Here is a 144179-nt window from a genome sequence, read left to right as displayed (position 1 = left end):
TTTGTATCTCTCTGTGGGAGAGGTGACACCTGATATCTCCAGTTATAATCTGCTTTATGAGGCCCTGGGATTCACCTGTAGGTTTGAGTAGCACTTGTGGCTTCCTGTGTCTGAAGCCCTGATGCTCCAGCACGAAGTGGACATCCTCAAAATGTTTGAATTAAAATGAATTGGATTGGGGCACCTGGGTGGCTAAGTTGGTTGGATGTCCCACTCTTGGTTTTGGTTCAGGTAATGATCTCGCAGTTCATGGGTTTGAGCCCCGTGTCGGGCTTTGTGCTGATGGTGCAGAGCCTGCCTGGGATTCTCTCTCCCTCCCTCTCTCTGCCCCTTCCCTGCTCTCTCGCTCTCTCTCTCTCTTTCTCAAAATAAATAAATAAACTTTTAAAAAATTTAAAATGAATTGAACTGATAAATTCTTTAGACTGAGTAGAAGTTGCAGTGGGGGTGGGGAGGATGGGACTCCCCAGGTTTATTTACAAATATCCATTCTGATACAAGCATTGTTTTCTATGTATTATACTTTCTCACCTTTCAGTATTAACTATTTAATGTCCTCACACACCATGATGACACAGAATAATACACCACCTTTGATTCAGAATAAAATCAGTTACAATCTATCAGCTTCTGTTAGGTTAAAAAATTCTACTTTAACTCTTCATGATTGCTTCTATTGGACCCTTGTCTCATTTCACACATTGTTTGACCTTCTGTGAATAACGCAGGATGGACTAACGTGGGAGTGTTTGTGACTTGCTCCTGATTTCTAGTTTTCCTTCAGCCTTTAAAACTCCCAGATGCCCAGCAAGTTCACACTGCTTCTAGTCTCTCAACTGTAGGTCTCCTTTCTATCCAACCTCCTCAACCTCAAAGCCCAGGTAGGAGATGAAATTTAAGGTGACAGATTGACACAAAAATCTTAACTATTATTTTTATCCATCGTCCTTACCAGATAACACTTGTTTTTAATGGTAGCAATCGATGTCTTATCCCAAAGGAGTGAAGATTGAAATTCACTGGTCCGATGGTAGGACAGAATGATGAGTAGGAAAGTTTTTGGATCACATTTTTCTATGCTTCCAATGTAATGTGGATGCCTTATGACATGCTGTGTTTGAACTTTCCACATAATCTCTTATTTTCAAAAGACAGTAGTCAACCCTCTGGGAAGCTACATACAAGCTTTGGTTTACTCCATGTGAATATTTCAACAATCTAAAAGGATGTGTGAAGGACAAAACCTCAGCGGTATTTGGTACATGTGGTAAGGTGGGCCAGTCGTGATGCCATAACCTGACACTGCATGGAATTTCATGCCACCTGCAATTTTCTAAACTAACTTAACAGTAAAGCTGAAATCCATTTGAAATTGTTAGAGAAAACCTACATAAAGCTTCTGCAAGGAATAAAATACAATCCGTAACCAATGTGTCTTTTAAATGTCTATTATTACGTCATGAAAGCGTATTCTTACGTTAACAACAACAAAGTCTACTACAAAGAATACTATGATGAGAATCAAGAAACCCAGAGCCTTTGTTTTTACTTCTGCCACTCACTAACTTTGCAACTCTGGACAAATCATTTATTCTCCACCTACAAAATTGGGATTGTGGGGGCACCTGGCTAGCTCAGTTGGTAAAGCATGGGTCTCTTGATCTCAGGGGTTGTGAACTCGAGCCCTAAACTGGGTGTAGAGCTTACTTAAAAATAAAATCTTAAAAAAAAAAAAAAAAGAAACTGGGATTGTAATAAATATTTCTCCCTCCTGAGGATAATAGGAAGATAAATGTCTGCAACAGTGACTTGAGTTGCAACATAAATCCGAGGCGTTATTATTTTTAGTACAGAAAGCCTAGAAATAAATGCCATATTGTCCTAACATTTTTGTTGTTTTAATTGGTCCAAATTATATGTTTTCTTGTGGGATTTTTATTTGGCTCTTTGTGCAAGAGATAGACAAAAAAGAACAAAGTCATGGGAAAACAGAGAAATAAGGAGAGGAAACAAATAAGACAACTTTGATTAACATATTATGCTAAAATTACTGTGAGAAATGACAGGCGATTCTAAATTAGATAGCTACAACACAAGAGATCCCCTTCCTGAGCTATTTCAAACCAAAGCTCTGTGCGAGAAAACGAAGCCAAACAAAGAACATATGTCACTGTAAAAGCGAAGTAACCGAAAGCTCAAATAGCTAAATGGTCTCCATGATTAGAAGTAAAGAAAGGCACATTAGCTACGAAGTGGATCCCATAAGTATACAAATCTCTCTAAGGGTCGGGATGTTCTCTCTGGGTTCTCTTTCAGAGTAAAAGGCTGAGCATCAGGAGTTTCTACTAGATGAAAATCTGAACTCTTCCAGGGCCTAGGCCTGCAGACATTCAGCCAGGGGCTAGCCACTGGACTTCAACAGCTTCATCTTCTGTCACCCAGCAGAACAGCCTCCAAAAGCAAATGACATCAGTCTCAAGATGTACATCTAGTGGGTGGAAATGCATGTAGCACACTTGAGGGTCATGACCAGCAGCTATTGTTCATTTTCATATAAAAACATAAAAAGATTCGGGACACCTGGGTGACTCAGTCAGTTGAGCATCTGAGTCTTGATTTTGGCTCAGGTCACGATCTCAGTTTGTGTGTTTGAGCCCCACATCAGCTTCGACGCTGGCACTGTGGAAACTGCTAGGGTTACTCTCTCTCCCACTCACTCTCTCTCTCTCTCTCTCTGCAAAGATGCAGTACTCTTGGTCTGAAAAAGGTAAATGTTAAAGATACAAAAGTTAATGAATTGTATGGATAAAACAATGACTCTGTCCTTAACTTGCCGGGATAAGTGCCTCTCCTGAAACTTGAGTGAGGTGCACTTGGGACAAGCAAAGGGAAGTTCTACTGTGAAGCATGGAAGGTATCATACTGCTTATCACAGAAGTAGTATAATTTCTGATTACTTGTCTAAATCATCAGTTCCCTGAAGGCTGGATTTAATCACTGTTCTGTCCCTAGCCATTTAGCACAGTGCCAGCCACTTGGAAGGTGCTTAACGAATCTTAGTTCTCTTATATGGCCCTTCCTGGGTCCACTTCTCTCTTAGAGGGTCTGTGGTAATGGTGACCCAGATGCAAAGATTTCTTCTAGGATGGGAAGATTGTGCAATTACTTCATGTTCCTAGAGTAGTCGAAGAAGAGGAGGGGACCAAATAAGCAGCACATACTTCAGTTACTCCTGCTTCATTCGTTTTCTGTTTCCATAGCAACAACACTTCACCTCTCATCCCTTTTGATACAGAAACACTGGTAAATAGCAGTCCAGAGAGGATGAAACATGCAATTTTGAGTGGGCACTTCAGACATTACTTTCTTAATTTCTCCTTTTTTAATGTTTATTTATTTTTGAGAGACAGAGAGAGACAGAGCACAGCAGGGGAAGGGCAGAGAGAGAGGGAGACACAGAATCCGAAGCAGGATCCAGGTTCTGAGCTGTCAGCACAGAGCCTGAGGTGGGGCTCGAACTCACGAACCACGATGTCATGACCTGAGCCGAAGTTGGAGGTTCAACCGACTGAGCCACCTAGGTGCCTCTATTCTCTTAATTTCTGAAGACAATCAAAGTTGGTCTTTAACTTGTGTTTATTTCATTAACAGTGCTACACTACTTTTTAAAAAATGTTTATTTATTTGTTTTGAGAGAGAGAGAGAGCATGCACGAGTACATGTGCATGAGCAGGGGTGGGACAGAGAGAGAGGGAGAGAGAATCCCACGCAGGCTCTGTGCTGTCAGCGCAGAGCCCAGTGCAGGGCTCAAACCCATGAACCTTCAGATCATGACTTGAGTGGAAACCAAGAATAGGACTCTTAACCGACTGAGCCACCCAGGCACCTCGCAATGCTACACTACTCTTACCCAAAATAATTACCTCAAATAATTTTCATAGTAGAGATATCATTCGTAATTCCAAAAAGGGCACAACTTAAACAATTTGGGGGAAATCTCAGTCAATTAAAAAACATATAAAACAAATGGATATCTGTATAGCTCAAAATAGCTCAAATATCTATTATGTATGTATATTTATATATATGTATATACACATTTATATATATATACACACACACACATATACATACACACACAATTTATAATTTGCTGTGTGATTACAGGCGCCTGGGTGGCTCAGTCGGTTGAGTGTCTGACTTCTGCTCAGGTCATGATCTCACAGCTCCTGAGTTTGAACCCCACGTAGGGCTCTGTGCTGACAGCTCAGAGCCTGGAGGCTGCTTCTGATTCTGTGTCTCCCTCTCCTTTTACCCTTCCCCCAATCATACTCTCTCTCTCTCTCTCTCTCTCTCTCAAAAATAAACATAAAAAAAAAGAAAAATATAATCTACATTGTGATCACAATGCCATGGACAGATAAAACCAACTTGTAGTAGAAGAAATGGTTAAAAGATGCTAAGCCAGTAGTTCTCAAAAAGGGGTCTCTGGGCCAGCAGCAATCATAGACTCCACCCTGGACCTACTGATTCATAAACTTTGGGGCTGGGACCCAACAGTCTGTGCTTTAACAAGCACTCGAATTATCAAATCAACAAGTCATACACTTTAAGCATGCACAATGTTATACATCAATTATACCTCAATTAAAACAAAACAAAAAAACAAGCCCAAGTGATTCTGATGTACACCACAGTTTAGGAACAACTGCCCTGATCTATACATATTACTATCCTTATTTCACCAATGAGGGAACATTAGCTCATACATAACCCAGCTAATGGAGTCAGGGACAAGAGCCAGAACTTGTGATTCTGAATCCTGTGTGCAGCATTGGAAGAAAAGAATCAACTGAAGAACCAGAAAATTTCTGATTCCTAGGATGGATGCTTTTTTTAACTGAGGTAGGAAAAAGTTAGTTAAAACTTCTTGGGCTTCAGGGACTCCATTCTGTGATACAGGATGGTAATATCACACTAACCTCAAAGAGGTTTTGGTGAGAAAAACAAATCAGATAATGTATGTAACCATGATTTTAGGCCATAAAGAGTCATAACATTTTGGTCATCATTATTTCTACAGCTTTTTGATCTTATGAGAAAACATATTCTCTGTCACTGTTCCACATTTCTAGCCACAGGATATACATGAACTTTTAAACACAGTCTACTTCTAATTTTGGTTTTTGCTATAATAAGTTTTTCCTCCCAGCTGCAAAATTACATGAGCTACAACTCTACTCAAAACAAAATTACTATGACCCATATTTTTGTATAAAGAGAAGAGAAGAGTATCTATGTGATACTTTTCTAGAAAGGAATCAAGTGGCTTCAATTTTATAAAAAAAAATTCTCAAAGATTAGATTGGTGTATATTTAATGCTTTTTAGTTCACAGAAGTTGCTTTCACAGCAAATTACCATTCTACATTGATTTTATACAACTGGCATTTTTATGGTATCATTTTTGCAAGCTAAGTGGCCTTTATATAACAATCTCATAAACTATGTGTTCACTTTTTAAAAGTAACTTTAACTTTGTTATAAGGTATTATACTATTATGAGTAACTGGGAAATTAGAAAAATACATCTTAACATTTTTTAAAATCTGTTTTCCTTCCAATCAGCAATATCTGCATTTTGGGTTTTATCTTTCCAGAATTTTTTATATACACACAACACATGCATACCTATTTTAACAAAATAGGAGCATCTGATTTGAACATTTATCAGTGTGTTGTAAAAATATTTCCAGGTAATCATCTCTGCTTTATCAGTTCAAATGACTCCATTGTATTCCATTGGATGAATGGATTCGATGAATGGATTCCTTAACCAACCACTTATTAGTGGACATTTGGATTTTTCTGGTTATTTCACTTTTATCACTGTTATCAAGGTTCAATGAACACTGCATCCTGATTTAATTATTATCTAGGAATACATTCTTAGAAGCAGAGTTCCTGGATCAAAGAGAAGAACATTTTTAAGGCTTTTGATTTATATCCCAAATGGTCCTTACAGAAAGATTGTACTTTACCCTCACCAGTAGTATATGTTTTCCAACATTCTTCTTTTGGGAAAAAAATCTTTTCTAATTTAATATGCCAAAATAATGTCAAAATATGTCAAAAATAACATTTCATTATTTTAATTTGCATGTATTAGATTATCAATAAGTTATTTTTTCATATGAGTAACAGACACTGTCAGGCCCTCCCATATCCTTCTGTATCCACCTCTATAGCTTCTGGTTGCTTACTCCAATGCTGAGGGTGTTTCTTTGGTTGTCTAGAGTGGGAAGCTGTGCAAGGCATGTGGGAAGCACTAGAGAATTAATACCTTCAAAAGCAGCCTCAACCAAGTGGAGAGATAAATACCCAAATTGCACCCCTTAAGTGGGATAAGTCTAGGGAATGTTTCACACTCTCTCCCAGAGTAGGGAGGGAGACACTGGGCTGAGCCCCAGTTGCCCAGGGGAAATGGTTCATGACTCACTCTTTGCTGGTTTCTTTGCCTTTGTGGTGTCACTTCTCCACTTCCTAATTAGTGATCATCTCCCAAATAAACTACTTGAACTTGAATCTTTACCTCAGAGTCTTCTTTTGGGCTAGAGAGCCCAAACCAAAACAATCAGAACTTCCCCCCACCTTCTTTAGCTAATTACCTTATTGTTCATGTATTTTTCCCATTTTGATATAGGAGGTAGAATTACCTATTTTAAAATATTAAGAAGAAAGACATATTTATGAAAGGCAACCTTGATAGAACACAAATCAGGAGATTAGTAAATAATTATGGTTACCACCAAATTGGTTTTTTTTTAATTTTTTAATGTATATTTATTTTTGAGAGACAGAGAGAGCACAAACCAGGGAGGGGCAGAGAGAGAGGGAGACACAGACTCTGAAGCAGACTCCGAGCTCTGAGCTGTTAACACAGGGCCCGACGTGGGGCTCCAACTCATGAATCGGGAGATCATGACCTGAGCTGAAGTTGGACGCTCACCTGACTGAGCTACCCAGGTGCCCCCAAATTGTTCTAATAAACAAGTTGAGATTTAAAATATTACAAATTATTATTAATAATAGCTACTATATTAAAAGTTAATTACCTCTTCTTTATTTCAAGTGTGCTATATTGAGCTAAGATTTTCTTAGAAGTATAAATTAATTTAAATGTAGGAAAAGGGGAAAAGCTAGCAAAGTAAGGTGAAGAGAATAGGTTAGCCAAAGTGTACTGTGTTAATTGAGTGCCACCGGAAAACCTACATTCAGCAATGTAAATATGCTTAAAATAGATTGCCATCATTTTTAAGGGAGTGATTAAGTCTCCGTGAGAAGTTTGTTGAGAAGGTTTAGAATGGAGAGACATTTTGTGTCAAAAGACATTTTCTAGTATCTAAAATCAATATGTTCTTAATTAAAATACCAATCTCCCAAAATGGCTCTGAAACAGTAAACAATGTTAAACTAAACTGGCTCAGGGCCCAGAAAGTCAGCCAGACCAGGACTGATACAACTAGGCAAACAAAACTGAACAAAACAAAAAACTTTCAAAAGCAGAACCAACCATTTGTAATTTGGGGAAAGGGACAGGGGAGGGCATGCACAAAACAAAAGAAAATTGTCAGTTTGCATCTTGCTCTGGGCCAGGAACCAGACACAATCACTCCAGCAAAATCTGTTTGGAGGCCCTTCTTCCAGCTGCACAATTTTAGCTAAGCCTTTGCAAAGGTAAAACAAGGACAATTAGTCAACCTAACTCGCCTTGTGTGGACAAGGGAAGTTTTTAAGGAGAACACATGGAATACAGATCCACAAGGGTCACACTTAAAAGCTTCCTAAGGATTACGACTGCCCTGAACTTTCATGCTACCTCTAGAGGAGTCAAATGAAAAAAGAAAAAAAAAGTGTGACTCAGTCATTTTAATGTATTTTGTCAGGACAGTTTTTGGGTTTTTTTCAAACTTACAAGATACCTTAAGGCTGTATGTCTACAAACACTCCGAAGAAATTTTAAAACTTCTGTCCAGGGGCACCTGGGTGGCTCAGTCAGTTGAGCGTCTGACTCTTGATCTTGATGCAGATCATGATCTGTTCGTGGGATCAGCCCACGTTGAGATTCTTGCACTCCCTCTCTCTGCCCCTCCCCCGCTCACACTCTCTGTCTCTCTCTCAAAAATAAAATAATAATAAAAGTAAAAAAGAAGAAATTTTGTCCAGATTAAAGTCGGTGCAAATGATGGCTGGTGGCTCTCAAATTTGGATGTTTGAATGATACTAAAAGATAAATGCTCAATAGTCTGTCAGCTCTGTGCTGGTCAGACTCAAAGAGTTCACAGTATAATTGGTAAGGGGAGATTCCCCTGAATATTTCTGTTTCAAACTAAATATTTATTTTTAATTTTTTTAACGTTTATTTATTTTTGAGAAGACAGAGACAGAGCATGAGCGGGGGAGGAGAGAGAAAGAGGGAGACACAGAATCTGGAACAGGCTCCAGGCTCTGAGCTGTCAGCACAGAGCCCGACGCAGGACTCGAACTCACAGACCGCAAGATCATGACCTGAGCCAAAGTCGGCCGCCTAACTGACTGAGCCACCCAGGTGCCCCTCAAACTAAATATTTATTTACTTAAACACGTTTATTAGGTGCTCATCTTAACATTATCGCTAAATAAAGACAACTTATTAAATTGCCAAAAGACTGAATTCTCTAAGACAGTCAGCAGCCATTAACTAAATAAGCAAGAAAAGAGGTAGCCTTGGACAAACTCCATTAAAGCAATACACCACTTTATATTAGTTGGAATAGACTTGGTTTTCTGTGACAACAAACTACCCCAGATCTCAGTGGATTAACCCAAACAGGGTTATTTCTTGCTCATACTACTAGGTCCATGTGAATCAGGAGAAACTCTTAACACACAGTCACTAAAGGACTCGGGCAGATTGTTTCCACTGGCTTATAGTTGTGCCTTTTGGAACACAAAGCCCAAAAGAGGTGGTGGGAGGAAAGGGAGGGACTAGAGAATCCCACGTTTATCACTTTTGCTCGTATTTCATCAGTCAGAACGAATGCCATAGCTCCTCCTAGCAGAAGGCGTTGAGAAGTTCTGTGTCAGCTGTGTCTGGAAGGGGAAGAGAACTGGGGATTAGAGTAATTTCCACCACAAACTCAGTGACCTGGAACTTTGGATGAATTCCTAATGCAATGTAAGGACAGAAACAAACATTGAGAGGTAAAGCTGAGGACATATAACAAAAGGCTGAGTCATGGCTTAGAGGAGATTTGGAGAGCTGTAAGCAAAGAGACTAAGCATCAAAATCCTGAGAAGGTCTTCAAATGACAAAGGCCAACCTGTCATAAAGCTTTTTTCGATTGACTTTATTTTCACACAAAGTAACATTTTTCTCAGGGCATCTTAATATGTCACTTGATAGCTGACATTACTCCATCTGTATTCTCAAAGTACGTCTTTGCACCATGGGGGACAGATATATCTGAGGGGCGTCACAAAAATACAGATTCCTAGGAAGCACCCAAAATCTAATGGATTAAAGGCTCTGCAGATTTTAGGTTCAGGCATCTGCTTTTAAACAAGTATCTCCTGGGTAATTCTAACACATTCTAAACTTTGAGAATCTGTTTTAGACTTCTGCCAAGATCCAGAGCAGGCCTGAGATCTGGGTTGGGTCTGGGCTCTGGGAAAATGCCTCTACTTACTCTACTCACCAGGTAGAGTCTGCTCTAGTACCAGAGGCATTAGGTAAGGTCAATGTTGTTCATGTAGGCTAAATGGGGAATTCTCTTGGTGAGGAAAATTTGAAAGTATAGAAACCAGGTTGATTTTGAGATTATGCTGAACTTGGTTTGGGAAAGACTGGTTGAACACAAAGTAGCTTCAAGGATAACAGAATTTATGGGAATGCAAGCCGGTGCAGCCACCCTGGAAAACAGTATGGAGGTTTCTCAAAAAACTAAAAATAGAACTACTCTACGACCCAGAAATTGCACTACTAGGCATTTATCCAAGGGATACAGGTGTGCTGTTTCGAAGGGACACATGCACCCCCATGTTTATAGCAGCACTATCAACAATAGCCAAAGTATGGAAAGAGCCCAATGTCCATCGATGGATGAATGGACAAAGAAGATGTGGTGTATATATATATATATATATATATATATATATACATACAATGAAGTATTACTCGGCAATCAAAAAGAATGAAATCTTGCCATTTGCAACTATGTGGATGGAACTTGTGCTAAGTGAAATTAGTCAGAGAAAGACAAAAATTATATGCCTTCACTCATATAAGGACTTTAAGAGACAAAACAAATGAACATAAGGGAAGGGAAACAAAAATAATATAAAAACAGGGAGGGGGACAAAACAGAAGAGATTCATAAATATGGAGAACAAACTGGGGGTTACTGGAGGGGTTGTTGGAGGGGGAATGGGCTAAATGGGTAAGGGGCAGTAAGGAATCTACTCCTGAAATCATTGTTGTACTATATGCTAACTAATTTGGATGTAAATGTAAAAAAAGAAAACAGAAAATTAAAAAAAAAAGATAACAGAATTTGTAGGTAGGATTGCCAGTGAAGTGGCAATCATGGTGATGGAGAAGAGGCCAGAGTTTCTGCTGAGGTTTTGGAAATGGTCAGGTGGAGGAGATGAGGGCCTTGGGATTTTCTAGGCACCTGTAGCAAGTGCTGTTCCTTAAATAGACTGTGCTGGGCAGGGAGGGGACAGACAGCTCGTGAATCCTGTGCCTTCCTTGCTGAGATTTGGGGGAGGGGTACAAAATGCCATCATGGTTATTAGAAACTGTGAGGTAACAGAAAAAATATACATTGATCTCTGCCTCCAGCTTTTGGCACAGAGTTCCTAAATCCCTTGAAACTTCCTGCGTGACAGCAGTGTCTTTTGTTCTAATGAGGTGATTCTTGGTAGGCTCCTGGATGGAGCCAATTGGTCACCAGAAAGACAAAATCGTGATTAGAAGGCTTAGAATTTTCAGCTCCACTCCCCACCCTCTTCTCTGAGAGGGGAGAGGGGCTGAAAATGGAGTTAATGAGCTACCATGCCTACATGATGAAGCCTCCATAAAAATTCTAAAACGTGTGTGTTTGGGAGAGCTTCCCGGTTGGTGAAAATGTGGATGTGCTGGGAGAGTGGCATACCCAACGAGGGCATGCAAACGCTGCACCCCTTCCCACATACCTTGCCCTTAAACCATCTCTTCCATCTGGATATCCATCTGTGTCCTTTATCACATCCTTTTATAGTAAGCTGGTGCACAGTAAGTAAGCTGTTTTCATGGGTTTTGTGAGCTGCTGTAGCATATGAATCGAATCTGAGGAGGGGGTCGTGAGAACTTCCTATCTATAGCCAATTGGTCAGAAACACAGGTGACAGCTTGGAATTGCAACGGGCATCTGAAGAGGGGGACAGTCTACCGGGACTGAGCCCTTCACCCGTGGGATCTGGTGCTATCTCCAGACAGACAGACGGTGTCATAATTGAGTTAAAGTGGAGGACGTCCAGTGCTGCTGCAGAATTGCTTGGTGTGGGGAAACACCTACACGTATGTTGCCAGAAATGTTGTGAGTGTGGTAGTAGCACGAGGGTGAAGGACAAGCACAGGATGTGACAACTGGGGTTTTTTCCCAACACAGAAACATTTTTTCTTTAAGTTTATTTACTTATTTTTTAGAGAAAGTGAGAGAGAGAGAGAGAGAGAGAGAGAGAGAGCATGCAAGTGGGGGAGGGGCAGAGAGAGAAGGAGACACAGAATCAGAAGCAGGCTCCAGGCTCTGAGCTGTCAGCACAGAGCCCGACACGGGGCTCAAACTCACGAACCCTGAGATCATGACCTAAGACGAAGTTGGACACTTAACCAACTGAGCCATCCAGGTGGCCCAACACAAAAACTTTTTTAAAATAAAGAGAAAAAACACACACCAGGTAATTGTAAAATAGAGCTATTTACACTTAACAGGAAGGAGTTGTGAAACGCAAATGAGATACCGGAAAGTATTAACATTTCCACAACTACGAGTAATGGTGAGTCATGGGTTAAAATTCACTGCTGTGAAATCTGAGAGGAAATTTTGATACCCATACAGAATGCAACTTGAGTCTTGGGTTGAAAAAAAAGAATGGTGATGTGTATGTATATGAGGGGGTACCTCCATAATGTAAAGCGTCTTGTCATAAAAGTTGTTTACTATCCCAACAGAAATTACTTTGCTTGAATAGAAGTATCTATTACCTGAAGAAAGGACAAGTACTCTGAAACTCTTCAAACCTGTGGTCGGGAAGTGAGCTCTCTTTGGAAGTATAACATCATGGCCTACACGATGTGGGGCCTGGGGTCAACATCAGAGGTCTGAGAGTGAAGAAGTGTAGAGCATTATTTAAGAAACAGAGACAAACAGGGTGCCTGGTGGCCCAGTCTGTTAAGTGCCTGGCTTTGGCTCAGGTCATGATCTCATGGTTTGTAAGTTCGAGCCCCACATCGGGCTGTCTGCTGTCACCACAGAGCCTGCTTCAGATCCTCTGTCTTCCTTTCTCTGCCCCTCCCCCATTCTCTCTCTCGCAAAAATAAACATTTAAAAAAGACGAGGTACTGAGCACAGTGGCTCTTGGTAAACAAAATGAAAGAATGGTATACCAAATACCTACAAACAATGTTATTTTCAAGGTAATCAATATTGGTGGCTATCAATATACACTCCCAATGCTTAACACTAAAGATTTCTCAGTGCCTTAACAACAGGAATTCCTCTCTTTCTTTCTTTCTTTCTTTCTTTCTTTCCCTTTCTTTCTTTCTTCCTTCCTTCCTCCCTCCCTTCCTTCCTTCCTCCCTCCCTCCCTTCCTTTCTTCCTTTCTTCTTTTTAAAGTTTATTATTTATTTTGAGAGAAAGAGAGAATGAGAGGGAACAGAGGAGAGGCAGAGAGAGAGAATCCCAAGCAGACTCCATGCTATCAGCACAGAGCCCAATGTGGGAATTGATCTCATGAACTGTGAGATCATGACCTGAGCCAAAATCAAGAGCGGGATGCTCAACTGACTGAGCCACCCAGGCGCCCCATTTTCCTTCCTTCCTTCCTTCCTTCCTTCCTTCCTTCCTTCCTTCCTTCCTTCTTTCCTTCCTTCCTCTTTCTGTCTGTGTGTCTGTCTTTGCTTGTTTTTATTGAGGTATAATTGACAAATAAAATTGTAAGACATTCAGAGTGTACATCGTGATGATTTGATATAGTATACATTGTGAAAGAATTCTCACTATCTAATTAAAAGATTTTTCTTTCTCACTTCCCTGCTCAATACAGAATGGGCAGCTCTCCCGTAGGGGCTATCCTCTAGACAGTGATGGAGAGATCTGGGTTACTTCTGTGTTATGACTCTGCTATCCCCTAGAACCTCCGTGGACTCTCTGTTTGATCATCACTCAGCCATCAAGTAAAGACAGAGGGCAAAGAAAGTCACTGAGGATGTTTTACAGACAAGTCTGGACATGGTGGACGTTACTTGCCTACACACCCCATCAGTCAAACCTAGTCAAATAACACCAACCTGCCTGCAGACAGGACTAGAACATACTAGACCATATGTCTTCTTGTTCATCCAGGAGGAGGAAAAGGGATCAGTGTGCAGCCAGCCAGTCTCAGCCACACAATGACAACTCAAAGTAGTCCATAATCTGCAATCCTTAACCTGCCTCTGTTTCAGTTAAAATCCTACAACTTCCTAAAGTTGTTTAAGCATGTTTTACAGTGTAGCTCCTAAAATGTAATATTAAAAGCAGCAGTAAATATTTGAATATCATTATTGAAATAGCTGATTCTCACTAAAACTTTTAGAAATGCAGAATTCTACAGTAGTGTGTAAATTTGAAAAAAAAAAGTATTCAAAGTTCAGAACGGGTAAGTTTAGCAATTTGGTCTTGGAATCTGGAGAGTTAGCTAAGCCCTCATAATATGCCTTGTGAGCTTATTTTTGGAAAGGGTATATGATAGAGAACAATGTGAAGAATGTTTGGGCTGTAAATTCCAAAACTTATTTATGAACTTCTAACACATCATTTATAACCCAAGATCCATTCTAATATGATATCTCTCTGCATGCTTACAGCAGACACAGTAGAAAATCTGTTGACTACTGACAGCTAGTTTTGAGCGTTTCTGAGGTACCCCTCCACATACATATGCACCCTCAATGCACTTTTTATTTTCGTATTGTTACTTTTCAACCCAAGATTTATTGCCTGCATTTTGTTTAAACATTAACATCTCCTGTCAATACTCTAGAGCAAGGAAGTTCGACCTGTGATTCCCCATGAATTTTTGTGAGTTGTGGAAGTTTGAAAACTTTCTGGTGTGTCCATTTGGCATTCAACTCTCTCCCTCCGTCTTTCTCTTCCCTCCTATAAAAGATATAACAGCTCTGCTATATAATTATCCTGCATGTACTTTTCTCCTTATTTAAAATTTTTTTTCCAATAGCCATGACAGCCTTTTAAGGCTTATACTAAGGAAGGCTATCTAAATATGAAACAGATGAATAAGTATATCTTGGGCAAAATAACTTACAGCTATAAGAAAGAAAATTAGAGCAGGCATATGTTTGTGGTTGAGTAAGTATGTCTGTCCAAATGTATGGGAGAGGATTAGTATGGATAAAAAACCCTGCTATACAGAAGGGTATTGTCTAGTTGTTACATAAGCAACTGAGAATTCTGGAGCGACACCCAACCTCTTTGGCTGACAAAATATCTTCGACTAGATGCCTGGAATTAGAAACAAATGATGCCAGGTGGGTAAAAGAGAAAGTTGACTCCATCTACTTTACCATGTCATTTATTTCTGGGGCAAGATAGACAAAATATATATGCATCAGCATCAAATGATCATCATGTTTCATTTGTTTGCAAAGCTGTCTGTGAATATTGGCATTGAAAACATCTCAAAATCTAAGCAAGAGCAACCCTTTATAAAAGAAATTAATGTAAACCATAGATTAAAACCAGTGTAGAAAGCATTTATTACCATATTTCAAATAAACAGTAAGGAGAACTGTGAAAAGAAAAAAAGATAAGTTACAGAGGATCCCAACCATGAGACTTAATATTAAAATGAAAAAACAGTTCTAAATAAAGAGGGAGGCGGGGACTAGCTTTACTATTTTGAGTCAATAATACTGTTACTTATAAAGCTTTGGTCAATAAAAGGCCTTTCATTATAATACATTTTTTTTTCCTCTATGAAGATTTTTTTAATTTTACATTTGTTATGCAATTTATTGTATTAATTGTTATTTAAAAACTGATTAAAATAGACTCAGTTTATGCATCATCTTTGTACAAATGGTGGAGACCTCCTTAGATGGAACCTTCTCTGCTAAGTCATAGTGCAGACCTTGATCTCCGACCACTTTTGGAGAGTAACCAAATCAAGACAGGAAAATCTAATCTTGCCAAAGACCACATAGGAAGTTCTTGGCAAAGTCAGATGAGAAAACAGAGTTCATGAACTCCAAGCATGGACATTTTTAACCACTGTCTTCATTCCTTGTTTTGGGAACCCCTTTCCAAAAAAAAGCAGAAAATTCTGGAATTTTACTTGTTGTTTTTTTTCCACGATTAATCGAATAGAGTGGTGGAAAGAGATCTGCACTGAGTCAGACACTTAGACTGTTTAAAAAACAAAACAAAACAAAAAACCTCTGCATAATGGAACATTTAAATGAATCCTTTGACCCATCAGTTTTGAGAATCTCAAACTCATAGTCTATCTTAGTTCAACGAAATCCCACTGAATTCCTTCCTCCCAAATAGTTTTGAAGCCAATCCAAGACATATCATTTTGGCCATGAACATTTCAGTATGTATCTCTAAAAGAAGTGTCTTCAAAACAAATAGCAAATATACTGTTATCATACCTAAAATATTTGATAATAATTTAATGCTGTCAGATACACAGTGTTCAAAATTCCAACTATCTCAAAATACAGTACTTTTTAACAGTTGTTTGAATCAAGATCCAAATAAAGTCCACTCATTGTGATTCACTCCATATTTCTTAGGTCTTTAAATTTTTTCTAGGCTTTCAAACTTCCGTCTTTTTTTAGATTTGTAACTTATTTATTGAAGAAAGAAACCAGTTCATTTTTCCTGTAGACAGAGATTGGATTTTGCTGACTACAACCCTGTGGTATTGTTTGATATGTTCTTCAATGTTCTGTTTTTAAATCGGTAGTTGAATCTAACAGGTTTGAAAAGATTCAGATTTGGTTAGCTTTGGTAAGGGTATTTAATAAATGGAGTACATTTCCATCAGGAGGCACTAATGTCTGCTTATCTCTTGTTTTACCATGTTAGCAGATGTTGGTTTTCAATGTGTAGGTTCATTAAGGATTGCATAGTGATGATATTATAATTCTATTCGTCCTTCACTTATTAGCCAGAATACTAAGAAAATTTCCCTCATTTACTATATAGCTCATATATATAGCTCGTACTATACAGTTCGTAAAGCAAAAGCAGTATAAATTCTTAGATCTTTTTACTGTATGTTTTCAAAATAGTGAATTGGGTTACTAGTGTCTGACCCACAATGATATCTAACTAGTTGTTATTTTTTAGTATCAGTTTGAACTCATAGGAGTTCATAGTAGGGTACAACTATAATACAACATGATTTTGTATTATAGTAAAAGTAAGTAAGTCTAAGGGCATGTGGAGGTGAGAGTATCTAACTACTTTCTTGGGTATGACAAAGGCCTCAGAGGGGAAACAGTGCTCGAGTTGAGTGCTGAAGGATGAAGGCCGATGGGCTAAGAAAATCAAGAATCTCTTGTCCTATGACTAACAGCTGAGGCCACCTCTACTAATAGTTCCAACCTTTTTATCTTGTACAACTGACAGAGTGGTGGGAAATGGATGAACTTCACTAAGTCAGGATATAAAAGGGATAAGCAGGAGGAGTCGTGTGGTAGGATGGGAACGGTAAGGATGTAGTGAGGAATTCAGTTTTTATATGTTGAGTGTGTGGTGCTTTGGGGATATCCAGGTAGAAATGTTTGGCAGACACCTGGAAATAATGGTCTAAATCTCAGGTAAACCTTGCCTGTGTGGACAGGTCACTTTAAGTTTCCCCAGCATGTAACACTAAAGTCCTACAAGTGGGGTGAGATCCTTCAAGGAGGGTAGAATAAGAGAAGGGACAGATGAATCTACTATCATATTTAAGGGATCTGCAGAGGAAGAGAAATCTATAATGGATACCAAGAAGGAGCAGAGAATTAGGAAACAGTATAAAAGCCAAAGGAGGGGAGAGTTTCAGAATACACAGAGAGGTCTAGGAAAATACCTCTACTGTAGCCACTAGTGATCTCATCAAAGGCTATTTCAGTGGGTTGCTGAGGACAGGAGCTGTATTTCAGTGGATACAAACTGAATCGGAGATGCTTAAATACGGACAGAAGCAAAATTATTTCTTTTCCAAAAGGTTTGGTAGGGTCTGGCAGCATGAAAACTCAGTATTATAGATTGTGTCCCATATGTAACATAAAATCAACCAATCAATAAATATTTGTGAGCTTATAATATGTAAGCCATCGTGCCATAGACCTTGCTATAAAAGATACAATTGTGAAGGAGAAAGTATGCAAATTTATAAATGCATGTTCAAATAGAAAGCTCTTGGGGCACCTGGGTGGCTCAGTTGGTTAAGCATCTGACTCCGGCTCAGGTCATGATCTCACGATTTGTGAGTTTGAGCCCCGCGTCGGGCTCTGCTGACAGCTCAGAGCCTGCAGCCTGTATCTCCCTCTCCCTCTGCCCCTCCACTGCTCACACTGTCTCTTTCTCAAAAATAAATAAACATCAAAAGAAAAGAAAGGTCTTCAGAAACCCTAAGAAATCAAATTAAATAGGCATTTTAAAAATATGTTGGCCTTTATTATCTCTGAAATTGTATAAAGAATGCATACACATGATTCTAAAAAAAAAAAAAAGGAAAATGTACGCTGTTAAAAATAAGTCTGATGCATAAAACAAAACCAATTCTCTGAATCCACATATTTTGATTAGGAGTATAGCATAAGATTCTTGTATTTATTCATTAAAAGGTCAGGTTCAGTTTCTCTGAATATATAAAGGATAATCACATTATCTTACCTGTCACAGGTATAATGGATGCATATAGATTCAGTACAGTGTCTGTGAAGAATTACAATAAACAAATTCCTTATTAGCAGTCCAGTAAAGTCAGCGGTGGCTACTAAAAGGCAACATTCAGTGTGGAGGCCCCCTCCTCAGCCTTTTCTTCCCTACCCACTGACTCGCAACGAAGACTTTTCATATTTAATGAGAGTACCCTCATAGTTCTGTAAGTGGTTTTTCACCGCCCTGCTTTTGATCAGCTTTCTAATCACAGCCTACTTCAGATTTAAGCGGAGAGTACAACTGACCGTGAAAGAGAACTTTGGGTCACATAAGCGCTCTCTCTCAGCAGCATCCTGAAATATGAGGAGTCTTTTCTTTTGCTGCCTGTTATGGCAGCACTTTGAAATCCAGGAACCAGGTCTCAACACAGGCAAATTTTGGGGCAACACAGAGCCCCCAAAATATAGATCAACATAAAAGGAGTCACAGTTGGATGGCACCACCTCTTTCTCTAAGAAGGAAATGATTCCATTTACCTTTAATTCTATCATCCACAGTAGGTATACAGATAAAGGTCAAGGATGACAAACAAGCAGAAAGACCTTCCATGACACTGGATATATTTGTCTTTTCCTTTCCTTCCCAAGACTCAGTCCTGGCCTTCACTTTGCAGGGCAGACGTAACGGACACTGCACCATGCTTGAGTGCGTGGCTCCCACTGAAAGGATTCTCCATGTGTTCTGCAGGTAGTTCACACCTGGAGGAAGGTTGGGGAAAACTTTCCCCTGTTCCCCATTCCCTAGAGAAGAGAGAGCTCACCAGATGATCCTGAGATTAGGCTCTACAGTTCTGCAGTCTGACCAGAGTGGGCCTTTTCGGTCAGCAGACTGGGCCCAGAATAAGCCTTTCAAGTATCTTGGTGCAATGCACTGCTGCTTCATCTGCGTCATACATAATCACCTTCTTTCCTCTAGCGCCTGAGACCAGATGGCTGAGTAAACAAATAAATTACAACCAGGTCCGTTTCAATGTTATGGCCGGGGAGTTTGAGATAATTCCTTTAATCAGCCATCCAACGAGTTGAGTCTTCTTTGTGTCCCGACCTAGACGTGGGTATCTTTCACCATGACTTTCAGAGTCCTTCGGCGATAAGAGACTTTTCAGTAACAGTGAATACAAATTCAAGTTTTATTACTGAATTTTCTGGAGAGGAGTTAGTGAAAACCTCTGGGTCCCATTTCACAGTGGAAAGAGCTGTTGGCCTTTAAGAACCATTGAAGAATTTGAGAGCAAAATACAAAATTATATCATTGTTGTAGTTTTAAAACAGAGATTTCAAAAATAAGCCAACTTGTTAGAATTCACAAGGGAACTTCAAAAGTCAAATTCCCAGCCCACAACTTTTTTTTTTTTTTCAGATACCCAGATGCTCATCTTGCTTTCACATTAAAAAAATATCAAGTACTGGGGTGCCTGGGTGGCTCAGTTGTTTAAGCGTCCGACTTTGGCTTAGGTCATGATCCCACAGTCCCTGAGGTCGAGCCCCACATCAGGCAGCACAGAGCCTGGAGCCTGCTTCAGATTCTGTGTCTCCTCTCTCTGCCCCTCCCTGTTCACACTCTGTCTCTCTCTCTCAAAAATAAAATTAAAAAGTTTTTAAAAGTCAAGTGCTTAGATACAGAACAGTTCTACTCCTATCAAAGATTCAAAGATGACATAGCCATAAAACAAACTATAATGGCTGACTTGGGATTGCTGATGAAAAATAAGCCTATGAGCCCAAATCATACTATTAGAATAAGGAAATATTGTTTTTGTATTAACAATTGATGGTCCATGAAACCCCTGTATTACTGAATTATGAGTTCTTGAGAAAGTGGCTGAGCAACAATCAGAAACCTTAGTGCAATTCACAGTGATTTATTCTAGATCAGTAGTAAACTCCAGCTCCACACTAAAATCACAGGAGTGGTCTCCCTCTCTCTCTGCCCCTCCACCACTCGCACTTTGTCTCTCTCTGTCTCTCAAAAGTGAATAAGCAATAAAAAAAATGTAAAATCATAGGAGAGGGGGCATTTCACAAATATTGACACCAAGAGCCCATCCCAGAGATTCTGATATGATTGGTCTATGGTGTCCCTAAGATCATATTTTTTCAAAACTACTCCTACCCTCCCCCATCCTTAGCCAGGTGTTTCTAATGTGCAAACAGATTAAAAACTCCTGGTCGTCTAGCTTTTTATGATGCTGAACCTTTAAAAAAATTTTTTAATGTTTACTTATTTTTGAGAGAGAGAGAGCAAGCACATGTGTGCATATGTACACGCATGCTTATGGGGCAAAGAGAGAGGGAGACAGAATCCAAAGCAGGTTCTGCACTATCAGTGCAAAGCCAAACATGGGGCTCAAACTCACAAACTGTGAGATCATGACCTGAGCCAAAGAAAGAAAGAAAGAAAATGAGCAGAGGAACTAAACAGACATTTTTCCAAATAAGACATACAAATGGCCAACAAGTACATGAAAACATGCTCAATATTACCAATCATCGGAGAAATGCAAATCAAAACCATAATGAGATATCACCTCACACATGATAGAATGGCTATCATCAAAAAAAGAAGGGATAAGTGTTGGTGAGGATGTGGAGAAAAGGGAACTTTTGTGCACTGTCGGTGGGGACATAAATTGGTGCAGCCACTGTGGGAAACAGTATGGAGATTCTTCAAAAAATTAAAAATATGCTAGTACCATATGATTTAGCAATCCCACTTCTGTATATATATTTAAAAGAAGATGAAATTGGGGCACCTGGGTGGCTCAGTCGGTTGAGTGTCTGACTTCAGCTCAGGTCGTGAGCTCACAGTTAGTGAGTTTGAGCCCTACACTGGGCTTGCTGTTGTCAGCACATAGCCCATTTGGATCCTCTGTCCCCCTCTCTGTTTGCCCCTCTCCCACTCATGATCTCTCTCTCGCTCTCTCTCCCTCCCTCTCTCTCTCTCAAAAATAAATAAGCATTAAGAAAAATAATAATAAAAAATAAAAGAAGATGAAATCACTATCTCAAAGAGATATCTGCATTCCCATGTTCATTGCAGCATAATTGACAACAGCAAGACATGAAAACAACCTAAGTATCCAGTAATGGATGAATGGAAAAAGAAAACGTGGTGTATATATACAGTAGAACATTATTCAGCCATAAAAAAGAAGGAAATCTTGCCATTAAGTATAACAGGAATGGACCTTGAGGACATTATGTAAAATGAAAGAAGTCACAGGAAGACAAATACTGTATGATGTCACTTATATGTGGAATCAAAAAACAGCAACCTCAGAAACAGTAGAATGAATGGTGGTTGCCAGGGTCTGAGGGCTTGGGAAATGGGGAGAAGTAGGTCAAAGGCTTCAGCCTTTCAGCTATAAGATGAATAATTTCCTGGCATCTCAGTACAGCGTGGTGACTGTAGTTATCAATACTGTTATGAGAGTAGAGCTTTAATATTCTCACCACGACGGCAACAACAAAACGATAATTATGTGAGGTAAAGAATGTGTTAACTCACCTCATCGTGGTACACATTTCCTAGTGTATACATGTATCAACTCATCACACGGTACGCTTTAAACTTACGTCAATTATATCTCGATAAAGTTGGAAAATGAACGAGCAATGAAGTTCTTCACATTTGTTCTTCATTAGCCCGTTCTCTACATCAGCTCTTCCTCATACATTTCAAATGGCCACATGCTATAATAGGGTACTAAATCAGATAATGTGTGTGAATCATGTAGAGCAATGCCTAGAATATAGTAGGCACTCAACAATATCATCTTAGTTGCATTACATAGTGTTGCTCAAGGAGGTGGATGGGAGATTTTTGTTTTTGGGGGGTAAGTAAATTGTGTTTCCAACCTAAATAGTCTGTACTATGCGGACCATTCTTCCATGGAGTCCAGACCTCTTCATGGCGCATAATCAGTAACACTGGGAATCAACCAGTTAGCTTATATGTGTGCTAAGTTGCAAAGGAAGAGGATAGCATCTTTATCCTCAAAAAAATCTACAACTTAGTGAAGAGGGAGAGAAAGAAGCTGAGTTCTGCCAGCCAAGGGAAGTATCTGGCTGGCCAACTCGCTGAGCTTCTGTTTGGTGTTAGTGTCCCTCATGTCATCTCCTGTATTCTCAGATGTGAGCTACAGTACCATTTGGCGAACTAGGAGAAAAAGTATCTGTGTGTTTACTTAACACATCCGTTCCATTTATATTGTATTTGGGGGGAAAGAGAATTAATTTAACCAAGAAAAGAAACATTTTGATGTCCTGACCCATCAAATAAACTGACTTTCTGCCAAATGAATGTGATCACAGGCCAAGGGTGAGCTTTCCAATCAGGAAACCAGCAAAGGACAAGATGACACCGGCTCATTTTATAGGCTTTGTGTTTGATTAATAGCACCATCGGAGATTTAAAAAGAAAAGAGATTGTACTAAAATGATGTCATCTACTTACGGAAAAACTACATTTCAACACGCCTATAGTAATACCAAGGTTACAGCTGACAGAACATATTCCAGGCTTAAGAAAGAAAATGTATCATCTTTATTCTGTAATTATGTTACTTTTGCAACCAAAGGTTGAAGCTATTCTATTTCATGTTTGTGAAATGTTTCTACAAATGGTTATAATTGCCTATAATTTCATTTGAGGCAAATAAAGCTTTCAAATAAAAAAGTGACTTTACTATATTCATTAATTTAGCAAATATTTATTGTAAGCCTATTTTGAGTTAGGCATGGTGCTATGGAAAAGAAGACAGTGTCTCCACCCTTACAGGTATTATAAATCGGGAAGGGGTTGGGGAAAAAAGGGTCAGTAAATGAGTCAAAAACCTAACAAAACCACAGAGATCATTAATGAAGTACAATGAAGAAAGTAAACATGGACTATAAAAGAAGACAGTGACTTGAAAGTCAGGGGAAGAGTTATTTTTAAAAATTTTTTTTTATTTAATGTTTATTTATTTTTGAGAGACAGAGCACGGGTGGGGGAGGGGCAGAGAGAGAGATGGAGACACAGAATCCAAAACAGGCTCCAGACTCTGAGTGGTCAGCACAGAGCCTGACATGGGGCTAGAACTCGGGAAAAGCAAGATCATGACCTAAGCCAAAGACTGATGCCCAACCAGCTGAGCCACCTAGGCTGGTGGGAGTTATTTATGCAGAAGGAACTACATGTGCAAAGGTCCTAATGCAGAAGAAAGCTCTAGTAACTGACAGAAGGGCAGATGACTAGCATGAAGAAGCAAGAGAGACTGTGGCACGTGGCTTGAGGAATTGTAGGGGAATATAATTTTTAGAGCCCTTGGGCCATGGTAAGGGGTTTGAATTTTTATCCTGATGTCACACATGAGAGGTATTTAAGCAGATGACACATTCTGATATATGTTAAGTGTGTGTGTGTATGTGTGTGTGTGTGTATTTGATTTTATCTTTCACTAAGAAAAATTCAAATTTCCCACAATAAGTGTGAACTATCAGAGAGATATCAACATCGGTATGACTCAAATGTAACTAAGATTTTCTTTGATGCTTGATTGAATCCTTAACGATTTGTGGGATTCCAGAGTGAGGCAGATGCTACATGAGGGAAGGAGAGCAGAGGTGTAGCAGGAGGCTGCCAACTGAACAATCGAGGAAAAAGGCATCTGGACATAAGACTTTTCAGGACTGGTCTGAAGTCTAGACTGAGGTGACATCCTGAAAATTTGGTCCCATATTGGAAAGCCACTCCATGGCTCTACGCCTTTTAAAGTCACTTACTCATCAGGATCTTTCAGTATTGACAGGGAAGGATGCAGAGCCATAGAGACATATCATCTCGAGATTAGAAAGAAATCTAAAGCAGTGGTTTTCAAACACAAGGTCACCCTGGGATCTTGTTAGAAAGTAGTTTGATGCAGGGGCGCCTGGGTGGCTCAGTAGGTTAAGCCTCCGACTTCGGCTCAGGTCATGATCTCTCCGTCTTTGAGTTCGAGCCCCGCCCCGCGTTGCGCTCTGTGCAGACAGCTCAGAGCCTGGAGCCCGCTTCGGAGTCTGTGTCTCCTCCTCTCTCTGCCCCTCCCATGTTCATGCTCTGTCTCTCTCTGTCTCTCAATAATAAATAAACGTTAAGAAGAAAAAAATATAAAAAAATAAAAAAATTAGAAAGTACTTTGTTGGAAGTGGGGCATGAAATTCTGCACTACAAACAAGCACCCAGGTGGACCAGTGCACTCTGAAAAGAAAAGCAGGCTATTGTGTTCAGCCTCTGATGAAACCTCCCAATTGCAGGATTATCCACAAAGGAAACATTTTGGGGGGACAGTTCTGATCATTGGAAATTCCTTATCTGAACTAAGCCAGCATCTGTCTCTCTATGATTGAAATCATTGATCCTAGATCTGTCCTTTGAGGAGACACCTTTGCAGCTTTCTTTTTTGACACAGTCAGGACTGGTTGTTGCTTAGTGAACAAGAAAAAAATAATTTAAAGTGAAGGGTCATGTTCTAAAAAAGATTCATTGAACATTTTTTTAAACTTGAAACATATGAATGTACATACATACACATTCATTCACTAAACTATGTGGATGCAAGGCTGGGAATATAAATCCTTTGAAGATCGCTATTAGCTTACGTTGTCTGTCAGCATCAACCACACCTACAATAACACATCAAGCACATGTGGAAATAGTGGTAGAAAAAAAAGAATGTGCATTGGGGGGGAGGGGAATAAAAACGTGGCTTGGACCAATATGCAATGATATGGCTCATTCCTAGCAAAGGCATTGGGTTAGATGAGGCAGAGCAAAAGCTACAGAGAGAATAAAAAGAAACCTGTGAGCAGTGCTGTGCAGTCATGTTGTGGAGATCTCTCTTCACTTACACGAAGTCTAGGTGATTTATTAACTGCATCAAGTGAAGAAAGCACTTGTGGTGTTTTCAGACTGTCTTACTCATATCCTAAGTACTAATCAAAACATAAAAGTAATTCCGGGGGCGGCTGGGTGGCTCAGCCAGTTAAGCGTCCGACTTCTGCTCAGGTCATAATCTCACAGTTGATGAGTTCAAGCCCCACGTGGGGCTCTGTGCTGACAGCTCAGAGCCTGGAGCCTGCTTCAGAGTATGTGTCTCCCTCTCTCTCTGTCCCTCCCCTGCTCGTGCTCTGTCTCTCTCTCTCTCCAAAATAAATAAACATTCGAAAAAATTAAAAACAAACAAACAACTAAATAAATAATTCCAAAGCTCCTAAAAAGCAGGCCAGTATCAAATACATGTATGTTCGTTTTCCTTTCATTTAATAAGACATTTCAAGATTTACCAATTAATGGCATGCTGACACTTCTTTGATTTCCATTTTGAGAACCGATTTCTAGCTCTGTCCAACAAATTGATTTTGACTTGTTGTATAAGTTTCATTATATTTTCTAATAAATTAATTTGTTTTGCCAATGTCTCTTTTCCTTGAATTTTTGGGTCATGTTTTCCTTCTATAATTCTTCAAAGAGGTCATCTATCTGTTAATGCTCAGTTTAAAATTTAAAGATGGAGAAGAGTCTGTATTTGTTCTTAAAATACTATGATATATTTTATTTAATAGGTAGCACCTACCCCGAAATACTCAACTTCACATTAAGAATTGAACAATGTCTTATATTTGTTTGGTACAGTGTGGTTTCACATTGATTATCTTGCTTAAGTCTCAAAGCAACTCTGGGAGGTCTTGCTCTTGAGTGGTATTGCTTCTGTTCTGAAAAAACAAAACGAAGCTCAGAGGTGGTCAGTGTCTTATAATGTATACAGGCCACCCAGTGAGTAAGTGTGTAGGGTTGGAAGGATCCTAGCCTTCTGATTCTTTGGTCCTTATTTTAAATCTTACAGGGCTCCTGGGTGGCTCAGTTGGTTAAGCATCGGACTTTGGCTCAGGTCATGGTCTCACAGTTCGTGGGTTCCAGCCCGGCATCAGGCTCTGCGCTGACAGCTCAGAGCCTGGAGCCTGCTTCGGATTCTGTGTCTCCCTCTCTCTCTGCCCCTCCCCTGCTCAGGCTCTGTCTCTCTCTCTCTCTCTCTCTCTCTCTCTCTCTGTCTGTCTCTCTCTTTCAAAAATAAATAAACATAAAAAAAAGTTTAAATCTTACAATTGTATCAACTAAGGCCAAAGAGCAATAAATGGGACTTGTGCCATTTCATTCCGTGCCTCTGTGATGCTCAAACGTATTGACAGGTTCAAATCATGTTACTATTTATCTGAGCTACTATTTATCTCATCCTCCTTCCAAAAGTGTGTTAGAGTTCCAAGATTAAAGTGAAATCAAATGATTGGGGAAGTCCTTTTTTTATTAGTTAGTTTGTTTTAGAACTTTATAATATATCTGCCAGTAGTTCTAGATAATATTCACAGCATTTTGAAACTAGAATTGAAAATCCCTATCTAATGTTGATTTAGCTGTGGGGATTGGCATCACTGAAGCATGGCATCATTACTGGTTTATGGTAATCATCTCTTTATTTTGTTATAGCAGAATATACACTAAAATTTAAAAGGCTGTTTAAAAAGTAAACTATATTACACATTTTTACCTAGGTTAGGGGATAAATACAGATAGACCACAAACAGGGAAGAAAAAAAGTATTTTCAGCAACCCTGAATCATACTCTGATTTGGATCAGTCTTTGATAATGACTTTAATGACCTTTCTTAACACTCAAGGTAGGAAATTCAAAATTCAAAGGGAAAAACGTCAGAACAATCCTCTGATTCATTCAGTGTAAATTTGGTTTAAATTTATTCTACCTGAGAGAAGTCGCATTAACATGGCCACAAGAGATGATTCTATTTCCATACTTTTTCTGTTTATGAAGAACGCTTCTCATATTTTTAGTTATAAGAAAAATACAATCTCTAAGTGTGTACGTAATGCCTGAAGAAATCATTCAAGCATCAATATCCTTTTTTGAACTCCAAATAAAGAGTAAAATATGAAAGGCCTAAGAAATTAATATTTTACCAGAAGCTTTTAGGTTTCTCTCTAAGTTACTTTACATGCTATTTTCTCTGTAAGGTGGTCACATTGGTGGGTTTTTTCCATGACTCCGATGACTTTCTTTCTGGTCAAAATGACCTTCTGGTCCTATACTCCTCCAAACAATAAACATAACATGTATGCTTCTAAATATTTTTTACAAGAATACACCCTTTATGTTTGACTAAAGATCTACATCTATCATCATTTTCATTTGGCTTCTTTGTCATACATACTCAGAACTCGACTTTCTTTTTTACTTACAATGCTACAGATTGTTTTCCAGTTTCCACCCTTACCCCTCACTACACCAGTGATTTCTATCACCTGGGTGGGGAGGGGTTGCTAGGAGTGACTTGTTTAAAAGGTTGATGTTGAAAATTATATCTATATGCATGTATTCTCAACATACACTGTTAACTGTAGGGGAACAGTAAAGTATAATAGCTAATGTGATGTGTAAACTATAATTAAATCTGCTTCACTAGGACCATAGTGGTCCTAACTAAACAGAATGTGTCCACCATGCCCATTTACAAGTCTAAATGAATGTGCAAGAAAAAAGATGATGTACATATTGGTGGCCCTTTGTTTAGGGCTCTTTGGCCAAGTGGGAAGAAGATGGACTCTCTCTAATACATGTCAGGAGCTCAGTGATGTGGTGCTATCTGCTGGCTTCCTAGGACACCTACCACACTGCTTGTGGATTCGAAAATGGAAAGGAGAGAACTTCAAAAGTGGAAATGAAGTTCTTCTACTTCATTCAGATAGAGGCGACTTAGGTTAGGGTTGTGGTGGTGACGGTGGTGATAATGGTGGTAAGGATGGAAAAGTGGGGACGAGTTTGGGATAGATTTTGGAGAATTCATGAAAGGTACTGATGAATTAGACCTAGGGGGTGAGGAAAAGGAGGAACCAAGGATATTCTTTTTTTTGTTTTTAATGTTTATTTTCGAGAGACAGAAAGAGAGAGAGAGAGCACGCATGAGTGGGGGAGGGACAGAGAAAGACAGGGGACAGAGGATCCGAAGCAGGCTCCACACTGATAGCAGAGAGCCTCATGAGGGGCTCAACCCCACAAACTGTGAGATCACGACCTGACGCTTAACTGACTGAGGGACCCAGTTGCCTCAAGAATCAAAGATATTCTTTAGGTTATCTGCCCGAGCTGCGGGGTGAGTGGTGGTAGTAACATGTATGAAGATCGAGAGGAACAGGTTTTGAGAATTAAATGGGGTGAAAAGTAAGAGTTCTGTTTTGGACATGACATAGTTTAGATACCGGTTAACCATCCAACTAGAGATGAGAGCTGGAATTTGGGTCTGGGAAGTCAGATATTTTGAGCATATAACCCTCTAGCATTGACTCCAATCCTTTGATATAAAATGTTTCCTAGGTGGTCAGTTGGTTAAGCGTCAGGCACTTGATTTTGGCTCAGGTCATTTTCTCACCGTTCATGAGATCAAGCCCCACCTCCAGTATAGCATGATGGCTCTGGCAGAGTCGAGGTATCAAGTAGGAGAGAGGAGTTTCTCACACACGAGTGCTTGAAGTATGGACACCACAGCTGAGATTTCCCATTGCTGGCTGTGCCAACATGCCTTTAAATCACACAACCACTTGAACACTTGGCTTGCAATTTTGAAGGTTAATCGGCCTTGTGTCAGAAGGTGGAGAGCACCCAGATGGACCCCTCGACCCTCTCTGATTGAGGTTCTGAGTTCTGTGTAAATATTCTTGAAGGGTTTGGATTTTCCATATTGAATCTCTCTCAGCTGTCATGGCATTTCCCTTTCTCTGGAGGAAGACAAGAAAAGATGTCAGACCTCTCGCACTGTACACATTTAATTCCTGTTTGTTCGTTTATAGTTTTTAGCAGGCTCTATGCCCACGTGGGGCCCAGACTCACAACCCCTAGATCAAGAGCCACATGCTCTTCCTACTGAGCCAGCCAGGCGCCCTATGATGCATGATCATCTAAATGACTGGAATTCACACATCAGCTAACTCCTCCTCCTCCTCCAAGATGGTCTACAATGATCTTCACCTCCTTGTATTTACATCTTTGTGTAGTCTCCTGTTACATTTAATTAGGGCTGAGCACTGCTCTGAGTTACCAATAGGCAAAGATGGGTAATTTCTAAGGCTGTGTCATGATGGCATTGCAGCTTCCACTTTGTTCTCTTGTACTGCTCACTCTGGGAGAAGCCAGTTGCCATATTCTAAGGACACTCAAGAGTGTCCTTAGTTAGCCCTGGAGAGTTCATGTGGAAAGGAACTGAGGTCTCCCCCCAACAGCCAGAACCACTTTGCCAGGCATGTGAGTGAGCCCCCTTGGAAATGAGTCCCCCAGCTTCACAAAGCTTCAGCTGACATCTGATTACAACCTCTTGAAAGACCCCAAGTCAGAACCATCTATCCAAGCTGCTCTAGAATTTCTGACCCAGGGAAACTGAAAGATAATATTTATTATTATTATTATTATTATTATTATTATTATTATTTTAAGTTTTGGGGTGACTCATTGTTTGGTAATAGATAACATCCATTTTGTCTTTAAAAAGATAGCATCGTTGTTGTTATGAACAACTGTATGAATAGAACTTTCTATTTTGTCATGTTAAAAACATGGACAATAAATTCACCCGTGAGTTTTCCGGAAGAGAAACAGTAATACAATCAACTCACAGACTTTCTTGAATTCCAAACTCCACATTAAGGAACGAATAAAGCAGAACTGTTATCACTTGTGGATACAAATTAAGCCCTATAACTGAAATTTAAATGGTGGTGTTTCAGGAACTCAGCCTACATGACAAAGCATAAAAATATTTTGGATCTTTTGTTTTTATGTCACAAACAGTTCCAAAGTTCAGAGGAAGGAACTCTGGTGTTTCCTTTATACAAAGCAAACTGAGCTGTGCTATTTGATTTATCTGAGAATGGGAAGTTATGCGATTTTGAATTCTGGGTATCAGTCAGAATTATTCACAGCAAATACCTCCTAGGATGTAACTTCTAATCAGAATTTGCCAGAAAGCACTTCTGTTTTTGTTTTTGTTTTCTGGAAACTTGTACGCCTTTAACAAAAATCTGAACTAGTAGAATTTGTTAAATTGTAAGTTCATTTTCTGTGCAAATCACCCCAAAACTTAAAACATTACACTTTCTGCTGTACTAGCCTGACCCTGCTGTTTCTAACAGGTGGAAGTCCCTTCTTACCTCCAACATAGTGTCTACATGGCTAAACACTGACAACCCTGTACCATTTTAATAGATTTCGAGTTTATTTTGCATCCATTATCTCATTTGAATCTTAAAACTACCCCATGGGTGGGCAGCTTATCCCATTTAACAGATCCCATTTAACAGATAAGAAAACTGAGGCCCCGGGAGGTTATTCACCAGCCTTATCTCCTTGAATAATTTATGAAGTTACTTTAATCTCTGAGAAATGAGTGGGTTAGACTGTTTTCCAGAAATGTCTTCCAGTTCTAAAATTCCTTTATTCCACGTGATTTGGCAAGATCAAGTCAGTGTGTGAGATACAGAAAGCACAGATGTGGAACGAGAAGATATGGATGTTTGTTCTACAATTCGCCAGCCTTCAACACTTAGAGGAATCATTGAAACTTTCTGAATCTCAGTAGCCTTGTCCATAAAAGGGAGCTAACAAGATATACCTAATAGAATTATTTTGCAGGGCAAATGAAATAAAATATGTAAATCACTTATTGGCTCTGGAAACTTGATCTAGTTACTCTCCCTATGTCCCAGGTTCCCAGGCATAAAATATGGAGAACAGGCAGGAAGCAAGTTCACTTTTGGTAAAATACAGTGGATGCTGTGATGCGCCCCCCAGTTTGCCTTCAGGACAGCAGCTGCCTGGGGTTTTTCGGCTAACAGTGCTCATCTAAGTCTCTCTAGAGAATTGCTTGCTGCCGAAGGCAGCTGCCTCATCCAAGGTCATGTCCCCTTCCCAGGAAGCAGCTCAGATCCAATGACTGTCAATTCAGGGCTATAAAGGATGCAATTTGGGGAAAATATGAAAAGGACTATCCCAACTCCAGAGCTCCTTGTGAGGTCGGCCAAGCCCCCAGTTACACGGCATCCACAGTCCAACCTCTCTCTGGGCCCAGCGCGGTTTCCTCTCACGCCCTCGCAGAGGCTGTTTCTGAGAGTACTCGCCCCCAGAAAATTCTTGCGTGTAAATTTCCATCTTAGAGTCTGTTTTCTGGGAACCCAACCATCCTGTAGTAACATGACGATAGTGAGATAGCAGATAAGAAAGTGCTTTGAAAACTGTAAATTTATCAGCCACAGTAGATACCACTTACCATAGCATAATGAGGATTATCTAGAAAATATTGATGTGTTTTTTCATCCCTCCCATAAACTGTGTTCCTCTGCAGCCCTCCTATCACTGTGGCCCCAGAGAAGAGAAAGGGCAAATGTCACCTTGCACACGAGTAGGATATGACGGAAGGGTGGTACCTTCCTGCCAAGAAGGGAAAGCTTAGGGCAAGTTTGAGTTTAGGGAGAGGAGAGGAGAGATAAAAGGAAAGATTAGGGAAAGGAAATGGAGGTATCCACAAATTATCCCTCTTAGGGTACAGTCTGTGTAGGGAGACGAGAGAAACATCCAGATAGGTTCAAGTGAGACGGAGAACCTTACGGCTACTGGCTTTCTCCTCTGGGAATAGGCAGAGGGAAGGTGCAAGAAGCAATGGCCTCTCACTGGTATGAAGAACTAGTTCCCCATGCTGTGCATGTAGCTGGTGGAAAACAGGCGACGCACGTCCTTCCGCCGCCCCAGCCAGGGAGAGGACAGGACACTGAGAATAGGGGCAGGCTGGCAGGAGCCCAGGGTTGGAAAGATGAGAAAGGGACTTTGCAGACTACCAAACACCAAGTCCTGCTGAAACCATGACAAGCTGACTTCAGGCAGAAGTCTCGATGAGATAATGCCAGTCTGGAGGATGGTTTAAAGACTGCGCAGTAGTCAGGGAGGTAGGAAAAAAAACAAAAACAAAAAAACCATCACTGCCTGTTGCATTACAGAAACAAGTGTTTTCCTTTAATAAAATAATTATTAAAAACAGGGGCACCTGGGTGGCCCAGTCAGTTAAGCGTCCCTTGATTTCAGCTCAGGTCATGATCTCATGATTGAGCCCTGCATCAGGCTCCGTGTGGAGCATGGAACCCACTTGTATTCTCCCTTTCTCTCTCTCTCTCTCTCTCTCTCTCTCTCTCTCTCTCTCTCTCTTTCTGCCCCTCTCCCCTGCTCACAAACTCTCTTTCTCTCTAAAAAGAAATAATAATGATAATCATAATAGTTATCATTGTTATTAAAAACATAGATTTATAAGTAGGAATATAGTGACATGTTTTGGTTTGTGGTCTGCTGATGTTCTATGTTTTGGAGATGTTTATTTAACATCCTATTCACTTTTTAACAGCATCAATGCTGTGGACTTTTCTATTTTCTAGTATCTAATGTATTCTTTATTTGTTGCTCTGATAGCTTTCATTTTCTGGAAACTATCAAATTTTGCCATCTGTTGTATCCCATGGAAAGTTTAGTAGAACCCACCGTGATACAGAAGTTATGACTTGTTGCCATTTGCATTGTAAGCTCCAGTTTTGTTTATGTGCAAATATGGTTTGACCTTACATTGGGCTGAAAGTTGATAGAATTTCACATAGCCTTAGTGAATACTGACTTAGACTCATTATGTACACCAGAACCTTGGTTTTTATAAGACCATGTGATTTGATTTTTACAACTAAAAAAACCATAGTTTCTTAAGTATAAATTAAGCTGGTAGTTTATGTGAATCAGATTATGTTTTGTTTAAAATTTTTTTTGAAAACTTAGATTTCAAAAATAATTCCTTATGTGCAGTTTGAATCATTTAAATATAATTGGAACATTAGTTGAGAATGTGATGCTTTGCTTTCTATGATTTATATCCTCTAATTCAAAGCCTAAGAGAATAATGTAATACGTAAAATGAAACATGGCCAACATGCAGATTTTTCTTTTCTAATTGTATTAAGTAAAATAATTTGAGTGCTTATCTAATGAACCCTAAGTGATTCTCTAATAAATCAATAGACAAGAGATGTCTTTGATTTATAAATGTGTTAATATTGGGGCTCCTGGGTGGCTCAGTCGGTTAAGCATCATACTTAGGCCAGGTCGTGATCTCACAGCTGGTGAGTTCAAGCCCTGCATCAGGCTCTGTGCTGACAGCTCAGAGCCTGGAGCCTGCTTCGGATTCTGTGTCTCCCTCTCTCTCTGCCCCTGCCCCACTCATGCTCTGTCTCTCAAAGATAAATAAACATTTAAAAAAAATCAACTTTCACTGCTATTGTTTTCAAAATTTAGTTTCGACCATTTGATTTTTTTTTTTTTTTAACGCACAACAATTTTATCAACTACCACGAAGGGTCCATATGTGATCGATAGGGAGAAAATAGTAATTTGTGATGCTAAAATGTCAATGTATTGATAATAAAAAAGTAAAAATATTATACTGGTATTTATAGAATCATAAAACAATTTCTTGCCAAACCTTTAATGTAGGGCAAATTTTGTATCTAGTTTTAGTCCATGATGTGGGAAACAGCTAATTATAACTGCCTTCAATTATCTCTCCTAATAGAACAGAAGTTAATAGCTGCATTTATGATTTTTAGATTAAGTTATCTATTAAGTTTATTATTAAGCTATTTTATTTAAGACAAAGCAGAGATATACATTGAGAAGGGGTTATGTCTAAGAGGGTTTTCTAATGTACTATATTTCTGAAATGTAACAGGTAAGGAAATAAAACAGAGACATGAAAAATTGTAGTAAAGTGCATGTTATCAAATTCAATCATTTAGGTGGTCTTGACATGTACTTTTGGTTGAATATAAACTTGAATGCAGTAATTCTTGAAGTATAATTTTTTTTAAGATTTTATTTTTTTAAAGTAATCTCCATACCCAACATGGGGTTCAAACTCACAACCCTGAGATCAAGAGTTGCATGCTATCCTGACTGAGCAAGCCAGGCACCTCTTGAAGTATAATTTTTATTTAATAAATGCACCTGAGAATTAAAAGAATGCATACATATGCACAGAAAAAATATGGCCAGAAAGTATTCCAAATGTTAATAAGAGTTTTCTCCTCTAGGCAATTGATTTTTATTTCCTTTTTGATATTTTTGTATTTTCTAATTTTTTTTATAACAAGTGTATTGATTTTTGATTCAGAAAATATACCAGTTAAGTGCTAGCAAAGAGTTTGAGAGGAATGACTGAGTCCACTGATAAAAATTATCTTTAATAAGGGGTGCCTGGGTGGCTCAGTCGGTTAAGCGGCCGACTTCAGCTCAGGTCATGATCTCAGGGTCCATGAGTTTGAGCCCCGCATCAGGCTCTGTGCTGACAGCTCAGAGCCTGGAGCCTGTTTCAGATTCTGTGTCTCCCTCTCTCTGACCCTCCCCCGTTCATGCTCTGTCTCTCTCTGTCTCAAAAATAAATAAATGTTAAAAAAATTTTTTTTTAAATAAAAAAAAAATTATCTTTAATAAGAAGAAAACAGCCCAGGGGAGACCATGGAGCCTGACATGCTATGGTATAAATCTGGAATCTTATTATAGAGTTTAAGGAGAGCTAGTCAAAGATTGGAGTCTTGCAAAGATCATTCTGGGTACAGTGTGAAGAATGGATTAGAAGGAAGCAAATGAGAAGTACAACATCCACTTAGTAGGCAGATAGAAGGATCTAAAGGAAAAAGTATAAAATCTTTTATTTGTTTATTTATTTATTTACTTACTTACTTACTTATTTTTTTAAGTTTATTTATTTTGAGAGAGACAGAGAGAAAGAGCCTGAGCCAGGGAGAGAAAGAGAATCCCAAGCAGACTCCATGCTGATAGCAAAGATCTTGACATGGGGCTTGAACTCATGAACCGTGAAATCATGACCTGAGCTGAAACCAAGAGTCAGAAGCTTAAGCAACTGAGCCACTCAGGCACCCCCCTGAAGTCTTTTTTTTTTTTTTTTTTTTTATAATGAGACACAAACCTGTGTACTTTCTCAGATCTCCTGACCGCCTCACTCCTCTCTGGGTCTGAACTTCCCCTGTGTCAAGCTGCTGCTCTACTTTTGAAATCTGATGATGTACCACAAGTTGGGCATGGGATCTGCCTTCCTGGGAGCCACCAAGTGGTCAAATGATACAACCCAGAAGAAGTTCAAAGGTGTTCAGCTTTCTGGGGGTAAACTTTCACCAATGACAAATAGAGCCAGGAGAGAGGTCAGCAGATAGCCTTCCCCTCTCTTGTAGACCAGTGCAAGAGGTGGTTTCTCCTTGTAACCCTTCCAGAGAAGTCTCACAATTCACTGAGTGATTGTTGTGTCACTGCACAACAGTAACCAGGGTGGAAACACAGTGCATCTCACAGGGTCACATCTTCCCTTGCCTCATTCCCTTTCCCCCTTACTCTTGCTGTCCTGGGCTGGAGCCTCCTAAATAGAGTGCCTCACACTCTGCTGGGCTTAGGTTGCCCTTACAAACACAGTGATGGGGGAGCGAGTGGAGCAGAGGACAAAAATACAAGAGATATTTGAAGGTAGTATAGACACCAGTTTGGTGTCTGATCTTGTATGTGGAGAGCAAGGGACAAAGTGCATTTGAGACGACTCCTAGGTTTCCAGCTTGGACAACCAAGTGGCCAGCACTGGTACAATTCCTAGCACATACTAAACCCTTAGTCAATATTTACTGGATGAATAAATGCATGAATGATGCTACCATAACTAAGGCAAAGACTACAGGAGATATGTTTATCAACGTATCGTGTGTAGAATAATCTCAAAGAGATTTTACCAAACCAAGGGAGTGTTTCCAATTCTTTCTAATGCAGATATGTAAGAAGGAGTGAGTGACCAGGACCCTGGGAGGAGGAGTGAAATGTTGATCCCAGAAGAGTGCTGACAGACTGTCCACAGTTCAAAGAGACTTTATTCTTGTTGAATCTAGCATTGAACCTAATCTGTTCCAGACAATACAGCAGAGTTAAAACTATCTCAATTGTCCACTATTCACAGAGCTGACAGGTACAAATAATATAGTGTTAACTCCTGAACCACTCATTTATAAGCTATTTTCATTTTCATGAAAACCATAGAAAAACAGAGCTAAAGAGACTTCCAGAGATTATCTGGCCCAATTCCCCTGTTTCAGGGATGATTTGGCACACAGGTTTAGAAAAAGCACTGATACTTATTTTCCTGCAGGACTAACATTCAACTACCAAATAACAATATTATGTTATAGAAAAGCTGGCCAAGAAAAGCTTAAAGAACTGAAGAGTAAGGAACACTTTTGTTCAACTGTAACAGGGGTTACCTCCTGAAGGTACAATTTCTTTTTTGTGAAGTTAGGGATATTTTGGCCTAAATGGAATTTATGGGCAAGTATAAATGCTAGAGTAGAAAATGGGTGCAAAATAAATATTGTGCTTGGTGCTAAAACTAAAATTACTAGCCTAAAAACATAATGAAAACTCCAGTGCCAGTCACAGTAAAGCAGTATCTTATACTAAATTCCTTGAGAAGTGGAAAATCAAGTAAAGTCAAACATTTAAATAGGTTCTCTTAAAAAATATTCATACATTGCTTACTATGTTCCAGGCACTGTCCTAAGAACTTTACAAATATTATTTATTTAATCATTATAATAATCTTATTGGCCCCTTTCGCAGATGAGGAAACTGAGGCACTGAAAAGGTAAGTAAGCTGCCCCAGGCCACACACCAATGTGGTGGGTTGAGGATTCAAACTCATTGCCCACCTGCTTTGCATGGGCCACGCTGTTCAGACAATGAGCATGTTGAAACACCCAGCACAGAGCACTGATTTTACTAAGAAAAGCAGGAGGAACAGAGAGGAACTGAGAAGAGAGCAGATTTGTGTCTCCCATCCCATGTTTATTTCAGTACATACACTTGCTGAGTAAAATGGTAAACTAATTACCCACACTATTTACATTGTTTTCTTTCTCCATTTCTCTCTCCCCCTCCCCCATTGAGTGAGTGTACTTTGATCCCCATATTTATATGCACCTACAATTAAACTCCGTTCTAAGAGTCAAGATCCATCTTGGAGCAGGAGCCAATCAGAAAGAAGCCCATGAGACGCGGGATGCATGGCATTCTCTTGACCTTACACTAACTGAGGGATACCTTGTTTTCCTACTGCTGTTCCAAGTGGAGACTTTATATTCATCCATTTGGCAATTATTTTCTAGGTGCCCTTTATAAGACAGGCACTGGTTTAGACTGGAGATGCTTTGTTGAACAAGATCGGCCATTCTATTTTTTGTTTTTCACGCCCAGCACAGAGCTTTAACTTATGTCCCTGAGATCAAGACTGAGCTGAGGTCAAGAGTCAGACCCTCAACTGACTGAGCCACCCAGGGACCCCTCAGAGCATACATTCTAGAGAGGAGACAAATAATAATCAAGTAACAGGTAGACATATAAGAGATTTGATAAGAAATATGAAAGGAACAGCTCTTTCTGCCCATGGGTCCTGTCCCTGCGCTTTAATAAAATCACCTTTTTTACACGAAAGAAAGAAAGAAAGAAAGAAAGAAAGATAGAAGGAAAGAAAATAAACCAGGGTGATCGATGAGAGAGTAGCTATGGCTATGTTGCATCTATATTAATGGGATGCTCAGGGGTCGGCTCTCAGGTGACACTGGCCCAGATACCTGAATGAATTAAGGGGAAGCCCTGTGAAAATCTGAGTTGAAAACAGGAACCCTGAAGTAGGAGTCTGCTTGACATTTTTTGAGGAACAGTGACAAAGCTGGAATGACTAGAGAGGAATGAACAAGGAAGAAAGTGACAGAGGATGAGGTGAGAGAATCAGACAAGAGTCAAATCCCACAGGCTGTCATTGGGAGCGTGGGTTTTATTCCAAACGTGACGGGAGGCAGAGGATTTTGAACAGGAGAGTGAGCACATCTCATTTTTATTTTAAAAGTGTTGCTGCTGTTGCTTCACAGAGAATGAAATGTAGGGTAAGGGAGAAGACGCGGGGATAACAATTAGGAAGCTATTGCAGTAGGTTTGCCAAGAAACAGTGATGCTAGTATCGGAAGTGGTAAGAAGGGGTGGGGTTTGCCATGCGGCCACATCCATATCCATAGGCATAAATTGGAGTGCCTGACGGGCATGGCTGATAGCATGTGGAGTGTGAGAGAGTGAGGAGTGTGGCGTGTGAGAGAGAAGAATCTAGGGTGACGGGAAGCGGGGGGGTGGGGGGAGCTGCATTATTATTTGGAAATATCTCAGGGAAGACGATGACAGAAAATGGTATGGGAGATATTCTGAGGTAAAATGAGATTAGGGCTGTGGACACAAGGGCCACTGTCCTCCTTTCTTGGGGGACTTTCTTGTTAACATGACAGGAGGCCCACAAAAGGGCACACTTTTCTCATCTGGTCAGAATCACAGACACCTTCTGTTATAGCCCATTCTGCTGGAAAGTCAGAGCAGTCATGGCCAGAGGAGGAAAATTCTACCTTTTTTTTTTTTTTTTTTGCAGGTGGTGGAAAAACTTAGTAGAGGAGGGATCTGTGTATATAGAATCTATGCTACTATAAACACATAGGTATGTACCTCCTAGATTTAAAATAGACACACCAGTGTATACAACATAAATATATCCATTGTGTGCGTAAAATATGTTAGCATTTACCTGGTTATAGGTACTTTACCTTGCTCAAGTCAGTACTGATCTGAGTTCCTTCATCACCGTCCCTCATCACCCAATGACGATCATTCTCAAGCCCAAAGCGTCTCCAAATCCCTTCCTTCCCTCCTGTGGGCCCTGGCATACACAGGAAGTATCACCTGGACACCTCTAGAAACTAAAGAATGTTAGTGCAGGAAGGAAAAGGAAATCCAACCCCTTTACTTTACAGTGGAGGAAACAGAAGAATTTAAGATTCAGATAAATTCCAACAGCTGCCCTGTGTTCACAACAGCCTTTACTTTTTCAGACTTTCGCCTTGTGTGCCACCTAAAATATTTCTAAACAAACAAGAAAGAAAAGTACATTAAAAAATAAATACAATAAAATATTTCTAAGTACCCACATTTTCATTTGATATGGGCACTGCCCTGATCAGATTCCTCTGGGAGAAGGAGATGTGTAGACAAGCAAAAGGCAAAGAAAGATGGTTTTTGCGCATGTTATCATCACCCTAGTGAAATCTTCTCAAAGAAGAGTGCTCTTCTCTGGGAAGTGGTTTTAATGGGGACACCCAGAAGTCAAATTCATGTTATAGAAAAGTCACATTCATGTACCATTGCCATTTCACCTAATTTCCTCTACTTAGACTGAAAGCTCTACCAGGGCAAAGATTTAGAGCCATGACTTCAGGGCTGCGGGTTCAGCAGGTATAAAGACTCATATTAAAGGGGTGAGCTCTGGAGCCTACCTTTTCCAACTGCCATTGCCCACAACTTTTATCTTAGTGATACACAGAGCCTGCTCTCACTGACCGTGATAATAACAGTACTGAATTCTTCCTGTGCATTGGGCTTTGTGCTACACGTTTGATTTGCACTATCTCACTAATCCTAATCCTTAAACCACCCCTGTGCTGTTACAGGCAGTTACATTTTATAATGGTGAGACTGAGGCACCAGGCACCAAGAGGTAGAGTACTCCGCCCCAGGTCAGACTTAAGCAGTAGAAGAGCTATTCTTTGGACACTGTACCCTGACCACTTCATGGACTATGTGTTCTTTTGATTGTTCTCAGTGAAGCCCGGCAATCCTTGGGGAGAGGTAAACAAGCTCGTCCAGTTTCAGCTGGTGACTAGGGTGGGACCAGAGCCCTTTCATGCACTTTGCCCCTAATGGGGGAGATTTGCCATAAATTGAGGGCTGTGAATAGAATTATTTATTTTATTTTGGTGGAGAATATGTGATGACTGGGGCTGTCAGATGAAGAAGAACCAACATCCTTTAGCATTTTCCTGACGGTTGTGGCTTCATTTTAGGATGTTTTTCTCCTCTGTTTTTCTAAATTGTCACAAAACATTTGCGCAATGACCTGGGGCGTTGTGACACCCTTAGATGAAAATCTAAGGACAACTTGGATGAAGGACAGTTTGCAAGCAAGAACACCGCCCGCCCTCACCTTGGTTAAATAAATCAAATGGAAACGATTTGTTCAGATCGGAGGATCTTCCAAAGTGCCCTGACTCCTTGGCAAACACTGTTGCTTAGCTGGACGGCAAAAGTCCAGCTAGAAACACAAAACGTTGGAGGGGCGCGCCGGCCTGCGCCAAGCAGCCTCCTCCAGCAAGCTAGGGTTTTCGAGAAAGTCCGGAGGGCTTGTGTGGCTCCTCCCTCTCCGGGTTAGGAACTGGGTGAAAGAGCTTTAGAGGAGCACGGCTCGCCGGCTCCCTCCGTCTGGGAGGACGCCTCGGGCGGTCCCGGGGAGGCGCATGGAGGCGGGGGCGAGTTGCGGCGCGGGAGGAAACGGCTGCGTCTCCGCGCCAAAGCGGCGGGCCCACAGGGGGGAACCCCGCCCTCGGTGCCCGCCCGACCAGCGCGCCCCTCCCCTCCCCTCCTCCCCACCACCTCCCCTTCAGTTGTAAAATCCCACGAAGTGGGGCCGACTCGGGAGCCGGGCGGGCCCTTGGCTCAACCCCAACACCCCCAGCACCCCAGACCCCCCAGCGCCGTCCTCGGCACGTCTCTAGCCTTCACCCACCATCCCAACACCCCTCCCCCTATCCCTCAGTGTGGCTCCAGCACTCCAACAGCCTCCGACCCCGGCTCCAGCATCCTCCCCACCCCCTCAAACAGCCCCAGCTACCCCTTCGGCTCAACCCGCGCGCCCCGGGGGCGGCTCCCGAGGCCGGACTCCAGCCGTTTGGCCTGCCGGGAGGAGCTGCAGCCGCGGAAGCCCCGCCCTTCGAGTTCTTGGACTCCCCCTGCCCCTTGAACATCTGGGTGCGGGGGTTAGTGTTCCAGATGTGGCTCCTGGGCGGCCAGATGTGCGCGCTCCTCCGCCCGGTGCCTGGCGGCCGGCGAGCCTGCATGGACGTGTGGGAGGGGCTGGGAGTTTTCCCTCCGAGCTGACTTAAAAGCCGGCGGAACCTCAGCCCCCTGGGCTTTCAGCCTTGGCCTCCAAGCGCTCCCCGACTCACGCCAAACGGAAAAAATGTCCAACCCATCGCCGCTGCCCAACAGCCCTCGGAACTGCTCAAACCAGCGGGGAAAATAGAGCAGCTTTACAGGATTCCCCAAAGAAAAACCCTTGTGTTTAGACCAAGCAGGCCTTGCGCTGGCCCTGGGACTCCAGGTGCGCAGCCAGCAAACAGCAGGTGTGGGAGAGAAGTTGCAATCGAGTTGCATCTGGGGCTTGCCCTAAAGCGCTCTTTGACCGGTTATGGATTTCATTTTTGAAGTTGGAGGTCGTCTTCCACCTGGTACAAGCAGTTCAGGACGGGAGGAAAGCCAAGTGAACCCTGTGACTCAAACCCCTTGGAATGTGCCTGGAATAATAATGGGAACTTGAAAGGGTTTTATGGCCGAGGTAGCTGGTGGAGACGAGGCTCCTGCTCCTGCAGTTGGCGGGCGGCCGAGGGGGGCAGTATTGCCTTTTGCAGTGCGGCTGCATCTGCTAACAGGACAAAAATAGTCAGAGCATCTGGTTTAAGTCAACCAAAAAGCACTTCTATCAGCTTAACCCACCGTCTTATGGAACCGACAGGGCAGGACAGGCCAAATGTATTCCCGGTGCTCCCAGTAATGGCTAAACGCAATCATATTTTACCACGGGTATTTCTAAGTGTCCTAATGCACAGTTGTCGTTATTTTAATGTTGCAACTTAGACTTCCTTTTCTGAGGTTGTGTGTGGGCATCTGCTCAAGTATTTACATTTGCGAGAAACGTTCTGAATATGTTGCCTTTTATTTCTCTCTCTTTCAATTTATGTTGTTGAACCACGAGGCCCTAGAATAGCAAAAAGAAAAAGTATCTGAGGCCAACATATGGGTTGTTTACACTACTAAATATATAGCCGTATTTCCCTCCCTTAACGCCCTACTCAGAATTCCAAAGGCAAGTTGGAACAAAAGGAAAATGTGTCTGAGTGTAAAGAGAGAATTTGTGCCAAGAATTACAGTCACAGGGCAAATAACCTTGTTTTCTCCTTCATCAGTGGCCGCTACCAAATCTCAATCTTGGAAGGTGGCCAACAGTCTGTCTGGTGGAGGGTGCTGCTAATTAGAGAGAGCCCATAAACCTCTCTGTCAAAGAGGGCATATGACCTTCCCTTCAAGTCTAAACAATAAAGCTGGCGAACTGCAGACTGCACTCCACACTGGCTGCCCTGAGGATTCCCTAAATAGGAACAGGATGAAGGCCAGGCTTAAGAGGTTACCATAGCTCTGCTCTCACACTTTGAGGAATTGGTCACTCCACTTCCCAGTATAACTTGTTTCAATTACCCTCTACAATCTATTTAGAGGAGAGCAGCTTGCAGAGAGAGCTCATTGTCTAATCTAAATGAGGAAGCAATTATTACTTGCCACTGTCTCATGTACTTTGAGACTGTCCGGTCAAATATCAACCACATCTCATGCAACTATGCTTTGCACTTTGGAAGATGTATCCTTTTAATGACAATTACTTCCCCTTGCTTTTCTGAAACTCCCCCTTTCCTAGTAAGGTTACAATATTAAGGGCTTTTCCCCCTCTTCATGCTTCAGTGTCTTTTCTAATTTTAGAATGTAAGTTATGGTAAGGTAAAGACCACAACCTCTCCTCTACATTGGCTAATGTTAAATATTTTAAAAACTATTTTTTGGTTTTTTGTTTGTTTTTTAGGCATCTTCTCAGACTATAGCAAAACAGAGTACCCCAAGTCTTTCCTTCTTTGTCTCATTTACCTCCCTGGGAGCCCCCTGCAAGTTTGCATTTTATACAAGATGTTGCAAACTATAAATAATACAGTACCATTTTCTTCCAACATATGGAAACTGTCCCCTGCTATATATACTCACTGTACTTGCTTTGGACTTAAAAGACTGAAAGGAGTTCATCTCCTATGTAAAGAGGCATTTGGCCTTTTTTGTATGTTTTATTGGTTAAAACCCAGTAGGGAACAATGCACAAAAATTCTTGTGAACGGAGCACATAAAAGGGTTTACAAGGTGTGGTTTGAAGAGAGGAAGCCACACAGCAAGTGCTGGTGGAGAGAGGAAGGAAGGAAAGCACTTCCCGGGAGGATACTCCTCCCGTTGAAGCTACCACCTCTCTTCAGATCTCTTCCTGTTTGTCTCCACCAATAATTAATAGTAAATTATCTGTCTTTCTTTTTTTGTCTCCATTTGCAAAGCATCCTTTCTCTCCTTACTGAAGCTACTCCTAAGAGTGAAATCTATTCTTAACATCAAATGACTCAAAAACTTCACTCCATTCAGTTTTCTAAGAAATAATCTGAAAATATTGCTTTAACACAGATACGCTAAGAATCTTCTCTAGGTGAGCTGTTAAATATTCTGTGATCGCCAAGATAACCAAGTGTAATGGAGTTAACAAGAGACTGAAGCCACAAGTGTTGTGCCTGGGTCCTAAGCTGGTCAATATTGAGTCCTGGCTTCTCTATCTACAAAACAGGGATGACACCTCTTCCCAAAACGTGAAAACAAACTGACAGGCAAATGTTAGGTTATCACAGGTGAATACGAGAGACATTATAAGCTTTACAAGGTACTGTTCTTCCTCTTCCAAACCAACCATGTGCTGCAACAATCCTTTTCTTTGTAAGATAAATAAAACCCAGGACTTGTAATTTTTACATATAACTTTATATTTCAAGGTAAATATTTTCTTTTAGAACTTAATTAAGAATACCGTGATGGTTAATTTTATGTGTCAACTAAGTAGGCCACAGTATTCAGACATTTGGTCAGTGGTTTGTCTAGATGTTACTATGAAGGTATTTTTCAGATGAGATTAATATTTAGTTTATCAGTAGACTTTGAACAAAGAATATTACACTTCATAATGCGGGTGGCCCTCATCCACTTAGTCGAAGGCCTGAAGAGGAATTTACCTACGGTAGACCTTGGGACTGGAGCTGTAACATCAACTCTTCCTTGGGTCTCCAGTAAGCCCTCTGCCCTGCAGATTTGGCACTTGACGACCTCCACACTTGCATGAGCCAACTCCTTAAAATAAGTCAGTCTCTCTTCCTTCCTCCCTCTTTTTCTCTACACATGTGTGTACGTGCACACCTGTGCGTGCACACACACACACACACACACACACACACACAATCTATTGGTTCCATTTTTCCGGAGAACTCTAATACAGATACCTAGTATTGATTCCTGCCACTACCACGATCTGTCGTAGCAGTCAAATTTAGAGTAACTAGGCCTAACATTCTGAAAGGGGAAAAAAATCTCCACCTATTATCCCATATTCTTTCTCAACACTTTGAGATAGCCTCATGACAAAACACATTATAATTCAGCCAGATAGTCTAACCTGGCTTCATCAACTCTCACTCACTTCTTCCAAATTTAGCATTAAACAATGCTTGGAGGAGAAAAACTTCTTTCCCAAGGCTGATGTGCAAGACCATCTGCCCCTGCTGAAATTCTGCCTTCGATAAAAGGTATGCCCTGAGTATTGCAGGTGAGAGATGATGATGGCTTAAACTAGGTTAGTAGGAGGGGAGGGGAGTTTAACAAATTCAGGATACGGGCACACCTCGTTTTATTGTGCTTTGCTTTACTGAACTGCATATATGTTACATTTTTTTTACAAATTAAAGGTGGTGGTAACCCTGCATTGAGCAAGTCTATTAGCACCATTTTTCCAACCTCATTTGCTCACTTTGTTGGGTTTTTGTGTCACCTTTTGGTAATTCTTGCAATATTTCAAACTCCTCCACTTTTATATTTGTTATGGAGATCTGTGATGAGTGATTAATGATTAGCATTTTAAAGCAATATTTTAAAAATAAAGTATGTACATTGTCTTTTTAGACATAATGCTATTGCACATTTAATGGACTGCAGTAAAATGTAAACCTAACTTCTATATACATAGGGAAACCAAAACATTTACTTTGCCTTGCTTTATTGTGATACATTCTTGACTGCAGTGGTATAGAAACAAACTGGCAGTTTCTCCACGAGTAAGCCTGTATATTTTGGACAGAATCAAAATACTAATGTACTGGATATGAGAGGTAAGGAAAAGAAGGGAATCAAGGATTAAAAACAAAACAAATTGGGGCACCTGGGTGGCTCAGTCGGTTAAGCATCCGACTCTTGGTTTCGGCTCAGGTCATCATCTCAGGATTCCTGAGTTTGAGCCCCACATTGGGCTCTGTGCTGACAGCACGGAGCCTGCTTAGGATCCTCCCTCTCCCTCTCTCTGCCTCTTCCCCACTAGGTGCACTTTCTCCCTCCCTCTCTCACACACAAAATAAATAAATAAATAATAAAATTTCATTTTAAAGCATTATCTTATAAAAAGCAAAACCAGACCATGAAGAGAGTGTTTCAAGGCTAGAATATTGATGGGTAGGTAAAAGGGAGGAATGTTTTCCAGGGAACAATCAATCAATCTCTGACATGATTTTCATTGCATAAATCTTTCTCAAGAAGAGTGAACCATTTAAAGGGAGAATAAAATGGGAAAAATGTCACAGTTCATATATTCATTGTGTTCTTTTGAATTTTTATTTAAATTTCTAACTCCTTTGGATCACCACGAGGATGTACGTCCTAATAAAGATGAAAACATAACTCCATTTGGAAATGCTTTAACACATTATATATCAAAATGAAGTAACACAAAGAAACTTTTTTAAACATGGGATTTCTCTCTAAAGCTTAAATGTGAGGCAGACAGATGTCTGACTTTAAAACAGATGGAACCTCAGAACATTTCCAGGATACATAAAACTGAATTGTGTTATATTTTATGTCTGAGGCAGCTAACCAATACAAATTGATAGCTAGGGTTTCTGTACTTTTTTTTAAATCTTCCCATTCCAACATCCAATTTAACAATTCAATGTTTCTTTTGTAATCCTGTGACCATTCCGGAATGTATATGATTTTTTATAATTTCTTCTGTGATTTGGAATCTTAACTGTGTGCATATGTCATCTATTATATACATACATAAATATATATATATATATATTATATATATATATATATATATATACACACACACACAATATTACATACATACTCAATAATAAATATTATAAACTTATGGAACCCAACATAGGTATTCTGATACACACACACAAATACAAGTTGTCACTAATAAAATGAGTTTATTTTATATTAAAGTTTTCAAAAAACACAACTGTAAAATTACCCCCAGACTAGGCCTAAAGATAGCCTTTACAAAGAGTTTAAAAAATTATAAAACTGCTTTCTCTTAACTATTAAAGTACACAGATTTAAGAGGTGTTAGAGGTGAAAATGTTAATTCATGGTCCATTTTTAAAAAGTTAATGTACAATAAATCTGTAGGACACTACCAGTAGACGAAATCTTAAGCATTTAGAGGAAAAAGCCATATTTTTCTTTCACAAAGTTTTACTCAGTAAAACTTAGTAAACTTAAGCAAATGTAAATGCTGTTTACTAAGAAATATACACTGCCTACCACAGTAACAATGATCGCCTCAAAATCACCAAATTGCTTTGTCAATGAATCCGCCTATACAGGACAACATTTAGGAAACTGCTTGTCAATACATATTAACTCCTTAATCTTCCCAATACGAGAAAATCAAAATAAAAATTTAGTCCATTCCAATTAAACATACAAATTACTAATATTTCATAGAAGGTAACATTGGGTTATTTTTAACAACACAGAAGTTCAAGTATTACAGAAGCTCAAACTGTGTTATTTAAAAAAAAAGACATGAAATAAAATGTATTTAACTAACCAGTGTTTTACAGAAATTTGGAGTATTTACATATTTTATAACACTGTAGAAATCTTTGGTGGTGACATATGGATTAGTTCCCTGAAAATATTTTAATAATTTGTTCCATCAATCTGTATAGTCAAGTACTTATAATTAGCAAATGCTGACACTTACCACTTTCTAGCCAAATCCACGTACATATATGGAATAGTGAATCGTGTGGAGGGAATCTTGTGCAGGACCTAGGTGGGTTTACATAATTAATTACTTAGCAATAAGACATACTTCTGGCTCTTTTTTATCCCAGAAAAAGCATGGTAAACTGAAGAATAGATCAACTGTCACTTCCAAAACCTCTGGTAATAGTTAATATTAGTGCACAAGTTGAAGAAATATATAATAAAACACCGGCTACAATTTCTGCATAAACTTCAACAGCCACCAAAATAGCGCCCTTAAATAGGCTTGTGCAGCGTCTGATGCCCATTCACCAAATGGTGGTGGTGGGAAAGCAAGGCACTGTGGTCTAGAGATAAGTTCCTTCTTTTAAAAGCAGTGGATTCAAAAGCAGAGAAACAAAAAATGGCCCGCTCCACTTTCAAAGAGGCTAAGATTTGTGAGCTTATCATACAAAGTTCAAAGGAAAGGGCATGCTAAAACACACACAAGAGAAAAGCAGCAAAATCTCAGAAATGTAAGAAAAGGAGAGAAAGGAAGTAATAGAATAGCAAAATGACATCCACTGCCTGTAAAGATGTAACAGGAGAAATAGATCAGAGGGAACACTGTGTGGAGAGAGAGATTTAAAAAGGACACTCATTACCTCTTTGTGACTGGTCTTGTCTTTGTTTGTAGGAGTGTAAAGGGATAAATAATCCCTCCGATTTAGAGCAGTATTTATGAGTTTACTATAATTACAGAATAGGTTTAATACTTTAGTCTTAGGAAACATAAAGTGGCACAGAGCAGCCCCCAGAGGTAATGTTTTTATATAAAGTCACTTACATGACTTTGTCAGGCAACTCGAGATGACGCTGCCTTTGGGTGGGAAAGACAAACATGGTGTAGCATTTACATTGGTAAGTCTAGGACTAGGCAATGTAAATAAAAACTCTCTTCCAAGAGTTTATAATCAGGATTTCTAGGAATTTTGAACACAAATGAGTCTTTTTAGAAAACTAAAAGGCTAAAAATTAGTCACGGTAAAGTAATGAAGACACTCATAGAATTAAACTTTCAGAGAAACAAAGTTGAGGGAATTTTTTCTTGGTGTCACATATCAAGAATGTGAGAGAGTCTAGATAATGTTTTAAGAGAATGTATCAAGAGAAATGTATGAATTAAACTAAGGTAGTCCTAAGTAAACATTCTATCCTCTGCCAACAATCCGAGGAGGTCCTGAATATACATTGCCAGCTGGTTTCACTTCTTAAAAGGTAGAAAGGTCAAAGATCTCACAAATCTCACTCATTGTTTTCTCTTTTGGACAAACAGAACAGTCAAGTAAATTATCTGAATGGTTACAACTGTACCAATTTGATGAGTGATCACTAAAACCACCACCATTAACAGAGTTAATGCATAGTTATCAATGCAACCTAAAAAAGCCTCCACATTTAGTAACTCACAATCTCTTGGATTAAAATACATTTTTCTAATATCTATTCTAATAGTTTCTAGTATGTAAGATTAACATCTGTATTTTGCATTGGCACCTATATTCAGGAAATGATCTCAGCCAGAAAGATGAGTGATTCAAATGTAGTCAATACAGATTTATAAGTCACCAGCACATAGGAGGTCAACCTTGTGAATGGACTGACTGCTGGATAATTTTGTGACTCTGTTTCACAAAAGCTACTACTTTTTTTTTTTTTTAAAGCTACTGCTTCTAAATGCTGAAAATGTCACCAGTGTTAACAAAAACATGCTAAGTTTGACTACCAATGTAGGGTTAAATATGGAAAACTAGTTGATGTCTAAAACAGAGACATCTTATCTATAGAGGAGAGAATTAAAAATAGTTAAAGTTGGACAATTAGGTGTATTTTCATATTATTAGAACCTAACAAATTTAACAAATGAAACCCACAGGAAAAGAGATGATGAAATTCGAGGCATAAATGTGACATGTCAGGATATGACAAATAACAATAAAGTGTCAGTAAAGCTTAAAATAAATGTACAGTCGTAAATAAGTAAACAATTTTCAAGTGTGCAAAACTAGTCAGGAATAAAAGTGCTATGTGGAGACCTGGCTTTCAAATATTTGTTTCGAAAACGTTCAGCTGATGGTGGAAAAACCGACAAGTATGTTAAAAGTAAAAATTTGAAGAATATATAAAACACACTATATCTTACATTATGCCCTTGTCCTATCACTGCTGATCAGAGGCCTATCTAATTACTATCCTCATGTGATAGATATAACATAAATGGAGGTAAACACAATACAATACCACAAAGGCTGATGTATCTTAAACTGTAAAGACTCTTTTCAAGTATACTGTGGGTTTGTGTTTCATCTTAATGTCCCAGGCACTCAATGTTGTTGAGGAATTTGAAAACAGATAACACAATTTTCTACTATTTCTGAGATATATATGTATATCTATATATGTACACATATATCTATATATGTACACATATATAGATATACACATATATATATATACACATACATATGTATATATATATATACACATACATATGTATATATATATATATATATACACATACATATGTATATATATATATATAAATAAGCTTTGCATAATTACCTGGAGTAGTCAAGACATGGAAGTAATGGTTAAAGAAACAAAATCTACTTAGATTGATGAAAATAAACCCTATCACCGCCACAGTTTAAAGTATTATTTTAATGTGTAAATCCTGGATAATGTTAGAAGAAAAGCTGATGGATTAGCATAACTTGTCTTGGGATCTTGAGGTGCAGATGACTAAAAATACACCTGTGGTCTCTTCTTCACTTTATATTTTAGTGACCCGTATCGCACCTGAAGAGAGAAATGTGTCATTATTACAAATTAGATGATTACTTTTGAACTCAGAACTTAATAGCTCATGATCATAGTAATATTTTTTAAAGCTTTTCTAATATAAAGAATCAATTATCCTATAAGTGTGTATTCAAAAGACATGGCTACTTATGTAACACTATAAAAACATTAACTGTTCTTATTTGTGCTTCGCCTGGTAGGTCAATGAACATTGCTCACAATGATCTGACCATTCACTGGAATCCTCCTTTCCAGACACAAAGACAGTATATTATCATAGATAAACTTCTAGTTAGTCCTCATACAGGGTTGGTTCAAAGAAAACTATGCAGTTATTTTTGTCAGTTGCTTTCTTTGCTTAGGCGTAGGGCTGGCACTGGGTGCTCATGACAACCATATGATTTGCTATATAAGAATACCATCTTCTGCTTACAGGGGAAGACTAGGAATTTATCATTTTGCAAACTTCCAGAGATCCTAATATATCCGATCTGAATAAAGAATTTTTTTAATTAAAAATTTTTTAAAAATGTTTTTTATTTATTTATGTTGAGAGAGAGAGAGAGAGAGCAGGGGCAGGGGAGGGGCAGAGAGACAGGGAGACAGAGACTCCAAGCAGGCTCTGCACTGTCAGCGCAGAGCCCGAGGCGGGGCTTAAACTACCCAACGGTGAGATCATGACCTGAGCCAAAATCAAGAGTCTGATGCTCAACTGACTGAGCGACCCAGGCACCCCTTGAATAAATAATTTTTTTTTAAAGTTTATTTATTTACTTTGAGGGAGAGATAGAGAGAGCAAGCAGGGGGAGGGGCAGAGGAAGAGAGAGAGAGAATCCCAAGCAGGCTCCACACTGCCAGAGCAGAGCCTGACGTGGGGCTTGAACTCACAAACTGTGAGCTCATGACCTGAGCTGAAACCAAGAGTTAGGTGCTTAACTGACTGAGCCACCCAAGTTCTTCCTGAAGAAAGAATTTTAAATGTAACTGCTGATCTACCACTGGGTTCCTTCCTTTATGGATCGCTAATATCCTGGATGATAGTGCCTTCAACACCAATCATTAGGAAAACAACTCTGTACGGGACTAACCTCTTTGCGGCCTTTCACGGTTTTCACGGATTTCATGCTTTGCGATCTTCGAAGCCCTTTGTGCGTTAACATCTCATCATCTGAATACGGCCCTTCGGCTTCTTCATCGGTTTTCTCATCTCCGTCTTTCAGTGGAATTCCATAACCTAAACAGGTCAAAACCAGCATGTTTCGGGGAAAGGACACCGCTCCATCCGAGCACACTTCGATGCATGGTCTGCATTTGCCTGCTTACTCCTTCCTCTCCCTTTCTCCTCTGGAATGTGCTCCCCGCCCTTTATCATCAATCATTGCCCCGTGCACTATTCTAGATGAGGCTCATAACTCACTTCTTCCCCTGACTATTCCTGTTTTCACCATGCATTTTTCAGAATGATTTTAAATAACTGATTTTTGAGGAGGTAACACTTTGTCCAAAACTCAGAGAACATAAGCAGATCTCCCTGCCCTTTCTCCTTTTCCTGAACTCTAAACAATCTAAGCAATTTTGTGTTTCATTTAGTCATTTGTGCCTTTGACTTTAGTTAGAAATTAAGGGTTTCCTCCCACTGTGTGTCAAAACTTTTGTCAAGATTGGGAAAGGGAGGGTGAACGTAAGGAGTCAGATAAGACCCAAAGGGGCTAGAACTTTGTGAGAGGTTGGGGCGGGGGCAGGCCATGGAGATGTTAAAGCAACACTGTTGCAGCTGCTGAGATGAAAGCCAGCCAGGCAGGCCTCAGCAATTACAAACACCACAGGCTACGATGACAGATGTTAGTCAAAGAAAACAGCCGCATCAGGAAGGTCAGCAAGAGGTCCTGCGGGTGTGCTAACAGGGCGCTGTGTGTTGCGACAAAAGACGGGTCATTGGCCAATATGCAAACTTGCAGGTAGTCAGGCTGGTTATTGTCAGGAAGTCTGACAGCATCCTGATGCCCAAGATTCAGAGACAGGAACACTCCCATTCCTGAAGCAGTGGTTATCAAGCTTAGTAGAGTTTATTAGTAAAGGCACATACTAAGAGTCAGAACTTACTAATACAAAGACTGCTAGGCTTAGGGTGGGGCTGAGAATCTATATTTCTATCAAGTTCCTAGGTGATGCTTATCCTAGGGTCCAGGGCTCGAAACATTTGAGAACCATTGCCTGGATGGAGTAAGAGAGGGGCCCAAGTCTGTGGCAAGAAGAGTGCTAGGCAAGTTATCAAGACAAGGGTGAGGTTACAAGTCCCCATTAAGTTTCAAATTCTCCTTTAATAAAGATAAGGAGCATAAATACCTACATCTTCAGGTGAGAAAAAAGTAGTTTTTCCAGGCTCAGGTGGGGGCAGTGGATGGACTTCTTGCATGTGAAGAAAAAGATACTGAACAAACGTTTATTAATCTGCTCTCCCAGGCCATGAGTAACTTGAGACTCACTGAGCAAACCATGAAGAGTTGTTAATAAGCTTTTCTGTCTCATAATAAGAGACATACCTTTAGATGTAAATTATGCAAGCGCAATTTTATGCTGCCAGACTACTAGGCTAAAAATTAGGGAGGATTTGGGGATAGAATCGGTCATGATTTAGGTCAAGATCCATTGTCCCCCCACTCCTCCCCCGTCAGTCCAAGGAATTGTGTTCCAGGAAGAAAAGAGGGCACTTGCCGGGAGCGAGGGCAGGGGGCACACGACTGCTTAGAAGAGCTGCAAGCAGGCCAGTGTGGCCAGGGGAGGGGAACGGTCAGTGGTCCTGGGAAGATGCTTCTGATGGGATGGGATTGGAACCTTATTCAAAAGATGATTATATACACACCTTATTCTTTCTTTGTTTCCCAATTTCAGGTAACAAATCTTATTAGCTTTCTAATTATGGTTTCAGAGAAAGTTAATGGATTGATTCATTATTTCACAATATTCAAAAAATTCTGTTTGGCATACAGTGATGAAAAAGACACAACTGTCATCTTTTACCCTAAGAAACTTAGTCCAACAAGGGAAGGGAACAGACTTTAACAGGCATGACAGCACTATAATAGATGCTGTAAATTGAAGATAAGGATGGGGTGGGTGCTATGGGAGCCTACAGTAAGATAATTAACTCAGCCTGGGGGTGGGGGAACGTGGGCTGTGAGAGAGGACTTCTTGTAGGAGGTGGTGGCTAACTTCTGGAAGGCTCATGATTCAATACAGCCAGCACATGATGGAGTGGGAGAACAAGGCAGGGGAGCGAATACACCACATGCTACTGAGTTTGGACTTCACCAGAGAGCAACGTGGGGGGCCACTGAGGCATTTTAAGCGGACGGGTGATATGATTACACTTGGGTTCTTTCAGAGATTCCTTTTGCACTTTGGGGAATGAAGTGGATGACACAGGACACAGGGAGGTTACTGCAGTATGGCAGGTCAGAGATGACGGGGTCCAAGGAGCAAAGACAGAGACAGGAGCCAGATTTGGGATCCACAAGGAGATGAAATTGACAAGTTTAACTTAGCAATTGATTAAACCAAACTATGCATCAAAGAGCGAGGAGTCAAGTCAAATATCTTCGCTAAAATATGCATTTTTCTATTCCACTTAAAACCTGGAAACGAGTATGTATGAACATTCTGCTGTGAGTGCTGGAAATAGTGTTAATCAAAGTTGTCCAAGGATTTAAAAGTGTTCAGAGTAGGAGGGAGACCTGAGACTACGAGGGAAGCCCAAATCTGGGTGTCCTATCACAGCAGGCACTCAGTGAGATGGCTGAGTGGTTTACAGGTCTGCCAAGCCCAGGGAAAGCGAAACTAGTGGGGTACTGCGGGGCCATACAAAGGTGATGCTAAGTTTACATTAGTGATCTACACTGGACGGAGTCGTTCCACACACATTCCTGAGGAGCAGTGACTGGGGACTCAAGGCTGAGGAGCCTGTATTGCCCGGGGCCCTGTAGATGTCTGGCCAGCTTCAGCCCAAAGCTCTGTTACCATTTTAGGAAACCAGCAGATGCTTTTGCAAACTGACCTGGTATTCACAGCTCACACATGTTACAGTTGGTATATTTTAAGTTTTCCCATCTTATATTAATATAGGTGTAGAATCACAGAAAGTTTGACCTGGAAGGCACCCTGGACCTCTTAGAGGACTTCACTGCCTATTAGCTGTGAGAGCCAAAGTACATCTTGCCTCTCTCCAGGCCTTTCTTTTCTTTTTTAAATGTTATTTTTTATTTTTTGAGAAAGATAGAGGGGGAGAGGGAGAGAGGGAGAGAGGGAGAGAGGGAGGGGGAGAGAGAGAGAGAGAGAGAGAGAGAGAGAGAGAGAGCAAGAAGGGGAGGGGCAGAGACAGAGGGAGAGAGAGACTCCAGAGCAGGTTCCGTGTTGCCAGCACAGAGCCCGATGTGGGGCTTGAACCCACAAGCCGTGAAACCATGACGTGAGCCGAAGTTGGACGCTTAACTAACTGAGCTACCCAGGCTCACCAGGCCTTTGTTTTCTTAAATGGTAAGGTAGTGAGACAGATGAAAGATGATGGATAAGTTTCCATGTGAATGTGAACTCTGACCCCGTTGAGCTGTTGGGAGCATTATGTTGAGGGGGACTGTGAACTAGTGTCGGAAAGTGCCACAGTCCTTCAGCAATGTCTGCCACCATGGGCACGGGAGCAGGGAGCAGGCATGTCACCCATCTGCCATCTTTGACTAAAGCATCTCTAAGGTCGCTACCTACTCAAATTATTTGAATTCAGAGTTCCAGCCCCAACTGTCTCCCTAAGTGTAGCCTTTTTATAAATTAAAAAGAGAAAGAATAAGAATTTGCTTAGGAACCTTGGATACCTCATTTATGTCATTGACTATGTCAAGGGCTATCTTGACAGGTAATTTAATCTCCTTATGTCTCAGTTTCATCATCTGAAAAATAAGTATAAAATATTTAACCTGTACAGTCATCTTAAGGATTAAGTAAATATGTAAAGCACCTAAAACAAAGAATATGTGCTTTATTTCTTTATGTGCTGGTACTAAAACTGAATATTGAGCCAATTTTAAATAATATGGGAGAAGCAGTTTCTTTGCAGAAAAAACATTCCCACTTATCACAACGTGGTGTTCTTTCAAGGGATGTGAACATCATGTTCAAGGAGTCCATTTTCTTACAGAAATGCATCTGGAGGGAGCTCTTTTTGCCATGGTGACAACATGAAGATTTGAATAGCTTCATCAAAACAGAATTTTTCTTGACCAGCCAACCTCAAACCAGTCAGAGCAGGCCATGAGGAGTTTTCAAAATGGACCCACTTTTCCAAATAATTTGAGTTTGCTTGTGTGAACAAGCAGATCATCTGGGGTAAATGTATTAATCACGTGAACCAGTAAAGAGACTTTGCAATGTGAATGTGATTACCACACTGAAAAACTTATTTTTTTCTTGAGGAATTTTGGAAGTCAATGAAATAAAAAATAATTCATGACCTAAAAATTGAGTACCTGAATTGTTTTTCAAAGGAAAGAGTACTATTCTTTCTGATTTAGGAAATAGGTTGATTTAAAAAAAAAAAAGATCACTGAAGTCCCATACTCGAACTGAACACTGTTAACATTTTAGCAATACCCTTCCAGACTCTTTCCTATGTATACACATTTGAAAAATAACTTACATATATTAATTCATTTCATCTATTTATTGTGTCTCTACAGTGTTGGATTATAACACACAGATTGTTTTGTTATTGTTTATTTCCCCACAATCTGGATATGTTTTTATGTCAGTAAGTAGAGAATGACATTATCAATTTTCATGGCTAATAAACCATGCTTTTGCTTAACCATTTCTTTTAGGCGTTTAGTTTGTTCCAATATTATGTTACTATAAACAACAAGATAATTGTTCTTGTACCTACATCTTTGAACACTTGTCTGATTATTTCTTTATGACATAGTCTTAGAAGTTTCTTGCTGAGTTAGAGGGAATACATTTTGATAATTATTGCCAGATTGTCATCAAAAGGATTATTCCACTTTAAACTCTCATACAAAGTGTATGAGTGTTTGTTTCCCAACATGCTTGCTGTGGTGATTTTCAAACATGTCCACAAATTCTGACACTTTTCTCCTCTTCTATTAAATCTTTTTTCCTTTTTTCTTTTTAAGGTAATCTCTCTGCCCAATGCAGGGCTCGAGCTCACGACCCTGAGATCAAGAGTTGCACGCTCCACCAACTAAGCCAGCCAGGCGCCCCTCCTCCTCTCGTAGGTACCAGTCTCAACAAACTGTCATGAGGCGGAAGTGAGGCTGCATGACTTCTGCCACTTGGGTTGAAACACCCTCTCTGCGAGCTTTTAGCTGCCAGATAAGAAGCCCCCCACACTCTCAGGGACCATGTAGAGAGACGTTGAGAAGGAGAGGCCAGAGAAGCCCCAACTGTTTCAGCCATCACCTGTTTGACTCTTCACAGCTGAAACAGCACACATGTGAATGAAGAAGCCTTTGAGATTCTGACTCGACCCCCAGGTGCTGTTTGTAGCTGCCTAAGACCTTGAGCAAGATCTCCCTCCCTGAGCCCAGTCTCCCCCCCTGAGCCCAGTCTCCCCCAGTTCATGAGCAAAAAAATGACTGTGACTTTTTCAGGTCACTGTTTATAGTTCGTTACACAGAAACAGATAACTAGAATAATTACCAACACAGAGAGCACTGCTAATTAAAAAAATATTTTTGCCAATCTGGTGAGGAAAAATTACTGTCATTACTATTTTAATTTACTCTTTCTTTGATTGTGTGTGAGGCTGAATGTCTTTTTCATGCTGTATTCTTTAGTAGAATTAACAATAATTGGCTTGAAAGAATTCTTTGTATTGTTAAAATCTGAACGCTTTGCCTGTATCACATAAGAATATTTCTTCTAGTTTGTTTTGTATGGTATGAAGTATTTTTCCCTTATATGTTATATATATATATTTTATGTAGAAAAACCTCTCAAGTTTTTCCCTTATGTCTTCTAGTTTTGATGTCATGCTTAAGAATTCTGGTTTAAATATATACTCAGGAATTTCCTACTATATTATAGCTTAGTATCTTATATTTAAGTCTTAATCTTTTAAGTATTTTGATGAAAGGTTTGAGATAGAGGAATAACTTCATCTTCTACCCCATCTTCTAAGTCTAGCAATTATCCTAACACCTCCCCCACTTGCCTGAAAGGCCATCATTCTCATCTGATAAATTTCCATGTATATCTTGGACTTATGTTTCTATAGACTGTCTATTATTATCTTCTCTTCAACTCTTCCTATCCTGGAACCTTATCACTTTTTAAAAAAGAAATTTTTTTAATGTTCATTGATTTTTTTTTTTTAATGTTTTTATTTATTTTTGAGACAGAGAGAGACAGAGCATGAGCAGGGGAGGGCCAGAGAGAGAGGGAGACACAGAATCTGAAGCAGGCTCCAGGCTCTGAGCTGTCAGCACAGAGCCCGACGCGGGGCTAGAACCCACGAACCGTGAGATCATGACCTGAGCTGAAGTTGGGTGCTCAACCAACTGAGCCACCCAGGCGCCCCGTTTGTTCATTGATTTTTGAGAGAGATAGACAGAGCATGAGCAGGGAGGGGCAGAGAGAGATAGAGACAGAATCTGAAGCAGGCTCCAGGCTCTGAGCTGTCAGCACAGAGTCCGATGTGGGGCTCAAACTCTCACGAGCTGTGAGATCATGACCTGAACTGAAGTCAGATGCTTAATCGACTGAGCCACCCAGAAGCCCCTAAAAAAATATTATTTAAAAAAAAAATTTTTTTTTAACTTTTATTTATTTTTGAGACAGAGAGAGACAGAGCATGAACAGGGGAGGGGCAGAGAGAGAGGAAGACACAGAATCAGAAGCAGACTCCAGGCTCTGAGCCATCAGCCCAGAGCCCGACGCGGGGCTCAAACTCACGGACCGCGAGATCGTGACCTGAGCTGAAGTCGGAAGCTTAACCGACTGAGCCACCCAGGCGCCCCAGAAAATATTATTTTTTTAATGTTTATTTTTGATAGAGAGAGAGAGAGAGGGAGAGAGAGAGAGAGACAGGGCATCAGCAGGGGAGGTGCAGAGAGAGAGGGAGATACAGAATCCAAAGCAGGCTCCAGGCTTGGAGCTGTCAGCACAGAGCCTGATGCGGGGCTTGAACCTACAAACCGTGAGATCATGACCTGAGCTGAAGTCAGACGCTTAACCAACTGAACCACCCAGGCGCCCCCTAAAAAAATATTTTTAAGACAGATTGTTTTTGTTAAATTTTTTCCTTAGGGAAGAGGGCTCAAAGTATGCAGCATTCTGTAGGAAACTTAGAACTTGTGCAAACTAATGCATATTAAAATTTTAATTTAATAACTGAATAAGTTTCTTTCTTGTACTTCTAGTATTTACTTCATATTTCTCTAATCTTGTTGTTTTAATTTCATGGCTTAAAATCTAACAGAAGACCTAAATAGCATCTTACTATCTTAAAATATTTTAGCCCCATTATTTTAAGTTTAATAGATGAATATCACAAAAACAGCTACGCATTTTCATATTTGTAATCTTGTTTTCATTTAACTATTAGAATATCACTCTTAACCAATTCTAAAGTATAATTATGAATAAACTACTGGTAAAGTTGTCAGATAACTGTTCCAAATCAAGCAAAATATATACAGCAGACTCCATAATCAAAATCAGTATATCTAATTTTAAATGTATATTAAGAAAATGCCTATATTATAAACTACTTTTACACTGTTAATGTATTAAGGATGATGGTTCAAAGTTCACTGGTTCTCATTCTTAAAAATATTACTACCTCAATCAATGGCTAATGCTTAATTACTACCTTTTAGGTAACAGCCACCAACTTGGTAAAGTTATTCATTCTACGGAGAACTCAGAAAAAGTTCACTATTTTTTGTCTGTAAGAAGGGACCGTTGTTTTATTTCTCAAATTGGTTTCAATGTAAAGGGTGATTTTTAACCTCCCTCAAAAGAAAACTACCTAAACACACACACACACACACACACACACACACACACACACACACCAAAAAGCCTTGTACCTTAAGGAGTTAATAATATATTAATAAGAAATGTCATAATGATCTTAATTTTCATCTGAGCCTTGAACTATAATTTTCTTATATGTGACAAAATAACTAAGGAGGTATATCTTTTTATTTATGTGTATATTTCTAAGATCAGAATGCTTTATCAAAGTTTTAGAACATATCAACTATGCCATGCTCATAATTTATATTAGAAATACCTACAAGTTAGTTCTTGAACTAGACTATGGAATTTCAACATATTTTCCATTGTAGTAATCCTATTTACAAACTGAGTCACCCTTTGTCACCCACTTAAAACTTTTTATCTTGTGAGTCAATATCCTTATTTGTTCATAGCATTTACAGTAAAGAGTGTTTAACTATAACACTCAGATGTCACCACATGAGTAGAAAGAGCACTGATCACAAGTCAGAACTGGTGCTGGTGGCAGGGAGGTGGTAATAATCACACCCAAGGTTTCTAAAAATTCATGGCAACACAAGAGGCTACTGTTACTTTCTTAGTTGGATTATCTCTGGAGTCAACAAAAGGCAAGCACCAACTTTATTTAGAGAAAATTTAGAGAACGAGAACTATAGTTAAGCGTAAATTTGCAACATAAGCTTAAAAGTAAATTTCCCTCTGCTCAAATTCAGATAGTTACCATGTATTATTTTAGTACCTACCTGGACTCAAAATTCTAATCCTGAAAGGAAAATATATTGAAACAAACAAACACACCTGCTGATTCACCGGAGACTGATTTACTTTTCTTTTTTGCTTCTTGTAGAGATTGGTATGATCTTTGTCCCACAGGCTCATCCCCTTGGATAGCTGTTAGATCGTGCATACTAAAACTTCGTAAACGTTCCGTTATTGCTCCTTGGCTCTATTTAACAGAGAAGTGAGAGATCCGAGGAAAAAAGTACACTTTAAAATACTTAGTATGCTTACATTTAAATTCCTCCCAACACTTTATCATGAAGCTTTATTGATTTTATTATGAAACTTTCAGAAAAGCTGAAAGAATTGCAGAGTGAACACCCATATATTGTTTACATTTTCCTGTATTTTATCACATATCTACTATCAATTATCCATAAATCCATTAAAAAATTTTTTTTAATGTTTACTTTTGAGAGAGACAGAAACAGAGTGTGAGTGGTGGAGGGCAGAGAGAGAGGGAGACACAGGATCCCAAACAGGCTCCAGGCTCTGAGCTGTCAGCACAGAGCCCGACGTGGGGCTCGAACTCATGGACCGTGAGATCGTGATCAGGGCCGAAGTTGGATGCTTAACTGACTGAGCCACCCAGGAGCCCCTCAATCCATTTTTTTTAAAGTTTATTTATTTTTAGAGAGACAGAGACAGAGTGAGTAGGGGAATGGCAGAGAGAGAGAGAGAGAGAGAGAGAGAGAGAGAGAGAGAGAATCCCAAGCAGGATCCCAGCTGCTAGCACAGAGCCTGATGTGGGGCTTGAACTCATGAAACCACGAGATTGTGAACTGAGCGGAAACCAAGAGTCAGAAGCTTAACCAACTGAGCCACCCAGGTGCCTCCATCAATTCTTTTTGAAAATGCATTTCAAAGTAAGTTGTAGACATCAGTACATTGCACTCCCAAACATTTCAGTTTTGTAATTTATTTTAAATGTAAAAAAATGTATGATGAGCTTACCCTCAGGGTAGACAGCATCCATTATTTTGCTCTCTCCTAAAACTGGCACTTTGGGGTTTATGATTTAGAATAACTTTTTAAAGTAAAAGACATACTGTTTTAAAGATAAGCTAAGTCAGCAGTGGTAATGGCTCTACTTAGAACAGTAAAAAAAATTAAAAGTCAAAGAATCTTGGATGCAAAATGATATTTAGTTAATGAATTCACTATCTGGCAAGGTGTATGTACTACTATGCAATTTGACTTCAAATCATTTTAAAGCCTTAACAATATGATAGACAATGGGCACATGTGGGTATTTAATTTAAATTAACTAAAATTAAATAAACTTAAAATGTAGTTTCTTACTTGCACATTTCAAATGCTCACTAGCCACATGTGACTAGAGGCTACTGTATTGGATAGAGCAGATACAGAACATTTCCATCACTACAGACAGTTCAGTGATTTTCATCACTGCATGGCTTTGAAAGAGACCCTTCTGAACTTTACAGACCTAATTACATTTCTTTCCCAAATATAAAGAGAAAAAATAATTTCTAAATTTACCCACTTTGAAAATTTGCATAGCATACAGATGACTCATTTACAGCTGCTTTAAAAATATTCTTTTAAAGGTTTTTTTTACTCCTATTATTTCTTCTCACACATGCAAATTTATGATGGCCTCTAGTTATGATGTTACTGTAGAAACTCATCCATAATGGTCCATCTCTAAATTTCCAGATTTCAAAGCCTGAGGCACTATAAACATTTGGACGTTACTGTATTTTACACTGAAAAAAGATCTTCATTCAACTACTCTACTTCATATCATATTCATATTATGTCAAAACCAAAGGCTATTCCTATACCCCACTTGGACTTTGTATTTCTACTATATTTTTTACATTGTGAAAAGAAATGATTAAATTAAAGGGTCTGCATCCTCAATAAAAATAACTGGGTCCCATATATCTTTCCATTCTTGTCATGCCATATGTCCATCAACTGACAAATAGATAAAGAAGATGTGGTATATATGTACAATGGAATATTACTCAGCAATCAGAAAGAACAAAATCTTGCCATTCACAACAATGTGGAGGGAATTAGAGTGTATTATGTTAAGTGAAATAAGTCAGTCAGAGAAAGAAAAATACTGTATGATTTCCCTCTTATGTGGAATTTAAGAAACACAACAGATGATGAACATAGGGGAAAGAAAAAAAAAAACAGAGAAGGAGGCAAACCATAAAACACACTCTTAACAACAGAGAACAAACTGAGGGTTGCCGGAGGGAGGTGGGCAGGGGATGGGCTATATGGGGGATGGGCATTGAGGAGAACACTTGCTGTGTTGACCACTGGGTGTCATATGTAAGTGATGAATCACTAAATTCTACTCTTGAAACTAATATTACACTGTATGTTAACTAACTAAAATTTAAATAAAAACTTGAAATATAATAAATAAGTAAGTAAATACTCTTGTCACGGTTTAATCCATTGTACTTTCTTCCACTTTATCAGATGTCCCTTTAAAGACACGTGAAAGAAGACATCAGAGACACACTAAAAGGAAATGACCAGTGCACATCTGAAACAGACCCTTTTATTTTCTCACAATTGTCACTTTCTCTAGCCCACCTTTGTATTTCTGTGCCCCCTCACAGCAATTCTTGGCTTTCTACCTACTGCCAAACAGATGGTAACTGGTATGCACATCTAGGACACCCTCTATCTGACTCAGGTGCTTTCCAAGACTGGCTGTAACCATACAAACCCTCTCCCTCAAGAAAGAACATCTCAGAATGCAAGTAAGTCAAACTGCCACTGAATCAATCTAACATGATATCATCTACAAACTTTGGTATCTTTAACGAGTATAATCAATAAATTAGTTAGAGCATGCCTCACAAGTGAACTCACACATTATTGTTAGTTCTATTGCTGTGCTGTGTATATCCTGTCTTCAGAGGAGGAATTTCAGAAATTAATTTTAGGCTTCTTGCATTCTCCTAGCATACTGGTATGGTACTGATGGTGAGCATGTAATAAGTAAACTAAATATTCTTTTTATGCCTCTTCTTTTTCATTGCTCTTGATTGCTAGAGAGTTCTCCATAGACAGCAGTGGGTTTTAATGTACCCACTGGCCTGGATAAGAGAGGTTCGGCAGTGAACTCCAGGTGTGGTCGTGGGTATTCACGCTGGTCGACTACACCATCCACCAGGGGTTTGCTGCGGGTTTAGATTAAAGGTGAGCAATGACCGACCCTGAGGTATCTGGATGAGCTATTTACAGCCTGAATTTTAATGGAGTTCTTAAGTAACCAAATCTGTAGCCCCAGGTATTATCAATGTCCTCAAGACTTAAAGGAAGGCCAAGTACTGTAGGGAAAAGCAAAAGGGGGCTGTACACACTTTCTGAGGACTCCCAACACTTCAAAAGTCATTATCACCTCAAAAAACTGGGTTTTCCACTATATATGTTCTCAGGGGCTCAGAATAGAACTAATGTGTGAAGAGAGAATGCTGTATTGTGAACTTCAGAAACATGACATAAATTATAAATATCCAATGTGATCACTTTAAAGAAGTGTAATTTTAAAATATTCACATTTAGAGGCAGGCCTATTCCCTCCAATTTTAATATCTTCAGCACAAAAAAGTCTACTAACAAAGAAATTATGTTCATAATAAAATGTTAAGTGGAAATCCCTCTCCCTGACCTCTGAATTCTAAATCACATCCATAATATAGTTACAAGTATGTAGTTGTACAAGTACAACTACAAGTTACAAGTAGTATGGTTTAATGAGGCAGCAAAAATACGCAAAAATAGAAACTGTATGATGTTTAGGCAGATGGGATGGGTGATTTTATTCTTTTTCTCAATAATTTCTTTAATATTAAAAAATTAGTCATAAATAGATGGTATAGTGAAGTTTTTATTTGTTTGTTGTCTTAGATTTGAATACTATTTATTATAAACTGGATGAGATCCTGGTTTCTTTTAATTTCCTCCAATGCCTGGCTACAACTCTCCAAATGAATGAACATTTTCTAGTTTCATGGTGAAGTTTTAATTGTATTGTGTGCACTGTAAGAATTTCTGATCTATTTCCTGCTCATCTTCCCTATATCCACTCCCTTACTCCCATCATTAAGAGAAACACTGTTTTCTATTTTGAGGGAACAAGTAGGTTTTATAGTTGCTTGTCAATAACAATGCTAAAAGTACTGAGGTTTTGTTTAAATAATGCTTTATTTATTTTCTTCTATTTGGTTTATACTGTATTAAGCAAGAAGTATAAGAAAAATGAAGAAACGTTCTAGTTTGCAGAGCAAAAGATGTGTGGAAACATTAGTCTTAGTCATTAGTCAATAAGGAGGAAGGGAGTTACCATCCACAAAGAAAGTCAATATCTCAGATTTTAGGTCCTATTCTCTACAGAATTGCATGTACGCTGCTTGTGTTAAAATTGATCCTAAAAATTGAAGAGAAAGGAACAGAAAGATTACGATGAGAACACAAAAATCAAAATAATTAAGAACACTTTTGTAGAATAGTTTACATTAAAAATGATCATCACCAGCAGCAGTGTTCCTAAACCCTTTGGGTGACTCAAAGTTCTCAGGGTTTGAACTTGAATGGGCCCAGAACATCCGTTTAAAATGAGAATGCGGGGCACCTGGGGGGGCTGAGTCCGTTGGTTGCCTGACTCGTTGGTTGCCTGACTCGTGGTTTTAGCTCAGGTGAAGATCTCCCTGTTCCTGAATTTGAGTCCTGCATGGGGCTCTATGCTGACAGTGAGGAGCCTACTAAGGATTCTCTCTCTCCCTCTCTCTCTCTGCCCCACCCACGCATGCACACTCTCTCTCTCTCTTTCTTACTCTCAAAATAAATTAATTAATTAAAATGAGAACACTTATAAGGGGCTGACTGGGTTGGGGTCCTGGGTTCAGATCTAACACATTCATCCTCTGGGAAATATTCTTCAGCTGAGAAGTGGTAAAAGGGGACCCCGTATGTATAACTAATTCCAACTTTGCTACTCCCAAACAATTCTTTGTTTTTTTTATTATTTATTTACTTTTTTTTTTAATTCTGCTTTTGTTTAAATACTTCATTTCCTGGTTAAACACTGTTAAAATTATTATATTTTGTGTTAAATAAGAATTTACTGAGCTTATTAGGTTTTATATAAAAACTTCAACTTACTCTCTTATTTTTTTAAGAATTTAAAAACAATCTTTGTAATCTTACAAGCAAGCTTTTACAGAATAATTTTTACTATACTGTTCAATAATGAATAAGCTCTATTTCTTGTTGATCTCTGACATACTACATTAAAATGCAGACAAGGTTACTTCCAAGTTTTTAGCGAAATATCCTTTTCTTCTAAGGACATTCGAGAATTAATCTGATTAAGCCTAGAATGGAATTGATTGCATTCCTGTTAAGTGAATAATAAATTTTAGTGGTTTTAAGATTAAAGCAATAAAGGGCCGCCTGGGTGGCTCAGTCAGTTAAGCATCCAGCTTCGGCTGGGGTCATGATCTCGCAGTTCGTGGGTTCAAGCCTGGCGTTGGGCTCTGTGCTGACAGTTCAAAGCCTGGAGCGTGCTTTGGATTCTGGGTCTCCCCCTCTCTCTGCTCCTCCCCCACTTGTGGTCCCTCTCTCTCAAAAATAAACATTAAAGAGTATATATGTATATCTATATATATTTATCAAAGAACATCTGTAACAGACAAAAACATAAAAAAGGAAGTATATTATTTGTAGCCCACACCAAACTATCTATACACATTTATATGTCCTTTCCATTTTTTCTGACTCATTGTACCTTTAGAGCAGGCTTTCTCAGTCTCAGCACTGCTGCTGTTTTGGAGCTGGATCACAGGATATTAAGCAGCATTCCTGACTTCTACCCCCTAGACACAAGTTGTGACAACCCCAGTTGTGACAACCCCAAATGTCTCCAGACATTGCCAAATGTTCCTTTGGGGGCAAAATCTTCTCCCAGTGAGAGAACCAACTACTGTTTTGGAACTAGAAGAGGTTTCAGAAGTCAGGTATCACCTCTTTGTTTTATAGGTAAGAAAATTAAAACTTAGATCAGTGCAGATGATCTGCCCCAAATCTCATGACTAATTAGGGCAGAACCAGGGCTAGAAAATGCAGATAACCAGACTATTGGTGAATTAAATATTCGTTATAACATTCTGCTTCCCTAGATTGTAGGGAAAATAGTTTGACCCTTCTTTCCATTGTCTGGACAAATGCTCTCTTTTTGAATGGATGATACTAAGCCTGTGAATATCCTCAAATCCTTTCACAAACAGAAAGTCATTAAGGCAGACAGCAAGATGTCAGGATTTGGACCTAATCATCATCATCATTTAAAGTTTATTAGCTTTTAGCAATTTTACCTGGAAGGCTCTAATTTCTGTGATAATTGATTTTTTAAAATAATATTTGCTAAAGAGTTTGCCAAGAAAAGGCTGCCAGAGAAAAGTCAGAGATGGTTAATATGACGTTATAATGGTACTTTTCTTCATCGGCCCTTTATCTGGTAGTAATGTTGCTCATCTGTACAAAAGCCACCTGCATTTCTCATGTGAAAGCTATGGAATGCTGAACATCCTCAGCAAAATCCTTGAAGGTCCTTCATATGTCTCTGCTTTGCTCAGCCAAAATAAACTTGTACACTGACCTTGTGAACAGATGCCTGGTAATGAGGTCACAGAACTGAGTAACATTTTCAGAAAATTGCTTTACGGTGTAATAAATGTTCTGATTAGATTCCTATTTTCATCTTTAACATGCTCAGGTGGTTCAACTTGGGAATCCTAGTCAGGGAGTATTACCGATCTTTAAAGGTCATACCAAGAGTCCAATCATTTTTAGCCTGAAAGATATTTTTAACAAACTATATGTTGTAAAAATCATAAATTAATTCTCAAGCTTTACTACTGGCTTTCTTGGAGTCTCTCCTTAAACTTGACCTATTTTCTATTTCAGTTTCAATTTACTCTTTAGTATGAAGTGTCTGGTTCAGTGATTTCTTCCATCATAGGGCCTTTCTTTGACATCTCCAGAGATGAAACTAATTTCACTTACACGAAAATAGGCACAGTACAAACTGAGGCAAATAGTGTTAACATTATGCTATGTTTGGCATATTTAATGACTATTCCTAATGAATAAAATCCAGGCTGAAGCCAACATTCACAGTGTTCATGCTGAGAATGGTGAGGGCTACCTGACATATAGTGATCTTGATAACAAAAGGACCACCACATCACAGACAAGGAGGGAAAGTTCCAAAACGAATTCAAATTATGGGACATGCATTTGATTTGCAGTGGTAACTTAGATGAATGATTCGTATGCTATTTCCTGCCTTTGAATGGAAAGGTGGTTTTATGATGCTAAATATATAGATAAACACAAACCATGAATCACAAAGAAGAAAGCAGAGAAATATAGGTATAGGATTGCTTTTATAGCCTTTCTAAAGGAAAGTATTTCTGTGAGTTAATGCTTATTTTAATAATGGAGGGCAAGGGGAAAGCTTTTAGCAACCAAAGATGAGATAAAATTTTCAGTTAATGAAAACAGACATTCAGCGAGACAGCAGGCAGTGAGAGTAGTGACCGTATCTATCTTGTTCTCGGCTGCATCCCCAGCACCGACCATACAGTAGGCATTAAACCAGCAGATGTTGAATAAATGTGCAGGATGCTAAACACTGATGGCAGCAAAGAATAAAATAAAAACAAATGAGGAAGGGATGGGGATAAGACAATATAGTGGGGAGTAAGCAAGCAGGCTTGTGGAGAAAGATGTGTAGGGAGAAGAGAGAATCTTAAGCAGGTTCCATGCCCAGTATGGGGCCCCACAACGTGTGAGATTATTACCTGAGCCAAAATCAAAAGTTGGACCTTAACTGACTGTGCCACCCAGGTGGCTCTAGTGGGGATTTTTCTGATCCCCCACATAGAGGGTTTGGAAGCAATAAACATAAGTGAAAGTAAAACACATATCCCATGAAATAGTCACAATATGTATGTAGGAAGGTGTTTCACAGAGTAGCAGGACTAGAAACTACATTTAAGTGTTGAATTGAGTAGGAAAAATGGGATTTGTATGCTTCTACATTTCCCAAAACAATGTTCTAAAATGTCCATATTTTCTAAGCACTTTTTCAAGTTGAAATTTAATGTTTAGGTTTTTGCCATAGAATCATGTTGAGTGATGCTTTTAAAAATGTTAAACTGAGAAAGCATCTTCGTGGCGGGGTGGGGGGGTAATAATACATGTACCATTTGACCCTTGAACAATGTGGGGGTTATGGGCATCAACTACCGGGCAGTGAAAAATCTGCCTACAAGTTTTGACTCCTTTGAATGGAAGCCTCACTAGTACCAGCCGATTAACATGTATTTTGTATGTTACATGTATTATATACAGTGCTCTTACAATAAAGTGAACTAGGGAAAAGAAAATGCTACTGAGAAAATCTTAAGGAAGAGAAAATACATATAGAGGACTGTATTGAATTTATTGAAAAAAACTGGCATGTAAGTGGACCCAGGCAGTTGAAACCCTTATTGTTCAGGGATCAACTATACTTCATTTGTAAAGTCAAATAAAAGTACATTTTATAACACAGGAAAGCAACAGGCTTTCTTGTTTTGTCCCTGGTCCCCTTCTCCTCTGTATCCTCTTGAAGGCACCACTTTAAACCCTCTACTTTCCAGGGCACATGGGTGGCTCAGTCGGTTGAGTGTCTGACTTCGGCTCAGGTCATGATCTCAGGGTTTGTGAGTTTGAGACCCGTATCGGGCTCTGTGCTGACATCTCAGGGCCTGGAGCCCTCTTCAGATTCTGTGTCTCCTCCCCTCTCTGCCCCTCCCATGTTCATGCTCAGTTTCTGCCTCTTTTTTTTTTTTTTAATGTTTATTTATTTTTGAGAGAGACAGAGACAGAACGCGAGTGGGTTAGGGGCAGAGAGAGAGGGAGACACAGAATCCGAAGCAGGCTCCAGGCTCCAAGCTGTCAGCACAGAGTGCAACGTGGGGCTCGAACTCACGAGCTGTGAGATCATGACCTAAGCCGAAGTCGGATGCTCACCAACTGAGCCACCCAGGCGTCCCTCTCTGTCTCTTAATAATAAATAAATGTTAAAAAAAAAAAAAAAATTAAACCCTTTACTTTCCTAGCTGACAGGTGAGGATTTTCTTTCTCTTCCACTTCCTTTTCTCCTTCCTCCACCTTCCTGAGAGAGCAAAATCACAGTTGTTCAATCTACAGTCTGTGTTCTCATGATTCTGATATAAATGCTGCTTGCTGCTGGGCCTAGTCATGCTCCATTATTACACTTCCTTTCTTATATAACTTTTGTTATTTTCCAGAGTCAACAATTATCCCGTTTTTAAAATACTCCTTTGATTAGTCATGCTATGCCTCCCTCTTCACATTGCCTCCAGTATATTTTTCATGGTGTTCAGTGTCTTCTGACTGGCTGTAGCATGTGCTGACTAATTTAAGTATCATCCCTGCATAGGGTTAAACCTATTAGATACTCTCATCCTCATACGTTCCCCTGAGATACCTCTCCTGGCACCCTGCACCCATCACATCCAATTTCGGCCAATTGCACTTGACTTGCTATGTAGATGTACATTCTGGGAAGTACTGTCCCCTCCCTTCTGTGCTAGATACCCTATCTCCTGATCCCATGGGTTTCCTTCTTCATGGATTATTCCCTAATTGTGGCAGAGCATATCTACCCTGACAAAGAATTTAGGAGGTAAATTTTGTGACTTTGCATATGCTTTAAAAAAAAAATTAGATTGATTCTAAGCTCACACATGACTGAGAGCTTGACTGTTTCAGAATGTGAGGGTGAAAATTATGGTATCACGGATGGTATTATTCTTTGGTCTTCAAGCTTCCATTGTCACTATTCAGAAATTTAATGCCTTTCCGATTCTTGGTCATTTGGATGTGACATACTTTTTATCTTTGGAATCTTTAAACACTTTTTCCTTGTCTCTGGTGTCTCTGGACTATTCCAATGACCTTGCTTACAGTCAGTCTTTTATTCATTCATTGTGCTGGGTACTATGTGGGCTCTTTCTATTTTTTTTTTTTTTTTAAGTAAGGTTCATACCCAGTGCAGAGTCCAGGGCATAGCTTGAACTCCCAAGGTGAGATCAAGACCAGAAATGAGATCAAGAGTCAGATGCTTGGGGCGCCTGGGTGGCGCAGTCGGTTAAACGTCTGACTTCAGCCAGGTCACGATCTCGCGGTCCGTGAGTTCGAGCCCCGCGTCAGGCTCTGGGCTGATGGCTCGGAGCCTGGAGCCTGTTTCCGATTCTGTGTCTCCCTCTCTCTCTGCCCCTCCCCCGTTCATGCTCTGTCTCTCTCTGTCCCAAAAATAAATAAAAAACGTTGAAAAAAAAAAATTAAAAAAAAAAAAAAAAAAAAAAAAGAGTCAGATGCTTAACTGTCTGAGCCACCCAGAGGCCCCGTGGGTTCTTTCAATCTAGAAATCATGTCCTTCAGTTCTGGGAAATATTATTGTATTATTTCTTCAATAACTGCATCTGTGGTCTTGTGGTAGAATTTCTAGTTGTTGAATATTATGTCTCTTGGATGCTCTTTTTTAGGACATATGGAAATCAGGAATGTATTCTCATTAAGCAAGAAAAAAAAGCAAATGAACTTCTTTTACAATGGATAACAGTCCAATAAGATTTAAAATCTTTAGTATTAAAATTTAAAATTTTTAGTATATCTATACTAATAAAAGAAAAAGCCTTTAAAAGTCAGGTAGCAGGTAAACTATTCTTCACTAAAGTGCTGATAGTTAATAATTATTAATGATACAGTTGTCTTACATGTCTAGGGCTGCATAGTTAATAAGTTTACACTTAATTCTGAATGTAACACTTCTGGGGATATAATCTGAATATAATTTAGATATTTAATGTTTATTTTTGAGAGAGACAGAGAGAGAGGGAGAGGGAGGGGGGAGAGGGGGGAAGAGAGAGAGAGAGAGGCAGAGAGAGAGAGAGAGAGAGAGAACAAGTGGGGAGGGGCAGAGAGAGAGGGAGACACAGAATCTGAAGCAGGCTCCAGGCTCTGAGCTGTCAGCACAGAACCTGACGTGGGGCTCAAACTCACAAACCGTGAGATCATGACCTGAGCCAAAGTCGGATGCTCAACCAACTGAGCCACCCAGGTGCCCCGAATATAATTTTGGGTTTTAATTTTGTTGATCATATTAATTGTACTTGAGCCAAAGTTTACTCTGAAAAATTAAGGATCATTCTGGAAACCCCACCGACATTTTATATCCCATCACCATTGCTATTATGCAGAATCACCACTTAGAATATTTATTTCCATAGCATTGTTATTTTAGTTCAAGATAACCAAGTTGAAAAAGTCTAACTCAGAAGCTGGAATACTATTTAATCTCAATTTAACTTCATAGCAACAAACTCAAATTTTCACTTGAAAGAGAGACACACACACATGATATTAATGTTTATTGGACTCCTACTATGTTTTGGCAAGCACTGTGCTTTTTCATATGCTCTGGCAGACAGGTATATTACCCCTCTTTTATACATGAAGCAACCAGTGAATACAGAGGTTAAGTAAATCACCAATAGTTATTTAAAAAGTCACACTCAGCATTTTTGGGATCTGAAGCCTGTTTTCTTTCCATATACTACACACCAAAATCAATTACGCTATGGTATTCAAAATAAACCACACCAATTACTACATGCAAAGAAATTCAAAAGCCATAACGCAAGTTTTCACAGAAGGCATACATTTGATAACTTCACTTGCAAAAAAACACAACACATGACATTAGTAACTGGCTAAGTAAAATCTCAAGTTTTAAGAACAGAATTTTTTCATGCCTTATTTTGAATAATCAGTTACCTCAAATTGGTTGAAGTAGGGGTGCAGGAGTAAGCCAGAAATCCTACCAAGATATTGCCATCGGGAGAGAGAGAGAGAGAGAGAAAGAAAGAGAGAGAGAGAGAAAGAGAGAGAGAGAGAGACCAGAGACAGGGAAAGAAAGAATGGTCATCTTTACTATAGGTGATTTACTCAACCTTATTTTAAGGCTATAAAGTAGGAAAATTATGACAAAATGACATCTTCAGGTATGGTTTTATATATTAACTAGCTCTCATTTTGTGATCAGTTAAGACTTTCAGAATATTGAGCAGTTATAAAACACATGCATTAAAATGTTTTTTAAATTATCATTTACATTTACATTACAAAAATAAGCAAAGCAAAATTCTGCCAAAAGTTTATAATGACCTAGAATAAAAAGCCACCCTACTTTGTCCATTGACTTAATGTGACATTGAATAAAAAACATAAATAATTACCTTCACCGCTGCAGTGACAGCAGCAGTGGCTGCGAAAGCTAAACCTTGCCGCCCGAAGTTTACCACGGTCTCATAGCCCCGCTCCTTTGCTTGTACAATATAGTCATCAATCTCCTGGGGGAAAAACAAACAAACTCATGGGTATAAATTTTATTTAACAATAGTGTCAACAAGCCAAAAACAAGGACTTTTCCCCGAAGATATAATAGTTTTACTTGTTTAATAGCACAAAACATGTGATGATGTCCATTTCTAACAAATGATTTATGGATTTATAGATCTTACCCTTTCCTTTGAAGAAAGAAGTGGATGAAGGAATTTTCTATATATTAAACTTGCTCCTTTGGTATAGGGAGAGAGCAGCCATATGACAAAAGCAATCTTAAGCTCATAGTACAGGGGGAACCTAACAAGAAAAAATTCGAAAAAACCACTGGTGAAAATAAACTACAATGAGGAAATCAATCTCTCTCTCTCTCTCTCTCTCTCTCTCTCTCACACACACACACACACACACACACCCTTTCTTTTAAGAAAGTTCAGTCATTGTATTAAGTTTTCACATGTAAAAGTGAGTGATTAAGGAAATAACTATGTTTGAATTGACGAATTAATTTCATTAACTATAAATCAGTTAACCAAAGAGTGACCTGATCCCTGCTGAGATTCTGAAACTTCTACTACAACTGTATAAGCAACCATAGGCAAGCTGCCCGCTGACTGTAGCAGTCCAGAGAGAACATTAACAGCATTTGACCATGGCAGTAAGGTATACCAGCCACCATTCTGCAGAGCCCAACGGGGGCGTCAGTACCGGACATCTCTCCAAGCGCCAGGAGGAAGCTTTGTAATACTCCAAGGGCACAAAGTTACCCCATGAACACATGTCCTTCTCTTTCTCAACACTCCCCCCAGAACTCCCCTTCCAGTCTCATTTGGCCGGAAAACGGCACTTGGCAGACAATCATTCACTTGTAAGGGGAATGGAATTACCATTGTGGTAGACTGGGAATTAGTGTCAGCTACCCATGCCCCTTTCCATGTGACTTTGCACTGTTTTCCCTACGGGCTGAGTGCACTTCCTCGAGGAATGACTGCGGGGTTAGCCATGTGACTTACTCTGGCCAACATAATGTGAGTGTGACATATCACATGCACGCAGAAGCTTTAAATGCCCTTTGACTTCCTCACCCCAACACCCCCAACCTCTTGCTTTAAATTTTTGCTTTCTGCCATGAAACAGCTGCTCCTTCAGCCTTGGGCCTGAAACGAGAAGACACTTAAAACTGAACTGAGCCCCGCAAAGCTGCAGCCAACCTTTTGCCCTTACATAAGTTGAGCAAGAAATAAATGTTTGTTTTTCTAACCCATCATGCCTTTAGGGTTGTTTGCTGCCACAGCAAAAGTGAACAATATACCACAGAGGGCTAGCATCCCATGGGACACAGATTATTAAGATACATGGTTTAACTGAACAAATCTGGGCTCTTCTGATGAGGCAGAGGGGTCCAGGGCAGTAAGAAAAAGCTGTTGTGTAGTCAACAGAGGGTCTTTACCATGGCGCAGTTACAGAGGAGTTTCTGGGCTTTCGCTATTCACAGTAAACTTTTTGTACACCACTCGCTTCTTAATAATATATATAGGTGACATTTGCAATCAGGAAAATATGAGAAGTCTTGAAAAAGAGAACTTGGAAACTTAAGAGACCTAGCATGGTTTGAAATCTGTGTTCTGCCATTTAAAACCACACAAAAAGCCCTCCCCCAAAACTCTCCACCAAACACTTAACAGGTAAATGAATGAGCTATGGGACAGAGGAAGAATAACTCACATTTCAAGTCAGAAGAGAAAGATGGCTGCAGACACAGAAAGGTTCATAAATAAGGGCAAGTTGTTAAGAACGTTAAAGTCTGGTGACTTCTTTATTTTTTTCCTAGCAATCCAATATGACCTAATGTGCTGTGAGAATACGATGAGAATAGCAAAGCCAGAAAGACAGTTTAAAGGAGAGAACAGCAAGTGTCTGAAACAGATACAGGAGGGCAGGGAAGCAGCAAATAAAGGGAATGGGGAGGGTCAAACTGGTACCTACATGAGAGCAGCTGAATGATGTTCTGGGGGTGCTGCATTTGTAGCCCAGGAAAGGAAACAAAGAAGGGCTAATTTAGGCTGACGGTTTGTGCAGCGAGGGCAGTTTAGGATACTGGCAAGGTATGAAGTTTAAAGATTTTGAAAGGAGGACCTCTCCAGTGATGGTAAGGTTTAGATGGAAACGCACCAGTGAAATATGGCACAGGAGATTCAAATTGTTCCCTTTGGTATCGCTTCTTGGTAAAATGTTAAATCCTTGAGGGTACAAACATGCTTTAATTTTGTCTCAGCTATTTGGAACAGAGCAGCCAAGGAGCTGGTGGTGAGTGGGCGTCCACGTGGATGCTGACGTCATCCAGTTTGAATGTTTGTAGTTGAGAGTTTTAAGGATGGGGAGGGAGTTCTAGAACCAGATGCTGTGGGCTTCAAAGAGGGAGTCATTTAGGAAGTGATAAAAATAGCCTCAAGTCATCCTGTGGAAAAAGGGTGATGACAACTAAGTTTTTGTATTCCAAGATATTGGGACCTGTGTGGGAGGAGGGCAGGGAGCAACCCACTGGGAAACATGAGCTGCTTTAATTGGAGGGGGGACTGTAAGGAAAGTAATGTTCTTATGGGGAAACCAGATAAAGAAAGTGAAACACTGGATAAGTAAGTAACTTGATCAAATTCACCGGGTTACCAGCCAAGGGCAGGATAAGAACTCAGGACACCTGATGAGGTGTCTATAGTCTGGCCCTTTCTCAGTGCTAGAACTTACCAAGCAACTGTTTGATCTGTTATTGTTTCAATCACAGTATAGAGAGCAAAAACAATCCAGTACATCATCCATCGGACCTGGAAATAATAAAAATACTTATGAAATAACAGATGAAAATTATTTGCAACTCTGAATAATTACATATATGTTTCCACATCTATAGTTGGACCAAGTGCGGAAGTTGGTTTAATTCTCAATAGGTTTATGTCTGAATTCCTCGTACCACAACATCAACAATCTTGGGATACAAGACAAGAATCAAAGAATAACAAATGTAGGAATCTGAATGAAAGAATCAGCACAATAGGATAGATTTTTCTTAACTGGAGGAAAATTCTTTGAAAGATCTTACTCTTATCAACGTGCTTCTTTATGGATGACGATTAGCCATTTACTTGTTATATAAATAACAGCATAATAAGATATGACCACATTTAATCTTGACTTGTCTTTTAAATTTTACATTCCTTAATTCTCAATATATAGAAACTGTTCAGAAACCAAAGAACGATCCTAGGTTTATTACATCCATAATGTTAGTCACCCAGTTTGAAAATCAGGTACTGTATTCTCTCTCTCTTTTTTAATGCTTAACCATTTATTTTTTAAAGGTTTATTTATTTATTTTAAGAGAGTGAGAAACAGACTGTGAGCAGGGGAAGGGCAGAGAGAGAGAGGGAGTGCAGAGCCCGATGCGGGGCTCAAACCCACGAACCGTGAGATTTTGACCTGAGCCAAAATCAAGAGTTGGATGCTTAATCAACTGAGCCACCCAGGCACCCCAAGTTAGTGTATTCTTTTCCCCCATATGTAAGCCTGTAACTTCTCACATATCATTTTCCATCTTCTACCAACACCACAATGGCAGCTGCAATAGGCTGAACGTTTGTGTCCTCCTCCCCCTCAAATCCATATGTTGAAATCCTAACCCCAAATGTGTATTAGGAGGTGGCGCCTTCAGGAGCTGATGAGGTCGTGTTGGTGGAGCTCTCATAAATGGAGTTACTGTTCTTCTAATAGGGCCTCCAAAGAGATCTCTTATGCCTTCCACCATGTGGGGACACAGTGAGAAAATGGCCACCTATGAACCAAGAAGTGGGTCTCACCAGAAATCAGACCTGCCTTGATCGTGGACTTCCTAACCTCCAATAACAGTGAGAAATATATTTCTGTTGTTTATAAACCACCTAGTCTATGGTATTTTTGTTACAGAAATCTGGATGAACTGAGATAGTAGTTCAAGACGTTTTTACCTCTTTCCTGGAATAGAGCATCCTAACTGGTCCCTGAGACTCCAGTGTCTCTTTATACCAATCCTTTTCATTGAATGCTACCAGATTAATTTTCTTGAATTCATTTCCCCGACTATACTTTTCTACCTACTTGAGTACACAAACTCTTTTATCGCTCAAGTAGGTTGGATTTTCATTAAGGATTAAAATCTCTGCATGTAAAACCATGCCAACTATGGCCTTGGGACTACACTAACTATATCACATATATTAAGTAATTTACTCTCCACAGCAATATTACAAGGTAGGAAGCATAATTATTTCCACTATAGATAAGGAAACAGTGACAGAGAGAGGTGAAATGACTTGCTCAAGGTCATTTAGCCGGAATTTGAATCCAGGCTCTCTGACCCTGGATTTGGTGCTATTAATCAATTATACTATGTAGAGAAAGAATTTGTGAGGATTGGCTAAATGTGAAATCCAAGAATAACCACTGCTTCCCTTGTTCTCTTCTAAATGAGAGGACAAAAAAATTTAGGTCTCTATAAATAGCTAGAAAATTGACCTACTATTTAGTTTTAATATAGAAGCTTGTTTGGGTATTCCATAGACAATAGAAATGAATTACAATTCAAGTGGCTTTTATGGTTTTCTATTTACATGGACAAATCAATTAAAAATAGCCACGAATAACTTTTGAAGCAATGTATTATGAAATAGAAATCATACCAATTTACTCTAATGTATAGACTCCTGAAAGCTTCAAAAAAATTGCCCAAAGCAAATAATAGGGCATCTTATCTATATCTGAAAAACAAAGCAATGGATTTACAATTATCATCTCAAATTAAAAAACAAAACAAAACAGCCCAAATGTACTCTTTAGTTGTTCACTTTTCATGGGTTCTCTAAAATCTTTCACTGCCACCAATTCCAAGCTTTTGTCCAAATATGGGGATTTTCATCCTATGTATACTTTCTCCTGCCCCTCCCTTTTTTAAGTTAAGTGATACTCTGACAAGCTCTGATTCACCTGCCCCTCCGGAGCCAAACACTAACTCAGCACTTTGACCTCTCAACTGTATTCAGAGGGTTAGCTTGTACGCTGATTGACTGACTATATGCCTCTCCCCAAAAAGAAAAGAAAGAAAAGGCTGCAAACAGAAGAATGAGGTTTTATACAGCTAGAAGGAATCTAAGGAGTTTTAATTTTTTAAAACTATACAACTCTTTACTGAAAAAAACCGAGCCAATTACAAAAGAAATGGCTCCCGAGGGGCCCCACCGGTCCACCCACGGTGCGACTCTGGAGGAGACTCGAGCGCTGCATGGGCCAGAGTTTGAGACAATACGGTAAACTCCTCTTACTTTCCTGAGGGGCCTAAATAATCAAGCCGCATCAGGCGGGTGAGCTAAGAAATGGCAGGAGTAGGAACAAGTCTATCAAGGGGGCGGCTTCTCAGGGCGCGGCGGCCTTCGGACCAGATCTTTTCGGTCCCCCGTCCCCCTCCTTGTACTCACCACGGGGATTTCAGGGTAAACTGTTCCATTCTTGCCCGGGAAAGAAGAGGCTTAAATTGACTCTGAAAGCTTAGGAAACTTTCAGCAAGGTAAAATTATTTAAGTCGGTGCTTGTTACTTTTCGTAATTTCACTATTGCCCGCCGCTGTTACCGTTGTGAGTTTCCAAATGGATAACAACTCCCCAAGTAGTCATAATTTACTGGTTAATAGAGGAGAAGAGAGAGGAAAAGGGGACTGCACGGAGAGTGACTGGTGATACCTCCAAATGACTAGTTCTCTAATGAATGAGAACCGCTAAACGTCCCAGATTTCAGGCGCACACTCGCTTCAGTCAAGTGCTTACTCAGTTTCCAAAGGAAGTTATTAAATTAATTTTAAATCCACAAAATAAAAGTGCTTTAAAGAATGTAATGTTTATCTCTTTAAAAACCCCACTTTATATTTAGTAATGTCAAAAATAAAAAAAGGAGAAAAAGAAGGTCATGCCTTTTAAAAATAGATTTTTTTTTTTTTCTTTTAGAGAGAGTGTGAGCAGGGGAAAGGGGCAGAGGGAGAGAGAGAGAATCTTAAACAGGCTTCATGCTCAGCACAGAGCCTGATAGGGGACTTGATTTCACGACTCTGGAATCATGACCTGAGCTGAAATCAGGAGTTGGAGGCTCAACTGACTGAGCCACCCAGGAGTCCCTAGCCATGTCTTTTTAGTTAAAACACAACAAAGTATCCAGTCAAGAGGGTATTCCTGGACATTTTCCTGGATTAACAACAATTTTATATAAGCAAAACCCCATGGTATATTAATTTGTCATTAATGAACAAATTCTTTGATAATCTGCTCTTAAACTTAAGGTTATTTTTTGGTTGTCCTTACCAGAAATATGGATCTTAAATTATAATAGCAGGCAATAATTAAATGAATGTAATAAGTGTGTATTATTCGTGCGAGCAACCAGAAAGAAAGTTAACCTTGAAAAGACATTGCTTATTTTTCTATTAATGGATTTGGTTGGGACTTTATACCAAATGATTACTCAGCACAGCTTTTATTAAAATTACACCTCAAGGCCATGAAGCTTACTGTTTAAGGTTTTGCTCCAAGGAAATAGCAAGGAAGAAGTCAAGGTCAAAAAAAACAAAAACAAAAACAAAAACAAAAACAAAAAAAAACAAGTCACAAAACTATAAAAGTATAATTAAGCATGTGAAGAATAAAGATAAAATATTCTTTAGATCAACAGAAAACATCAATAACAAAATGCAAAACTAAAACCAAAAATTGGCAGGAAAACGATCACACTGATAATCTTTTTTTTTTTTAGTTTATTTATTTTGTGTGTGTGAGAGAGAGAGAGATATAGAGAGAACACAGGGGTAGGGCAGGAAGAGAAGGCGAGAGAGAGAATGCCAAGCAGGCTCCGCACTGCCAGCACAGAGCCTGACACGGGGCTCGAATGCATGAACCATGAGATCATGACCTGAGCCAAAATCAAGAGTCAGATGTTTAACTGACTGAGCCCCCGAGAAGCCCCTCACACTGGTAATCTTATGAATGTATATAACCAAATATAGTCACTATTAAAATGTTATGGAAATGTAAGTTAGTAACTTAACTGTTAAGTTAATAAGTCACACACCTTTTAAGTTCCTGGGGAAAAAAAGTTATTGGCATCATCTTTATTTGGTAAAAATTTATGTTCTTGGGAAAAGTGGGAGCAAATAGTACAGTATCTTTCTAGTTCAGAAACAATTGGTAAAATCAGCAAACCATTGTCTAAATATCTCCATGAGGATGAGTAATAAGAAAGCTGTATACCCAACTTTTTCTTAAAAGTCTCTTTGGTCCCAGAGAACTGAATTATCCAACAAGGTGAAGATTATACCTATAAGCACTAAGATGGATATACACACACCATACTTTTGATAAATCTTTCATATCAAACATAGTTTAGACAATTCTGAAGGACTCAGGTGGCATCATTACCTATAACACTGATACAACTGTAGTAAACCCTACTTTATGTTATGAGAATAGAAACATGAGTATGATAGTTCCTGTCCTCACAGATTTAGCATTTTACTAGGGAAAAGAAAAACAAACAAGTAAAAAACTGTGATTAAAAACAATGTTCTGGGGTGCCTGGGTGGCTCAGTTGGTTAAGTCAGTTAAGCTCTGCCTCGCTTTGGCTCAGGTCATGATGTCACGGGTCGTGAGATTGAGCCCTGAGTTGGTCTCTGTGCTGATGGCTTGGAGCCTGCTTGGGATTTGCTCTCTCCCTCTCTCTCTGCCCCTCCCCCACTCATTCTCTCTCCCTCTCTCTCTCTCTCTCTCTGTCTCTCACTCAAAATGGACAAATAAACTTAAAAAAAAAAAAGTTCTGCTGTTTTTACTACATTAGATGCCCTAGCTTCCAGTATGAGTCAAGAGTGTAAGAATCTGAGGAAATCTTACTAAAGGGACTATTTATAAAGTTGTGGGCAAGGTTCAGGAAACCCAATGAAAGGATACTGAAGCACCCTGGAGTTAGCAACAGTAGGAACTGGAATCACCCCTGGATGTGAAGGAGGGAGGGCAGGGGAAAGCTTCCTGGAATCCAGAGAGGGCAACTGTAGGGGAGAGTGGTAGCCTCAGGTAGACAGTCACAGCCAACCCCTGGTGGCAGGGAGGAAGGGAGGATGCTGGGAGAACAGTACTCTGACCTCATGCTCATCCTGCCTTCTGATCTTCTGCAGAAGCCTTTCAGGGGCCAAACTAAACGGAAGCCAGATATGATACAGTCTGTATGGATCAGCCTCCTGGGCCATAAGCAAGGTGTAGAAACGTGGAATGTGGAGAGGAAAGTCCACTGGCGGGGCGAATGGAAGGTGCCAGCACTGCTTAGCCTGTCATCTCTTTGATCCACCCAGAATAGATTTCTCTCTGCTTCCACAGATACCTCCCCGCCCAGATGACCATCATCTCCTGTCTGCATTATTCTGATAGCAACCTAACTGATCACTCTGCCTTTTTGGGGTCTATTCTGCATACAGCAGTCAGAGTCTCTCCTTAAAACAGAAAGAAGGGGCGCCTGGGTGGCTCGGTTGGTTAAGCATCTGGCTCTTGATTTCAGCTCAGGTCATGATCTCATGGTTCATGAGTTCCAGCCCTGGGTCAGGCTCTGTGCTGACAGTGCAGAACCTACTTGGGCTTCTCTTTCTCTCTCTCCACCCCTCCCCGTGTTCCCTCTCTCAAAATAAATAAGTAAACTAAAAAAAAACAAAAACAAAATCATGTCATTCCTTTGCTCAGGCCCCTCTTACGGCTCCCATCAGAATTCTCACCCTAGTCTAGAAAACCCTGTGGATCTGGCACCAGCTACATCTCCGGCCTCATCTGCTATTCCTTCCTGCCCTGTTCTGCTCCAGTCATATTGGCCCTTTTACTGTCCCTTGTATGTGCAGATATGCTCCTTGTATGTGCAGATATGCTCAGGGCCTTATTACATGTTTTGTTGTTTTTTTGTTTTGTTTTGTTTGGCCTGAAATGCTCTCCTTCCAGTTATCCACATGGATTGCTTTCTCACTTGCTTCAGATCTCTGCTCAAATATTCACCTGTGAGGTCTTTTAAAATATCCATGTCCTCTTAGCCCCCTTATATCCTGACTCCGTTTTGTCTTTAGAACATTCCACAGATCACTGACACACCTAACAGATAGATGTTTACTTTCTGCCTTTCCCTACTAGAATGTAAACTCCAGGAGGACAAAGACCTTTATTTTGTTCACTGCTGAATTCCCTGTGCCTGGCACAGATCGAGCTCAGGAGTACATGTTGACGAGTTGTTGAATGAACGTGGGCTGCACACAGCTCAGGGTGCTCCTTTTCTGTAAGGATTGCAAAAGGCTGGACACTAGACAGGAGGTGCAGACAGGGCAGGTAACATAAACTAGTCTTTTAAGAGATCTGGTTTAAAAAGGAAAAAGAGGGGCAATAAAAAAAACAACAACACACACACACACACAGCATGAAGCAAAAGAAAGCATGTTTACACTCTCAATGATTGAAAACTTTACCAGCAAGATAAGATTCTCTTCAGAGAAAGCAGGAATATTTAGTGGAACAAGATCCCACAGGAGATAGAAAAGAATTACACTGGGAAGGAGAGTGAGCTTGAGACAGAGGTAGAGATGTGTCCTCCACTGGGATGGAAGGAAAGAGTGGCTTGTCGGGGAGAGGACCACAGCCAGGGCCCCGTATCTAGGGGGCAGGTCACCAACCTTTCAGGCTGGTGTGAGTGGCAAGGAGGGTGGATCTGGGGACAATGGTAAAGGTTTAGACAAGCTGTTGATCTGGATGGGAAAGGGAGCAGCCTAGGGTAGAGATGCTGCAGATCACGTGACGGAGGATGCCCTCAGCTGCTCTGGAGGTTAGATCTAGGAGGCCGCCAGCGGTCTAGGTCTAGGACAGTGCAACAAGAGGGAGACGAAGGTGACAGCTTGCTGTCAAGCAGAAATGTGACTGGAAGCGGCCCTTTGCAGAGAGGTGGGGCCAATTCTTTCCAACCGAATGTGAGCCGAGGCTTTTGAGAAGTGGGGGTATCTCCCCCCTAGGTTCTTCCCCTTTCCTGTGGGCTGGAAGGGCAGAGAGCAGAGCAACCTTGGAGGCTGTGTGTTGAAGACAGGCAGAGCCCCCCTCCCCCCAGTTCTTGAACGACAGCACAAGATTTGTTGCCAAAATGAACACCTAAGGTGGACTGTTATGTGAGAGAGAAATAAACTTCTATATTCCTTCAGCTGTTGCATTTTTGTTACACATTACAATTATAGCAGCTGAGACTACCCTAACATGAAAGGCTGAACTCTAATCTCTGTGGAGACTGAGAAAGCAGGGCCAGAGTAGCATGAGGTTTGCATCGGTCACAGCGCCGTCGGCTGCCATGCGCGACACGGTTAATGCCCTGTGGTGGTGATGGGTGATACCTCCACAGTGCCCTGAAAACAGAGAAGAGGACTGCCATGCTAAGAAATTCTGGTTGAGACACCTTCAGGGGACTCTCAGAAGGATCTGGAGGATAGGAAGGTTTGATGTTCTCATGCAGCAGATTGGAGCAGGGCCAGAGAAATACTACTTGAAATTATTTTTGTGATCCCTTGCCAAATGTGGCTCTGTCTGTGTGAATTTGGTCATTATCACCTGCACTGTCAGTACGGATGGCTTCAGCGGCAATCCCTTTCTACTTCCAGTAGACCAGTAAGTCAGACACAGAAGCTTGTTAGAGATCTGTGCAAAGATTGAAGTGGATATATTCTGAGTGGGAGGCCAAGATATCCAAAGAATGAAGCACATAAACGTCAGTGGGAATACTACATGAGAAAGGTTGTTCGATGGTCTGTTTTTGCAAACTTTGTTTTGTTTCTCGAGAATATACCTGATGCCTACTATGGTACCTGGAACAAAAAAGATGCTCAAAAATATTTAGTATGAGAATTAGTAAACTGGGCTAACTATACGCAAGACTGTAACTTCCATTTTTCCTAACTATTTGGTAATCAACTTCTTTTGAAAGCGGTCACAATGAAATGGCAGTCATATTTAAATCTTGGAACCCTTTATGCACTATATTTTTCATGACTAGAGAAATGTGAATATTTTAATTGAAAATACAATATTTATAAGTAAAAGATTCCTCAAATGGAATCTTAAAATCATTTAAGTATCAAAATGAATTTATATTCCAAGAAAATATACTCTTATAATTAGGCAAGTTCTTTTGGAGATTACGAAATCATCTGTGATGTAAAACCATAGTATCTAAAATTACATTCTGGTTTATATAGTGGATGGATCAGATTATCTTTTTTAACAAGCCAGCACTTGCTTTATTATTACTCAAAATCCATAAGGCTTATACAAAGCTTTAGCATTTCAGAAACCCAGACAGTCACGTGATGGCGTTCTTCGCTTTACTCTCTCAAAGGCATTAGAGGATATTTTAAGCCTGAGTGAACACTGTAAAATGAATATACCCATAGGCTAAATTTACTATCAAAAGACCATGCTCCATTTAATAGGTATGCATTTATCTACCCTTGATGCCAAAAGAAAAGTAGGCCTCATTTCATAATCTTTTAACATTTCTAAAGGGAACCAGTTTTTATGATTTACATTCTTAGACAATGAAATTGATTTAAATGCCCAAATAAAGCAAACAAAAAGTCAACAGCAACTGTAAAACAATCCTCATCATTTCCATCACAGAAACTGAGAGTGATGGACAGGCTCCAAATATATAGTGGGACATCATGTTCTGGGGGAAGGGATCTTGCTGTAGATTTATGAGTCAAGGCAATAGCAGTAAATGGCATATTAATTAAAAAATATTTTTCTTAAAAAATTTTTTTAATGTTTATTTTTGAGAGAGAGAGGGCACAAATGGGGGAGAGGCAAAGAGAGAGAGGGAGGCACAGAATCCAGAAGCAGACTCCAGGCTCTAAACTGTCAACACAGAGCCTGAGCTGGGGCCCGAACTCACAAACCACGAGATCATGACCTGAGCCAAAGTTGGACACCCGACCGACTGAGCCACCTAGGTGCCCCCAAAATATTTTTCTTAAATTGTATCTTTGTATAAATTATTCTTTCTATGCTAGGACCTGTGTGATATTATAACAACAACGATGTTAACAGTAATGTATGTTAAATGATACAACTACTAAATTACACTAGCATGATAGAAAGAAAAATTATGTGATATATTAATGAGAAATATTACTCAGGGCCTTTTATAAACAAAGCCCTCTGACATGAAATAGGCATAAACTCTGATGTCAAGGTTCCTGCTGCCAAGAAGCTTTCATGGGAGGGATTAGTAAAAGAAGATAAGGAATAGTTGATTACCAGCATAATGTTTGATCTACCATATAACTACTACTATTTCATGTTATATTATATACTATATATTGGCTTTGTGTGAATGAAATTTCTTCAGTTCTAAAGGAAAGCCTTCCCTAATTCCACCCCCTCTAAAGGTCATATACAATCTTTGTGCACCTTACTTTTTCTTTGTAGCATATCTGAGCAACGGTTTGTATAACATCTGCCCCTGTCTTCTGACTGTAACAACCAACAGGGACAGAAACCATCCTGTTCCTCATCATGTTCCCAGTACCCATGTGAAGCAAGTACAGAGGAAGACTTTTACTTAAAAGTTTCTTAATTCTAAGGTCTGAATTGATGCAAGACTCAAACAAGTAACTCTGGACTGCAAATAGCAGTTTCTAACATCTAAAATAGTCTATTTTGTCAAAGTTGTTCTCAAAGTTATCAGAGATTAAACAATTTTCCAACATTTCTTAACTTCAGATTCTTTGAGTCATAAAGCAATTAATGCTGGTCTTTATGAAAAAATGAAAAATTATATATGCCTAATGATTTCAATTATAACCACACTAAGTAAATCCAGATCATCAAATGCTAAAATATGCTTCCCTGGGCGGGGGGGGGGGGAAATCTTTGCTGAGTCTGAAAAGAAATAAACACTGCTGAATTTCAGACCACCCAAAGAGAACTTTATTTTCTGACCATTATTATTCACTCAAGTCAATTCACCCAAAACATTCATTCTATACCACATTTCAGAGACAACAGAGAGACCTTCCAATATAGAATTCTTTAGAAACAGTGTAGAGTTGAAAAGATTTCTCCCCTTTCATTAACATTATGCAATAATTTGGTTATTTCATAATGATTTTCCCCCATTAAAAACAAAAGGGAACAAAATGTGAGAAATCAATAGAAAAACTCCCTCTTTTATCCAACCCAGATGGCTCAGTTATGGGATTTTTCCCACAGCTGTGCCAAGTTAGAAGCATGCTTGAAAATAAACTAGTTGAAGTTCAATCCCAAGTGCATAGAGACCATGGCTGAAAAGAGTTCTTTTTAAAAAGATGGGGCATGTGCTCTGGGTGAATACATTAGGCTAGAATTGATTTGAGCTTCCTCAACTCTGAGGTACTTCTTCCCTCCCTGCCCCATTTAAGACTATCTTAACTTTGTACAGCTTGTCCAAACTCAGATGTTTGGGGGTTATACTTTCAGATGCTGAGGTTGCTGCAACATAGTTTACCTGCAGATTCCAGGCATCACTGCCAAAGAGCTCACAGATTATTCTTCAAGTATGAAGGACTGTAACTAGAAAGGGAAAGCTCTGTCAACGACACTGCTTTGGTCCTCCCCAGTGAGTTTTTAAAAAATTTAATATTTATTTATTTTTGAGACAGAGAGGGGGAGAGAGAGACAGAGACAGACAGACAGACAGACAGACAATGAGTGGGACAGGGGCAGAGAGAGAGGGAGACACAGAATCCGAAGCAGGCTGTAGGCTCTGAGCTGACAGCACAGGGCCTGACACGGGGCTCAAACTCATGAACCATGAGATCATGACCTGAGCTGAAGTCGGACGCTTAATCGGCTGAGCCACCCAGGAGCCCCCCTCCCCAGTGATTTTGAATCACAGAAGCCCGGTGTATCTCATCCCTGACCTCAGCAGTTTGAGGAACATGAAAGAAAGCAAAAGTGCAAAAATGTTTAAAAACTAACTGATAATTAATTTAAAAGGAGTGTTGGAAAGAAGACATAAAAAGCAGGATCTGCTTATGGGAACTGTTCCTGGGAGCAGACTTTAGGAAGAAATGACCTCTCGGTCCAAAATAACTCTCCATCCACACTGGCTGAGAATTCAGAATTTGCTTTGTTATGCTGTTGAAAGTATTATTGATTTATTTGGAATAATAAATATTTTTGAGAAAGACAGTTCCCTTCTACCAGAACCACACAGAATTTCTCAGGATTTTAGCATGGGAAAGAGCATATCCAGATAGGAGTGACATGTGCTCATTTTAACACTAAATCGTCACTCTACCTTCTTCTTTCCCTTAGTGTTCCCAAAGTCTTGGCCCATCATGTTTCCTACTTGAGGTATTCCCAAGGTATTCCATTTCTTAGGCACCTCGGTACCCCCATTCCATCTACCTTCACACAGACAATTCCATCGTACTATTTCTATGAGTGAACCAACCGAGCTACTAAATGGTATGCTCCTTTGTCCAGGTGACAGACAGGTTGATGACTGAGCTAGAAAATGAAGATTTTCATTCTTTAGGTAAGATATGCTCTTTTATATACAACGTGTAGCTTTATAGTCTAGGCTCTACAGCATATTTTATTTATTTTTAAAGTTTATTTTTTGAGAGAGAGAGAGCGTGAGCAGGGGAGGGTCAGACAGAGAGGGAGAGAGAGGGTCCCAAGCAGGCTCCACGCTGTCAGCACAGAGCTGGATGTGGGGCTTGAACTCACAAACTGTGAGATCATGCCCTGAGCCGAAATCAAGAGTCAGACACTCAACCAACTGAGCCACTCAGGTGCCCCACTGACACTATACTTTAAATGTACAATAATCATTCAAAGAGTGAGAACCAGCCTTTATACCACATGGGATAACACAGTGTTCTCGAGAAACAAAGACTGGTAGGAAAAAAAAACCAGGAAGAATAAATCTGTCACGACTGAAAATGAACCTACGATATCAAATTACTTTCCTTCAAAAACATGTGCAATCAACCTCACCTAGAGAACCGAAGTTCACATTTGGATGAATGTAGAGAGACAAGTGACAGGTCACAGGATACTTGGGGTAAGAAAGGGCTGGCTCAGTGCCAGAATGCAAGACAGCATGAAGGACCTAGGTAAACACAGTGGGAGGAATGAAGAGGCTGGAGTAAGGTACAGAAATTTCACTGATGTAGAAAATTTTGTTTATGGTCAGCCCTACAACACGGAAACTAGGAGAAAGTCTAATTCAATATCCTTACCCCGATAATTGTATTGTATGGTTAATTTTGTTAAAATATTATTTTTCTATAGTATGTTCCAAGTTGTTAATCAATCCATGTACATACAGATGTTTCTAAAACAAACTATTTGCTATTTAGTGTCCATATGCATACATAAACTTATAGTAAAAAAGTACAACGTGGTAACTATTCACTTTTCACAATAAGATACCTCTTAATTATTTTCACCTTGGTTGTAGATAAAAATTCCTTGGGAATTAAAAAAAAAATTATTTAGATTCTAGGCCTCATCATTACCATGCCCAGAAAGAGGGCAGACAGTAATTTAAAAGACAAGAGGGTTTTGGGGTGCCTGGATGGTTCAGTTGGTTGAGCGGCCGACTCTTGATTTCGGCTCGGGTCAAGATCCCAGGGTTGTGGGACTGACCCCTGCATCAGGCTCCGTGCTGAGTGTAGAGCCTGCTTCAGATTCTCTCTCTCTGCCTGCTTAAGATTCTGTCTCTCTTTCTCTCTCTCTCTCTCAGTCTCTCTCTCTCTCTTTCCCTGCTCCCTCACCCCCTGACAGCCCCTCTCTCCTGCTTGTACTCTCTAAAAAAAAACACTTTAAATTAAAAAAAAATAAAATAAAAGACAAAAGTGTTTTTGATATGTAATCAGAGATGAGAATGTGCCCAAAGTCTTGCTATTTGAACTGTGGTATATACACAAGTCGTATTGGCATCACCTGGAAGCCTGATAGAAATGCAGAATTTTAAGCCCAGAGAAGACCTATTCGATCAGAATCTGTGTTCCAACAAGATCCCAGGGGGATTCCTATGTGCCTTAAAGTTGGAGAAGAGCTGTAGCAGGAGAATTCTCTGACAATATCACCTAGGGGAAGGTGGGTGTCATTCATGAAGAGAATGTAAGAAGAGTCTTGGGTTTGGAGAAAAGATGATGAACTCAGTTTTGTGTGATAATTTATTCAATGTGGACAGTTAAAATGTACTCCTATTTTCATAACACTGTTTAGGTACACCATCATTTAAAGAAAAAGCTCAAAAAATGAAGAAGCTGAACCTTTAGCCCACCTCTCAGAGGCACTGTTTATAACTTAGAGTAAATTCTCCTGGCAGAGCAGCCTACAGGCTCTTCTACACTGAAGAGGTTCCGTGAGGAATGTCCCTGTTGTCTACCCATCACCAGAACCCAGAGTTATTTGGACACTGACCACTTGGTGCAGACTCCTCCCTCTCCCAAGAAGGAAGTGCCCTTAGATTCTCTTTCTTAGGGTAAATCTAAATCTGCCTCCTACAGGGAAAAGGTAAGAATGTTGACTTAGTAGGCTGAAATTACATTCAAACATCATATCAATGGCAGAAACTTCTCTTGGTGGCTCCAATAATTGATTTTGACAATCATCGTAAGAAAAGATATACCATACTAAAACAGAAGTGTTAAAACTTCATTTAAAAGATGCCTTTTGACAACAACAGATGTTGGCAAGGATACGGAGACAGAGGATCTCTTTTGCATTGTTGGTGGGAATGCAAGCTGGTGCAGCCACTCTGGAAAACAGTATGGAGGTTCCTCAAAAAACCAAAAATAGAACTACCTACGACCCAGCAATTGCACTACTAGGCATTTATCCAAGGGATACAGGTGTGCTGTTTCGCAGGGACACATGCACCCCCATGTTTATAGCAGCACTATCAACAATAGCCAAAGTACGGAAAGAGCCCAAATGTCTATTGATGGATGAATGGATAAAGAAGATGTGGTATATATATATAATGGAGTATTACTCGGCAATCAAAAAGAATGAAATCTTGCCATTTGCAAGTACATGGATGGAACTGGAGGGTATTATGCTAAGTGAAATTAGTCAGTCAGAGAAAGACAACTATCATATGACTTCACTCATATGAGGACTTTAAGAGGCAAAACAGATGAACATAAGTGAAGGGAAACAAAAATAATATAAAAACAGGGAGGGGGACAAAACAGAAGACACTCATAACTATGGAGAACAAACTGAGGGTTGCTGGAGGGGTTGTGGGAGGGGGCATGGGCTAAATGGGTAAGGGGCACTAAGGAATCTCCTCCTGAAATCATTGTTGCACTATATGCTAACTAATTTGGAGGTAAATTTTAAAAAATAAAAAATAAAGTTAAAAAAAAAGATGCCTTTTGAGGGGTACTTGGGTGGCTCAGTTGGTTAAGTGTCTGACTCTTGGTTTTGGCTCAGGTCATGATCTCACATTTCATGATCTCACGGTTCACGGGTTCGAGCACTGAGTTGGGCTCTGTGCTAATGGTGCAGAGCCTGCCTGGGATTCACTCTCTCTGCCCCTCCCCTGCTCTCTCTTTCCAGAAATAAATAAACTTAAAAAAAGCTAAAAGAAAAATAAGATGTGCCTCTTGGAAACCTTTCAAAGTTAATGTAATATTTTAAAATAAGACTATTCAACTCCACCGATTTTTGTGACTTTTTCTGTCCGGCAGAAAAAGACAAATACCATAGGATTTCACACATATGTGGAATTTAAGAAACAAAACAAATGAGCATAGGGAAAAAAGGAGAGAGGCAAACCAAGAAACAGATTCTTAACTATAGAGAAGAAACTGATAGCTATCAGAGGGGAAGTGGGTGGGGGATGGGTGATTCAGGAGGGCACTTGTGATGAGCACCGGATGATGTATGGAAGTGCTGAATCACTGGGTCATATACCTGCAGCTAATAGTACACTGTGTATTAACTGGAATTTTAATAAAAACATTAAAAAAAGATGTCTATTGGAAACCTTCGTAAGTTAATACAATATTTTAAAGTAAAATTACTCAAGTCAGTCTATTTTTGTGACTTTTCAAGACCTTTTGAAGTTTGCTTTCCCATGTTACCTACCGAGTTTGGATCTGTGGTTTAAAAAAAAGAAAAGGAATCACTCTATATTCATTCTGATAGCCAAAAGATAGGCAAAATTTCATATATTTGAACTTTAAAAAAATTTATTTATTTTTGAGAGAGGGGGAGAGAGAGAAAGAGAGAGAGAGAGACAGAGCATGAGCAGGGGAGGGGTTAGAGAGAGAGGGAGACACAGAATCTGAAGCAGGCTCCAGGCTCTGAGCTGTCAGCACAGAGCCTGACACAGGGCTTGAACCCATAAACCATGAGATCATGACCTGAGACAAAGTCAGATGCTTAACCAACTGAGGTGTCCCAAAATTTCATATATTTGTATAATTAGATATACTTTAAATTTTTTGTAGTCTTTCAAAAGAACTTCATGTTTTTACAATTCTATTATATTTCTGAAGTAACATTTCTCATGAGCTTTTAAAATTACATGAGGTTTGGGGAAAGATTTTATTTTTCTAACTTAGCTAAAATCTTAGGGAACAGTTCTAGCTTTTATATTTTTAGGAGGACCTTTCACAGTGTGGTGGTGATCTGGCTGACAATCTCATTATTACACCTGTGGTTGGGAAAGCACTGTATTTCTAAAATTATGTTATGGAAAGACGAAGTCCATATCTAAACATATCAGAGGTAGATCCTGGTGCTGTGTAAAAGGGAAAATTTCTCTGGAAAAATATTGTCAACTTTAGCTGAAAAGGCAAAAGCTTAGGTATATTTTATCAGAGAAGATTCTATTTTCTAAAAATAAAAAATTTTTAATAAAAATATAAAATTTAATAAAATTTTTAAACATTTTTTTGGTTTGTTTTAGAGACAGAGAGTGAGTGAACGTGCATACGTGAGCAGGGGAGGGGCAGAGAGAGAGGAAGAGAATCTCAGGCAGGTTCCACACCCAGCACAGAGCCCAATGTGGGGCTTGATCTCATGACCATGAGAAATCAAGAGTTGGATGCTTACCCAACTGAGCCACCCAGGTGCCCCAATAAAAAATTTTAAATGAGAATTTTTAGGTAGTTTATTATTTTTAAATTTTAATTTAGCATTGCTTGCTTATATCTTTTCTGATTTCTCATTGTGTCAATCCCTCTACTATTCGTCTCCCTACTTTAACTATTTCAAGTGTTTACCTTATTAGACTTACTTAAGGGAACAACTCTTCCTTTAATTCCCTCAATTTTGTTTTTTATTTGTATTTCTGCTTTTTTATTGCTTTGTTTGTTCTACTTCCTTTACAGATTATTTTATTTTGGTATTTTTTCTTGCTTTGCGAGTGTAGTGTTTCATTTTCTTCCTTTTTAAAATATAGGCTCTTTCCTTTTTTAAAAATGTTTATTTTTAAAAGAGAAAGAGTGTGGGCAGGGGAGGGGCAGAGAGAGTGCAGGGTTGGGGGAACGGGGGGACAGAAGATCTGAAATGGGATGTGAGCCCCATGTGGGGCTTGAACTCATGAACCATGAGATCATGACCCGAGGCGAAGTTGGACGCTTAACTGACTGAGCCACCCAGGCGCCCCTAAAATACAGGCTTTCAAAGTGATTCAGAATATAAATTGTAATATGAATTACTGTCATTTTTATTTTTGAATTCATCTAGTACCGCACTTCTGATTTTCCCTTGTACTCAGTTGTTATTTCTTCTTTTTGTAACTTACTGGAGGTTTCTTCACAGCAGAGAGGTTATGGGGTGTGAGTAGATAAGGGGGGGGGGGGAAGCAGAACACTGGCAGCCTCTGAACACGTTCTCCCCACACTGAGGGTGGTGGCAGTCCTTTCTGGCTGCTGTAGCTTTTCGGATTTTAAGCTGTTCCATCACGGGATTAGGGTGGAGGTGGCTAGGCCTCCCTCCAATTTACTACTTAACAACATTTCCTTTAATGGAAACAACGGTTTCTGTCCCTGTTTTTAAAAAGTCTATTTCCATTGGCACTACAGTTCGTAAAATTCTTCCTAGACATTAGCAAAAGCCCAAGTTAGCCTCTTAGGTTTGAATGTTACTGTGTGTTTTTTTTTTTTTTTTTCCCTTTTGTGCATGTTTTCCAAAGCATTTGCACGGGAAGTTAGTAAAGGATAAGACTGCTGCAGTCGGCCGGCTGCATCTTAGCATGAAAACTGTGGGGATGCTTCTGAATTACTTCATAAAAGGTCAAGGGGTGCTCTAATTCACATTCTAAAATTTTATTTTATTTTATTTTATTTTATTTTAAAAGTTTATTTATTTATTTAGTGAGAGAGAGAGAGAGAGACAGAGAGAACAACAATCGGGGGAAGGGCAGAAAGAGCGGGAGACACAGAATCCGAAGCAGGCTCCAGGCTCTGAGCTGTCAGCACAGAGCCAGACACGGGGCTCACTCACTAACCATGAGATCATGACCTGAGCTGAAGTTGGAGCTTAACCAACTGAGCCACACAGGCGCCCCTCACATTCTAAAATTTCAGAAAAAAACCGTGCTAGGTGTTCATTAAACACCCTCCCCAAGTAAATAACCTTATTTAAATTTAACACTTGTTTCCTAAAGTGGATCCACTGTAATGGTCATGAGATGATCATGAAGAAATCATTTCTAGAAAACATAAGGAAGATATAAGTCACTTAATTATAACAGCATCAATTACTTCAGCAGTGAAGTTACATACTGATATGTATTATACATACAATATGTAAACTTGGCACATCAAGAATTAGGTTTATAAAACAATATTCGTCACCTGCTTTACTTTAAGTAAAAGTAGGTTTAGTTCATTAAAGGATAATAAACTGTCCCAAGTGACTTTATTCAACTGTCCTAAGTGAAAATTGTGATTTTTATGTATCAATACTTGATTTACAAACCATATAACTCAAGACATGATACACATGGATTCCCTGTATGTCAGTTAAAATTAAACTTCAAAATTGTTGTCAAAGATCTAAAACAAATGGTATCTATTACTACTTTAAATCTGTCTTCTATGTGAGCACATTTTAAAAACCAACAATAATGGTTTATTTCATGATAAGTTATATTTGATATCACAGTATATTTCAACCAGAAGTGTTCCACTCACACAATTTGGGAATCTGGGTAGAGATTGATAAACTGCACATAAACATTTAATTGCATCCTTACCACAAATCTCACTAAAACAACAGTAAACGTGATTTTTTTAAAAAAGACAAGTCCAGAAGAATGAAGAAAAGAAGACAGCAATCCGAATTTGGGGGAGGTAGGAAGGAAGTGGAAGAGGAGCACCTGAGTTAGGAGGCCTGAGAAAATTGGATATTAAGCTGACAGTGGGAAAGTTGAGAAGCAATCCAACTTTACACCGCAGAGCTCCCCAAAGGCTCAAGAACTGGTGACACAATCCTTGGTCACGAGGGCAAAAGCCAGGAAGTATGGCTGTTAAGTCTGCCTGAGGAGCAGGTAGGCTCCCAGATGCCCTCCCCTTTTCGCGGTCAGGTGATGCCCCTCCTTCCTCCCACAGGAACCTTGCGGCTGATTCTCTGGGAAGAGTCAAAGGGCCTCTGGATTTGCAAATCTCTGGCACAGTTGAGAGTAGGCATTAAGTTCTAGTTTATAAATTAAATATTGAGAGCCCCCAACCCTTAGTCTCTCACCGGAACGCTAGAAACCAAGTAGCTTTCAGAATGGAAGAATCTTGTCTGAAGACTCTGACATGAGAGAAAATATCTAAACATACAGACACTGATCATTTTCCCAGGAAACAGTTGTAATGGTTTGAACTGTGTCTCCCTCAGAAAGATATGTTGAAGTCTCTTATGGACTGACCTGTGATTCCCCCAAATTGATATGTTGAAGCCATAACCCCCAAGGTGACTGTATTTGGAAACAGGGCCTTTATGGAGGTAACTAAGATTAAATGAGGTCATAAAGGGGCCCTAATTTGATAGAACTGGTGTCCTTATAAGAAAGAACTCACCAGAGCTTTCTTAACACAGGCATCCAGAAAAGGCCATGTGAGGACACAGAGAGAAGATGGCTGTCTACAAGCCAGGAAGAGCCTTTACCCCAAATCAACCCTGATGGCCCCCTAATCTTGGACTTTCAGCCTCCACAACTGTGAGAAAATAAATTTGTGTTGTTTAAGCTACTCACTGTGTGGTATTTTGTGATGGCAGCCTGAGCTAATACAAAGTTCTTACCCCCAGTACCTCAAAATGTGACATCATTTGGAAATAGGGCCAATGCAGATGTAATTGGTTAAGACGAAGTCATGCTGGGGTATAGTGGGCCCTGAATCTAATATGCTTGGCTCCTTGTAAGAAGGAGAGAAGAGACTGATACACAGACACAAGAGGAGAACGCCATGTGACGACAGAGACAGAGACCAAAGTGCTGCACCCGGAAGGTAAGGAATGCCAAGGACTTCTGGCAACCACCAGAAGCTGCAAACAGGCAAAAAAGGATTCTCCTCAGGGTGCCTGGGGGGCTCAGTCGGTTAAACATCCAACTCTTGGTTTCGGCCCAGGTCATGATCTCGCAGTTTGTGAGTTCAAGACCTGTGTTGGGCTCTGTGCTGACAGAGAGCCTGCATGGGATTCGCTCTCTGCCTCTCTCTCTATCCCTTCCCCCTCCCAAAATAAATTATTTAAATAAACTTAAAAGAAAAGAAATGAAAAGAAAAGAAAAGAAAAAAGAAAAGAAAAGGATTTTCCTCAACAGGTTTCAGAAGGAATTGGCCCTGTCCACATCTTGATTACGCACTTCTAACCTCTAGAACTGTGAGACAATATATTTCTGTTTTTTTAAGCCACTTTGTTTGTGGTACAACCGGGAACACTGGGAACAAATACAGCTGCCTTGTCAGATCACCCTACAGTAAAGATGACATTCAGCAAGCCTCTTCGTGGGTGCAGGCCTTGTAACCAGCTTTTGATTATCATACTCAAATGTGAGTGGAGGACCAAATATTACCCAACATTTGGGAAAATCATGCATGAGAGACAGAGGCTCAAACAAACAAAAACCAGAAGTCAAAGGAGAGACTATGTAGAAAGAACATATCTAAAAAAACCCCCATTTTTCATATACATAGACAAAAAGAAAGCTATTTTAAACAACATAAGGATAGAACACTATAGGAAAAGGAACATTCAGAAAATAAAAAGAGCTCTTAGAAGTTAAACACACAGAGACAGAAATTAAAGATTAACTAAAGGGTTAGAAGATGACATTGAGAAACTCATAAAATAGAACAAAAAGTGACAGGAAAGAGAAGAAAAAAGATCAGATAATTAGATAATTGGTCCAAGTAGCTTTACAACTGAATAAATGGAATCCCAGACAGAACAAACAGTGAAAACAAAGCAGAGAAAATCGATAAAGAAATAAATTTTAACCAAATTTCCCAGAGCTGAAGGACAAAGGATTTCCCAAGTTAAAAGGGGAGGATTTAGCAAAATCTACCACAATCGATTCACACCAAGGCACATAATCATGAAATTTTAAACCTAAATTTTCCACACATGGAAAAGATCCCACAAGCCGGTGAGAATCAGAATGGCTTCAGACTCTCCACAGCAACACTACAGGCTAAAAGGCAATGGAGAAATGTCTTCAAAATTCTGAAGGAAAATTATTTCCAATCTGGCATCTCAAAAAATTTGTCTTTCACACAGTCTTCTCCGGAAGGATGTACTTCATTAAAATGAGGAAGTAAACTTAAAAAGGAGGAAAACAGGAGATTAAGAAATCTGAGGATCTAAAACAAGAGCTAGTCTGGAATATCCATTGGATGATAATACACTGAGAAGAAATCCACACAACTGCGGCAGAGTTCAGGTGTAGATGTGCAATAATAGAGAATCCCACATAAGTGAAAAACCAACCAACCAAACAACAAACCAGAAAACAAGACAATGAATAACAAGCAGGGAAAACAAACCACTGTGCAGGAAAAAAAATGGTAATGATAGGATACCACAGAGACCAAATGCAAATAGTGTTTCTATCATGAAAAATCCTATACAACAGGTACTATTCTATGTCAGGTACTGATTTGAATGCTTTATGTTCATTAACTCATGTAATTCTCACCACCACCTGAGGAGCTAAGTACTATAACAGTTCTCATGTTACAGATGAGGAAACTGAGGCACAGAAAAGTCAGATAACTTGTACAATGACATAGCTAGTAACAGATAGGACTGGGATGTTAACCCTGGCAGCCTGGTTCTAGGTGCTGTGTTCTTTATTTGTTTAGTCTATTGCTTCTTTCTTTCTAACTTAGGCTACGTAATGCAAATACTGAATACTGATCCAATACAAATTACACTGTAATGACCCTGGGAGGCTATAATGGACAGGGAAATATGCATGTGTATAGTTATATGTGATAACTACTATTAATCATCCTTAATGATAGCAAGAAGTCAACTGATAATGCCCATCTGAAAAATTAAGAAATGGTAATATAAGCATGTCATTTAGATATGGAAATAAATACTAAAGGATTCAGCTAGAAGAGCTGAAAGTAGTTGCCTCTAGAGAGAAATGGGGATGGGGAAGGTGGGGAATTGTTCTTTTCATAATAAGCCTTAGAAACTATTTGATTTTTAAAATTTAAATAATTACAGCTTTGATAAAAACAAAAGCTAAATTAAAAGTAGATCAAAGTGGAAAATAAACAAATAAACATGTGGTCTAACAAGACTAATTTTCAAAAATTCCATCTCAATCAGTGGGTTAACCTTTACACTTCCCAAATTAAAACCCTTGAATCAAATGAGTATTTTTAATCCAAAATATGAAAAGATGGCTGGGGAACACTTCTTGACAATAAAAAAAAAAGTACTTTATTGCATTTTTTCCCTTCTATATCCACTCTAAAACTAGTAAATAACTTCAGATTTTACCAATTGACAAGAACTATAAAGCTAGTATGTGGTATATTTGTTCATTTTCATATCACCCAAGTATTTAGGAAAAATTAGGTCACTTTCAAAACCAAGTCAATAGGGTTTTAGAGGGCTAGCTCCTTTTTTTTTTTTTTAATGAGTTTATTTATTTATCTTGAGAGAGAAAATGGATGTGTGAGTGGGGGAGGAGCAGAGAGAGAGGAAGAGAGAGAGAATCCCAAGTAGGCTCTGCAATGTCAGTGCAGAGCCTGATGCGGGGCTCGAACCCTGAACCATGAGATCATGACCTGTGTTGAAGTCAGACTCTTAGCTGACTGAGCCTTCCAGGCATCCGTAGAGGGCTATTTCTAAGCCTTTAAAAGAGTAATCTCCCAGAATTTTCCCTGTTCTTTGTTCTTGCTCACAGTAAATCTCTGTGATCAGACCAAATGTCTGATTTTGATTTTTATGTGCTGTTAGCCAATCTTTTCATTGCCACGTTCTCCAACATTCTTAGAATAAGAACACGGTTTCCTAGAAAAGCTACAGCAATTACACACGACTTGGAAATAAACACTCTATTTTCAAGTCACGAGATGGTATAAGCCTAAAAAAATTTGCAAAACCATACTAATTCTTCAGTAAGTTTACATTTCAATTACTGCAAGGCTGAAAGACTTTAAGTAGGCCATATCAGCCACACTATACAGGAAATTATATCCTAGGAAAGCTCTGTTTTAAAAATAGGCAAAGGAAGAAAGGAAGGTTGCCAAAATACACAGCACTTTCCATTTGTTTTGATTTGAGCACAGCATCTGTTTTATCAGGTGCAATCTACTGTTTGTAGGCTTAAGGGGAATGGTAGTAGTTAGGGTGGAAAGAAGTAAATTAATCTAAAATGTTTGCTTTCTGAAAACAATTTTGAAGTAGATATCAGTGGAATTTAGGTAACAACGAAATACCACAAAGACACTGAGCTTTGGGTTAAGTCAGACTGGACTGTGTACTCCTTAACCCAGCAGAATCAAAGCTGAGAACCTAGACTAATCCCCTTAAGAAATGTACATTGTTCTTCAACTCTTCTTCCTTTTCTTAATCATTCATTCACTCATTCATTTAAAAAATATTGAGTACCTATTATATATACCATGTACTGTTCTAGGTAGGGAAATGTATCAGTTAACAAAACAACCAAACTCCATTAACAAAACAACCAAACTCTATGGAGCTGTTTCTGGTGGGGAAGACAAATACACATACAAATAATATAATATCAGATAATATAAAAGGCTATTAAAATATAATAGGGAAATATGAAGGTTAACTTTTCTAAGAAATTACCATATGCAAACCAAAATCAATTAGGATGGGATCACTATATAGGAAAACCTTCTGAGAACAGAGTTCTAATAAAACTGTTATAATCAAAGTTTAAAGTAAGGCTAGGTGAGACTCAGCAAGATAATAATATTCAAACATTTTGTCAAAAGTAAATTTAGGTTTGGGCACCTGGGTGGCTCAGTGGGTTAAGTTTCCAACTCATGATTTTGGCTCAGGTCATGATCTCGAGGTTTGTGAGACTGAGCTCTGCGATGGGCCCAGCACAGAGCGTGGAACCTGCTTGGGATTCTCCCCCTCCGTCTGTCTTGTCCTCACTTGTGCAGGCACGTGCATGCACCCTCTCAAATTAATAAACTGAAAACAAAACTAAACAAAAAACCCAAAAAACAACTAAATTTAGGTTGGAAATAGTTACCTGCCAACCCTTTCAAAACCTAATTTCATCTTTAGCCGTTCTGATCATAGTTGATTTCGATATGTAAGAGTCCTGCCCTAAGTACTGGTTAAACAGCCTCATTGCCCTTCTTTGAAAATATCCTTATTTTTGTGGCTCCTGGAGGTCTACTTTGGAAGCACATCCACTGGCTGGTTGTGAAAACTGTTTTACAACCTAGAATCCTCACCTACTTTTGGTAGAAGAGACAGAATGAAATATTTGTAACAACATATCCAATCTGGTATGATTCCTGCCTTAATGTTCCATGTTACCCTGGGTAAGTCAATTTATTTCTCCGAGACTGTAACATCAAAACATTCTCCCTGACTTTATTTATTTATTTATTTATTTATTTATTTATTTATTTATTTATTTATTTATTTATTTTTGAAGTGAGGACCAGTGAGATATTATGGTATGCAGAAAAATGTCTCCCTACCCCAAAGATGTCCATGTCCTACCTAATTCCTAAAACCTGTGAGTATGTTACATGGTAAAGGAGTAATCAGGCTGCAGATGGAATTCAGGTTGCTAATCAGCTGACCCTAAGATGTGGAGAAGATCGTGGGTTACTCAGGTGGTCCCAAGGTAACCATAAGCATTCCTGTAAGTGGAATTGGGAGGCAGAAGAGAGAACTAGAGGGATGGAAATGTGTGAAGTTTCAGCTCAACGTTTCTGGCTTTGAAGCTGAGGAATAGAACCATTAGCCAAGGATGCAGGCAGCCTGGAGAAGCTAGAAAAGGTAAGGTAAAAGATTTTCCCTTAGAGACTCCAGAAAGAGTACAGCCCTGTAAATCCATTTCAGATTTCTGTTCCCTAGGATGGTAAGAGAATAAATACATTTGGGTTGGTTTAAGCCAGTAAGTATTTGGCATTTTGTTATAGTAGCTATTGCAAACAATAATATATAAAAGTATTTTTGAAATTGGTAGGAAATCATATAAATGCAAATGTTTTAATATGATATCTCAGCTTGGTCTCGCTAGCAGCCTTGATGGCAGTCAACTTGGTCACCACGTCTTCCGAGTTGTAGCACATTTCCTTGTCAAAAGCAAATGCCCTGCCTTACCATTTTTGCTTTTAGCTTTTTCATTTGTGGAGAGTTGATTACCATGTAATTATCAAACCAATTGCCTTTCTACTTCCCTAGTTTTTCCATCAGTTTCAATAAGAATGTTACTGGATTCTCGTCCAAAGGTTATCTTTAACTTATGAAGTAGAATTAAAATTTCAGGGTTAGAACCATTCTTATTCATCCCAAATTTATAGAATAATACAGGAATAAAAATCTGAGTGTTTATTAAGGATTCAAACACAGAAACCCATGTTTTTAAGTCTCTAAAAGATAATACTAACAAAGTTAAAGTGACACATAGTAAGAAATGGATTGGGGTGCCTGGGTGGCTCAGTTGGATAAGTGTCTGACTTCAGCTCAGGTCATGATATCATGGTTCATGGGTTCGAGCCCCGTGTTGGGCTCTGTGCTGACAGCTCAGGGCCTGGATCCTGCTTCCGAGTCTGTGTATCCCTCCCTCTCTCTCTCTCTGCCCTTCTCCTGCTCGTACTCTGTCTCTCTCTCCCCCAAAATAAACAAATATTAAAAAGAAATTAAAAAAATAAAGAAATGAATTAATATTTTATAATGGTTCTTAGGCTAATCCCTAAACACCATCTTTTCTGTTCTTTTAGCATTAGTTTATAAATGACAGGCCTATTATAATTTATTATAACTTACATACTTTATTTATAGCTTTGTATATTTATTTATAATTTATTATACCTTCATATTTCTTACTGTTACCTCCTTTTTATTTTAGGGCATGGTATCTGTGTGCCCACTGATATCTTTGTATCACTAGAGCTTCTCATATAAACTTCATTTTCAATTTGTACTTATTTCTTTTCCCAACAAAATCACCCAGATTTGGAGGGAAGACAGGAGTATACCGTAAGCACAGAAATATACACAAAGACACACAGAGGCACACAAGTTCTTATCCTGGGTTTATAATACTTTATAGGTGAAAAAATGGGCACAAAGTTGAGAAAATTCACCCTGTGTTTAAACTGTAGAGCTAATCAGATTTAGAAAAAAAGATCTCCTTTAATAACAGTATGACAAACATTCCAAATGAGGAGGAATGTATTGGCTGGTAGAGTTGACCCTTGAACAACACAGGTTTGAACTGTGTAGGTCCATTTACCCATAAATTTGTTTTACAGGCCTATTAACGTATTTTCTCTTCCCTATGATTTTTCTTAACCTCTTTTCTCTACCTTACTTTTCTCTTTTCAATGTTTATTTTTGCAAGAGAGGTGGGGGAGGGTCAGAGAGAGAGGGAGACACAGAATCTGAAGCAGGCTCTAGGCTCCCAGCTGTCAGCACAGAGCCAGATGTGGGGCTTGAATGCAGGGACCACGAGGTCGTGACCTGAGATGAAGTCGGACGCTTATCTGACTGAGCCACCCAGGTGCCCCTCTAGTTTACTTTTAATATAGTACATAATACACATACATGTGTTTACCTTATGGGTAAGGCTTCTGATCAACAGTAGGCAATTAATAGTTAAGTTTTGGGGGAGTTAAAAATTATACTGCTGTCCGCCAGAGCCTGCTTGGATCCTCTGTCACCCTCTCTCTCTGCCCCTCCCCTGTTCACACACTCTCTCTTTCTCTCAAAAAATAAATAAACATTAAAAAAAAAAAATTATACTCAGATTTTCCACTGCAGGGGAGGGGGAGGTTGGTGGCTCTAACCCCTGTGCTGTTCAAGGGTCAACTGTAGAGTCTGATTTAAGAAGAAAAAAGACTGCTATTGTCAGCAGTGATAAGACATCTGTATACTTATATGAATTAAAAAGTGACAAACCAGTTATGAAAAAAGGAAAAGGTTTGGAGTAAGAAAGAACTGTGTTCTTTCTCAGTGTACCTATAAATTCACAAGGCTAAAAACCAGACAGCCCCCTAACTTCTTATACTGGAACTGAGACAAAATGAGTAAGAGATCCAATTACTCACTGGATCGTACACTTATTTAAATACCAACTGACAGTGAACTTTTTTCGAAACTCCACTTTGGAATTGTATTCAAAATTATTTTTAAAAGACTAACTTCATTAAACTCATATTCATGTAATATTTTTAACCAAAAACAGTATCCCAGCTATTTCTAAAATAATGATTTTCTGGTCTTGTATATCACAGATACATTAAATTAGAATCAATCACTCATAAAACTATACTTACATATTCCTTCACGTTTTTTGTTTTCACAGCTTTGTACGAATAATATGCAGGATAAAGCATTCCAAACACCAACCTAAAAGTAAAAAGAATGAGAGACTAATCACATACAACAATGCTTTTGACAGCTCATGAAAATTTCACCTAATAGTAAAGCAGAAACTACATAGGGAATATGCAATAATATAAATTTGTGTAAATGCATATTTGTGCAGACTAAATCCGCTCAGAAAGCAAAGTAAAAATACTTTTGTAACGAAAAGAGGATTTCAATATTCTAGGTATAGTATCATGGGAAAATCACCTTTAAAAAAAATTTCTCTTTGTATACTTGAAACTAATAACACTTAATTATATTTGAATTTTATTTTTTAATTTTTACTTATTAAAAAAATTTTTTTTTAATGTTTATTCATTTTTTGATAGAGACAGACAGAGCGTGAGTGGGGGAGGGGCAGAGAGAGAGGGAGACACAGAATCCGAAGCAGGCTCCAGGCTCTGAGCTGTCAGAACAGAGCCCGATGTGGGGCTCGAACTCACGGACTGTGAGATCATGACCTGAGCTGAAGTCAGACGCCTAACCGACTGAGCCATCCAGGGGCCCCTATATTTGAATTTTAAAATAAAACCTTTTTCATCACAAAAAATATGATTCCTCGAACATTTGGAAAAGGTAGAAAATCACCAAAAATAAAAAATTGTCCCAACTCTCCCAGATATAACTGCAGGCAACATTTTACTGTATGCAATCCTACTTTTTATCCACATGTAACATTCCCAAAATCTAAATATAACATGTATGTACACGCACAACCTGTAATACAAAAGTGTCCTTTACTCCATGATTTTGAGAAGCACTGGCTTCTAATTATCAATACTTGATATATTACAACATGCATTAAAATAGCTCTCTGTAAACATTTATAAAATACCTAAATCATTAACAGGACTTAATGCCATCTGTGAAGACTATTTCACCAAATCCCAGACCCAACAGATATGTACAATCACACATAAAATGAAAGAATAGACATAGAGGTAGCATAACAGTATATATATGGTTTACAGTTGGCATTTTCATGTGACACATCATGGGATTTTTTTGCCCCCAAATATTCTATAGTGTGTATTCTTTTTTTTTTTTTAATTTTTAATTACATTTATTTATTTTTGAGAGACAGAGTGAGACAGAGCACGAGCAAGGGAGGAGCCAAGAGAGAGGGAGACACAGAATCTGAAGCAGGCTCCAGGCTCTGAGCTGTCAGCACAGAGCCCGATGCAGGGCTCGAACCCACAAACTGCGAGATCATGACCTGAGCCGAAGTCAGACTCTTAACCAACTGAGCCACTCAGGCACCCCTAAATTGTTTTGAATTTTAGAATGTGTCAGGATTAATCACTTTGCCTTTAGCATATTCTAGATTGTATTTTTTAAGGTAAGTGATTTCCAAAACAGGTATTTTCTCATATATAGTAAGGATTTGGTGCTAGTTTATACAACGCATATAGGTGCTTTACCTTTATTTTTTAACCTCTGTATTGAATAGAATCAGTCAAATGAATAAACACAATATCCCCTAACATCTCACTCTTGTAAGAATACAAAACAATAATGTATTTCAATTGGAACACAGGAAAGGCTAAATGTCTTAGTAAACAGTGGGACAATTTTTTAAGGACCACCACTATTATAATTTATTACTGCTCTAATGTGAATATTACTGAGTAATTTATTACTAACATCTGTAATATTTTCTAGGTTTTTTTTTTTCTGGTTTATTTTCTTTAATATTGGGTCTTACTCTGGATGTTTGCGACATGGGAGGTCGGGCATAAAGCCAGAGTATGAGCACAGTGTATAAAATCATATAGTTTATTTTAAAAGGCCACCTACAAAATAAACTCATGGTTTATAAAGAAAGTGTTTGCTACAAATAAAATTCACTCATAAATTTGAATACTGTTTCAGTTCTGGAGGTAGGAAGAAATAGTTACTCATTTCCTCTTAATCTTATTTCTGCCTAAAGAGGGAAAATTTTGCCAAAATACTCATGATACCCTTTCCTCCCACTAAGGTAAAGTTTTATATATGAACACTGGCTATATTGAAAATTCTGTACCTTTTTTTAAAAAGGAAATTTTATGAGAATGTAGTAATAGGGTGGCCCTTATATCGTATTTCATATGTAGAAAATACCTGAAATAGCTATTTTCTGGACAGATATTCAGACATAAATCCATCATTCACCAAAACTGTCCTAGAGAAAGAAGAACAGTGTATTCAAAGACCAGTCTCTGAAGCAACAAGGAGGAGTGCTCTTAGTACTAGAATAAAATCCTTAATTTTTTTTTTAATGTTTATTTATTTTTGAGACAGAGAGAGACAGAGCATGAATGGGGGAGGGTCAGAGAGAGAGGAAGACACAGAATCTGAAGCAGGCTCCAGGCTCTGAGCTCTCAGCACAGAGCCCGACGCGGGACTCGAACTCACGGACCTTAAGATCATGACCTGAGCCGAAGTTGGACGCTTAACCGACTGAGCCACCCAGGCGCCCCTAGAATAATATCCTTAATGCATAAAAGTTATCTGGATTTCATCAAATATTGATTAAAGCTTTTCCTTATTAAGGTTCTAAACACAGTTTACTGTAGAATTTTTAGAAGATGTAAAATAGTAAAAAAAATGACAAAAATCACTAAGTAATCCCATTACTGAATGAACCATCTTTTCTGTTAAATGCCATTCCAAATATTTATATGTATTTGTTATAATTTTTATCAAATGGTTTCAAGTTTGACCTATCATTCTCTTAAATGCTTTAAAAAACCTTCAAGTACCAATAAAATTTTAATAACAAAACTGGCCAAGGGATTAATTTACACCTTTATAAACAAGTCACAAAACACTAATTCCAAGGATTTAAACTTTATTGTCATTCTTTTAAGAAATCATGAAAAATGAAAACTACAGTATAGAAACAGAATAGTATTAATATAACTTCCCTATACCTATCATCTACTTTTAAGAATTACTAACATTGGGGTACCTGGGTGGCTCAGTAGGTTAAGTGTCCAACATTGGTTCAGGTCATGATCTCCCAGTTAGTGGGTTCAAGCCCCACATCAGGCTCTCTGCTGTCAGCACAGAGCCCACTTTGGATCTTCTGTCCCCTTCTCTTTCTCTCCCTCTCTCCCCTTCCCTGGCTTGCACTCTCTCTCAAAAATAAATAAACATTAAAAAAATAATTAAAAAAAATCTTTAACATTAATCCTTATTAGCATTTTGGCATTTTCCAGTTTTTTCTATGATCTCTTTAAAGAACATTATTTTAAAATATAATTAACATATTTAAAGACAATATTTTAGAAACAATATTTTATAACCTAATTAAAACATAATTTAAGCATAATTAACTGACATCTTAGGGCAGGATAAAAATTTATATACTCTTTCAGTAAACGTGATATTATAAGCCATTTTGTTACGTCTTTACATATCCTTAAAGAATGTCATTTAAAAAAGTGCATGGTATGTATGGGGCACCTGCGTGGTTCAGTCAGTTAAGTGTCCGACTCTTCGTTTTTGGCTTAGGCCAGCATGCAGAGCCTGCTTGGGGTTTTCTCTCCCTCCCTCCCTCTTTCTCTCTCTTTCTCTGCCCCTCCCCTGCCAACATATGCTCTCTCAAAATAAATACATAAACATAAAAAAACTACATGGTACGGGCGCTTGGGTGGGTCAGTTTGAGTGTCCTACTTCAGGTCAGGTCGTGATCTCACACGGTTCATGGGTTCGAGCCAGGAGTCAGGCTCTGTGCTGATGGCTCAGAGCCTGGAGCCTGCTTCGGATTCTGTGTCTCCCTCTCTCTCTGCCCCTACCCTGCTCACACTCTGTCTCTGTCTCTCAAAAATAAATAAATGTAAAAAAAAAAAATTAAAAAAAAAAAGACATGGTATAATATTAACTCATACGGATGAAAATCATTTAAATCCTTTCCTATGTTTACTACTATTTTAATTAACGCTATGGTGAACCATCTTTCTACGACTACTAATAATTAATAATTATTGACATTTTATACTATGCAGGATAGTAAGCAGTTTCCATATATTACTGCACTTAATTCTCACAATAATACCCAGAGACCGGTACTATTTTCATACCTATTCTACAGATGTGAATACTGAGGCTGATACACTGTATTATTGTTTTTGTATGATTGTTCTAATCCATATCTTAGAAAAACACAGTTCATCTGCTGAAAAAAATGCCTACTGACTATCTATGTGACTTTTTTCTAAGCCTGTTAAAAATAGTCCTTGAATGAGTAATTTCCCCATAAGAATATAAATTGATGCTACTCTTCTAAAGAATAGTTTGGCCTAGTTATTCCACGTTAGGATGTCATTAGGAAATAAACACTAATTTTTAAATGTGGGTTTTGGAGAGTGCATGAGAGAGCCAGTAAACTTACAAGGTGTATGACATTAGTTTGACTTCTGTATCATTACTAAAAAAAAAAAAAATCCCCAAATATTATAGCTAATGATATTAACATTTCTGAACTATTTTAATTTCCTCTGAGATTGTCTTTAGATACCTCTCTAATAACATAAAAGAATTTGTTGTAGTTCATTAAAAGTAAGTGCAACAAGTAGCTCATTGCCAATAATAGGAACTACATGATACTAATGTGTAACAAGATAATGCTCCCACAGGAATTACGTGACAAATTCTCCTTATTTCACTGCTTTTAGAATCATACTCCCAAACAAACAAACAAACAAACAGTAATGATGATGTTCTATTAGATGAAAGAACTGAAAACAACTCAGACTGGAGATGAACTAAAATGGGATACCAAATATTAAATAGACAAAATAAACTACAGAGTCAAAAACCAGAATGATGATAAATGCACCAGGCTGTTAGCATGAGTTAGTCACAAATTAACACAGATACCATATATACTCTCAAAAAGCGACACAGAATATAACACTCCAGGTCCTTATCGAAGATTGTAAACTGCATTTGTCTGCAATCCACTTTACAGAGACCAGTGAAATTTACGTAAGATAGCCTGCATAAGGATGGCAAACACACAGAAGTTTCTCTGCTGTTCTCCATTCCTGTAACCCAGACAGACTGTACTCCTTTCTGCTGACCCTGGTCTCAGAGTCCTCTTCAACACAGCACCATAAACTCACACCTACAAAGGACAGAAGCTGAGTAGACTTATTTGCCATGTTTTGTCAGCCTTGTTCTAAATCTTTATTCCTCTAGGAGGTGTCATTCCAAATTTGAATCAAGCTTGACCATCAGGTTACTGTTAAACCTCTCCTTTAAGGGAAAAGTCATTTCAACTGAGATGCTTTTTAATATTACATTCTTGGGGCGCCTATGTAGCTCAGTTGGCTGAGCATGTGACTTGGCTCAGGTCATGGTCTTGCAGTCTGTGAGTTCAAGCCCCACATCGGGCTCTGGGCTGACAGCTCAGAGCTTGGAGCTGGCTTTAGATTGTGTCTCCCTCCGTCTCTCCCCCTCCCGGCTCGCACTCTGTTTCTCTCTCAAAAAAAACATTAAAAAAAATTAAGAACGTATTTTTATGGTTTTAAAATTTTTTTTCTTGAGGTATAGGAAACAGCCATATGAAACCCATGGTTATAAATACTAGAGGAATGTGTTAAGGGCATTGTCTATGAGTACCCCTCTACATGAAATTTCATGTATGTGATTTACTTTGGAATTCAGTAAATGCAATGCTTAGCATTCTAGGAGAATATGATGGTAAAAATATTATGCCCTCCCTCCCCCCAATCCCTGATTGCTAGGAAGCTCAGAAACAAAAAATCTGTTGTTCAACTCGATTATCAAGTATGGCGAACCTTAAGATTGGCATATTTGTATTTACAAATTCTGATTTCCGACTTTGCAATTTTTTTCTAGCAGTGAAACTCTTATTTTTTTTTGCATTTTAACATCTACATTTGGCAAAAAAGTTCTCAAATCATTCTGAAGAACATAAGAGCATGTAAATTAATAGGATATAATCATCACTGCGATGAAGTGCAAAATCAGCTCTAAGGTGCCAGAGAACCAAGAAAAACATTTTTAGTTTAGGAAGCTAGTGGCTGAGAACCATTAGTAGTTCCTCAACTTAGACATACATCAGAATCACCCAGAGAGCTGCTGCTTTAATATTGTGTTTGTTGTTGCTCATAAATTTAACACCAGTAACTAATTTAAAGAACATAAGAATGAAAAAGCAAAGTAAAAGTCTTTTCCTGTTTTGAAACCACATAGTTCCCCAAAGATAGGCATGCAAATAGTTTCCTGTGTATCCTATGGTAAAGTAACTTAAATACATAAGACGTATTAAAAACCGACAGTAAATATTCAAACTACGCATTTTCCAATCATCTTAGTACATTTTACTATGTGGTCTTGAAGTTATTTACGTCTATTCGTCTGTATGGTGGAAATGCTCATTGCACCTTGTGTCTCTCCTCCCAGCTCCACATTCAGTGACCTCACATTGGTGGCTTGAAAAGGCTATTATTGTGGGGAGAATTCACATCAGGGAAATTAGCAAACGATATGAATCAGACCTTTTTCTCTCAGTTGGTAAGCATTACCAGCACACCACTGGATATGTGTTTTAGCCAAGGGAAACTACAGTATCTTTCCATCAGAAAAACCATGAAACACTGTATGTAGAGGGAATTCACCGAATTTACTGAAGTAAATAAAAGGCAGGCTATTATGGCAACCAAGTTTATAAAGGGTTTCATGCAAGACAGAGAAAAAGAAAAAAAAGTTTTCTGCCCTTTACCATAATTCACTTCAATTCTGTTTGACTATTAGATCTCTAATATTAACAAAGACTCTTGTGAATTTCCAAAATAGAATCTTAACTGATAAGGTATCCTAGAAACAGTATTTTTAAAAAAAATTTATTTTGAGGGAGAGAGAAAGTGCATGCACATGTGCACACGAGCAGGGGAGGGGCAGAAGGAGAGGCAGAGAGAATCCTAAGCAGTCTCCTAGGCTGTCAGTGCAGAGCTGGATGCGGGGCTCAAACGTCATGACCTGAGCCAAATGACCTATGCCAGACACTTAAATGACTGAGCCACCCAGGCATCCCTCATTATGCTGCTGTTTAAAGCAGCCATCAAAGTTTGTGCATGATCACTGCCAGAATAATACACAACTCTGTCTTACACAAATTTTGAGAAGATTTATTGCTAAGAATCTTGGCTAGTAGAGAATTCCCATTCAGTAAAACACAGTTAAGTGGCCATCAGGTAACTACAGCCCTGAAGAGAATTATGAAAATTACATAAAGAAAAAGTCAAACCCATGAGAAGAAAACCTCAGATCCTGAATTCTGTAACCAATGATACAAGTTTAAAACTGCCAAGGAGAGATAAAGACAGTAAAAATTCCTCTGAAAGACTTTATACATGTTTTAATTATAGTCATCAAGCACTAGGAAGCTTGGAATTTTCATGTTGTCAGAGCTAAACTTCTAATTTTACCCCAGAGCTTCTCATTTCTACTTTAAAAGGAAAGCTAAAGATAAACTAGGGGACAGAAATCAGTCCACAAGCAAATCAGACTTCATCTCCCCTAGCCACTCCCATCCCTTCCCACCACTAGAGCCTATCATGTGGTAGACCCAAACCAAAGAAAACTGTTTAAAAAGAATGCTGAACTCAGTACACTATAGAACCAAGGGCTGAAGACCCTTGAAGCACTCAAGTAACCTTGCATCCGGTGGGCAGAGTTCCACAGAATGTGGGGACTGTCATCTTGTAACTAAGTGAGCCAATCTCCAGCATTCCCCAGTTTACCAAGTGTAATTTTTCTGAGTGTCACTACAAGTAAACTCCAAGGTGGGGTAAGTATTATTCTATTTCTGAAGATGATAAATGTAAGGCTTGGAGATATTAAGGAACTTCTGAATTAAGTACCCAGCAAGTGTCAAAGCCAAAACATAAGAAACACAAAACTTCTAATTTTAAGAGTTGTGCTCTTCCCTCCATAGCAAAATAAAACAAAAACCCACCAAAAATCAAAACAACTTCCTACTTCATGTAATCTATAACCCATAGCAAGCAGATCCCCAACATTAGTTGAATGAAGTCAGTATTCAGAAGTTACCTAAGAAATTGTGACCCATCAATATACTACTCTCCTATATAGAAAGATTTCAGAGACACATTTCTTGGTTGTGTACAAAGTCTACATGGAGGAATACCTGCATTTTTAGTTTAAATTTATAGGTTCTCCAATTTTTATCAAACTGGTTAGGTGACTATACTAGATGGGGTTAAGAATTACTCCTATGAGCTGACCAACCCCACTCTTATGTTAGCTGTTAATTCAAGAGGAACGGTTTTCTTTATTCAGCCTTTCAGCACAGGGTATGTTGAAACCCAAACTTAGCATTAGCTCCATCGACACTAATAACAAGAGTTCAGTTGTAATCTAAGGTTTTAAAAAAGCTTGCATTGAAGGAAAATCCCAAACCACTTTTGAAAATGTTGGGAAAATTTCCTTTTTAAAAATACATGCCTCAAAATGACTACGGAAATCCGTAAATGTGGATTCTCTCTTGTTCTGTGCAGTTCATTCAGCACTACATGACCATGAAGTGAACTTCCATGAATTGCACTCAGATCTAAAATTGCTGCCCAGTGGTGCCTGGGTGGCTCAGTCGGTTAAGTGTCCGACTCTTGATTTTGGCTCAAGTCATGATCTCATGGTCTTTAGATCAAGCTCTGTGTTAGTCTTCACACTGGGTGTGCAGCCCGCTTACGATTCTCTCTCCTTCTCCCTCTCTCCCTCCCCTGTTCACATCTTCTCTCAAAAAAATAAAATAAAAAATAAAATTGTGGCCAAGTCCTCCCTTTGGACACTTTGTGTAGCTTGGACTGCACAGCAGTCAACTATGGTCACCTCACAGATGCACATGACAACTCTTCTAGGTTCCACCCACCCTAAGGTGAATTTAATATTCTGCTTTAAAATAATCTTTTAATTCCTCTCCATTACACAAAAACAGGTATCACTGATGGCATCCTATGTGCCAGGTACTGTCTTCTAGCACTAAAGATACATCTGTGAACTCCCCATTGCTTTTTAATTAAAACTAAGTTTGCAGTGATTTGGAAATCAAAACATTCTAGTATGTTTGTTTGTTTTGTTTTAAGTAGGCTCAACATAGGACTAGAACTCACAACCCTGAGATCAAGACCTAAGCTGGGATCAAACGTCGGACATTTAACCAACTAAGCCACCCAGGTGCCCAAAACATTCTATTTTTATATTTCTTAAACCACTTCATTTCATTCATCCAAATCTTTCCAGTACTTCCAGTATCTCCAACTCAGTGATTTTTTTTTTTCCTCATGCCTTTCCCTAGAGCTAGAATACCTCCTTTTTCATAAGCATCCTACATGTTACTATTTCTCATTAATGAGGTTGCATGGTTTGGTCTCCCTATTTTGTATAGTGAATGAGTAACAGGAATTTTTATGTTCTGGTCATTTTTGTAATTTAAACATGAAAGAATTAAATAGTCTTTATATTCTCTTCTCTTGAGATAGTCAACTGATTAGAGGATGTCTAAGTACTTTCTTTGTATAAGAAAATTAGAGGGGGAACTTTATACTATCTTGGACAACTCACTAGCAGAAAAAGCAAGCAAACATGTGCTGCAAGAACTACACCACCACCTAATTTAATTCTGATGTCAGTAAGACAGCACAAAACCAGCATGCTGGCTGGTTGGTACTACCAAGCCCTCTGCCTCTTATGAAACATCATTCATTGTTTCATGAGAAGCAGTTTTAGATGACCCTACTCCTGTTTTTGAGAAATAGTATAGTCTCTACCAATTGTGACTTTGCTTTTTGCTCCTTAAAAAAAAACAAAAAAACATATGTGTGTGTGTATACACATGCGCACACACACACACACACACACACACACACACAAATGATTAAACAAAGGGCAATTGATCTATCAATTCTAAAGAAAGCGGCGTTAAAATTCCTCTTCATCAGAGGACTGCTGTATGTTAAAGGGACTAAAGAGAAATGACAATTAAGTGCAGTGTGTAATCTTTGATTGGATTCTGGATTAAGAACAACAGTGCAGGGACACCTGGGTGGCTCGGTCATTTAAGAGTCTGACTCTTGATCTCAGTTCTGGTCTTGATCTCAGGGTCAGGAGTTCAAGCCCTGCGTTTTTGTTTTTGTTTTTCAAACAAACAAACAAACAAACAAGCAAACAAACAACTGTGCAGCTACATAAGGCATTATCAGGACAATGTCGGCAGTTTGAATATGAACTGTACTTTTGGTGTTAATATCTCATCAATGTTACATTTTTGGGAGGATATTAGTCTTGAAGCTATATAAGAATGCCCTTGTTTAGAGACATAATAATCAGGGCTGAATGTCACAATGTCTTCAACTTTCTAAAAATTTTTAATTTTAATAGAGATTTAGATTTACAGAAAAATTGTGATAATAGTACAGACAGTTCCCATATATCACAATGCAGTTTCCCCATTAAAATCTTACCTTAGAATGGAACATTTGCACAACAGTGAACCATTAACAATGCATTAGTATTAATTAAAGTTCATACTTTATTCAGATTTGCTCAGTTTCTACATATATCTATTCTAGGATTCCATCTGGGATCCCACCCATTTACCACATTACATTTGATCAGGTCTTCCTGGGCTCCTTAGAAAGTTTCTCAAGCTTTTCTTATTTTTGATGCCTTGACAGTTTTGAGGAGTACTGGTCAAATATTTTTTAGAATGACCCTCAATTGGGACTCTTCCTTTGTTTTTTGTCAGGATTGGATTGGGGATAAGGGTTTCTGGGGGGTTTATCACAAACATGATACGCCATCTTCATTACATATCAAGAGTATGTACAATCAGCATGACTTAATCATTTATGATGTTAACCTTGATCACTTGATTGCAGCAGTATTTTTCAGGACAGTTATAACCATCCCCCACCCCCAACCCCCTCCAAAATCCTGCCCCACTTCCCATACCATACGTTTGGGAAGAAAGTCACTATGTAAATCCTGTGCTCGTTGAGTGGCAAGTTATGTTCCACCACCTTGAGAGCAGAGCATCTATATACACTCTTTGGAATTCCCCTGTGTGGGAGATTTTTCTATTTTCCTCCATTCATTTATTCAATCATTATTTATATCACTATGACTCACAGATATTTATTGTACATTTTGGGTTCTATTACACTACTGCTTTATTGTGATGCTCAAATTGTTCTAGATTTGGTCATTGGGATCTCTTTCAGTTGGCTCCTATGTCCCTTTAACATACCATCACTGTTCTTATTTTTATCTTTTTTGAGCACTTTGCTACTTTCTGGCACTGCAAGATAGTCCAGGCTTATCTTGTCAATACTTTTTGCCGCATTCCTAGAATCAGCTATTTTGCCAAGGAGCCCTGGTTCCTTCTATTGGAAAATGTATCTGAAACCAAGATCTGAGTGGTGGGTGTGCTCGCTACTACTAAAGTATTCCTGATTCTAGGCCCTCCTTTGTTTACTTTATATCTTAACCAATATTTTTCTAGTATGTTGTCTTTTGATTTTGTTTATGAATTTTGCTAATATGAACATGGGTATTTGTGAACCCTGGTAATAAGTTTGCGTTGGTGTTAGATTAGCTTTTCTTCTATTTTTAGTTCGCTCATAGTTTAATTTCTTATGGTGGGGGGAATGGGCAGTAAATCCCTGGTGACTTCATTATCCCTCACAAAAATGAATCCTGGGTTTGGGGCTGATGTCACCAGCTCAGAGGAATACCAAATCTTCCGCTGGGGATTTTATCTTCACCAACTGGAAGCCACATCAGTAACAGTCTCTGTCTCACCTAACAACACTACTAGCAGGAGACAATTCACAGACTCTGGACATGGGATTTTTAGCTGTGCCACAGAACCTAGGGCTTTACGATTTAACACAGGGCACCCCCCCAAAAGGCACAGATGCTATCCAGCCTAGTGACTTCTGAGAAAGCGACTAACCTTAAGAACTTAACAAGAACACAATTTCCAGGTCTGTTGTGTGTTCATCCCCACTGCTGACACGAGGTACAATCCCACAGTCATCATACTTCGAGTTTACATATTCAAGTTAATTTCAGTCCACTTTGTATTTCCCTCTAGACTATGGATGAAATCAATGTATTATCCTCGTATGCCCATATAATCCAGTACCACTGAATTTAAATTCCACATGAAATTCTTCAGGGAAAAAAAAAACCTTTTAAAATACTTATTTTACTCCATAAATTATAATGATAGTGATATTCTTTTGTAAAGTTGAAGAACTTACAAAACATTTTATATTAAGCTGCTATGAAAAAGTCTTTCTATATTGCTAGTCTGGAGTGGTTCAGCTCACTTGGCCTGTCCAGGTTTGGTATCAAGATAGTATTTTTTTTTTTAATGTTTAATTCCCCCCCCTTTTCTTTTTTTTAAATTGAGGAGTAATTTACCTATACCATAATAGTTTCAGATGTACAACATAACAATTTGATACCTGTATATATTGCAAAATGATCACAGTAAGTCTAATACCACTCAGAGTTATAAAAATTTTTTCGTATGATGAAAATTTTTAAGACCTACTCTCAGTAACTTTCAAACATGCAATACAGTATTATTAACTATAGTCAGCATGCTGTATATTATATCCTCATGTCTTACTTATAACTGGAAGAATGTACCCTTCAACCCCCTTTACCCATTTCTACAATGGATTTTTGACTCCTCTTTCCCCTCCATCCAACCTGTAACCCAGTCCTGTTGGTTTTTCCTTGGTGAGAGTCCAAGGTACATCTTTTCTATGTGCACACTGGGAGTGGTAAGCCATACCCTTAGGCTCATGCATCTCTGACTTATTGGATAATTTCCCAAAACGTGCCTCTGGCTCCACTGTCGGATCAGTCTTCCTAATATACCTGCTGTACTTCCTTGCTTGAAGACTTCAATAGCTGGCCTCCTTATCCCCTTGCCCACCAGCCTCTGAAGGGACTCATTAGAACATACTTTGAAAACCACTGCCTTATATAAATCACATGTTCCCACATGGTTTCCTAAATACACCTCTTGTATTTCTACTTCAACCTGGGAGAGTGTGTGCATGCCTCCCTCCGTCATCTTTTTTCTCCACAAGGTCCTCCTGTCGTTTACGTGTCACCATCCATTCCAACAGTGAGAAACAGTTAATTCCAGTATGCATGTGTAATGGTTTCAAAATTGTTAACTCACACTTTGATTGGATACAACTTTATCAACTAGAGGACAGTGCCATTTATAGTTCTTTTTTACTGGAGTCTTAGATAAGCCTTCAATTATTTCCCAAGTTACTTAGATCGGCACTTTTTCCCTCTACTCTCTTCAACCAAAGCTGTTTAATACATTCATGTAGTTCGATTATTTTGTCACATTTAATTTCCCATCCTGATTCCTCAGTCTCCTAAAATGACATTTTAAAATTTGTATATAAAGATTTACTCTTTGTGCTGTAAAGTTGTAGGAGTTTTGACAAATGTGTAATGTCGTTTATGCACCATCATAGTATCCTACACAACAGTTTTGCTGCCCTATTAAAACCCTTGAGAATCCTCTATTTAACACTCCCCTTAATGCCTGACAATCACTGTTGTCTAAAATCTCCATAGTTTTGCTTTTTCCAGAATGTCATACAAATGGAATCATACAGTATTTAGCCTTTACAGACTTGCCTCCTTCATTTAAAATTCACCCACGTCTTTGTGTGGCCCTGATAAACTCTTATCTTTTTATCATTGTAGTGTTCTATTGTATGGATATACCAGTGTGTTTATCCATTCACTAGGAGCTAGCAAAGGACATCTTGGTTGCTTCCAGTGTTTGGTAGGTTATGAGCATTCTTCTACGAACATTCACATATAGGTTTTTGTGTGGACCTAAGTTTGGTTCAGTTGGATGATTATGTATGAGCATTATTGAGAGATTCTATGGTAAGATTATGTTCAGCTTTTTAATAGCCAAACCGTCTTCCAAAGTGACTGTACCACCTTGCATTCCCACTAGCAATGAATGGGAGCTTTGTTTTGCATCCTTGCCAGCAATTGGTGCTGTTAACTTTTATGATTTTAGATATTCTAATAGGTGTGTACTGGTATCTCACTGTTTTAGTTTCCATTTCCCTAATGACATATGGGATGTGGTATGACTTTTCGTATGTGCAATTGCCATCTGTATCTCTTCTTCTGGTGAGGTGTCTGTTCAGTTCTTTTGCCCATTTTTAATTTAGGTTATTTATTTCCTTGTTAAGTTTTAAGTGTTCCTTGCATACATTTTCTCTCAGTCTGTGGCTTATCTTTTTATTCTTTTAACAGTCCTCAGCAGAGCAGGTTTTTAGTCCAATTTATTTTTTTTTTTCTTTCACGGACCATGCTTTTGGTGTTGAATCTAAAAATTCATCAAACCCAAGGTCACCTAGATTTTCTCTTATATTTTCTTTTGGAGGTTTTATAAAAGTTTTGCATTTTACATTCAGGTCTGTGATCCATTTTTGAAGTCATTTTTGTGGAAGGCACAAGGTCTTTCTTTAGCTATATATATATATATATATATATATATATATACACACACACACACACACACACACATTATATATATTGCACAAGGACATCTAATTGGTACAGTACCATTGTCGAAGCAACAAAAGTAGTAACAAAAACTTGTTGCTCTTGGGGGAAGAGGAAGAGATACAGAAATTATGACAAACTTAACAATAAGTGATTCTAGGTGAAGTGTAAATGGATGTTCCTTCTACTTGTTCACATTTTCCATAGCTTTAACATTTTTCTATAAAACCAGTGAAATAATTTTACAAAGAAGGTAGGGAAGAATAAAATGCATTTTAGAAGAATTTTCATTAAGTTCTTTGTCTCTCAAAAGGTTAAGTTTCAGTTATATAAAAGATTGTAATTATGTACAAAACTGGATAGCCTAAAACTGAATTAACAAACTACCATATTCCCAGAGAAGAATATAAAAGAGGAACAGCAGCCACTAAAGACAGAAATAGTTAAAATATTCTATATTGAAAAATTCCTACCCTAACTGTGGATTCATCTATTCTTATAGTTTGGTTAATTTTTGCTTAAATACATCCTCTTGTAAATATGTAACTAGATTTGTTATGCTGTCTAAAATCTTTCAACTAGAATTATCAGTTTATACACATTTATTGTAACTTTGAAATATTTATGCTTAAATCTAACATCTTATTCTGTACTATTTTTTCTACTTGTGTTCTTTTTCTTCTTTCTATGGAATGATTGAGACCTAGTCCTCTAGTCCTTGGTTTCTAGCGTTATGGTATTAGACTGCCTACACTGGGTGTTGTTTCTGATCCCAATATGCCCCATGAGAACAGGAAAACCACTCAAGGTCATCAGGTTACAGGAAATGCCCCTAGGTAAATGCTAGCTCCTTTGTGCTCTCTTTGTCTTGCTGGGCTACCAGCCTGTAAGCAGTGTATACTTCCTAGTGACCTCAGTGGTGTATTATTTTTTTTCTTTTCAATAACTCCAAAGGCATTTCTTTTGATTGTTAGAGGAGATCACCATCAGACATTTCTAATTTCCAGCCATTATATAAAACAATACTATTTTCTTTACATAATATTGATTGGTTGTAAAGCTTTTGATTGATTATATTGCTAGCTAGTATTTTCATTTTATTTATAAGAATACTCAGGACTTTAATAGCTTTCATCACTGGTACATTTGAAAACATGTCATAAAATATTTCATCAAGCCGTTTTTCATGTTTTCAATTCCAGGGCCCATCACAGTTACATTTTTGTCCACCAGACTGCTCAAAATGAAACCCTAAACTGCTGTTTATATTTAAATTTTCAGAGGATTTGCTCTGAAAAGGAGAATCGGAACATTCCATAAGGAGAAAAGAAATCAGTCTTTTATCAAGCACTTCTGGGGCTGGAAGACATAGCTGAGAGATGGGAGTTCCTTATATCTGATGTGAAATATGTAAATTAATCACCTAAACTGCTTATACCTGACAGTACCTAACATTATTTGATGCTTATGGTAAAAGAGCTTAAAATAGTAGTCTCATGTTCAGGGATATACTTTTTTTCCCCCTTGAAATGTACAACCATTCAAATTTTTGGCCAAATTTGAACAATCTTAATTTCTATTCAATCCAAAAAATTTAATAGTACAAAAAAAAAAAAAACAAAAAAAACACACCACTTGGGAGCTCTAATTCTTTCCCCAAAGATATATAAAGAGGATGGAAATGTGGTTCAGCATTACATAATGTTGCCACCCACTCTAGGAACAGAAATGAGTGCCTAGCAACAGGAAAGGGTCATCTCAGGAGAGTGCTGATTGCTCATTGGAGCATTCTAAACACAGATGCTTTTCTATCCTTATCACTTCCAGTCCCTGCTAAACACACGCTGGTTACCTTGGATCCAGGGCTCTCTCATGAAAACCTTCCTCCTATGACCATCAATAACTGACACTCATGGCAACCTCTGCCTTTAGGTTACATTCTTAAAAAAAAGGACAAAATAAATTTTGAAACATTATAAGAAAATATGCATTTTGTGTACAGAATAGTCTCTGCATTCTTCTTTCTCAGTGATATTTCCTTTAAGATATGAAATGTTAGTTTTCATGTTGGTATTTGTCTTGCCTAGCCCCTCATACCCACAGGTTTGGACAGCAAGGCCAAAGCACCCAACTCATAATAATGAGGTTAGGCATGAGTGTGTCTAATATTGCAGGTGCTTATGTTAGGAGAACTCTTCTTAAGACTGTAATCTCATGTTCAAGAATTGGTTTTTATTTTCTTTAAACAGCCATTTAAGTTTTAGATTAAATTTGAACAGTCTCAATTCCTATTCAATTCTAAAGATTTAGTAATACAAATAAAGACCCAAGAAGCTAGATTTTTTTTTTTCCTGAAAGATATATGAAAAGGATAGAAATGTGGTTCAGTATTACATAATTTTGCCACTACTCCAGAAAGAGAAGGGAGGGCACCTTTACTCATGTTTATTGCCTATTTGCATGTGTTCCCACCCCCTCTTTTGGTGTGAAGTCCCTTGTCCATTTTCCTTTATGTAGTCTGAATAGGAGCCATTTGTTGTGTTTTATAAATATTTTCTCCCAGTCTGCCTTTTTCTCCACTCTCTTAATGGTCTATTTTGATGAAAAGTATTTTAGTCTGTTTCAATTTATCATTCTTGGTCTTTTCCTTTATGACTAATGCTTTTTGTGCCCTCTTTGTTTGCTTTTCCTTATTTCAAAATCATAAAGATATTTTTCTATATTATTTTCTAGAAACTTTTACTTTTTACCTGTAATGATATTAGAATTTTTGTGTGTGATCTGAGTTTGGGGCTATGATTAAATGGACTTATGATATCCAATTGGCATAGGACTGCTCTGTGGTGCCACCTCTGTCACAAAATAAGCATCCACATATGTATGGGACTCTTTCTAGATCCTACGGTCTTTCATTGGCCTATTTGTCTATCCTTGCCCCAGTATCACATTGTCTTAATTACTGTAACTTTGTAACCTTCATATCTAAATAACTCATCCCACCAGTAATAGCTGATCAAATACGTCATCCCACTATCTTTGCTCTTCTAGTTCAACCTTGTCTTGGCTACCCTCGGACCTTTGCATTTCCATCTATGTTTTAGAGATAAGTTGTCAATTCTCTTCTCTAGGTCTACATACTCCTTAAGTGAACTCCATTTCATGACAGCATCCATAGCCAATCTGTCAAACAGTCCCCTGGGTTATATCCTTAAAACTAAATCTAGAATCTGATGACTGCTACCAACCCGGTCCAAGTAACCACCCATCTCTCACTGATTTATTAACATAGCCTCCTAATGGATCTCCATACTTCCACCCTTACTCCTTTACAGTCTGTTTATCATGGCAGAGAAATCTTTTAGAATAGGATCTGATAATGTCACTCTTATACTCCTAACCCTCCAATGGCTTCCCACCTCCCTCAGAGTAAATTCCCATGTCCTTAACAATGGCCTACATCTCTTGCTGCAGTACTGCTCTGCCCTACCACACTGACTTTCTTTTGCTGAGCACAAGTCTACCTTGGAGCTTGTACTGAGTTAACTCCCTTCCTGAGAAGCTCTTCCCCAGGATCTGCAAGGCTAATGTCTTCACGTCCTTCAAGTCTTTGCTCAAATAAATGTCAACTACTCACCGAAGCTTTCCCTAGCTACCCTAATTAAAAATTCCAAGTCACCCCGAGAGTAAATGGAAACTCTATTCCAACAAGATGCTTTATCTTTTAACAGAAACATAACATAATAAATTATGTCCCTTAATAAATGTAAGCAATTTAAAAAGGAAAGTTTTAGGGTTTTTTTTTAAGTAGCGCTTTCAATATTCCTTGTATTTGTTAAAAATAAGACAGTCATGGAAATTAACCTAATGATGAAAACTACCACAAAGCAGCAGAAGGTAGTTCCTTCTGCTGGCCATTGATCCCATGGCTCTTTTGTTACTTAGTTTTAAATTTTAGTGTGTGGAGAAGGGACTAGGTAAATCAAATAGCCTTTGCTTTAATGGCATTTGACTAAACTCTAATGCATGTAAGGAGAATTGGGAAGGTGTCTCAAAATCTTAAGGTGTTAAGAGTATTTTTATTTCTAGAGCAGTTTTCCCAAATGCTACTTTTAAAATTCACGATGTAATACCTGCTCTATACTCAGTATATATAATATATATGCAAGTATGAAGTCAAACGATGCATGTGAATCCAACCCCAGATTAAAATGAGAGCAGTGCCTGTAACATCCCATCTACCTCTGCATGCCTCCCCTGTCCAGAGTGCTCTGACGACCCTTTGTTCCACACCTTGCAGTTGCTGCTGCTCTTGCTCAAGCTTATCATTCCTTTCCTTCTCTAAACCTGTTCTTCCTCATGTTTTCCATCTCACAAAATGGTGACGCATCGCACTCAAATAACCCGAGCCAGACACCTGCAATTCCTTCCTCCTCATCGTTTTTGTCAAATTCCACCCCCAAATCTCTCTCATGTCTGTTCCCATGTCCCAAACACTTACTTCAGCCTTAATTCTGATCCTTTTTAATTTTCGTGGGGACCACCTGGCCTCCTCACTTTCCCCAGGCTTCCTGTTCAAACCTTTCACTGCTTTTCCTTCCTTTCTCAATCAAGAAACAGCTTCTCATCACGCTATTAGAAGTTAGACTGAATTGATCTTAGGCTTCTGACTTCTCTAATCTCATCGCTGGCAGCTCTGTGCTCCAATACTTTTGAACTACCTGCTTTGCTGTTCCCTAAGACAGTCATGTCACTTTGTTTCTATGTCTTGGCATACTTTCCCTCTCTGATTGGGAGCTCTTCTCAAGAAGGATCACTTCAGAGAGGGAATTGGAAAGCTATTTCCTCTCAGAGTATTTCCTTGCCTCCTCTAGGTGAGGAAGCCTTCCTCTCTGTTCTCACAGCATCTTGTATGTAGTTGATGTGATTACTAGCAGTGTGGCTTTTGGTAAGTTATTAACTTTTCTGTTCCTGTTTGCTTTTCTGTAAGATATGATTTAACAGAGACTACCTTGTTTGTATTAAATACCTTAAGCCATGTAACAATGCCAGGCATGTGATACACAGTTGACAAATATCAATTATTACTGTCCCACAACAATATGTTCATGGACTTACCCATCTGCTGTCTGTGTGTTTAGCATTCTTCAGGATATATTTAGCTCTTCATCGTCAAAGCCTAGAACACTCTGATACATGATAGGTACTCAATAAATACTTGCACAAAGTATAACACAAAAACAAAAACTCTTTCCCCTACTGTACACAAAAAGGGAGAATGGAATAGTTTTGTATGCATAGTTTGAAAGACAAATATTGCCCAAGCTGAGGCCAGAAAAAGTGACAAAAGAAATGGACACAGTGCTATTCAAACTGACGGTTCTACAATTTTCCTTTATGGCCTTTAAAAATATATGCAGTGGCTACTTCAGATTAGAAAATATGACGGCAGTAGCATCTTTTTCTAGTGGGTTAAGTATAATTACCACTTAGTTAAACATACGTATCAGCAATTCTAATTCTCAATTTGACACATGTGATTTATCCTAATTTATTAAAACATAAATTAAAAACACAGTGAGAAGTCTACTTTCCTTCGGTAGCAGAAGTCTCAATGTTGACATACATATACAAATGGTCATATTTCCCAATATTATTATATTCATTTGGAGTGCTGGTTTTCCTCATTTCTGATTCATCCTTATTTTGTGGAGAGCATTTATGCTCAACTTGTTTAAAATGTATTTGCTTCATTAAAAAAAAACTTCTTTTCACAGAATGTTTTTGTTATTGGTTGATGGCCAAAGATTTACTATTTATTTATTTCCTTCATATGTTTTTAGTTTCCATAGAAGCACACTGAACTATAAGTATGAACATAGCTTTTTCTCGGGGAAGGGATATAAAAAAGAGGAAGGACAGATTCCGAAAATTTCTTTTTAAAGCACATACACACACATATCAGCTGCAGAGAAACAAGGTTCACAAAATGAATACTCCAAGCATTGTATGCTAGAAATAGTATCGTAAATTGTGTGCCCGAATTTGTCACTCTGAAAAAAAAACACTTCTAGAAAATTATATTCTTTCCCACCCAAATGTTTAAACCTGTTAAGTAAGGTTGTTTCAGAAAAGATTTATTCTCTAACAATCAAAGCAACGTTTTTAATAAGCGAAAAATTAAGCTACTTATACTAGTATGAGTCATAATCACATAAGAATTGACAAATTATCTATTTTCCTCTTTACTTGAATCAGTTTTTCTTTCTTATTGACCAAAAAGAGGCAACTTCATGAATTGTCCTAGAACCTGAGTCAGCTTATGATAAAGACAAAAAGCATGGTTTGCATACGGGGGAAAAAATGTGAGTTAAATACTTAAAGATGACACCTGTAAATTTTGTTATTCTACCACTAAATTTAAGGCATTAGGTCTACTAACTAGTACTAGAAAAAAACTTTAATGCACCAGAATCCTTCTAATACATGAAATCATTTTAAAAATTAATTCTAATCAAAAGCAATTGCCATGGGATCATAACATTAGAAAGCCAATTTCCCTTTTCATGTGCAACAGAATCATGAGCTAGACTTTTTCCCGAAGCCATTAGGTATTGGGGTGGTTTGTCAAGCAGCAACAGATCACTGAAAGCAGCCGGGAACTCCAGGTGGCCCTGGTAGCGGTGAGCACAGATTCCCGAGGGCATGGAAGTCCAGGTGAATCAATACTGCCTGACGAATGGCTGTGGAGCAAGTAGGCATAATAAAGCACAGGAAAGGTGGCATCGATGGCACAAGGAACAGCCAGAGCAAGAAGAGTGTATGCAGGTAGCAACTATATAGGTGGCACCCTATACCCTTAAATGTACCCAGAGACACAGAAGTGAAGAACTGAGGTCTTACCTAAGTTAGATTGATTAGGATTTGTAATCTATTAGACTAAGGGTCAACTGTTAAGGTGGCCTTACTGAAGTTTACTTAAGGTTCACAGTTGGGTGTTGAGAGAACAGGAAGATATAAAACAAAACTAAACTAAGTCTGTGTTTCCTCCTCTTTCATTTCTTTGTAACTCTAATGACATTTAATGGAAGAGTCGCAACTCTGAAATACTCATTAATGCCTTGCTGTAATGCAAACAGACTGTTTTAAGGAGCAAGGACTGATAGATTTCTGCGTAGGCTCATGTTGGTATAAAGGACATTCACACAGAATGTCACATTTGTGCCTCAAGCAACCTGAGTTAATCAAGAACAGAATTATCTACATTTTAGGGATGAAGTAAAGTCCTACTACTACAATTGACCCTTGAACCACACAGGTTGAACCGGGTGGGTTCACTTACATGTGGATTTGCCTCGATATAGTACAGTAAGTATAAATATATTTTCTTATGATTTTTAAAATTTTCTTTTTTCTAGTCTACTTTATTGTAAGAATATAGTATACAATACATATAACATACAAAATCTGTGTTAATTGTTAATGTTATTGGTAAGGCTTTCAGTCAATAGTAGGCTATTAGTATTTAAGTTTTGAGAGAGTCAAATGTTCTACACAGATTTTCAACTGTGCAGTGGTCAGTGTCCCTAGCCCCTGCGTTGTTCAAGGGTCAACCGTACTAAGAAGTAGTGATGTCACTTGTAGTGACTCAAAAGGATAATGATAATGTGAGGTTGCATTTTATGAAACTCTGAATTCTGTAAATTAGAAATAATGACATGAAAGTATTTGTATTTTTACCTTATGCAAAAAAGCCTGAAATGTGTACCCACAGAGTTATTAGAATTTCACAATAATTTTAAAGCAGGCTGAAGAAAAGATTAAATCTTGTTTTTATACTGCTGCCAGAGAGCAGTGTCATTTTAGCTGGCAAAAAGAAATACCTATCCTTTGTTGAGACCTTATTATTATGAAATCCCGAAGAACTTAAACGTCATGTAAAATGCTACCAGCTTATAAGCACCCAATTCTGTCCCTAGTATAACTGGAGTTTCTTAACCTTTAAAAAATACTTTTCTGTATAATAAATGTTAGAATAAAAGCCATTAGTTTTTGTTAAGTTCTGTTGGCAGGTGGTTTTCCTTCTCTATCTAACACATACTGCTATTTGGGTTTAAATGCTACCATTTAAAAGATTTTAGTCTTGTTTGGTATTAAAAGTTGAGACTATAAAATAAAGGCATTTATTTTTCTGAGGGAAACTATTAAAACTAATCTTTGATTTAAAGAATACATATTTTAAACAGCAACATATTTAAAGAATGTTTTTAAACAGAAATGTTCATATTTTTAATAGATACATTACCAAAAAGAACAAAGAAATCTAAAACTCACCCCCAGATGTGCTCCCCAGACATAATGATACCATTTGATGATCCAAACATCTCTTTCAGTATTATTAGTGGAGAAAGAAGATTGATAAAAAGGTATGTAAAATGGGATCTTAAAATAGATGGCATTTAAAATAACCCCAATTTTGTTTAATTGAACAGATGATAAATAAAACTGAAGGAATAAATAAAATCTTATTTAAACAGCCGAAGTGTCAGAACCTCAAGTAATCCTTTGATTTTAAGAAAAGGAACACGAAAGGCTGGTGCTCCAGCTCCAAACAGCATCTGGCTTTCTCCCATGAAGGATGAAATTTGCCTCGAGCTTCCTCCCATCCTCCCCCTGCCTCCAGATTTCCATTACCTATTATATTTTTAGCCACTCGTAACACATTCTAATCGACAATATTAATTCTATGGATGCTTTTAAAGGCAAGGAATGATTTTAGATGAATTTAAAAATAAATATAAATCCCCACACCAACAAATTTTAAAATGATCTTTTTCAGGCAGTGTAAATTGTGTAGCGCTGCAAATGTGCTATTTAGCCAATCTGACAAATGTGATATTTGCTAGACTTTGTTTCACACGCTAGCTGGGAATATGAAATGCATTTCCAAGGTGGATTTCATGAAGTAGTACTACAGAGAATGCTGTAATAAAATCCAGACATTCCATCCACTACATTCCTTTCCTCTAATACTTTTGTAATTCAATCTAAAAGGACAAGCAAATCTGTCTGAGACGATTACTGCTGTATAGACTACTAATGTTGCTTATTGCTAGGCTTCAGATAAGTATTTTCTAGGTATTCAAATATCATGAAATCACTGAAAACCAAACTAAGGATATTCTACAATTTTTCTCTCCTTGTTTTAAAATGGTAACAATTCATGGCCACCTGCGTGGCTCAGTCAGGCTCAGTCAGTTAAGCATCCGACTTCAGCTCGGGTCATGATCTCACAGTTCATGAGTTCCAGCCCCGTGTCAGGTTCTGTGCTGACAGCTCAGAGCCTGGAGCCTGCTTTGGATTCTCTGTCTCCCTTTCTCTCTCTGCCCCTCCCCCGCTTGTGCTCTAGGTCTCTCAAAAATAAATAAATGTTGAAAAAAAATTTTTTTTAAATGGTAACAATTCAGCAGCTCAATTCTGTTATAGTTTCCTGACACTACTATTTCTCAAAATCCTCACTAGGTTTTCTATTTCATAATCTCCAGTGTAAAGATTTTCAAACTAGTACATTCTAATTGCTTGAGGAGCTTTTAAAACTAAGGATGTCCAGGCCTTATGCCAGATCAATTAAGTCAGAATCTTTGAGAATGGGGTCTAGGAAAGGTGTTTTAAAAATCTTTTAAATACCATACAGTGCCTTGTGAGTTCTTATTCTAAATAAAGAATCCAAAGCATCTCTATGTAATTGAGCTACTCTCAATTAAAACTGTCAGAAACAGTGAAAATAATTTTATTAGGATTTTTAAGAAGTGAATGTTATCGTTGTATCAACCATATTTCTCAGAAACAGCATTAATTTTCAACATTTGTAAAGCTATATAATTGCTTTTCTGGTCCAAAGCCATAATTTTAAAGTACCCCATTATACAAAACTTCTTTTTATTTTTTTTATTTTTATCTTTTTGAGGGGGGTGAAGGGAACAGGGTAAAGAAAAAAAAAAACATCCACAATTTATTCTCCAACAATACAGAGAAGACAAACTTCTTTTTAAAGGGTAAACAGGGTTAGGAAATCTTGTCTGATTATTGGGACGTTTTAGGATTACTTTGAGGGATTAAATGTTAGCAAAACGTAAGACTGACAAAACAATAAAACAAGAATCTGGCAAAGAGTAAAAGGAATAAATGGTCATTGATTTCAGAGCTCATTTGTAGGCGAACTTTTTTTTTCATTTGTTTTTTAGCTTATCCCAGTTTCCAAATCTTTGACTGTTTGTATTAGTTCCATTTTATTTCATGAATTTCCAATCATGTTTCATATGAAATGTTCCATAATAACCTACTTCATTTATCCCCCTAGTACATGCTAGGCTTTGGGCAGCATCATGCACTTGTTACAGAAGCTAATTGATTCATTTTCTGATTTCCTTCTTCTTATACCGTTCTCCCCAAATCCTCCAGGATTCCTCATCAAACAGAATTCTTTCACATTAAAAAAAAAAAGTATTATTTAAACTAAGTTGGCAATCTTGTTGGTATTTCTGGGAGATGCTAGGCTAGTACAGAATTATGGATAACTTTTGAAGTTAAAGCTACTAAATTTATTTACTTTGCATTCTCAAACTAGAAAAACATACAGACAAATCTCCAAACCTACTAGCTAATCATCTCACAATCATGTTCCTGAGATACTGCAGGGTTCTGAACGTCCTCCTCTACTAACCAAGTGAACACAGCACGTGGAATGACAAGGGAGCAAGGGGACAGCCTAACAGGCCAAATAAATCCTGGCCATCAGTGGGTGACAGATGTCTTAGCCAGATCACCCCCACAGCAATGCTGACCACATGGAAAACACACAGCTCGCTATTCTTTTCCATTTTCTTCCTTTTCTATAAATGAGGTTCAGCATGCATAAGAAATCAGAGCTACACATTGGTATAAAAGGTTACTATTAGACATTACTTCCCTTGATAGGTTCAGACCCATCCCATGTTCTAGGACACATACCCCTCCTTAGTACTAGGCTTAGTACTAGGCTTTGAAACACATAACCTTAAAGTTAAATTATTCTTCTGTAGGCATTAGGGAGTTTCAAGTAACATAAAATTTCTGACCAGCTAAACTCAAAACGGACAAGCAACATCATTAGAACACAAAGCATACTATAGAGTTGAGACTATTATTCTGCATTTCAACAGTAACACTCTCTTAGGTCTGGTTTAGTCTAGAAGTAGCTATAGTGAAGGCACATTAATTTATACATTTTTTAGACATCGAGTTGCTTTTTATAGCAACATCCCACATATCAAACATGAAAACTGTCATCTGAAAATAAGTGGGGGGAAAAAAACAAGAAAACTCCTAAGTGTTTATGTACCTACTTCTAGAACCCCAAAAATCCTTTGGATACATAAGAAATTGGACATTCTTCATTGGACTCCTACCAGCTTTAAGAAAAAGAAGGAACTAGAGACAGCCTGCCTGGCAATTTCATAGGGGTTCTGGCCTTCTGTTCATAAACTCTTTGTGACAGGTGCGGCCCCATCCCTCCCTCCATCTGGGGCCTGGCTAAGCACTAAAACTGGCCTCTCCACCAGCAAGAAGCATATGGGCTGGGGCAGGGGCAGCCTCTCCTTTCTGATGGTATCTGCTCCCCGTTGTCTAAGCTTGTCCCTTTAGTTTCTGTATCTTCGTCCTCACTGTGTTGAGCATTTTTGAAACGTAACAGTTGATATGAAGAAACCAGGACACATGCTTCTAATTTATGAAGCACAACGAAGTGAATCAGTCATCCAAAATCAAGGTAGAATACCACCATTACCATTGCTTCTGAGCTTTTTCCTCTGCTAGGATATTCCCTCAGGGGTTACTTTGATCCTAAAATTTGCATTTATCATCCTCTTTTTGGAAAAATAGGTTTGCCATATATGTATTTATGTCCTATATTGTTTAGTTTTACCTTTGTTGGGGTCTTTAAACCTGACCTATGTCCTCTATCTCCTGTCCCCTTTAATTTTGGTCTTCTATATCATACTAAATGTAATCCCATCTGGCTTGTTTTTAAAAAACAAAACAAAACACTATAATTTCCCTAACAGTCATCCATGTTGATATTTATAAAGTGGTACCACATTCAGTTTTGTTGCTGTGTAATATTCCATTATGTAAAAATTACAACATTTACCCAGTCTCCTCTTCGTGTAATACTTTGTAGTATACTTTATAGATTCCTGCTTTAAGAACTTTCCTAGAAATATTCTTGCAAATGTCTCCTGGTGCAGGTATTAAGGTCTACTGAGCAGTGGAATTGCTGGGTCAAAGGGTATGTGAATGATGAACACTGTAAGTTTCCATGACTTCCTCTCCTGTCATTCCCAAAAATGTTGCTCTGCCCATCCTTGCCAACACTTGGCATTTTCAGACTTCTTAATTTTTGCAATCTAGAATGTGTGAAATGGAATTTCAATGTGGTCTTAATTTACATTTTCTTGAAAACTAATGAGTTTTGCGATTCTTTTTATATGTGCAGTTGCCATTGGTTTCATCTTCTAGGAGAATGCCTTTTACTTTTGTCCATTTTTTTTTTTTTTTTAGATCGCTTATTTTCTTATTGGTTTTAAGGAATTCTTCACATTTTCCATCCTACTTTGTCATATATATTACAAAATGGTCTTCGTTCTTTACCCTTACTGGGCCACAATTCTAGTGCTGGCTTCCATTACATCCTCCTCCCCAGCCCTTAAGTTACTGAGGAATTGAGAAAAAAGAAGTATGGGTTTCTAAGCAGAGTTTTAAAACACATATCCTGAAGAGGATATTTAAAATAATTGGGTATTTTTTCCACAGAAATTAGCAAAGATAAAATCATCAGGGATGGTGAAGGTGGTAGAAATAGACATTCAACTACTGCTGGTGAGAATGTAAAGTGAATCTCGATCCTTTTAAGGGTGGTGATACCTGAGTACACACATTTGACAACACTCACTGAAATTATGGCATGCAAATTCTATTACATGGGGAAATGGTGAGGCATATTGGCTAAGGTCTGGTGCTAGAGCTAGACTGCAACTTAGCTCTGTCACTTAGTGAGTTATATGACCACCCTGGGCAGGTTATTTCACTTCGCTAAGCCTTCAGTTTCTTGATGGCAAAATGAGGATAATAGCACTAACTACATTATTAGGGCTATTGTGAGAGAGAAGTATATTTGTGTAAAAGTGATTAAAATAAGGTCTGATGTAGCAGACATATGTTAGGCTGTACCATCAATCATTTATGGTTTCTTGTAGAGTCCGAAAAGTTCTTCCCTTTCGTAACCATAATGATATTCTTTGACATTTTCTTCTAAAAGTGTAAACATTTTCGTTTTTTCACCTACAGGCAGGTAGTCCACTTATAATTTATTTTGGAGTTTGCTGTGAAATAAGGATATATTTTATTCTTTTTTCGGAGAGATGACCAAGTTGTCACAACACTACTTACTAAGTTACCCATCATTTCCTGCTGACTTTGAACACCAGTCTGTCATATCAGATTTCCACGTGTGCTGGGTTAGTTTCTGGATTCTCGACTATGTTCCCTTAAGTTTACTGTCAATCATTGTGCCAACTCTATATTGTCTCAATTACTACAATATTATAATCAACCTTGATAGGTAATAGGACAGGTCTTCCTTCCTTGTTCTTTATAGCTATCTCGTTGATTGCTGGGCTTTTGCTCTCTCCTGTGAACTTTAAATAATTGGTCTGTTAGGTCCCATGAAAACAAAAACCATAAAAATTCTGTTGGAATCCCAGTGAAATTATAGATCTACTTGGAAAGAATTGATAATTATCAGCTAACACTGATCCATTAACATGGGCTATCCATTTACTCAGACCTTCTTTTATCTTTCAATCATGTTTTACAACTTTCTTTATAGTTTCATCCCCAGTGTTACAGACTCTTATTTTATATTAAAATTTTTTTTTAATGTTTATTTATTTTTGAGAGAGAGAGAGAGTGAGTGTGAGTGGGGGGGGGGCAGAGAGAGAGAGAGAGAGAGAGAGAGAGAGAGAGGGAGACACACAGAATCCCAAGCAGGCTCCAGGTTCTGAGCTGTCAGCACAGAGCTCGATGTGGAGCCTGAATTCGTGAACCACAGGATCATGATCTGAGCTGAAGTCTGACACTTAAGCGACTAAGCCACCCAGGTGCCCCACAGGCTCTTTTACCAGGAGAGATGTAATCTGTGTACCTTTACTGTCATTACTGACCTAGGTCCTCCATCTCCTGTCCCCTTTAATTTTGGGCTTCTATATCCCTATAGCCTCCTCTTTCCCAACCCCGCTCTGTTTGAAAACTACAAATTAATATCCTTTTAAATTATCATCTCTCTGCACATGACACAGATAGTCACGCCTTTATTTAGAGTGAGAGGAAAAATAAGACATAGAGAGAAAGGTGAGGCAAGCATAAAGGGGAGGACAAGAGATAATGGTGATGGTGGAGAGCAGAGCTGAGCTCTTCAAAGAAAGGGGGCTGCGTGCTTTCCTTCCTCATGCTGTTCCTTCTCTCATCACATGCTCCGAGGGCATTGAGGTGGTGGCACTTCCAAGTAGTGGGTTGTATCATCTGCAGCGTTTCCTTTATATTTCTCAGTCATTCGAGGTAACCAAGGCCTCTTTTTAATTGTAACTATTTCTGTTAAAACGGCTTACCACTTTTGTTTTTCTCATTAGTTGTAGGTGAGCTATTTTAGTTCAAACACTACAAGAACTTGTCACTAGCAAACATTTAAGGTAATGTGGTATAGATTCACTAGAAAACAGTATACTTTATTTCTTAAACTTAGGAGACCATTTGCAACAAAGCCATATTTGCATCATGTTTACCACACAAAATAATACAAGACTTAGGATTTAGAAATGCCTAAAAAAGCATTTAATCATAATTTAAAAAGCATTAACTGTGCGTGTGTGTGTGAGCGGGGGAGTTTATCTCCAATTTGCATTTCTGTCATTCAACTTGGCAAAGGAAAACACCAGATATCCTTTCAGAATATTTTTACACAAAGCTTTCAGGCCACTTTTCTCACGTAATTTATTTTAACACCTTAATGTTTTCAGATGAAGATTTACACACTTCTAAGGCCCCTTTATATGGATCTAGAGGTGTATCTTTAAAGGGTACCTTTCACCTATCCATTAATGATCCATTAAACACCTTAAAACCACCAACATTTCTATTTGCAAGATTAACTTACGTATATAAAGTGAAAATTAAAAGGCCTTATGTTTCAGAAAACCATAAATAAAAACTATGGTTGATGAAATTAATGATTTAAAAAATGTAAATAAATAAATATTGAATGGACAACTGGAAAGTTTGTTCAGTAATCCTGAGATGAATCAGCATCTGAACAGAAAACAAAGACCATAGGCACAAAGCAGCAAGGAACTGATCATGGCAAAATTAACCCCCTTAGGCAAATATCACCAAATTCTCTTCTGTTCTCATATCTGCACTTTTTAAAAATGTTTTATTTATTTTGAGAGACAGAGAAGGTGGGGGGGAGGGAGGGAGGGAAAGAGAGAGAGGGAGGGAGAGAATATCCCAGGCAGGCTCTGTGCTTTCAGTGCAGAGCCTGATGTGGGGCTCGATCCCACAAACCCACGAGATCATGACCTGAGCTGAGATCAAGAGTCAGATGTTTAACTGACTGAGCCACTCAGGCACACCCTGCCCCCACCCCGCCCCCAGCACCTTCTTTAAATTCACAGTCAAGAATGTCTACTGCTTGGTGCACCTGGGTGGGTCAATGGGTTAAGTGTCCGACTTTGGCTCAGGTCACAGTCTCCCGGTTTGTGAGTTCAAGCCCCACACTGGGCTTGCTGCTGTCAGCCTGTCAGCGCGGAGACCACTTCTGGTTTTCTGTCCCCCCTCTCTCTACCCCTCCTGCCTGCACTCTGCCAAAAGTAAATAAATATTTAAAAAAGAAAATAAAAGGATGCCTACAGCTCATTGTTTCTGTGGGCCTCTGGAAGTTTAAACATGGAAAGGAAGTCCCATTTATCCACTTTACAGTTTTGATGAATGTGTATTCTAAATTTTGGGAGTCCTGAAAATTAGTGATTAAAGTTTGATGATGAAAAAGTGTCACATTGGCAGAATCTTTAGCATATCATTTATTCAGTGCTGTATATATTCATGTTATTTTTTAATACCAAATAATGCCACTTATTATTCATCACAGATATTCACTTAGTACAAGGTTAATGTATTCATTTATTTAAATATTCAAGTAGTTTTTTTACGCTTTAGATTTTTATTTTATTAAATTTTTACAGTACAGTTGACACTAATGTTACATTAGTTTCAGGTATACAACATGGTGATTCAACTTCTTTATACCTTATGCTGTGCTTACCACCAAGTGTAGCTACCATCTGTCACCATGCAACCTTATTACATCACCATCGATTATATTCCCCATGCTGTAACTTTTATCCCCTTGACTTTTTCATTCAGTAACTGGAAGCCTGTCTCTCCCTCTCCCCTTCACTCATTTTGCCCAGTCCCTCCCCCCCTCCCCACCTCCCTTCCCTCTGCCAACCATCAGTTGGTTCTTCGCAAATAAGTAGTTTTATTAAATACAAAGTCAGCACTTCACAGCTTCTCACTGAAAAGTAATCTATCTATGGTTCTCCACTGGAAGCATACAAGTCATAAAAGGCAAGATCTTCAGCAAGGGTTCTACTCTCCCTTTCCTGCTTCAAGTGATAGACAACACACTGTTCTCATGAGGTTGTCCGTCTCAATGGTGAACAACTCTGGGTATTTGAAAGCTCTCCCTTATCTACTGAATTAAATTCTTCCTTATAACATCCACTTATTGCTCTAACCTGGTGTTCACAAGAAGAAAAAAATCAGTACTCTCTCCCTCATGTGACAACTCTTAAATTAAGACAGTTATTTTGTTAGTCATTAATTTTTCTCCTTTTCTGATCCAATCCCTAAAACTTCCTTGGCTTTTTAGTTTTTCTCAGGATATGTAAAAGATATTGTTTTAAGTTGAATTGTGCCCTCCAAAAAAGATATGAAGGAGTCCCAATCTCCACTACTTCGAATAGTGACCTAATTTGGAGACAGGGTCCTTAAAGAGGAAATCATGTTAAAAGGAGGTAACTAGCATGGGCTCTAACCTACTGTGACTTACGTTCTTTATAAAAAGAGAAAATTTGGACACAAAGACCTTCACAAAAATGAAGGCAGAGATGGGTGTCATGAATCTACCAGCCAAGGAATGACAAAGATTGCCAGCAAACCACCAGAAGCTGAGAGAGTGAGTCTTGGAACAGATTTCCTCCTCACAGCCCTCAGAAGGAACGAAGGAACCTATTGATACCTTTGCCTTGACTTTTAGCTCCCAGAACTGTGAGATAATAGATTTCTGTTGTTCAGGCCACGAGGTTTGTGGTATTTCATTATAATAGCCCCAGCAACCTAACACATTTCTCAGAAATGTGACATGATAAAAGGTTAAGGAAACTTGTCACAGCAGAATGCTTGGTTTTATTTACAGGTGAAAATAATTCTTTCCTAAAATAGACTTATTATTCCTTGGAAACATAAAAGGTCTCAGCATTAATATATTTGAATACTTCCTGAAATTATGTTTTGAACTACTGGTTAGTACAAACCTATTATGTTTAGTTTTTTCCTATGACTTTTGCTTTCATGATTTCCTTAGTATCTATGCTTTTGCAGAGCTGATGAAACTGTTAAAAGTAAGGACAGCAAATACTGGTAACTATTCAAATCTTCGAATCTGAACAACTGTTAGGACCAAGAAAACTGTAACTTGTAAACTACAATTTACAAATTTAGAAAATAAGGAATAAGACCATTGATGGGGAGAATATGTGATTATATAAATTATTTTCAAAGTATACTATATCAGTGATTCTCATCAATTTTGGGAACTTCTCTGTAAATACTGAAATAGAAATTAATTTTGAGGGGTCCCCGGGTGGCTCAGTCAGTTAAGTGTCTGATTCTTGATTTCAGCTCAAGTTCGTGATCTCAGGAACTGTGAGATTGAGCCCCTCATCGGGTTCTGTGCTGACCGCATGGAGTCTGCTTGGATTCTCTCTTTCCTTCTCTCTCTAGTCCTCCCCCACCTGTGTTCTCGCTCTCTCTAAATAAATAAACTGAAAAAAATTAAGATCAGCAACAGAGTTTTATACAGAAAATTCTTAAGCAAGAGATATCCTGAGACACTTATAAATTTCCAAGTATCATTATAGCCTGTAATTTCTCCCACAAAGTACACAGAAGCAGCAAACAAAGCCATTTTCAAATGGAAATGCTGAGCAAACCATGCCTTATAAGGGCTCACTCTAGTTGAACTTTCTGTAATGATGGAAATGTTCTATTTCTGTGCTATCCAATAAGGTAGTTACTAAGCTTGAATGCCTACTGAACACTTGAAATGTGGTGTGACTGAAGAATTTAATGTTTAATTTAACTATCTAAATAGCCACAAGGGACCAGTGGCTTCCATATTGAACAGCACAGGTTTCTTCTCTTTTCACTTAACACAGTGGTTCTCAGCTAGTGGCAATTCTGCCCACTAGTGACCTATGACAATATCTGGAGACATTTTTGGCTGTCACAGTTGGGCGGTGCCAATGGCATCTAGTGGGCAGAGGCCAGGGATGCTGGTAAAACATCCTACGGTGCACAGGACAGGCATCCCCAAGTAAGGATTACCCAGTCTAAAATGTGAAAAGTGCTAGGTTAAAAAACTTAGACATATTTAAAAGATCTTCAAATGAAATAAAAAATATTTAGAATAATATACAGCCATTCATAATGATATTCAAACATTAGCTAGTCTGCTATTGAAATCTTTTGCCATGCTCAATATTTCCAACCTAACGGCTGTTTTCTCTGTCCATAGTATCTTAGCGAGTATGCTACTTCACCTGATTTTCCATCCTAGCAGCCTTTGTAAACTTAACGTGACTGAAGCTGGTAACTTTACTTCAGAAATAGCGAGCGGTAAGTATGCATAAATGCTTAACAGTTTTGTGAATGTGAAAACATTTATAACAGAATAACTTTTACTTAAAAAAAATTTTTTTTAATGTTTATTTGTATTAGAGAGAGAGAGAGATGTGTAAGCAGGAGAGGGGCAGAGAGAGAGGGAGACAGAATCTGAAGCAGGTTCCAGGCTCTGAGCTGTCAGCATAGAGCCCAACATGGGGCTCGAACTCACAAGCAATGAGATCATGACCTGAGCTGGAGTTGGATGCTTAACTGACTGAGCCACCCAGGTGCCCCTAGAATAACTTACTTTTAACCTTTCATTTAACCTCAGAAATACATGAAAGGGCTAGTTTAGTGCAAATACATAATCAATGACCTAAAAAGCTCATGTTCTGCTAACGGAGACTCACCAGTAATCTTTTTCCACATGACAAAACAGTATTATATTTACGATATTTAAATTACCCATTTATGCCATGATTATTGTAATATACTCTTTATTTGAACATTACAATCTACGCCAAAAGGAGAGAACATGGAAATATCCAAACTAAAAGGGCTCAAAAATCCAGTGGAAAAAGAAGTTATTAAAATAGCTGCAGTAACAAAAAGTGAACAGAAGCAAACTGTTTCTGAAATGAAGGCTAATAAAGGAATCTTGTTGAAGTTCTGGCCTAGGCAATGAAAGCAAGACCCAATAGTTTAGGATATGTTTTCTGTCTCAGTGAAGGAAGACAGAAAGGATGACCTCTTGGAGGGCATTCATGACAAATTATATTTTTAAGATTTTAACTTTTCCAATGTCCTTGAAAACATTGCTCCTATTTACTTTATTTCTCATTGCCTAACAGCAATTTCAGTAAGCATCCTATTCTTAGACATAGCTCCTAATTATTTGTTATTCACATGACAAATCTCATCAAAACTGGAAAACAAAATCTACCTTAACCTAATTGAAAGATGATATTTTAGCCATCACTGAGATTTTACAACTATTTACAAGTATGTAAAGCACATATAAAGGAAGAGAAATATCACTTACAGATTGTGACTGACCTCAAACTTCCACAAGGATTTAAAAAGTACTCAAGATGTTTTTCATTAATCCTATCACGATCTTAACCCACAAAGGGGAGAAACAGGATGCCGTTATAATAATGCATTTAAGAGATGATGCTGGCTTGGACGACAATAATGTAAGAAAGGTGATGAAAACTATATTTTGAAGGTATAGAGTCAACAAGATTTGCTGTAGGATTCAATGCAGGTAATGAGAGAAAAACTGGGATCAAGGATGATCCCAAGGTTTTTGGCCTGAGCTACTGGAAGGACTGAGTTGACATTAATTGAGCTGGTGCAGGCTGCCAGGGTAGCCACACTGGGAAGGACATTCAGAAGCTCAGTGTTGGATATCTTAAGTTCAACATGACTCTCAGATGTTTCCAAGTAAGGTAGGCACCTGAAAAATAGGATCATGAGTTCAGCACAGAGGTCTGGGTTGGAGATGTAAATTACGAGTCCTTATAGAAGATAAAAAAAATTCTAGGAACTGAGCTCCTGGACCTGCCAACTTTAATCAGTCAGGGCATGTGGAGGAATGTGGCAGGGAGACAGAGAAGGGAGGGAGTGGTCGGTGAGTTGTGAAGAGTACAAAAACAAGGCTTCTTGGAAACCAAGTGAAGAGAGCATTTCAAGGACAGAGTGAGCAACTGTACCAAAAGTCCTGGTAAGTTAGGTGAGGACCAGAAAGTTTGGTCATGTAGAAGTCACTGATGACTTAGAGAACAGGTATTTCAGTGGAATGGTTGGTGGTGGCAAGGCCTACATGGTGTGGGTCTGAGTGACCCGAAGGAAGTGGAGAAAGTGTATATGGACTGCTCTTTTGAGGAGTTTTTGCTTTAAAAGGAGGGGGAGAAATGGGATAATAAGATGAAAAGTATAGCAGGCTGAAAGAGTTTTTTGTTAAATGGGAGAAATGACATCATGTTTTTGCCTGCTAAAAAGAAAAATCTAGGAGAGAGGGAAAGTATGCTAGAAAGAAGGGGGAAAGCTGCTGGAGTATGGTTTTTAAGGTATACAATTTAGACTTTATAGATAGCCATTAAATATAATTGAGAAGGATCAATTTACTTCTGACAGATAATAAAAGTATCTAGAGTGATTGGTATTCTATATTTAGAGGTGAAAAATAAATCACAAAGTAAAACATGAACAAGTTGAACTGTCTTAAAACTATAAATTTTCTCTTCAACTAAAAACAAAATCTCTAAAGAGAAGTGTAATTAGATTGAGAAACATCTGCATCAAACATGACTTAAGGTTAATTAAGTAAGGAGCTCAGACCAACAAGTAAATTATCCAGTAACCAAGAGTTAAAGTGCTAAAGTACATACTGACCATTTGTACAACAGGAGATACAATATATATTAGGACAAATATTAAATGTGGTTAATAAGAAATAAAATACAAAAGAAAACAATGAGATCTATTATATATATTAGGAAAATATGAAAAAATTAAAACACCCAAATCTAGCTACACTGTGATAAAGACCGTGATCATACACTGTTGGTGGCCATGTAAAATATTAACATCCTTTGGATAGCAGTTTGGCAGTTCATATCAATAGTCATAAATATTCATATTCATAGCCTTTGACTCCCTTGGATATTCAGCCTAAAAAAATACTTAAAGAGGGGTGCCCGAGAGGCTCATTTGGTTGACCATCTGACTTTGGCTCAGGTCATGATCTCATGGTTTGTGAGTTCAAGCCCCACATAGGGCTGCTGTCAGCACAGAGCATGCTTCAGATCCTCTGTCCCTCTCCCTCTCTCTCTCTCTCCCTCCCTCCCTCCCTCTCTCTCTCTCTCTGCCCCCCCAACTCTTGTGCGTACTATCTCTAAAAAATAAACAAGCATTAAAAAAGAAAATACAAAGAAAAAAGCATATATAGATGATGTCTGGTATAGTCTTATAATTGTATCAGCATTAGTTATGAAAATAACATATTAAAATGATCTAAAAGCAAAATTAAAAAATGAATGGCTATGAAAATTAGAATATTGGCCTGATCATAAGAGACAGAATGATCTCAGAGAACACATTAGATGCCTACAATATAGTAAGAATAAGAAAACTTTTTTTTTTTTTAACTGTAATTACAACTATGTCACCTACAATGAGACAAAGAAAGATGTAAATTGAAAACAGTTTAAACATTCAGTATTCTGGGACAGTTGGGGAATATGTTCTTCCTTATCTGGTAATAACTACTAATACTTACTGAATATTTACCATGTGTCCAATGCTGGACTACAGACATAATGTATAGGGACACATTTAATCCTATGGAGTAGGTTATAGCTAATACATGGCAGGGCTAATATTTGAATTCAGGCAGTCTTTCATCTTGATCTTAACCACAATGATATATACTCAAATTAAGAAAACTTAGAAAAATGGGATTTCTCTTAATCTGTAAGTCATGTTTCAATAGGTAAGGTACAGGTATCACAAATGAATGAAATATCATTTGGTAATCTCAGACTACTAACCTTTAATTTTCAAAAAATATTTTAATATTTGTTTCTTTTTGAGAGAGAGTGTGAGGGACAGAGAGAGAGAGGGAGACACATAATCTGAAGCAGGCTCCAAACTCTGTCAGCACAGAGCCCTATGTGGGGCTTGAACTCACGATCTGTGAGAGTATGACCTGAGCCAAAGTCAGATGCTTAACTGACTGAGCCACCCAGGTGCCCACTCCTTAATAATTGCTAACTAACTTTCAATCTTGCCTGCAAAGTTAAAATTGATTTTAGACAGACTGGGAAAAAAAAAACCCAACAAAAACCAAAAAGCCTTTTCATGGCATTACAGAATGCTAGAGCTGTACAAGAGAATACAGATTAACCAGATCCTTTATTTCCACAGAGAAAGAAACAGGTATCTAATCAGTAAGAGGCTGGTTCAAGGTCATTCAGCTGGTTAATATAACTAAAGCTAGTTCTAAATTCCAGGTTTCCTGATGATAGCCCAATGATACTTCTTTCTATATTATCTTATTCCCCTCCCGCCTAAAAAAATATGTTTTATGTGCACAATAAATGCCAGGCATCACATCTGGTGTGTTTTAATTAAACAAATCTTTTTTTTTTAAATATATGAAATTTATTGTCAAATTGGTTTCTATACAACACCCAGTGCTCATCCCAAAAGATGCCCTCTTCAATACCCATCACCCACCCTCCCGTCCCTCCCACCCCCCAGAGTTAAACAAATCTTTACAACAGTTTTAAGGAGGTAAATATTATAACCACTTTAAGGCGAAGGCACTGAAGCCCAGATGGGCTTCGTACATTGCCCAGCACCACGCAGCTAGTAACTGGCATCCATATCTGATTCCAAAGCCAGGGTTCTTCCTCCAGTATGTACCACAGGGTTTGGGGAGAAAGTGCTCAAGCACACAGGGAGCTCAGGGTATGGAAGTTCCTTGTGTTCCCTGCCCAATCCACCCAGAGGTTCGTGTTGAGAGAACTGTCTGATCTCTTTTCTTCAGGCTCAAAACTAGCCGGCTGTTCCAGTGGGTTAAAAAGAATATGAAATTCTATCTCATGGTGTGAAAAAGGTTTCCAAGTTTGTTTAGATCCTGGGATTGGGCTTTTGTGTCCCTAGAGTACAATCAAGGGAGTAGAAAACATTGAGTGCTTAGAGATGGAGAAATTGAGGACCACAGGGGCAAAATATAATGATGCTTATATTCCTTGACAATTGTGCTTTCTAGTATGCTAATAACTCAATGGCTCATGAAATACATTTCCGTGACCTTTTCTCCCTCACATTTTTGCTTCTTTTCTTTTGTCTCACACTTCAAATTCCATAGATTCTAGCACTGCAAGCTTTAATCTTCTCTCTCCAGTTAGGGAGCCCCCTAAGTGGGCTCCCTGTCTTTAGTGTTTCTTCATTTATAACCATCTCACTCAACAAGGGAGAGAATCTCCCAAAGCAAAGCTACTACTGCCTAACAGAATTTATCACTTTTCCCTTAAATTCCTTGAAAACAGGCCCCACTCTACCTTTCCAGCTTTCTCTCTCAACCAAGTCCCTCAAGTCCTCTGTAACTAATCTAGGTTGTTCCTCTGGGCTTTGGCTCACAATGATCCTTTTATCTGGACTCCTTTACGTTTTCATCTTTGGCTGTCTAAATTCAGAATGTCCTTTAAGGCCCATCTCAAATGTAATCTCCCTTGTTTTTGCTGATTCTCCAACCAGATATAATTCCCTCCTTATCTAACCCCTACAACACTGGGTGTAACTCTTACAAGATTTGACATTCTCACCTGTACTGCAGGGATCAGTGTATCTGAACTGTCAGTTCCATTAACACCAACACTGTTACTAATGTTTGTGTTATAGGTAACACCTAGAAAAGACATACTCATAGTCAGTGATCCAAAACAAGAATCTGCTTTGAGTAATGCAAACTATATCAAAGTACTTCACAATTTTCTATCTCTTGAAAAAAGAAAATAGGTCAAAGGAAACCAGAGTTAAAAAAAAAAAAAAAAAAAGTACAGCTTCTTAATGGGGCACTTCATTTTCTAGGTGCAGACACAACAGTTGATATACATCTACTAGGTCAAGAAAAGTATGCCTGTATTATGTAAATGACATTCAAAGGCTTAAAAAAAAAAGCCTTAAAAAAATCTGAACACACCTGTAGTATGCTTTTATTTCCTGACTTTTAGTTCTGTACAGATGAAGCAGGAAGCCCTGCAGCTTTAAAACTAGTAACTGTACAGAGGAAGGACAAACCTCATTAAGACGATCAAATGACAAATTTAGAAGGGTACTGCAAATCAGGTAGAATAGGGATGCTGAATGATTCACTCTCAAACAAAAAACCAAATCTCATGGAGAAATTTTCCTTCTCTCCAGTGGAAAACAAAATTTGAAAATTTGGAAATATTATTTTTTCCACATTCTAAAGCTAATTAGAATAGCCTGCTGCCTCACAAAAACATTTCATAAAGGTACTGAGGTAATATTACCCCTACAGAGATCAAGAATAATGAATCCAAGGCCCCCTGACTGTCCCTACGTCATTGTTTACTTTGTGACTTTTTGTTTTCTTTGAAAAGCGGGGGCGTAAGATGGGGGAGAATGGGAGAAAATCAGTTTAAAATGTAGTCAAATACCTTTAGTTGAGTTGCGGTGTTTAATTTTTTCTTATGGACCTGTAGCACTTGCTGGTAAGAGCACAATGAAATTAACTGATAATCTGAATAAAGGCAACAGGCACCTGCAGCCTCTCAATCACTTAGCAAATATTTCCGACAAGAAAGGGCCAGATTCTGCGATCTGGGCGAACAAGCGGGTGTCCCCATTCAACAAGGAGAGTCTCTCTAGGTAAGCTGTAAATCTCGGGGGAAGCTGGAACCTTTCCCAGAGATCTGAGCTAGGAGCGGTCTCAGGTTTTTAGACAAATCTCTCCTCCTACCACACGTGACCGAATGGTATTCAGCAGCCGAGAGAGACACCTCACCGCACCAACCGCGGGATACAAAGGCTCGACGCCGCCGCCGCCGCATCCCTGGGAGGATCGCCGAGCCTCCCGCGCTCAACGCCTGCGGAGCCTGCGCAGGGCGCCGCCGCGAGGCGCGCCGCTCCCGGGCCCACAGGGCGGTGCCGCGCAGCGCGGGGAGCGGGAGCGGGGAGCGCGCGCCGCCTGCCTTGCGCGCCTGCCCGCCCAGCGCTTCGGGAGCAGGGCCGCCGCGCCGCACGCAGCCCGGCCGCGCCGCAGCCGCCGGGCCCTAGTCCGCCGCAGGGAGCTCCGCAGCGACGTGGACCAGGGTGAGGAGGCCGAGGGCCCACAGCCCCCGGGCAGGCCCGAGGCCGGGGCAGCCCATCCCTGCCCAGGCCTGGGCCTTCCCCTCTCCTAGCCCCTACCCCTCCCTACGCCTTCCCGGGACTCGCGCGGGCGGCGGGGCGCCGTGAGCTGCACTTACACCACGGCTCTGGAGATCATCCAGGACACCATCTTCCCGGGGTCTTGCACCCCAGCTAGGGGGCGGGTGGGCGCCGAGCGTGGCGGACCAGGCCGCCAACGGCAGGCCGCGCGCTCGCCGGCTCCTCGCGCTCCCCGGGGCCGCGCTGGCGCCCTCGGGAGCCGGGCCGGGTGTATGCGCGCAGCGGCCGGAGCTGCGCGGCGGTCGGTCCCCCCTCCCGTCCCCGCCCGTCCCCGCCCGCGGCCGAGCCGCCGCCGAGCCAGCCGGCCCCGCCCCTGCACTCCGCTGATAGGCGGCGGCGGCAGCGGCGGTGCGTCGGTCGTGCCCGGGTCTGGGCGGTGGTGCTCCGAGGGCAGGGCGGTCGGGACCCCGGCCGGCGCCGAAAAGCCTCGCGGCCCACACTCCTGAGCTCCAACCTCCACCTCCCTACTCGTTACATCTCTGGGACGCCCACCTGGCGTACAGGGGCCGAGGGAGTGGCCGGAGGCTGAGGCAGGGGACTTGCGGGTAGGGGTTATCATATGTGGGAAAAAATAGCAGGAACTCTATGTCCGGTAGACTCCTCTGGACCTGGCCCTAGATTCTAGGGAGTTAAGATTTTGAGATGTGTTTAGCCACATCGGGTGTCCTCACTATTCACTGAAGCCCAGAGCCCTGGGCATCCTCAAGAGTACGGCATTTTAAGGAAACGTCGGGAGGATCTTTGCACAGGCCTCGGTGTGTGCCAGGAGTCGCGTGGTGCGTGGTGCAATGCAGGGAGGGGCAGAGGAGGGTGGCATTGGATTTCATGTTTGCA

At 39.0% G+C, this 144179-nt stretch overlaps 1 protein-coding gene across 7 annotated transcripts; it reads right to left on the bottom strand.

Annotated features, from left to right (window-relative positions):
* Positions 1-50116: 50116 nt before the first annotated feature.
* On the bottom strand, positions 50117-143596 carry REEP3 (receptor accessory protein 3). 7 transcript variants are annotated; one of them, XM_042961159.1, is made up of 9 exons: positions 143384-143581; positions 141716-141798; positions 102653-102725; positions 75310-75386; positions 72744-72864; positions 72459-72572; positions 60106-60253; positions 51366-51511; positions 50117-50274 (listed from the first exon to the last, which is right to left on the bottom strand). In XM_042961159.1, exons 3-9 carry the CDS (start codon positions 102710-102712, stop codon positions 50218-50220), a joined length of 723 nt encoding a protein of 240 aa, XP_042817093.1. In that variant the 5' UTR covers positions 102713-102725; positions 141716-141798; positions 143384-143581; the 3' UTR covers positions 50117-50217. The 7 variants fall into 7 exon arrangements, with proteins under 7 accessions (XP_042817093.1, XP_042817092.1, XP_042817091.1 ...); XM_042961158.1 differs by lacking the exon at positions 143384-143581 and adding an exon at positions 142574-142957; XM_042961157.1 differs by lacking the exon at positions 141716-141798 and having other exon boundaries at positions 143384-143596.
* Positions 143597-144179: the final 583 nt, after the last annotated feature.

The sequence above is a fragment of the Panthera tigris genome, chromosome D2, assembly GCF_018350195.1.
Source record: "Panthera tigris isolate Pti1 chromosome D2, P.tigris_Pti1_mat1.1, whole genome shotgun sequence".
Lineage (NCBI taxonomy): Eukaryota > Metazoa > Chordata > Mammalia > Carnivora > Felidae > Panthera > Panthera tigris.
The sequence above is the reverse complement of the archived record's forward strand: the minus strand, read 5'-3'. Positions and strand labels throughout refer to the sequence as shown.

What these genes read in the sequence shown, in the direction of transcription:
- REEP3 (XM_042961156.1), bottom strand. Translation starts at nt 104,893, where the DNA reads ATGATGGATTTATGTCTGAATATCTGTCCAGAAAATAGCTATTTCAG. An exon ending in ACAGATCAAACAGTTGCTTG is followed by an intron (nt 72,865 to 75,309) that starts GTAAGTTCTAGC and finishes TTTTCTTGTTAG; the next exon opens with GTTCCCCCTGTACTATGAGC. An exon ending in CTGTCACTGCAGCGGTGAAG is followed by an intron (nt 60,254 to 72,458) that starts GTAATTATTTAT and finishes TCTGTTAAATAG; the next exon opens with AGCCAAGGAGCAATAACGGA.